This window comes from Chrysemys picta, chromosome 7 (genome assembly GCF_011386835.1).
Source record: "Chrysemys picta bellii isolate R12L10 chromosome 7, ASM1138683v2, whole genome shotgun sequence".
In the NCBI taxonomy this organism is placed as follows: domain Eukaryota; kingdom Metazoa; phylum Chordata; order Testudines; family Emydidae; genus Chrysemys; species Chrysemys picta.
The window spans coordinates 10,556,438-10,695,964 of NC_088797.1; the positions used below are offsets into that span (position 1 = coordinate 10,556,438).

General features: G+C 44.0%; 1 protein-coding gene across 1 annotated transcript; it reads right to left on the reverse strand.

Annotated features, from left to right (window-relative positions):
* Positions 1-2,629: 2,629 nt before the first annotated feature.
* On the reverse strand, positions 2,630-72,535 carry RYBP (RING1 and YY1 binding protein). Its single transcript, XM_065550776.1, has 5 exons — positions 72,285-72,535; positions 71,045-71,170; positions 10,209-10,385; positions 9,968-10,066; positions 2,630-6,718 (listed from the first exon to the last, which is right to left on the reverse strand). Exons 1-5 carry the CDS (start codon positions 72,314-72,316, stop codon positions 6,466-6,468), a joined length of 687 nt encoding a protein of 228 aa, XP_065406848.1. The 5' UTR covers positions 72,317-72,535; the 3' UTR covers positions 2,630-6,465.
* Between the last annotated feature and the right edge of the window lie 66,992 nt (positions 72,536-139,527).

Below are 139,527 nucleotides of genomic sequence, written 5' to 3' on the forward strand. Positions count from 1 at the left end.
GAAAAGAGAATTGTACATTCAAAGCAGAATTAAAAGAGCAGCACATCATCCTGCTGCCAGCTGTTCTTGCATGAAGTGGAACAGAAGTATTTTCTAATTAGACTGCACAGCGCTGTTTGAGTTCACATACCTCAACCAAAGCTATCTTCCCAGTGGTTCCAAAGAGGCTGCTGTCTCTCTCTGCTTGCTATGCACGTGGGTATTAAAGAAACTGGAGTTATTTTGTCAGCCTTGCAAGGACGGATGGGAAGCAGCTACAATCCTAATGACAAAAGCAGCAGCCATTTCTTCTCTGATGTAACAGTGTCTCCATGGGATTCTGAAGGGTTTGCCTACACTCTGGATCTAACACAAATCCTGTCTCCTGGTGTTTTTCTGATTTGACATGGTACTCAGTGGTCTGTAATCCAACACCTTGCTACAGCTGGGGCAGAAACGGCCATTCGTCACATCTGGCATCTCTTTTGTAGACAATTTTCAGCTTGAGCCCTAGAAACTCCAGTTGTGACTTCACTGCAATAAAAGTGATGCTAGGCACATGTAATTAATCACTAGGAGGGTGTCTGTCTAGTAGTTAAAGAGAGTAATCCTGCTGTGGGTTTCTAATACTCTTACCCAGTCTTCAGGGGTATCTTTCTGTGTTAATTATCCTGTTAGCTTCTTTATGACTTTTTTGTTCCTATTTAATTAGTGAGGCAAGTTCTTTTACAGCAAATGCCACCCTCACACTCTTATTCACTGTGTTATTCTAAAGCCAGATCAGGATTCCTACTCATTTTATGTCAGAGAAAGACTGTTAGTTGATGCAGCTGATAATTGGGCACCATAGCCCTGGACTGAAATTCACATGGCCTTGTGTCTTTCAAAGGATGGCACGGATCTTTTCAACTGGTTGTAATCTAGCCCTTCCCAACAAAAACATTATTTTAGCTTATTAATGTGAAGTTATGGAATATTAGGGCATAGGCAACAGTTTCAAAACATGGCTCTTGGCTGTTCAGCCTGTGTGCCCAAACTAACCCAGTGAGTTCATGGTTCTGCAATGGATGTTGAAAGTGACACCAGGCACTAAAAGACTTCTGCTAAGTCTTATTACAGCTGGTGCCCCTTTGGTGCGTCTATCCCTATTCTTCTCTACAAAGCCAGTAAAGAAAAGCTTTAAAATGAGCTGACATACAAGCGGATGAGTTTTATCAGCTTTAGGTTGTATAATGAAATAGCAGGATACTATTTTATAACCATGACCAATATACACTTTAGAATTAGTGACATTTTAGGGCAGAAGTTGAACAGCTGCTATGAACTAGATTCCCGCATGCAAATACATCTGGCTTTTGCCTTGTTCCCTACAAATAGCAGGTTAAAAACACTAATTTAATGGATCTTTCAAGCTGTGTATGTTTCTTAATAAAAGTGATCCTATTACTGCAATCCTCACTTTCTCCTTTCTATCACTCTTATCAAAGCTGGCCTGAGGCCTCAATCCTGCAAATGATTACAGGTCTGCCTGCCCAGTTGCCTGAAGGGTCAGGGCCTTAAACTTTCATTTTTTTGAGGCAAGGCCATTTTCTTTACTTTTTTCTGTGATGCACCAAGCAATGCTTCTGGGCTCTCTAAAACTACCTTCCTGTTGCTACTTATTTTTGGCACAAATTCTTTTGAAACATTTCCAAGTGAGATAAATACACCTCTACCCCGATATAACGCTGTCCTCGGGAGCCAAAAAAATCTTACCGCATTATAGGTGAAACCACGTTATATCGAACTTGCTTTGATCCGCCGGAGCGCGCAGCCCCGCCCCCCCTGGAGAGCTCTTTTACCGCGTTTTATCTGAATTTGTGTTATATCGGGTTGTGTTAGATCAGGGTAGAGGTGTATTTAAACAGTTTGCATCTATAGTGAGGTTTTTTTACATTAGTTATAAGACAGAAGAATCCCAACTCCTTTTAGTTTGATAGCTCTCCATGTGTTTCAGTGCAAGAATTTTAAGGTTAGTAGATTGGAAAGAAGAATACTACTCTTTCCCCCTATATTGTGTGTACTGTTTGGTCCTAAGCCTTCCAATTCAGCATTTAACTTGTATAGTTCTATTGAATTACTCAGCCACTTAAAAAAACAACCCAGAACCTGTAGGAGTTCAGTATTTCATACCATCTTGTTTCCTAGACAGTGCAAGCAAATATTACTTGTAAAATAGCAGTGTTTTACAATGCAAAAATATATCTAGATTTCCAATTAAAGTCTTATAAAATTTTACTCTTAAGGGTTTGGTAGCTTGAGATAATCCAGGGACTCTCACTAAAATTCTTTGCACTAAGCTTCACCATAGCTGCAGAAGGAGGAGGGGGACAAATTGTCTATTTCTGTTATTTGCAAAGCAATACAACCCAAATTCTGCAAACACATCTGCAACTTTACTCATGCGATTAGCCCCAGTGAACAATATGGTATTACTCACATGCGTGAAGTTCACCACGTACATTAAGTGTTTGCAGGATTGGGGTACAACAACTGTGTTTCCCATATCTAATTATTCTGTACATTCTGCAGAAAAGCAGCTACAATAATACAAGCTCTTCACCTTGTCTGAATACTGGCATCTCCCAAAAAAGAGAGCTTTCAGATGTAATTAAATTTTACTATTTTATTTGTGAAAAAAACTACAAGCAGAATTCATAAATAGACATTTCTATTTAAAGCAGGAAAATGATAAAGTGGCTTCTAATAACAGTCGTGCACATGCCAGTAACAGGAATATATTAACATCTTTTATTTGCTAGACAAAGAGCAGTGTCCAATATAAATTTCCCGAAAACATTTAAGACCTGTGAATTTCTGACCAGTTCACAAAACCACCATTGACACTTTAGCATGAAGATCAAAACAAACCTAACAGGACTGTCAGCTCTAAAGACTTTACAGAGCGGAGAAACTTTCAAAAGCGTTATACAAGCTGTCTTTCTGGGCAAATGAAAAATATAGCTCGTATAATACATTAACATAAAAATCCACAAGATAAGATTATGTTTTGACATACTTAAACAAGCATTCTATATTTGTCTCCAACAAACAAAGCTAAGGAAATAATGTAACCATCTTTACACAGTAAATTAAGGTTACAAGTCATACACAAGAACAGAACTGCTTGCGCATTAAAAACTGTTCAGCTCCATTGTCATACTCTAAATGTTGGCTCTTAAAACCATTTTTCGGTTACATACAAGCAAAGGTTATTATATAGTCAGCAATTAATAAATTTTCAATAATTTAAGTTTACTGTAGCTTAAAAAAGTAGACTGAGAATGATCTTAATAAGGCAGGTGAAAATATCTCAGTGGAAATAAACTCACAGAAGCTACCGCCAAATTTTAAATCTGTCCAATTTGAAATGACCAAAGTGTTTTGATTAAAATAAATAGTCTGTTTGTGTTAAAATTATTTTACTTTTTCTTTTGCATGACTATGTCAAACTGAGCAAGTCAGGCAAGCTGTGTTTGTGTGTAAAAGTTGAAACTTGCAAACATAACACTGTGCTTTTCTTACCTGCTTTCTGTGCCACTGAATACCAAGCATTTCTGGTCTTTCCTTTACACTAGTGTCTTATTATTATTATTTTTTTAAAACATGCTCCGTAATGATAGCAGGGTAAACTGAAAATGCAGAAAGTGAAGGGAAGTCCATTTCCAGATACATGCCTTAGGGGTGTTATCAATTTCAGAAATTAAGTGTAAAAGTAAACACTATCCTTCAAATCCACAACACAACAGTTAAAAATGTGGCCCGGTTAGGTTCAAATGCTTAGCTAGCAATTTCTACTAAATGCAGAGTTTCAGTTCTCTTGTACCAAAGCAATTTTCCACTCCATCCTTACAATAAGCTAATTTATCAAGGAGGCACACCCAAAATAAACAACCACCAAAGAAGATTTCACTGACTTAATCAGTAGCCTCTGAGTAGCTCATTACTGTGTGTTAAAGCTTTTTCAAATGATCTATGGGTCCATTCATTTAACATGAAGTAATTTTCTGGTACATACAATGCTTTTTTGCACAAAGTACAACAGCCAACAAAGCGCACAAGCACGTGTGTAACTTTAAGCATCAGTGTGGCCCCACTGAAGTCAGTGGGACTACACTCCTGCTTACATGCTTTGCTGGCTTAGGCCAAATGCATTCAAGTGAACTGATTAGGGCTCATTTATAAAGCAGTGCAAAATATACAAGTTCAGGGGCATCTTCAGAAAAATCTCTCTTTAAAAAAATTATTCCAATACATCTCAGTAAAATAAATAAATATGGCTGACCAGTTTACCCTCCCTGAGACCCTTTAAAGGAACATTAAAACTTGAAAAGGAATGTCTGCAAGGTTCCACTAATATTAAAATGTGGATTGAGAAATTCATAGTATTAAAACTATGTATAACATATTGATGCTCATAGGTAGCATCTGATTTCCTTTGGTTTTTTTCAATAAATACTTTAAAAATGCGGTTTAAAAAAGGTAAATATAGCTTATATCCCAGATATAAAACAGAATTAAAGGGGGTGCCCATGTTAACATGTTCAGAATAAAACTGCAGCTGTTAAGACACTGCTTTGCACCCTACCCATGCAAGCAGAGCTGATTAGTTAAGCACAGAATAATGTTATCATCAGTTTGAAAGGAACCTACATGTCTGCTACTCAACACCAAGCTGATTTCAAAATAGAATTTTATTCAGTTGCCTCCACAGACAGAAATTATTTTGACCAAGCAACTAATTCTCAATGTAAGAAGCTGGCACCAAGTTACCGAGAAGTGGCCCTCTTTCCAAGTGTAACACCCAAAAGCTATCTTGTTGATGTTAAATAAAGCTACAGACTCTGTGCCTGAAATTACTGCAAAGCACTCTGGGCCACATAATTAAGGATAAAAAGACAAATAGAGCTTGAATCTTAAAAAAACGTTTGTTTCACCTCTTCAGATTATTATTTTAGCAGGATAATGCACAGAAGGTAAACTGTAAAGCAATGCTAATAGACCAGGAAAGAAGATTATAGTCTGAAAAGATAGAGAGCAAGAATGAAAGAGACACGGACCATCAACAGAAGCAGCACTTGTTGTTCACTTGCCAGCATGAAAGTTTTTTCTCAACTGTAGCTCCCACAGCAGAATATCTAGAAGTATCCAAACATTAACAAGCCTATATATGTCATCATTGGATGATATGCTGTTCAGAAATTGCTCTTGGAATAACAAACTCAACTCAATTGAACACAAAAATAATCCCCAGAACAGAATGGAAAGACAGAAATGAAAAGATTTGACCAAGAAAGAACCAAGCCACATCAGATGTGAACATGCAGTGGTTTGGTTCACCAGCTCAAAAAAGCTTCCAGCCTTAGGGCTCTCTTCTGCCTTGAATTCTAAAGCAAACAGCCACTCCACAGAGATTTAATATCACCTCAGTCATTGACGCAGGTCTGGAAAATGAATGGAATTAATCAAAATTACAGAACAATACATTTTTGTGTGATTGGCTATGAAAGAAATAGCCATGTCAACAGGTAAACAAAATATACATTAATGCATGGCATTCTGAAACCAGCTTAGTTACTTTTGAATAAGCACACTCCAACTGGACACGGACTTGTGATTTGTCATTCTGAGTTATTCTATTGGGAATGCAGGCTATCTGGAGGAGTCTTCCCATTATAGATCACAATGTATAATAAAAACTATTTGTACAGAACTGTTTAGCCAAAAGTTGGCGGGGGACGGGGGAGGGAGAAATCAGGTCTCATCTAGGTTTAAACCTTCCGGAACACACTTTTCATCTAAGCCTGGTTCCATTTCAGTATCAGCACTTCCACAAAAGGGGACTGTCCCAGATCTTTAACTGTTCAATATTTTTGTTTCACTTCACAGTGTTTCAAGCACCAGCGTTTCCATGTATTGGTTTCAAATAACCCTTTATATATATTTATTTATATATATATTTATATATAATTTATATCAAAACTGATAGTACACAGTATAACTGGAAGAAGAAAGAACTGAATTTAAAGGATATGCTGAAGGAGGATGGAGTTTGTGAATGCAATAAATAAAGTCCCGTTCCCCTCCCCCCCACCACACTCCAAAAAAACAAAAAGTTGTAATGTTCATGGAAAATTGTGCACAGCAGATATTATAAAAAAGTAGATTCAGGAGCACATCCAATTATAAATGATTGTTAGGAAAATTATATAAAACAATGGAATACATAAAAGTGTCAAGAGTAATTCTCAGGGTGCGAAATTCCTTGGTGGCCAGATGCCCATGACAAGCAGAAATTATCCTGGTTGCATCAGTAAGGGGGTGATGTCCAAGAAAGTGTGTGTTCAAGCACAGATGAGGCTCTCCAGGATTGAAGCCCCATGGGCAGGTGGAGTGTTTGAATTTCATACCCTGATTCATAGTTTTCCACAACTCCATGTGCAATTTTCAGAAAGATTCATCGTTAACTGCTGACATGTCGCCCTTTGGCGTGGAGGAACGGGACGAGCCTTTGTCTGTGCTCTCAGAGCCGGAGCTGCTCTGATTCTGCTGTTCTGATCCTGCACTGGAGGTCACTGTAGATGAAGATGTGGAAGAGGAGCGAGTCTTTTCTTTAAAGTCTGTGATAATTACTGTGACGTTCCCCACTGTGACTGCCAGCTGCTGTGCGGTACTTCTGTCCACATTTTTCAGTCTGGGCCTAAAGAACAGGAGAGGAAAAAAAGGCAAAAAATTTATTAGGAACCATATTTCAGAAACAAACTTTCTACTAAGTGACATGTTCTGAGCACTCTTGGACAGATCAGATTAGTTTGAAAGTGAGGTCTGGTACCAGCCCAGTGCTTAATTCTGTGCAGTACCATGCAAATGACCCAGGAGTGTGACCTTTTGCTCCCTGCAACAGCACAGGCTGTGAGGGCTGCAGCAGCAGTCCCTAGAGGGAAGGGCTGCCTTGCAACGCACAGCAGAGATTACTTGGATGTAGGGAATTAACTTTAACCCCACTCAGCCAGAAGGACCAAAGATGACAGGCCTATGGAGTTGGGAGACAGATTTTCAGAATCTTCCCCCCACCCCACTTCCCCCATGTGATAGATAAAAGAATTCTGTTATCTGAATTCTCCATCTTGTCACATCACAGGCCCCGATGTTCTGAGACAAGGCTGTGACTTTGCAATACAAAACCACATGAAAGCATTTGAACATGGACCTTCATTCCCATGTGGGGAACACTGTAGCTGCATACAACTCAGGCACTGGGACAACTTGGCTTCCCCTACTCAACTATTTTGAGTTTATACAAATCAGAGGCCCAATCAATCCAAGTATAAAATTGCTCAAAATGCTCCCTCCAGAAGGCTGTTGTAAGTAAAACCCAGGACATTTCTCACAGTGTTAGCTTTTCTCTGTCAAGAGACAAAACAAAGCGAACACGTTGGTTTTTATAGCTCAGGATTATTTCAGTAATTTGTTTCTACGCTATCATGCAATTAGTAACCCAGCTAATAAAGGACTGTGCTCTGCACAGAGGCCGACATTCATGTGTTTGCAGGATTTGGTCCAAAATTCTGATACAAATACAATGCAATGAGTTTATTTAAGGGCAAACTTCTGCTGGTGTGTGCTGTTGCTGGCCATGTGAGACAGTCCTCTAGCTGTTGGCGGATGCCACATCTGCTTCAGTGACTACCTGTGATTTACAGTCAACTCTTTTCCCTTCCAACCGTGGGTCAGACTGATGCAGCAGAACTTTCCCCACTAGGGAAATTAGAGCGGTCATTCTCCAGACATCAGATAGAACTAGCTCGCTAGCGCTAGAAATTGCCTTTTTTATGGAAATAGGAGACAGATAGGTTTTTCTTCAAGACTAGGCCCCAGTTTTCCAACTGAGCAGAAAATAATCCTCTCCTCTACATTTGAGTCATATTGGACTAACTCAGAATAGTGACAAAAGAGGAAGTGGACCCGATTTCATATTGTTGATGCATCTCCATTAGTGTCGGGAATTTGTAGATGATCAACCCAGTGCTACCCCTTCCAAGATTATCCTATAAAATCACTGAAATAGATGTAGGTTCTACACGAGGGTTATCTAAAGTGGGGGGAAATAGTGATGATAAATAGTTTCAAAAGGAAAATAACGATATTCTTGTGAATTTAAACCTTCAATAAAGTGTGCTGTAAATTTCTCACTCTAAAAGCAGTGTTTTGTAAGTAACCTAGAAAGAAAATGGCATCAAATTTAACAGGAAAAACATTAATATTTTAATCACATTTAAATATTAAATTATAACTATGTTGGGATAACAACCTGACACTGAATAACTATTTTCTTTTTAATACTGCCCCTCCACTTAGTCACTAGATTCTTCAAAACCGTAGGTGGTGTCAGTAAGTTCTAATGTGAAGCCACACATACACGTAAGTATGTATATATTCATTTACACACCCAAGAGGTTGCATTTGAACATGCAACCACAGACTTAGATGAAAAGATTAACGTCACCTGGCTTGTGGGGGTGCTAAAGGCCAACTAGCTCAGCATATCTGGGCAATTTCGTCAGCTTTCAGACTTAGTAGGCGAAGGCTACCCGATACTGATAGATCCTTTGTATCGGCAGTAAATATTCCAGGAAGTATAGTAGGTTTGTTTATTTTTCTCCCTCAATTCCCCATTTCCTTTAGGAAACCCAGTTCTTCCTGTAACTTTACAGACTCATTTGTTTTCTCTCGTACTCAGAAACAGCTAAAAATCCTGGCCCGGATCTTGTCTCTGGGATCCTGGTGCAGATCTCTCTGCCAGTGCCCTTCTCTGCTAGTGAGTACACCTCTCTGTTGTCACTTGGCAGGAGCTGGAACAGTGACAGGTGCACTGAGCAGACTTCTCCCTCTCAATGGTCTGCTTAACATGGCCCCAAGCCACATTAACTTCTGTCCAGAATAACTCCATGCTACCAAACCAGCTGCAGCTGGGAAATAGCATGTTCCAATGGAGTCATGCTGACAGGGTGACAAGAAAATAGGGGAGAACTGCAGGAGTCTGATAGGTGGTAACAGCCGTGGCTTTCCATCCACCCTTGGGACTAACCCCCTTGCTCATTCTTCAGCGTCTGGGAGGGCTCAACAAATCTGGTTGACGCTCAAAAGGGAATTTAAAGGCACTCTCTTCCCCTTGGTACTTTCACACAGGTAGTCAAACTGTGGGGTCAAATTCTGCTTGTTGCCTCCATGACTTCAAGGTGTAAAGACGACCAGAATTTGGGCCTGCTGCATTGGAGAAGTAAGGAGAAATAGCTTTTATTTCAAAAGAAACCTGCAATGTCAGCACAGCTGAGGATAGGACTTAACTCTAACACACAGGCAAAAGCCCATCTGAAATATCAACTCGAATCAACTGTTTTATCCTTGGACAAAAATAAAGTTCGTGAATGTCTCATTAAACAATTCAGGCCTTTCATGTGGTCCCTTAAGAACACAATCAAAATAGTGCTTGAATTGGAGGCATGGGCACAGGCAAATATAATATAGCCACTCTTTACACAGTTATTGGGTATAAAAAGAGAAAAGGTAAGAAGAAATTGACAGGTGCCCTCCTTTGAGGAGATTAATATCTATTTTCTACACAGCAGTTTAACTGCCTAAAAGCAACAAACCACCAGAACTGACACATGACAGTTTTATCAGAAGGCCAAGGACTGAGTGTCTAGTGAGTCAACGGCTTACACTATTTGAAGCTACTCTTTTCCAGGTAATCATTCAGATGCACAGGCACAGAGGAAGCTTATACTACTGATGTTCATGCCATATGAATTCTGTGGATAAATCAGAGTCTTCTGTCTCTAGGGCTGTCAACCCAATTAAAAACTCCACTAATTTGGACCCTTCAGTTCAATTCTCAGATGTCAAGATCTAACTAAATGAACATCAATTGATTCTATATTAAACTTACCTTGAAGTGTGATTTGAGTCGCTGGTCTTTGTTGTAGTATTCCCAGACTGTATACTGTTTGCTTCACTAGGAGGATCTTTTACAATATCTGACTTTGGTCTGTAAAAGTAGGGAAAAAAATTATAATAGTTTTTCTTGCTGATTAACACGCACTATTGCTTGGCAAGACAACCAATCATTGATAAAACTTAAATAATGAATAACTAACTGTACACCTTACTAGTGTTCCCCTGAAACTTACTTAGTCTTTTTATTGGTGTTCTTCTTTGTAACACTTGGACTGATTTCTTTTTCTTTGTCAGGCTTTTCTTTGTCTTGTTTTTCCACTTTCTCTTTCTTCTCCTTTTTAGGTGGCGGGGGTGTGGCATATTGCTGGGCAACTTGTTGAGCAACCAGCTGAGAGTTTATTCTAGGTTTTCTATAAAGAGAAAAAAATAAGACCCACAATCAATGATTTAATAAAGGACATGTCATTTCAAATGTAGCAGAAGCACCATTAAGATCCGTTTCATCGTTTATGGAAGGATAATTGACTTTCAGGTACAGAGTATATTTCCTTACTTAGTATCGGGTATTACCAGCTACCAGCAAGTATGAAACTTTCAAACTAAAAATTTGATAGCCCTACAAACTGGAATTTTATTGGTACTAATCCACAGTCCAGGAGCCCTTCTCAATATTTCTAACAAATATAATATTCTTCTTCCACATGCTTCACAAATTTACACTCTTAAATCTTTCGTAATTACATGGACAGACAGCTTTCAAACATCTGAGACTTAAAGTGCTATCTCATTTTATTAAAGAAACATTGGTAATATGTTAAATACAGAAAAAAAAATTAATACGGTGTCATTCACATTTAGTTTTTCAGAATAAGTTCTAGTTCCCTGAAGCAGTGGATTTGGCCTGAACAACAGATAAAGTGCAACAGAAGGTTTACTGATAAAGAGCAACTAAGATTTACTGTGTCCCACCAAAGGCTCAGATTGTAATTCATTGCAAACAACAAAACAAATGGGATATTCACTGTACCATTAAGTGTCATGTCTGTCTGTGCCAATCTCCAGCTAGCACTCACTCTCAACACAATTGTTTACAAACTCCATATAGTATTCAGTAATCTTAACAAAGTATATATTTCTTTAGACAAAAAAAAAAAAAAAAAAAAAAAAAAAGACAACAAAAATTGAAGGATGCTCTTTCTGGAATATGAGGTCCTAAGTCAAAGACCCTAGTTAGCTGACTTGCTGTAACTGAGATAAAGAATTCTAAAACGGTCTATTGCTGTCCAGGTGAGGGGCAAAAAACACAACTTGAGGTGAAATGGCTGGTTTCTGCTGTGACTAAAGGCTATTAGGTTTGGGTTTTTGAGGGAGATAATGTGATTAAGGGGGCAGGCAGTGTGCAGGCAGAAAAGGAGAGAAAAGGTTACATTAAGGAGGGGAAATGGGAAGAGAAGAGGTAAACAAATTACTCTGTCATTTTAGACAGATTTTTATTTCAAATGTTTCAAGCAGAAATCTAACCCACCAGATAGTTAACAATTCAGTGCTGAGTGCTCTCTGTAGAAATTCATACATTCATCCCTTCTACAATCCATATTCCTGCCTTCATCTCCTCTCACCTTGACAACTGTATATTTTCCTTCTCTCTGGCCTCTCCAAAGCCCAGCACGTGCAAACTACTGACTTAATTCTCATGTGTTCAAAGCACCACTAACACATCCTCCCTATAGTCAAACAACTCCATTGGTTCCCTATTTTTATTTCAGGTTCAAGTTCAAAATTGTTCTGGTTTATAAAACATCTCTATGAATGCTTCCTAGGACAAAACTTTTCTAAGGGCTTGTCTATACTTACCGCGCTGGTTCGGCGGCAGGCAATCGAACTTCTGGGTTCGATTTATCGTGTCTAGTCTGGACGCGATAAATCGAACTCAGAAGTGCTCCCCGTCGACTCCGGTAATCCTGCTCGCCGCGAGGAGTACGCGGAATCGACAGGGGAGCCTGCCTGCCGGGTCTGGACGGCGGTAAGTTCGAACTAAGGTACGTCGACTTCAGCTACGTTATTCACGTAGCTGAAGTTGCGTACCTTAGTGCGATTTGGGGGTTTAGTGTAGACCAAGCCTAAGTGTCTAAATGGATTAGGATCCTTGGTCTCACTAAAAATCAATGGAACTCAGGCTCCCAAATCATTCGAGGGCTTTTGAAAATGTTACCAGACCTACTCTGTGGACTTCACTGCCTCTCTACTTCCCTCACCTAGCACCACCCTTTGCTCACTCTCTGCAAACTCTTTGGATTGCATTCACCTCTGCAGCTCTAGCCATCCCTAACAGCCTCCTTCAAACGGCCCATCTGTTTGCTACCTTGTTTATACCTCTTCATTGCTCTCTCTTGGTCCTAATGTTTAACTCTGGATATACTGAGACAGTGTTTTTATAAACACTATATAAAATTAAAGTTGTAGTATATACACACACACGCGCACACTTGCACATTTTCAATTACTTTTTTTTAAAAAGCAGATTTAAATATATCTTAAACTCATCCAGCATAGATCTTTAGTTCTGCTAGTTTCAATCAAAAACAAAAATACTACAGACTACAAAGTAACTCCTCTCAAGAATGAAATCAGCCAGATTTTCCTGGCACACAAAGTTCTCATTTCATACAAGATCCAAAGATAGTACAAAATGTTCTGCAGGGAACCAGAGACACAAACATAATCAATGCATTCTTTGCTATACATACAAAGTTTTACATAGGTCAGTCCATTTGTGTAACTGCTCTTATATGTCTTTACAAAAGGACTCCATAAATTATTGTACCTCAGCACTAAATGAAAAATTTAGAAAGGGTCAGTTAACATTAGTCCAAAAGTTAAAATAAATAAATGAATACAAATCTAAACAATCCCTAAAAAAAAATCAATTAAAATACTTGCTGAACACAACTTTTTGGGATTCAGACATTTCCCAAATACTATGCTAGAGCAGAATTGGATATTGAAACTTACTAGAAACTAAAAGTGAAATTGACTACTCTATTTTTGCTGTCCAACCTGAATGAAAGGGAGATGAAACAGCACAAGTGGGTAAAAGATACATTTTAAAGATTCTTCCAGTTTTATTAATCTAGGATGTCATTATTAAAAGGCAAGAAAACTCATAGGCACCAACTTTACCCAGCACCAATGGGTGCTCGCACTCGCCGCCCCTGGTCCCGCCCCCATTCCAACCCCTTCCCCAAGTCCCCGCCCCAACTCCGCCCCCTCCCTGCCCCTATTGGACCCCTTCACCAAATCCCTGCTCCAGCCCCGTCTCTTCTCCAAGCGCGCCGCATTCCCCCTCCTCCACCCTCCCTCCCAGAGCTTGCCACGCAAAACACCTGTTTCATGGCGCAAGCGCTGGGAGCTTGGGGGAGAAGCGGGGATGCAGCACGATCGGGGAGGAGGTGAAACAGAGGCAGAGGTGACCTGGGGCAGGAGGGCAGGGAGCACCGGAGCACCCATTGAGTCAGCGCCTATACACAACAGACCATTAACAGGACTCCTACATCTACACTGGTTCTGAAAAACAGATTTGCCTAGTTAGTGCATACAAGGCCTCTGGTTCCATGTCGTCACATAGGACGACTAGTAGGAGGCCGTGTGTCTGAAACAGTGTGAAAACAACTCTACATAACACTATCCTATACGTCACTCGTTTGGGATCTGCTTTCTTAGTTATACACACATGCAATATAGGAGCAATTTTTCACTTTTTTTTGGTCATGTGTCAGTATTTTTGTCTTTCTAAGACTGTTGATAGAGTTTGTAAGCCCAATAGTTTAAATTGTAAAAGTTAGGGCTCTGTGACAAGATCAAAATGAACCTCTCTCTGCAAGTTAGCAATATGTAAAATCACCATTGGAGATCACCAAATTCGGAAGCACTGATTAGCCAGCTCTTCAGAATGACAGTTCTGTGGGCCTGTTAGATATTATCAAGTAGTAAAAACAAGGCAGCTAAAAGATACCAACTGTAAATAGATGGTAGTTGCTTTTCCAGACTAAGAAGTCTGCTGTATAAACTTATTTTAACAGAAAGAAGTACCACACTAAGAACTGCCTGTGACATTTCTATTATAAGAAATACCAAAATTTAGATGAAGGCGCTTGTTTACAACCTGCTTAGCGGTTTCATTTTTTTTTAAATGAAGGTGAACCATACTATTTGTTGATAAAAATGTAACATTTAAATCTACAGATGCCCCATGAAAACAATGGAAGTGTCCCCAAAAGTTTCTGCCACCATTATGTGAAGGCCTATGTAACGAAAAACTTCTCTCAATATCAACAGAAGGGATTTTGCTGGCAGTTGTTTTGTGGGTCCAAAGCTGCTTCCATTAAAACCATGTCTGTACTACAAACATGGTCCTGTATGTACAAGGCTTTAGCTTTATTACACTATACTATTATGGTCCAGTCTGCCCAACAAATTGGAATAATAGTTGTAATCCGGTTCTGAAACACCCATGTTGCATTTAGAATCTTCAACACAGTCACAGCCCAATTCAGTTTATAATGTGGGTTGCTTACACTTCTCAAGAGTGTGCATACAGAGGGCCGCACTAAACAGTAAAACTGAAAAATGTATCCTAGAAAGCTTTTTTGGTACAATTATTGCTCATATGACCTATAGTATGCACAAGGCTCAAGTTATGAACAATTCTAAATACCATTACATCAACAGACTACTTATCTTATCAATAATATTCCTCTGGGGGCGGATTTAAGGGTAAGAGATTATTTACTGGTTTTTTAAATGGAATACTGGGGACAGTTTTGCATCCTTGCATTTTAAATAAGGATTCTACAGCTGTGACTGCATAACAACTAGTGGATATAAACATGACAAACAGATCAGTTTGGTTATGCACGTAGAAGGAAGATTTTACCTGATTAATGAATCCATTCTTACAAAAGTCTTACTTAAATAGCAGAGATTGTGAAATACAACCTATTGAACTTTTAAACTTTAAATAAATTTTGCAACTTTTACAATTTTCCAGGATCCACATGGATAGTTAGTATGTGGGAAGCTAGTGTGGGATAGATTCATATCTCACTCTAAACTAAATGTTCACGTAGACAAGGCCTCAATAAACATTTAGTCATCTACTTCAGATATCTATCAAACTTAGGAGAAAAGTAAACAATGCCTGGGTGAGTTATGGGGACCTCAAGTCCCTGAAAATCAAAGAAAAAACACAATTTTAGGATCTAGTTTACAAAACTATGATTATCAAACTATACTGGATAGAAGACCTTTGCATGGAGAAAAGCCAAGCGAGCACGCACCTACCACAATGCATTTTTAACCACAGGGCATGATGTAGAAGTAATGCTTTTGCTGTGTCCAGATATGTAAGTTGCTTGCCTGGCCTCTGGGCCATACTCTCTCTCAAACAGGAGTTTTTTTTCCCCACAGAGAAAACTCAATTTTTTAAAATGGTTAATAATCCCTCTCAACATAAAAATGCATGGTATCCCTTTGATTATGTATCCACATACAGCATCCTTCATCTCAACTATTTTTTTAAACATCCCATTCTTTTCCTGAGATATGGCAACCTTTTTTCTATATTTCTCTATTTTATAGCTTAGGTTTTTCCAATTTTAGGGTGGAGCAGGATTTGTTACAAGATGTCACTATAACAATCTCATGAGTCCTTCACTGGCTGTGGCTACAAAATAGCTTACTTTGCTTTCCGGAAAGGTAGAATTAAGACAAAGTCAGTATATTCAGGGGGATACAATTCCTGCTCATATTTTAAAATGAAAAGGAGATGGTGATTTGAAGCCTCGTTTCCATTTGGAATAGAATGAATTAACCTGCTCAGGCATCTGTTCCAGAGTTCTGAGTCACTAAAAGTATAGAAGGATCTCTCTGTGCTAGTTTAACACCACACTGCACTTGAGTATTTCTGGCAAAAAACAGACTACTGCTTTAAACAAAAATATCCCATTTTTTAAACAAGTTAGCATGAGAGCAGAGTGACCTGAGCAGAAACTTGTCTCCAACATACACTTGTTGCAAGAAAAAAAAAATTACCTCGAAAATGAAGATTAACTGCTTTGTGCCCAAATCCTGCTGAGACAGAAAGGAAATTGAACTTTAATGCACTTCAAATACCAAGATCCTGTTTGGGTGCCAAAACGAAAACACAAGGCAGTCTGCACTCTAAGCTTTCTGTCAAACAGAGGTGCTCAAGGAAACAGCTAGACTGTCACTGTATTGTGATTTTAGTGTCTTTTACTCAGTCCTGATCTATACTAAAAAGTTACCCAGCTCTGGTCGCTCAGAGGTGTGAAAAATCCACCCACCCAGTGACATAGTTAAGCCGACCTAACCCCTGGAGGTAGACAGTGTTGGGTTGATAAAATAATTCTTCCGTTCACTTAGCTACTGCTTCTCAGGGACATGTATTACAAATGCAGATGGGAGCTGCAGCACTGCAGCTGTGCCGCTGAAGTGTTGCAAGTGTAGACAAACCCTCAGACAAGCTTCTCACTTGCATCAATGAATGTATGAATACAGACTGCATGAACTAGCGAGAATGTTAAGATTAACAAGCACTATACATTAGCCAGAGTTAGTTAATGAATCGCAATATCCCCCTGAAAAACTTTTGAACAGAAGTGACATTTCAGGAATTCATGAAGCTACATTCACACGAAACTGCCACACATTAAATATGGTGGTAACTACAATGTCCTACCTGTTTTTGCCACCTAATCAGAGTCCTCCCAAAGCACCCAAGCAAGAAGATATGCATTTTAAGTAACATCTACCAATCTGTTGCAGAGGATTTTTCCCTCAGCAGTGGTGAGCGTAGTAGTTTGGTTAGTTCTCACGTTGTCACTTGGACAACACAGAGGTCACCAAATGTGTTATGGGCCTCCATGATGTTCTGTCCTGTGCCAAATCTGGTGTGTTATGGGGTGTGGAACTGGTGTCTGTTGGCACTGCCCAGCCATCATGTTTTAGGATTCCTATGGGGTCTTTTCCCTCCTGCTTTCACTGGATCTAAGTTGAAGATGATTCTTGCAGAAAAGCTGGTAGACATTTGGAGCAGATGACCATACTCCTTAGAGAGCATTGGGTGGCCATTTGAGAGAGTGGGACGTGTTTAGTTAGGAAGTGGATCTCTTCACTCAACTTGAATTCATGCTGAGGGCTTTGCAATTTGATCACTCACAGAAGGCTTGACAGTAAACACCACGTGACTGAATTCTCAATACTATGGGTAGGCTTGGAAGGATTAGATTTTTACTGGTAAATGTTGATAAACATCAACTTGACCACATATACACAAACTAATAAGAAATATTCCCATCAATAATAATCAAAATTTACTAAGTAAGAACAATGCTGCTTAAGAATTTCTTAGAGTTTGATTTAAGGCTATTTATTTTATATATTTTTACATATATGATGTTGACAATTTGTGTTTAACAGTTATAAAGCTTAAACTTTTTGCATATCAACATCGGTCATTAAATAATGATAGTTTGGCCCCTCATTTTTTCCTGCACTGTGAAAATTTAAATCAATAAACATTGAAAAAATGCTTAAAAATAAACATCATTATCCATCAAAATACTAAAAAAATAAAAATTGAATTTTGCCAAGTTTACCTATGGGACAGACACCGGCAACAGATTAGCTCAAATTTTCTGGATGTGACTTTTTACAAAAAATATTATTTCAAGTAGCTGGCAGTGAGAAATAATTGGCCAATATGGGGTCTAATTTGTAGTCACTGTTTAGTGGTTTTCAGACCAGGATCGCTGAGATGTAACAGACCAGACCAAAAACAAAAAAGTGAGGGCCAAGTTTTACTAATGTTCAAACAGCTGAGTAAAATCCAAAGGATATTCACACAACAGCCTGCCAGTCAATGTCGTTCCAAAGAATCTGGATCTCTGGGTCACAACATCATTCCAATGGATCTGGCCAGAGTCTGGATTCCTGTGAACTGGTATTTGCTACATGTCAGCAGCCGGCTTTGCTTGGCAAGTATGTTTTAAAGGTGTCTGATGTTAGTGAGACGAGTGATTGGAAGTGAAGGCAAAGAAACTACTAAGTATTATATGACAATACTTACAGCTATGGAAAGAGTTAATGTGGCAGGGACATTCTCCTCAGCCTAGCAAGCCACACTTAGATCCTTGATTCACGTGGACTTGGAGCAAGGCAAATATAATGGCCAGAAATCCAGAGAGGCAGCAAACTGGCACAAATCCAGGTCTTATGCTAGGCAAAAGTCTTAGTCAAGAAGTTACACCTCAGGTTGGAACAATGATTAGCAAACTCAGGCCCAGAGGAAAAGGATGAGTAAATAAAGCAGTTTTTTTATCTCTGGGATTATTTAGAGCAATGGGAATGAGACGGTAAATACTATACTAGGCTAGCAAAGGGAACTGAACTAAAGACAGATAGGAAATATGTTCCTACCTGTAATAATAATAAAAAAAGGAGGCTGTTACACTTTCACTCTTCAACTGAACAGTTCCTTAAGACTAAAAGTAACTTAATAACGAGAGTTTAAACTGCCGAAGCAGGAAGGTTACAAAATGCAATAGCACAAAGTGGTACAAACAGAAAGGCTGATGCATGCGGACGCTACTTTGTGCGGTGAAGCCTCACTTTCACCTTTACGAATGATTACGAAGAGCTACACTACAAGTATGAGCCATCCTATGTTCTAACTGTCTGCATCTCTCTCCTTTGGATCACCTTGGTGCCATAATTATTTCTGGAATATGAGAGGAGATTCAGCTGGTGCCTAGTTAGGCAAGGCAGATACTTCTTTTCCAATCAGGCTTTTTTGGTATCTTCTGTAAGAGAACGCACCTGCACATGGCTTTGTAACTAGGAACTCATTGCAGACACCACAGATTTCTGCATTAAAAATATAAACCTTAAAATGACACGCAAATTTCAGAACACCTGCAAGTTCTTTAATATTACCAACACAGTAGTAGTAAAAGACCAAGTTCTGACTCAAGCATCTAAAACAGTTAAATTTTTTCAGGTCAAAGGCTGAGATCTCAGCCTCAGCCTCATAGACTTTAAGGTCAAAAGGGACCATTATGATCATCTAGTCTGACCTCCTGAACAACACAGGCCACAGAATCTCACCCACTCACTCCTGAAACCTATGTCTGAGTCACTGAAGTCCTCAAATCATGGTTTAAAGACTTCAAAGTGCAGAGAATCCTCAAGCAAGTGACCCGTCCCCACGCTACAGAGAAAGGCAAAAAAACCCCAGGGCCTCTGCCAATCTGCCCTGGGGGAAAATTCCATCCCGACCCCAAATATGGCGATCAGCTAAACCCTGAGCATGTGGGCAAGACTCATCAGCCAGACACCCCGGAAAGAATTCTCTGTAGTAACTCAGATCCCACCCAATCTAACATCCCATCAGAAGCCATTGGGCATATTTACCGCTAATAGTCAACGATCAATTAATTGCCAAAATTAGTCATTCCTTACTTGGCCAAATGCCTGCTTATTTAAGTGATAGTTTTCCTGGGTAAGGGCTCAGCTATTAAATCTGACCCTGATGTGACTAACAACATACAAGATGATTTCAGAAGCAAGTAAACTAGAGAAATAATACCTACCTTTGTCCTCTAAGACAAGTCACAAAACAAAACCAAATCTATCTGTGTTTTGAAAATTATCACTGGAGAGCGGTAAAATAGCCCAATTAAAATTAGTTTGGCAGTCTCTGGGAAGCTGTAGTTCATGTCACAAAAGCAGATATTTGCAAAATAAAATACAATTAGTAATCTTTGTAGGAAGACAACATTGAGGCATGAACCGACAGGCTGAAATACAGCCTTTTAGAAAAACATCCAATCTTGATTTAAAGATTAGTGATGGAGAAACTACCATGACCCTTGGTAAATGTGGGCAGGGGACTGGACTCTATGACCTCTCGAGGTCCCTTCCAGTCCTAGAATCTATGAATCTATAAATTGTTCGTTACATTACTCTCACTGTTAAAAACTGTGTGCCCATGTCTGATGTACGCTTACCAAAACAACTGCAGTAACTCACCAACTCACCAAAGGAGAAAGGAAACGGGGAGGCCAAAAGAAACGCTTTAAAGACACTCTCAAGGTAAACATCAAGAGATGTGGCATCGACACCACACACTGGGAGACTGCAGCCCAGAATAGGGATAACTGGCGAAGGCTCATCAGAGAGGGAACATCCACTTTTGAGGAAAATTGCCTTGCCCTGGTTGCAGAAAAATGTCAGAAAAGAAAGGAAAGACAACTGTCATGCAGCAATCGCATCCCAGCCTGTCTTCCAACACCACCTGTAATGTCTGCCAATAAGCCTGCAGCTTAACGATCAGATTCCTCAGTCACCAAAGGACCCATGAAAAATAAAACCTTAAGATCTTCCTCATTCTCAAGGGATCGCCAATGACTCTCACTGTTAAAAATTTACCCCTTACTTCCAGTCTGAATTTGTCTAGCCATTGGATACTTTATACCTTTCTCTGATACAATGAACAGCCCATTATTAAGTATTTGTTCCCCATGTAGGTACATATAGCATAATTATGTCACCCCTAAATATTGTCCTTGTTAAACTAGACAGACTGACATGTTTAAGTCTATCACTGTAAGGAATGTTTTCTAATCCTTTAATCAGTCTCATGGCTCTTCCCTGAGCCCTCTCCAATTTACCAACATCCTTCTTGAACTGTGGGCACCGGAACTGGAAACGATATTCCAGCAGTGGTCACACCAACTCCAAATAGAGAGTTGAGGAGTCTGGGTTTAGTTTGGTTTGATTTTAATGACACAGTAGCACAAGATCCCTCAGCAGGGGTCTCATTGCACATGTCTCTAATTTCCAAGAGTGGTAACTGATCCACATTCTTGGGACTCTGATAAGTCTCTGTAGATACCTCACACACATTTCCTTCCTTTTCTCCAACAAAATGTTTCCCTGCCAAAGTACCATCTGTCCTTTGGAATCAGGTCCAGGGTATTAAAATCCATTAGTTCTTCCCTTTTATTCACAACTACTGTTAATGCCAAATTAATTGGAATAATAGCCAGCAGCATACTCTTGGTGCAAGTTATTTACTGGGAAATAAAGTACAATTATTTAGCAAAATCACTTTACCACATGGTACAGAATATTTTCTATGTGCTCCCAAATTCTGTACCTGCGCAAGAGTCCTTGACCCTTTCTCTAGGATTTGAAAGGCATAAGCCATCCACCTCCTGAAGACAGAGGCGATTGACTCCTCCAGAGTAGACTTAATGGCCTGCTCAACACCCATGGAAGCACAGGAAGTCTTAGGGGACTCATGCGATTCCCAGGAGTGTGGATCTAATTAGAATTGCTTTTACCTTGACACTAACTATGTTACCACAGGAGTGAAAGTAGCATCAAGTGGTATTTTACCAAGTAAAAAACCTCATGATAACATGAGGTACTGATGATTTGAATAATTTCACACAGTGGTGCAATATGCCAACCTCTGAGTGGGGTCTCACCATTTCTTCGAAGAAAGCAAATATGTCTCATATGCAATGCAGCATGAAGTCTAAGTACACAAATAGTTTAAGAATCCTCAAGTGTTCAACTACACATTAAACAAAGAAAGAGTCCAAAGCAGTTTGTGAGAGTTGTTTATAAAACAATCTGTTCCAAGATCATAATACAATAAGGCACACTCTTCTGAGACAGAAGCACTGCAAGAAGAGGGGTAGACAATAACCCTTCAAAACATTACTTCAAATACCAAGTTCTATTTTCTCAAAAAACCTTGGTTTTTTCAAATCTAAAAGCAGCAGAAGTTTTAGAAGATGTTAAGCCAGCTATGTGGTTGCTGAATCAGAGTATTCATGCTTTTATACATATTATGAAACTCACTTGTTGTGAGCTCACTGTCATTTTCAAAGATCAGAAAGAGTGCAGATTAATGGACAAACTCTCCTTGTATAAACATGCACAACATTAACGACTTCAGTGGAAGTTGCTCAGATGCATCTAAGGGGAGATTTTAGTCCCAAGTGTATATGTTAAGCAATACACCAAAAGGACAAGGCAACTGAATGACTACAGAGCACTAAAAGATAATACAGAACACACCAACAGGAATAGAAAGAGCATGAGTGATTAAATAAAAGCACACAAACCATTACTTCAAGAAAATCCCAAATCTTCCGAAGTATTGTTTCAAATGCGATTAGCCAAAAGTAAAACAAAAACGACTATGAATGACTTTTACTCTTAGATGACAAGTAACCAGAAATAGTTAATTAATCTAAGTAACCCAAGCGTCTGATAAATACGAACAGTATAGACTTCTCAAGTGAAGAAATATACTGTGCATCAATATACACAGCCACCTCCAAGGCCCTGTCTACATTACAGTAATAACCAAGACATAGAATCTGGCTCAAGCACAGTTCCGCTTTGCAGTGTAGATGGGAACCATAACAATGTTCCATAACTGGACTTAACAGTTGTGGTCTCACCCATACTTCAGTTTTTAATGAAACTAACAAGACCACGGGACATTCACTATCTTGTAGCCAGTTGACAAATTATAACCACAGTGTAAATGGGGCTTTAGTTGTTCTTTATACTATCAGTATGGAGCAATTATCCTTTAGAAGTGAAAACATAAAAAGTGAATTGATATTAATCTAAGATGCAATCTGTAAGGAAATACAGGAAAGTTATCTGAGGAAAGCTGCATACAAGATTAAGTATCACTGATAACATTTTCTAAATTTAACAAAATGTGAAAGAGGAAAATCATCATCCATTTGACAAAAAGCCAAGATATGCAATTTTGCTCCTCAAACAAAAAAAACCCCAACAAACTTAAGTACATATATACTCGTTCATAAGCCCAATTTTTTTAGTAAAAAAGGGAAGCACCAGAGAAGGGGGTCGACTTTGAACAGGTATAGAGAGGGAGAGATGGGACACAGCCCCTCCCCCCAACAGAGGGAGCAAGGAGAGGCAGCACAGCCAGCAGAGACAGAAAGGAAGAGGCGGGGCCAGAGTCTCTCCACTTCTGGCCACGCTGCTCTCCCCCCAACCTCCAAAGCAGCTGCGGTCGCGCTGCCCGGTCTGGCCCGCCGGAGCTTAATGGCAGAAGGGGCATATTCTAAGGCGTCCCCGGCCCCTCTCTCTTCCTCAAATCTAGCACAGGCTGCCTTTGACAGTGAGACCAACAACCTGACCTCCCCCTTTCCATATGGAGGCCCTACATCAGTGAGGAAGAGCCGGAAGGAGACCTAAGACCTCATTCCATGGTGCTCCCTCTCTCCTCTCAGCAGCACCTCTAGAAAAGACCAGGCAGAAAGACTAGGGTCTCCCGGGCTCCTCCCCATGAGCATCTTCACAGCCTGGTAGACCCTTGGTGCCACAGGAATCATTCAGTTTTGAAATCTCAACTCTAGATTCTACATTTCATTCCCTGATCGGTGTCCCTTACCCACCAAAGCTCCTTGGATACCCAACCTCCTTCTCCATGTTCACCCACCTTTCTCAGTCCTTTCCTTCCCTTTTACAAAATACACCAGCTTTTAATTCCCAGGCCATGGAGGGACCATTTTCAAGAGTGCGTGAAGGGATTGGGTCTTCAGTTTTCAAACAGGTATCACCAGCTGGGATGACAAAGCTGATTTAGAAAGGAAGATGATATTTTGAACTTCACTACTATCGAAGAATTTTATATTGCTGCCCATCACCCTAGTATGAGCATCTTCCTTATAAAATCAACAGAAATAGTGAAGTTCCTACTAGACTTCACAGAGTCTCTGCCTCTCCTCCATTTTAGGGGTAAAAACTCTGCTTTTTTCCCCTCATAAGAGGATTTTTTAAACAAGGACAGTAGGAGAGTGACTATGAAGGGCAAGGTTTCATTTCTCTATTTAAATCAAAATAACATAGGCATTAGGGAAGGAAGCATCTGCTGGTAATGGGCTAGCCATGTTCTGCCTATTTATTTATAATTAGTGTACTATTTGAGTGTCCTAAGGAATCCAGGACACCATCATGCCACCAAGGATCCACATTTGTTTTATTTAAGGCTTATAACTAAGGATGCATTTGTTACGGCGGTCACCGATTCCGTGACTTCTGCAGCACAACCTGTCTGTGACTTTTACTAAAAATACCCATTATTAAAATGTAGCCTTACTTATAACCACAGTTTCGAAGTATCAGGATTACGGCTCTATATTTGTAACATGACTTTCATGACCAATGCTTAGGGTCTTTTATGTTTTATGAAATAACCTAAAAGTCATAGTCTTTGTCATCCTACTCAGTGAACCTACTACTGAGCAAGATTCCATGATTAATTAACAAATCTGTCTCTATGTGGTCTCCTTTCAGTATAGTAAAATTTCATGTTTCTATACCTTTTAAAAATGTTACACAACATGGTTGTTTGCAGTGTAGCCACACTGGTCTCAGGGTATTAGAAAGAGAAGGTGGGTGAGGTAATATATTTTACTGGACCAAATCCTGTTGGGGAAAAAACACAAGTTTTTGAGCTACACAAGAGTTCTTCAGGTCTAGGAAAGATATTACCCATTCAACCTTGTTTTTCTTATACAATATTGTAGTTTTTATAATATTAAAGAATGAGTACTTGACTTCTTACAATTTCTATCAAAACAGCTTATTAGAAGATTGTGTGACATGACTTTTCTTTAAACTAAAATTATCAGATAATACCATGAATATTGAGATATTTTGCCAAGACAAACAACCCACCTAAAACTGTGATACCAAATCAAAACCATGTACACAACTTCTCATAACTGGTAGCACAGGCACTTTCACAAGTCTAAATATAAAAGCAAAGCAGGACAATTAAGTAAGAACCAAATCCAACAAACAACATCTTACATCGTCCTCAGTAAGCTGCCAAACTTGAGGCTCTGGTAGACTGCCAATCGGAATGAGGTCCAAAGTTCAGGCCCTGTACTGAGAAAGCCCAAGTGCCAGTCCTGGAAAGTTCGACACCAGGACCCAGAGTCAGAGCATCCCAGTTGATTTTATCTTTATGGCATAACTAGTGTGAGGCACTCACTTAGGGTATATGCCTACACTTAATCCACTTCACCGAGATGTGGTAACTAGAATCCTTCCATTGACCTATCTACACGGTGTGTGTGTGTGTGTGTGTGTGTGTGTGTGTGTGTGTGTGTGTGTGTGTGTGTTTCACACCCCTGAGACACATAGCTATGCCAATATAAGTTTTCAGTGTAGACCAGGAGGATCTGTTAAACTCAATACAACTACCCACACCTAAGTTAAGCACATGAACATAATCTTTTCAGGGCCTTAAATAGCTGGGTCCCACAGCATTCACTGCCAACCTTTAAATGCAAATAGGGAGTCTTTACGGGTAGCCCTAACAGAAGGATGTTACAGTAATCATGGCTGGAGGTAACAAAGACATGGATGCCATTCTGAGGCTTGCATTAAAGAAGTAAGGTCATAACCTCTTGGTAGTCACAAATGGAAAAAGGAACTATACACCACCGCTACTTCCTGAGAATCTACGAGGAGTGATGGATCCCAACAGGATCCAGGGGCTATGAATCATGTCAGCGAACAGCAGGCAATTCCAATACAGAGTGTATTCCAGATGCAAATACTAAATTAAGAGAAGGATTAAATCAAGCAAGACATATCAGACGTGCCTCTGGAGAGACTGCTCCTTACCAAATCAGTCTGTTCATTTGAGATGGTCTCCAAACCAAAAGAAAACTTTCAAAAACCTGAATCATCTATCCTCAAAGGAACAAACCTGCTACAGTACATATCCAAAATGAAAGGAGTCCGTTTTCCCATTTTGAGCAAGAAATGGCAACAGACCAACAAAGGTTAAATGAGGCAAGTTGTAAACTGTTCGTTAAAATGAGTTTGTGCTTTTAATTCCACCTCCCCACCCCCAAACAGTCACGAGTAGGGCTGCAGGTTTGTCACGGCATTAAAAAAAGTCACGGATACCATACATTTGTCCGTGCCTTTTTCTTGTGTCTATGATTTTAATAAACTCACCCTTCAGTGTTGGCTTCTGGCCTGTGGGGCTGGGCCTGGATTCCCGTTCCAGGTATTGCGACCTGGCACCGAGGGTCGCAGCGCTGCTCAGGTTTGGCCCAGCCACTCCTCCATCGTGACAGGAGCTGACGCTGCAGGGCGGGCTCATTTTCAAGCCCCTCCAAGAGTCTCCCACCTCCGGGTCAGGACTCAGTATCTCCCCTCCCGCATAGCTCCACCACTTTAAATGGCACTCCCATGAGGTTACATGTCACTTTCCCCCATAGGGACTTTTACTAAATTTACCATGATTTTGATAAATTCCATGACAAATCTGCCCTTCTAAATCATGACTGAAAGTCATATGGAGTTTTCACTATGCTTACCTTCTATACATTCTTACACATAATTTTCTCCAGAAGTCCTTTCATCAGTGTGAATAAAATTCACAATACTGCACACTGCCTTACCTGTATTGGAATGAGAGCTTCAATTATTCTCATAAGGCAAGAGCAAAAGGCACTACAAAGTCTGTTTTCAGAATAGCATGGTTTAAGGCTAGGAGCAGCCAAATTTTCTTTCATTCATGAAATATTTCACATAGCAGCTCAATGTGGTTAGAAACAATAGTTAACCAATAGTTATTCTCCACCACTGTTCTATGCCAATACATATGGGAAGGGAGAGGTGGGGGGTGGGGGGAGAGAAGTTCTGCTTTTCAAAAAATAAAACCATGATAGATTAAAAAAAATAGGGGAGACCAAGGATCACCTCAACTATCTAACACATTGAAATTACAACTTCCCACATCTACACTAGGATTTTAAAATATTAGCCATCATGTTTTTTAAAAAGGCAACACCCAGCACTTTTTCCTGGTTAAGCCCTCAGAGGGACTGACAACTCTGTAGCATTAGAGAGATGGGCACAGCAGATCACAAAGAGAATACAGAAGAACCTCAGAGATACAAACACTAGAGTTATGAACTGACATGGATGTAAGTTGGGGAGGCTGGGGGGGGAGGGGGCACTGCCCGACCAAGCAGAGGCAAGGTGTGTGTGTGTGGGGCACGCGGGGTCATGAGTCACTGCCCCCACCCTTGATTTTTGCGAGCACTGAGCTGCCCAGGGTTTGCTCTACTCAGCCTGCCAGGAAAGGGGGCTCTGTTGTTCCCACGCTGCACCTCCCTCACCCCCCAGCATGATTCCAGTTCACCCGGGTGGGGACGAGAGGGGGTGGGACGGAGCCTCTTCTGCTGGGTGAGGGAGGGTGGCTGCTCCAGCTCACTGCCTCTGCAGCTGGACACTGCCTCCTGGATTCTAGTGCGGATCATCTTCCCCTTCTGTGTGTGCTGGGCGCCTTGCATGGCCACCGTCCTATTTCCTGTACAACACTGAATGCCAGCGATGGGGCAGGGCAAGTGAGGTGGGGTAGGGCAGTGGAAATGGGGGGAAGGATAGTTAGGTAGTGGGTTAGGATTAGCATTTTTCTTCTGCATAGTAAGTTTCAAAGCTGTGTGAAGTCAATGTTCAGTTGTAATCTTTTGAAAGAACCGTAACATTTTATTCAGAGTTCCGAACAACCTCCATTCCCAAGGTGTTCGTAACTCTGAGGTTCTGCTGTACTTCCAAATGTAATCTCTAGTTGCTAATAAAAGTGCAGGGAGAAGCATCCACCTTCTTTACCATGTCTAGTATCCTGGCCAAATTCCAATTTGAGCAATTGAACTGTATTCTGCCTACCTATATTCCATCCTCCCCCCGGCAGTTGCAATTCTATTCAACAGTCTTTGCTTCTTGTCCTAAGCGGTTGTGTAGGGAGTTGCTTACGTGCAGCAATAGAATTCTCTGTGACCAGTTCAGTAACTCCTGTATATAAAGTTTGTAAAGTACGGAATGCTTTCGGAATAAGAATATATACATACAGTGCACGATTATTTCATAAGAATATCAGAGCGGCTAGACTGGGTCAGACCAATGGTCCATCTAGCCCAATACCCTGATTTCTGACAGTAGCCAATGCCAGGTGCTTCAGAGGGAATGAACAGAACAGGTGATCCATCCCCTATCACTCATTCCCAGTTTCTGGCAAACAGAGACTAGGGCACTTCAGAGCATGGGTTTGCATCCCTGCCCATCCTGGCTAATAGCCATTGATGGACTTATCCTCCATGAACTTATCTAGTTCTTTTTTGAATCCTGTTATAGTCTTGGCTTTCACAACATCCTCTGGCAAAGAGTTCCATAAGTTGACTGTGCATTCTGTGAAGAAATACTTCCTTTTGTTTGTTTTAAACCTGCTGCCTATTAATTTCATTTGGTGACTCCTAGTTCCTGAATTATGAGGAGTAAATAACATTTCCTTATTTACTTTCTCCACACCAATCATTTCATAGATCTTTATCATATTCCCCCCTTAGTCCTCTCTTTTCCAAGCTGAAAAGTCTCAGTCTTATTCTTATTATTTAACAGTTAACTCACACTTCCTCCAGTTAATTAAGTACATCTACTACAGGACAGAAAGAATAGTTAAAAATCAGCACTTTCTATTTCATCTTTAGTTAAACATACAGGATAAAGCACTTTTCCCCTATGTAACAGCTTAGAATACTCCACTAGGACACTGCTGAGCATAAAGTGTAAGAATGAGTAAGAAGAAATTGGTACACTATACAAAAATTACACAGGTCTTGAGAGTAAGGGGGGGCATCAGATAACAGCACAAATATATCCATCCTCTTCTCAATGAAGAAAGACTGAACGCACAAGTCTTTCACCTCTTAAAAGAAAACCGAAGACACAGAAGGGATCTGAAACCCTTGGTGTTGTCATTATAAAAACTTTTTATGTCATTAAAAATGCAGTCTTCCTATCAAAACTACTGTGGCTCACACACTACATGAATACTAAAAGAAAAGATACGTAGTTTATAATCAAATAGGATATCAGTTTTCCAGAAGTGTTACCTACATTTTTTTCTGCTGTTTTAAACAAACAGAAATGCTTTATCCAGGTTAGGATATGAACAGGGTTAAAGAGGAATTCAGAAACTAGGTAACAAGGAAAGAATCACCTTTTTTATGTGGCTCCTAAATCTGCAATGTGTGGTAATTTACAGACTACTAATTTCATATTGCAATGTCCTCGAAACAGCCAACGGGTCATGCAATTAAGGACAGTTCTGATTAGGCAAGAAAAAAAACTTTACAGAGTTTTTTTTCATGTAACAAGTGTTCCCGTATTAATTCTAATTATTAGTCCCATGTCAAAGCATTAGTCTTGAGGATTTAAAGGAATTGAAAATACCGTTGACTAGAACTTCTATATTGTATCTAAAGAGAGAAAAGTTCTCTTACAACACAGACAAGTCTTACAAGTGCAAACATATATGTTCCGCACCCAAGTCTTTTGGGAAAGATGAGGAATAAGACAAGTGGCTCCAATATAAATCCCAAAAATGACGTCTGAACTGAACAATAAATAAATATATAAATAAATGGGCTATTTTAGATTTCTCAGATGAAAAACACAATAGAAAATGAAACCACCTGTAAAGCATCACCAGAATTAAAATACTGAACCACTATCGTTTTATTAAGCACACAACATTCTTTTAGAAACTGATATTTTAAGAAACTTTTGTGTCACAACTACAGCATTACTTACATTTCTCTGTAATAAAGATAGTAATTTAAAAAGAGCCTGCACTTTGCACATAACGCAAGGAAATAACTGCACAACTGCAATCTTTGCACAGGCTCAGACTCATAAGGCAGCACAGGAACATTCCACAGAAACGTTTAAGTATAAAAGAGTAAGAATTATTTGGTTCTTGTATAAATAGGTTTTACATGAGTGGATTTGTAAATGTTAAGCCATATGTCAGGAATCATTTACCATTCTGCAGGAGCTAACTGATATCCTACCTGAACACTCATCATGTTCAACTAACCCTTTGAGTGATATTCAAAAGAAGAGACAAGAATACAAGACACCAAAAATGGATCTGAAACTCTCTGCCACCGTCTTCAACTCAATCATGTAATCAATAAGCTACTATTTGGGCTATAAATCTAGTACTGAAACTCCAAATTGGTACTTTGCATAAGAACAGGGAAACATTAGGATGAGGTTTCTTGGGTTATTTTCACTTTTGTTTAAGCCTTCCAATTAAGTAAATGGTGAGAATTATTTAACAGCCCCCCCCAAAACACAGCACTTTACTGCAAGCTCATAATTTATGTCGTCTTTCAAAAATCACTATGAAAATTTACTAGCCTGGACACAAATTTCACTTGCCTGCTATTGCCATGATTATGCAAAACTAATGAGATTTTACTTGCCCGTTTAAAAAAAAAAAAAAAAGTTGCTCTTGCCAGTGGAATTCAGCAAGGCTGTGATAGAATGAGGAGCTACCAGCAACTGGGATGACCATAATCAAATGTTCAGATTTACAATACAAATACGTAACAGATTTATTTTAAATATTTCCTCAAATTTATGACTGTTTGTTAAGCTAAGTAAACCTTCTGAATCAAGAATCGGAACATGCTAATTATAGCAGTGTGCATTCCACAATATGGAGTACAAATGGGTCCAAAACCAAGCTTGCCTTATCGCACAGGTTTCATGGAAGTTTGCAGAACTACTGCTAATGGCTAACACCATATGTCATTGTTTTAACTCAAACTCAGAACTGAAGTACCAATGGGATCCGTTACAACATTAACCATATCTGAAGTAGAGTAATATTTGAATTAGCACAATTTACACAAATACTTTAAAACAACTTCTAATATGTTTTATACTCCGAATTCAAGTTTTAAAAGGGATATTGTCAAGGTTATCTCACACCTTAATTTATCTGCACAGTTGTCCCATCTGGAAGCATTTGTCTCAAGGATTTCTGCCACTTCAAACAAGAAGGTTCAAGCTAATTTAAAATGTTTCAACTCCGTGTTTTTCCAGCCTAGTCTCGGAAGGTGACAGATTGTGTCCCTTTTGGAGGTAGGGGCGACCCATACTTGTTCAGGGAGAGGAGCATATGCCGAAGAGGGATGGGAAAAGCTGCATGCGCTCATGTTTATCTCCTACTGCAAATGTGCTCCCATGGCTTCGGGTATAGCGGTGGATGGCTGCTTGAAAGCTGCCTGGCTTCCCTCCATGATCCCACAGCTGTCCCTATTACAGTGGGCTGCTGAAGAATTTCACATGTAAGCCGCAGGCTCTGACAGCAGCAGCCTGCCAAACTTTTCTCTGCTCCCACGGCGCTCATCTCAGTCATTAGAGCACATGCAGCCCAGCCATGAATGAATGGTACCAAGTCCCCACTACAAACAGCATGTTGCTGTCTGCTGAAGGGATAGGAAGGAGGAAGAGAAACAGAAATAGAGGGAAAAGATGGCAACACTATCATCCAAAGGAAAAAACTGTACGGGAAAAAGAAAAAGGTCAGGGGAGAGAGAGACTACTGAGAGAAAAAGGATAAATGCTGATAACTGTGCCAGAGCATAGTGAGAAGGGACGTTGGGAATGGCAAACATTGTTTTATTATAGCAACTTTTGGGCAAGATGTGTTCTTCCCTAAACTCCCCATCATAAATGTTTCCTTATTTCCATAGCCTGTATTAAACATGTCACAAAACAAAATCCGTGTTTTTAAAAGTTTTAGAAGTATGGTCCTGGGTTACTCATGTCAAAACATACATGACATGACATACAAGTTTCAGTGTTCTAACATATTAAGTAGTACTGCTGTGATCCTTGAGAACTACTCCTACCCAAAAAAAGATGTGAAGACAATTTAACAGGATATAGTCTATAAAACCAACAGATAAGCAATAAAGCATGACAACCATGCCCGGATAAATATAACAAACGTTGGATGGGATTAAAAAGGAGTTACAATGATCCCTTCAAAATTACTTTATCAAGGTTACTAGGTCCACAATTTGACACTTTTGATAATATACATGTTTTCCAGATATGCATCACTTTTATTACTAAATTTAAGGATGGATGCAAATTATGAAATGTGGTGAATTTATTGTCCTAGACAATGAAATCTTTTTGATCAATGAAGTCAAAGTACAACATTAACTCAAACTTCCCCACATACTTCCCTAACCATGTGCCTCAACCCTGACCCAAGGGACCACTTTTTAATTTCTCCCCATACCCACATTCTTAAATATTGGCCTGAAGTCAATGCTGTCAGTTGTGTCTGAAACAGCTTTTGAATCTGTCAGTGGTGGTCCCTGGCAGGAACATTAACTGGCTGTTCCATCCAGGTCAGTCACTCTTGGGAGATCCATGGTTAAAGGGACACATAACAGTAGAACGTCAGAGTTACGAACTGACTGGTCAACCACACACCTCATTTGGAACTGGAATTATGCACTCAGACAGAGACCAAAAAAAGCAAACACTGTACAATATAGTACTGTGTTAAACATGAACTACTAAAAAAATAAAGGGAAAATTTAAAAAAGATTTGACATAGTACGGAACCTGTAGATGGTTAAAAAGCATCATTTTCCTTCTGCGTAGTAAAGACTTTTGAAAGAACAACCATAACATTTTGTTCAGAATTACAAACATTTCAGAGTTACAAACAACCTCAATTCCCAAGGTGTTCATAACTCTGACGTTCTACTATATATACACACACACGCACACACACACACCCCTTTGGAGAAGCATGGATATTTCAAATATTTACATTTCTGCTTCCAATGTAGATATTTAAATCATTATGTCACTACAGATACACCTGCTTCAATAACGGGTAGGTCTTGCTTAAAATGACAGAGAAATGAGCATGGAGCTGTAATACTACACGGCAAGCTGGGATGCACTGGCAGATCACAGTAAAGTTTTACACTCACAAAATATTGGGACACCTTACACATATAGATATGCAAAGGAGCACTGCCTTCAACCTATCAGTCCTTGTTAAGCACTAAATTCATCATAAACAAGTAAAACTGGAACGTCTATCTGTTCAAAAACAGATACACCAAACCATGTTTTCCTATTATACTTCCTACATCTCTTAGGATTCCATTTGAAAACTAAGTAAGAATCCGGCTATAAATAAGATGTTTTCTCTAGCCACGTCATATGCTACAAGTTTTACTCAAATGAAGGGCGTTTTGACTTTAGAGCAAGTGAAAATTTATTTAAGAGAGGATCAACGATAGATTTCATTTGATATGAAAACAAAGCTTCAGTCCTTCACGTAACAGTAATTTTATGAACAAAGTTCCAGTTTATAGTACAAAGGCAATTTGTGTCTCATACTTCTGGCACAATTTGTAAGGAAATTTGGTTTGTCAATGGTTATTTTAAGAGGAAAATTTACCACTCAAGACGTCAGTTTGCATCTTTCAAAAATGAAATGTGAGATTAAGAATTCCTGTAATTATCTTGATCAGCAGAAGACAATGCATAGCATACCTATGTATCCTGTATTTTCAAATTTGCACCAACACATTTAAGTACTATCAATATAGGTGCTGCTAGAACAGCTATTAGAAATACAGGACACCGTGCATTTCTACTTGCTAATTTTATTCTTAATGGGCTTGAGGATGTGGCCCAATGTTTGCTGAAAGTTTACAGGGAGCTACAGAGCACATTGCTATGCTCAGCTGAAAACATTCCTATTTCTCTCTTCCTGCCCTTTAACTAGGGAACATCAGAAGAGATTTACTTCATAAACAATCAATTCCTCACTTACAGAGTCCTAATCCTAATTGTCCACATGTACCAAACAAACTGTCCAATAAGGAAAAACAACGATCTTCATAATTATACATAACTTTATAAACAAAATTAGCACAACAAAGAACAATCCTACACAACAGAAAGCCAGGAATAATTAATTTAAGTATCAGCATTTTTGAGCACTCTCAGAAGTCAACTCCTGACTTATATTCAAGGTATTTGTCCAAGATGCAAAATTATCATTTTTAGGAAAAACTGCTTGCTTAAAGTGAGCCTAAGAAGTATAACATTAATTCTATTGTATTTGTCCAGCAGATTAAATATTTGCATATTTTACTTATCACTGCTACTTTGCCACTATTAATATGCCAAATATTTTAAATACATATGGCACATGAATGTATAGCATTTTTAATCTCCTTCATTCTGGTGCACGCACTAAAGAAGAGGGGAAGCCAGCAAATTTCAGATTGAAGGTTTGTTTTCTTTTTAATTCTAAAAGTACATTTCTGGTGCTACATTCTGAAGTGGATAGTCTTGTTGAGAACTAACAGTTAAACTGTGAACTTGTGCCAGCTGTAAATCACTCCAACCATTCTGGCACCATCATTTAAAGTCATTTTCCATTTAAAGAGTCTCACATCAATGCCAGTATAGCCTTTCATTACCCATCCCACTTAATACCCGCAATCTCTCCACAGATCACTTGTTCAGTCTCCACTGACCAAGGAGTATACAGAGACTGATGTGTGGATTATTGGGATTCCTAATGCTTTCTTCCCCTGCTAGCTAAATGCTGAACACTTGGCAGTGTGCCTGACCCACAACACGTGTGGAATTGTCAGCCCAATACAATGTGTCATCTGGAGAGCCTCAGATTGAAGTAGAACTAAACGCCTGATTAGTAACAGCCTCAGGCTTCCAAAACTTCCAACTATTAAAGTTACAAATACTGGTAGGGGCATGAATATTTGGGTTTTTTCTCCCCTTTGTTTTATGGGACGGATGAAATAGATTGATAAGATCAAGAACAACATTGAGCCTTATATTGCTGTAACTTAAAGCATGTAAACACAAATATACTGCATTCAACTTTCATTTGTTTATTTCCTTTCCAACAGCGAAAAGGATTCAAAATTTGGAAGTAAGAATTCTGTTTTAAAATTACTTTGTATGTAACTCATCTTCTTAATTGAATAATTATAGAAAAGATTCAATGGGATGATCTCAAAAATGAATTCTGACTGAAATAGTTATCACTAACAGGATTAAGATGTAGCTATTTAAAAGTTCTTCATGATTTGACTGGGGGCTGAAGGAGATGGAAATCAGACACAAAAATTCTGAGTATAGGCATGGTCCCTGCCATTAAGAGTTTACAATTGAAAAGAACAGCCATACTAGGTCAGACCAATGGTCCATTTAGCCCATTATCCTGTCCTCTGACAGCTGCCAGTGCCAGACGCTTCAGAAGGAATGAAGTGAACAGGGCAATATTGCATGATCCATCCAGTCCCAGGTTCTAGCAGTCAGAGGTTTAGGGATACCCAGCGCATAGGTTTACATCCCTGACCATCTTGGCTAGTAGCCATTGGTGGACCTATCCTCCATGAATTAATCTAATTCTTTTTTTAGCCCAGTTATAGTTTTGGCCTTCACAATATCCCCTGGCAAGGCGTTCCACATGTTAACTGTGTGCTTTGTGAAGAAGTGCATCCTTTTGTTGGTTTTAAACCTGCTGCGTATTAATTTCATTGGGTGACCCTCTGATTCTTGTGTTATGTGAAGGAGTGAATAATACTTCCCTATTCACTTTCTCCGCCTTTCATGATTTTATGAACCTCTATCATAACCCCTTCTTTGTCATCTCTTTCTAAACCGTCCAAGACAAGCACCTACAAGATCTCTATCAAGCATTCTTAAAACTACAATACCCACCTGCTGAAGTGAAAAAACAGATTGACAAGCCAGAAGAATACCCAGAAGTCACCTACTACAGGACAGCCCAACAAAGAAAATAACAGAACGCCACTAGCCATCACCTTCAGTCCCCAACTACAATCTCTCCAGTGCATCATCAAGGATCTACAACCTATCTTGAAGGATGATCCCTCCCTCTCACAGATTTTGGGAGACAGGCCAGTCCTCGCCTACAGACAGCCCCCCAACCTGAAGCGAATACTCACTAGCAACCATACACCACAGAACAAAAACACTAACCCAGGAATCTATCCTTGCAACAAAGCCCGATGCCAACTCTATCCACATATCTATTCAAGTGACATCATCATAGAACCTAATCACCTCAGCCATACCATCAGGGGCTCGTTCACCTGCACATCTACCAATGTGATATATACCATCATGTGCCAGCAATGCCCCTCTGCCATGTACATTGGCCATACTGGACAGTCTCTACACAAAAGAATAAATGGACACAAATCTGACATCAGGAATCATAACGTTCAAAAACCAGTAGGAGAACACTTTAACCTCTCTGGTCACTCAGTAACAGACTTAAAGATGGCAATCTTGCAACAGAAAAGCTTCAAAAACAGACTCCGAGAAACTGCTGAACTTGAATTAATACGCAAACTAGATACCATCAATTTAGGCTTGAATAGAGACTGGGAATGGCTGAGCCATTACACACACTGAATCTATTTCCCCATATTAAGTATCCACACACCTTCTTATCAAACTGTCTGAAATAGGCCATCTTGATTATCACTACGAAAGTTTTTTTTATCTTGCTGATAACTGCTCATCTTAATTAATTAGCCTCTTAGAGTTGGTAGGGCAACTCCCACCTTTTCATGTTCTCTGTATGTGTGTATATATATCTCCTTACTAGATGTCCATTCTATGCATCTGATGAAGTGGGCTATAGCCCACGAAAGCTTATGTTCAAATAAATTTGATAGTCTCTAAGGTGCCACAGTTACTCCTGTTCTTTTAACTTATTTACGTTGCCTCTTATATTAATTGCTTTCTGGGATTGGATAGCAAATCACTTAATTTTTACTAACTTCCTGGAAATTGTGATGGTCTAGAAACAGTAACAAGTTCTTGCTGTATTATTTATTAATGAATCACATTGGATCTCATCCAGTGACCTACTAAGCACCTCCCAAGAGGTACTGCATGCCCTAGCTCATACTAACATCAGGTAGATTGGGGAGTTCTTAGCAATTTACATGTCTCATCCTAGTTTCAGGATAAACATACAAATTCATAAAGTAAATAAACTGAAAAGACTAGAAAAACATTTTCTCACTAACTTCTTAGTGTTAATGATCTGGGTGCCCTTTTTAACAATCGCAGGTACAATTTTTTTCATACAAATGTGATTTTCATGCTAGTGGCACCCCTTTAAGTAAATTAGTAATTATTGCTCAATTTTCAAGTACAATTGGAAAGTTTACTTTCCGTATGAGTTTCCTCAAGAGAAAAATAGTCTGCAAGTGATATAGCTACACAAGCAAAATGCCTGGAAATGAACAATATTATGGTACAAATGCAAGAGTTCAAATGTTTTTTTCTGTACATCATTCCTAATAAAAAACAACAAAGCATTTTATAAACACACTCTACGTAGGAGCAAAGTTTTACTTTGTTTCTGTTTATTCCATAGTTTCACTTTTTATTCAGCCTCTTTCCTCCCCTGTTGCAGTAAGAAGCCACACTGCTAGCTGAAACACAAGGCAGATTGCTTTATCCAAAAACAAGTACTACTCTCAATGGATTGATCACTTCATACCATTGGGCTCACCTAACACAAGACTCTTTAAAACTCAGGCAGCTACTCCCCCTTGACCATGTTCACAGGTTCAAATGTTTTTTAAGGAGAAGAGGGCAAATTATTTTTAATTCAAAATGTGCAATTATACAAACTAAAATTTTTTTTTTAACAGCTTCTGTTTAATTTCGTTCCCCTGACACACACAGCACTTAGTCTGAATTAGTCTTGTACTATAGAATTTAAACTTTAAATACTACTTAGAAAGTTGAATCTGCATTCAAGACTTAAAGCAGGAAAAGACTTCTAAGTATTACAAAACCTTACACCATTGGCAAACATTTTCCCAGAGATCCTTTATTTGCTCTCATATGAACTAAATGTTGGATATGAATTGTATTTCTTCAGATATTGAAAAGTACACCTCAGTGATGTGTTGTGTGCGCTCAGTAACACCCTGATCCTGCACACACTTACCCATATACTTAACTTGATTCATGAGTAGGGTCCACTGATTTCAGTGGGGCTATTCATATTTAAACAATTGTGTGTTCGCAGGATCAGGGCTTACATTGAGAGTAAGGTTAAAAAAAAAAGCTAGGTAGAGCCAAAACAGTTACTGCAAATTTGTCCGGCTGTAGCTTGGCTAATGAGCATTACTCCTAATATGCAACATCATTGCTATTCTAATGCTGTAGCCTTTCCATGCACAGATGATCATTATTGTAGAACAACTTTAAGTGCATCCCCTCAGGTGTCAGGCCTTGTGGCTTTACCTATCCTAGGGCAGAATTCCACGGTTTCCCACTCTTAGATTGAGCCCTCAGCTACAGTACCTTGTGTATCAGCCATGCTTACCAAGCAGATCCAACTCAGCTCAGCACCTGCAATTTTTCCCTTTGGGAATCTGTGAGCAGTGATAGATGCAGTAACTAGACCGCTTTTAAAACCAAACTATTGTTTATTTTAAAAGTAGGAACAAATCCACACCTATTCTACCTAAAGCCCTACCATTCTGAGTTGAAGATGTAGGCAGGCCTATCTTCTTCAGATATCCCCAGCTAGTGCCTGTGTGTCAGTTTGGTTCTACTGAAGAACTTCTCCACTCTCTTGAGAGAGTTAGTTACTTTTAACCCAGCAAAAGTTCCTTTAAACTTTCAAGCTCTCACACGTTGACCCTGCTTGTCAAAACCAGATCTGTAAATGGGCTGGATCTAGGTGGTAGAATCTTCAAAAACAACATTTTGGGCATTCTCTCTTAACAACCTGTAAGTGTTTACTGAGGGATGGCATACCTTGAGCCATTGTTTCCCTTTCTGCTTGTTATTCCTGACAACCCCCTATTACCAAACTAACATGCACACAGTAAACATCACAATAATCATGTCATCATGCTATGCTCAAATTATTTCAGAGCAGCTTCAATTCCATTACAAGCTGAAATAGTTGCAGCTAAAACTCATGTTCCCCTCTGGCCTAAACCAGAATTAACACATGGGGATTTAAAAAAAAAGGATTAGTGAGGTAACACTGCATTGGAGGGACAGAGGTAACTTGAAATCTAGTCAATTTTAAAGAATTAGTTAAAGTAGTTTTCCATGTTACACCTACCAGAGTCCTCCATGCTGATTTTTGTGCTTTTACCATCATATATTCCACATTCTTGGATGCTTCTCTCTCCCTAATTTGTGAGTCTTTCATGCAGCATCAGAGTGCAGCAGACTACAGTAACTCCCCACTTAACAAAAAGAACAGGAGTACTTGTGGCACCTTAGAGACTAACAAATTTATTAGAGCATAAGCTTTCGTGGACTACAGCCCAATTCTTCGGATGCATATAGAGTGGAACATATATTGAGGAGATATATACACACACACACACACACACACACACACACACACAGAGCATGAATAGGTGGGAGTTGTCTTACCAACTCTGAGAGGCCAATTAAGTAAGAGAAAAAAACTTTTGAAGTGATAATCAAGATAGCCCAGTACAGACAGTTTGATAAGAAGTGTGAGTATACTTACAAGGGGAGATAGATTCAATGTTTGTAATGGCTCAGCCATTCCCAGTCCTTATTCAATCCTGAGTTGATTGTATCTCGTTTGCATATCAATTCCAGCTCAGCAGTCTCTCGTTGGAGTCTGTTTTTGAAGTTTTTCTGTTGTAATATAGCCACCCGCAGGTCTGTCATTGAATGACCAGACAGGTTAAAGTGTTCTCCCACTGGTTTTTGAGTATTAGGATTCCTGATGTCAGATTTGTGTCCATTAATTCTTTTGCGGAGAGACTGTCTGGTTTGGCCAATGTACATGGCAGAGGGGCATTGCTGGCACATGATGGCATATATCACATTGGTAGATGTGCAGGTGAACGAGCCCCTGATGGTATGGCTGAGGTGATTAGGTCCTATGATGATGTCACTTGAACAGATATGTGGACAGAGTTGGCATTGGGCTTTGTTACAAGGATAGCTTCCTGGGTCAGTGTTTTTGTTCAGTGATGTATGGTTGCTGGTGAGTATTTGCTTTAGGTTGGGGGGTTGTCTGTAAGCGAGGACAGGTCTGTCTCCCAAGATCTGTGAGAGTAAAGGATCATCTTTCAGGATAGGTTGTAGATCTCTGATGATGCGTTGGAGAGGTTTTAGTTGGGGGCTGAAGGTAACGGCTAATGGTGTTCTGTTATTTTCTTTGTTGGGCCTGTCTTGTAGGAGGTGACTTCTGGGTACTCGTCTGGCTCTGTCAATCTGTTTTTTCACTTCAGCAGGTGGGTATTGTAGTTTTAAGAATGCTTGATAGAGATCTTGTAGGTGCTTGTCTCTATCTGAGGGATTGGAGCAAATGCGGTTATATCTTAGAGCTTGGCTGTAGACAATGGATCGTGTGGTGTGTCCTGGATGGAAGCTGGAGGCATGTAGGTAAGTGTAGCGATCAGTAGGTTTCCGGTATAGGGTGGTATTTATGTGACCATCGCTTAATGTCTTCTCGCTTAATGTTGTTTCGATCTTACGTCCCTGCTCAATTACAGAACATTCTCCATTTAAAGTTGTGCAATGCTTCCCTATAACGTCGTTTGGCTGCCTGCTTTGTTCACAGCTGGCAGCCCCCCTATCAGCTCCCCTACACGCCCCCACAGCGCCTCCTGCCCACTGCAGACCCCGCAGATCAGCATCTTCCAGATGGCTTGCGGCGTTCAGGAGGCAGGGGGTAGGAGCGAGGACTCGGCACACAGGCTCCCCCTCCCGCCTGCCTCCTGAACGCCGTAAGCCAGATGATTGCCGCGGGCAGGAGGGAGGACGCGGCGTGCGGAGTAAAGGGGGAGGAAGAAGAGGTGGGTTGAGGATGGGGGCTTGGGGGAAGGGGTGGCGTGGGCGGGCTGAGGGCTGAGCCCCCCCCCGGTGTTTGAAGAGTAGGGGAAGCTGCCGCTGCTCAACATGCTTCTCCTAGCCTACAGCACCTTCAGCCTCTTTACCTGCCTCATTGCCTCCAGTGCCAGTGGGCTGTCTGTGTGTGGGGTAAGGCAGGGGCACCTCCCAACTATAGTACTGTATTGTACGTCAAAAAAAAAAATTTCCCTGGAACCTCCCCACCCCCACATTTACATTCATTCTTATGGGGAAATTGGATTCGCTTAACATTGTTTCACTTAGTCACATTTTTCAGGAATATAACTACGTTAAGTGAGGAGTTACTGTATATACAAGTGCAGTCAAAATCCACAATAAAGTAGCCTAAATCTTGGGTGTTACTCAAAATAAGTGGTTGGGGGGGGGGGAGGGGAGTGTCAGATAGGTGTGTAACTTAAAGGTAATTTCAAATGACATATGTATTTTCATGAAATATCTGAAAGTTAAAACAGTACACTTATAGCAAGAACAAACTTTAAGAGATCACCTTTACAAAATGCCTCAATAATACTGTAATTAACTCCACGGGACAACTGAAGTCTGCCCACATGGAGCTCATTGCACGATCAGCACCTAAGTCTTTCACAAAGTCACTGTTATCCACCACTTCATAACAACAAGCATCACACTGGGTTCCCAGTTTTAAGAATTTATTCATGTTTGTCCGATGCTTGCCTCACAGATTTGAGAAGACATACTCCCTAATCGATGCCTCCCCGAGTAAGGAAAACAATTGGATTACTGTTTTAAATAACTAGTGTACTTCACGAGACAGACAGGAACATCTAATATGCATAGACTCTTCCATCCTTCCATTCATTCCCTAGAAGTATTTCACTCAAAATGACACATACCCAAAGGACACTAGTTGATTACTACTATTGTGTATGAATGATAGTTGAAAACTTTGCTACAAACTTGAAAACTTTGGATCATTTATTCTCTTTTAGCTCATTCCAGTGAGAGTTATTCCTATCATCATGTTTTTTCAGATCTTAAAGGAACAATGTGCCAAATTCCTCAGTGTGATTAAACTATTTTAACCCTGTATTCATACACTCCAATAGACTAAATAGATACAAAAACAATTCTGCTCACTGGGAAGAGATTGCTCAGCAATGATTTACAAACCATATGGAAGTTAGCCTGTAAGTATGTTTTAGATAAAGACTGGGGATTTTTCTATCAAAGTAATACATGCTGAAGATGGAGACCTTTGCTATCCAAGTGGCATTCAGAAATTTGTGAATGTGTATATTCACAAGATATTTCTAAGTCAGTTTAAAATGGTTAACATCATAAGAACGGCCATACTGAGTCAGACCAAAGGTCCATCTAGCCCAGTATCCTGTCTACCGACAGTGGCCAATGCCAGGTGCCCCAGAGAGAGCGAACCTAACAGGTAATGATCAAGGGATCTCTCTCCTGCCATCCATTTCCACCCTCTGACAGAGTCTAGGGACACCATTCCTTACCCATCCTGGCTAATAGCCATTAATGGATTTAACCTCCATGAATTTATCCAGTTCTCTTTTAAATTCTGTTATAGTCCTAACACAAATCTTTCCCAAAAAACACTTAAAATGATGTATGTTCTCCATCTTAAAGTTTTAAGCTCTGATTTTTAGCTCTCATTATGTCCTAATTATGACAATCCAACTGCTTAGGCAGGCCCCAATTTTAATCACGGATTTTAAGAAAATGAACAAGGAATGTGGTGTCAAGTTCAGGGCAATTGTACCAATATTTCCCGCCAGCGGTTCAGCAAGGGAACCCAGTCTCTGGCTTTCAACTCCCCAGCTATTGCCTCTCTTGGGTGGAGGCACATCTCACTCCCTTCTGACCAGGATATGTCCATGCTGAGCAGTTCCCTGCCTTCACTGTGTTAGTCCCAGCAAAGATAATCTGCCTAAACAGACCAACTTGCTTTCTCTTCAGAAACTGATACCAGAGTGATCGAGTGATTGCTACAGATATAAATCATCACACAGTTCTTTCTAAGCAAGCCTATTTTATTCTTGGGATAAAAAGCAGAGAAAACATTAAAAACAATAAAAGAACCTACACATGTGCTTAATAAGCTTACCAGAGTTCATGCCAGCTCTAACATCCTTTCTGGCAAAAGCAGTCTTTCAACACTCTACCCTAGGGTTTTCCTTGTGGCTACAAATACACCACAGCTTCAGCTCAGAACAGGCACCCAGTCTTATGGTACCTCATTAGGTCAAAACCCACCAATCCGTCCCTATGGATTGAGGCACTCTGTGGACTACTAGAGGATCTATCAAATGTGTGTGGGGGTGGGGGATATGGGGATTCAGGAAGGCGGCCCTGAGTCTCAGGCTATTTATCCCAAAGTCTTTTCTTCTGTTGATTTCTAGAGAATCCTGTTTGAACTACTATATGCAAACCTCCCCGTTGATGGGTGGGTGGGGGGCTTCAAAGGGTGACAACTGGAAGAACTACATTAGCATACAACCCCTCCCCCTTGAGAAACTCCCTTAATCTTAAAAATTCGCATTGTTTCAAAAGGTCCTTTGAAGATCCTTACAATCCTTTCCAGAGATTGCATTAATCTTGGCTTCTTGCTATAGAAGTTCCATATAATTTCACAATAGTGCATAAATATTTGCATTTTAATACAATGAACTCCAAAGATGTTAAAACTAATTCAGAAGGTTTAACTGAATTCAATAAAGTTCATTCAGAATATTGTTAGTCTGTCACATGTGGCTCCAAGTGCTTGATTTAACTCCTCCTTTAGTCTTTCCTTTGACTTTAATGAGAGCTGGATGGACCCTTGTATCCCCATGTTTTATTTGGTTACTCGGGACTTGATGCTCACATATAAACAATGCTGGGGGCATTAAAAATACTTGGGTTACAACAACCTGTTAACAATACTGGAGCACATGCTTTAAAGTTGGAATATAAATTGACGGAGGAATGTTCCATCTTTTAGTTCCGATGAAGTCTGGCTCCACTTTGAGTGTATGTACTTGTACTGATTTCAGAGTAGCAGCCGTGTTAGTCTGTATCCGCAAAAAGAACAGGAATACTTGTGGCACCTTAGAGACTAAGGTGCCACAAGTACTCCTGTTCTTTGTACTGATAAGTGATTCTAGGCTCTTGTTAATATTTCTTGTTTTATACCACATTTCATTTCTAATCTCTGTTGTGAACACATAAAAGGACAGTAATACATTTACTTACATGGGAAATGAAAGGGGAAAACCCTGGCTTTTCTAAACGCTTGTGATAGATATTGGTAATATTAAGTAATCTGTAGACAAACTAACAGTCCTTTGGGTACATGTCATTTTGAGTGAAGTACTTCTAGGAAACCAATGGAAGGACAGAAGTGTCTATGAATATCAGGCGTGCCTGTCTGCTTCATGAAGTGAGTCAATTATTTAAAACAGTAATCCAATTGTTTTCCTTACTCAAGGAGGCACAGATTAGGGTGTGTCTCTTATCATATGTGGGAAGCAAAGTATAAAATGCTCTCAAGTGGGAGCAAAATGTAGGAGGGAAAATAAATCACCCCTGGGAAGTACTAGTTGTGACAAGAAATATCTTCACTTTAATCCTTGTCTAGTCTGGAAACAAAAAATCTTTTGCTCTTAACCACACAACATGCAACAAATCTTCCTAATACATCTGTTTCCTAACAACCAGAATTTAGATGTGCATCCAATTTTCAGTTTAACTTTATAGAGGTATCATCAGTTTAATTTTATTCTAAGTAGTGGCCCCACGTATTGCTGTGGATTATCCATCACTGTCTCCTGAAAAGATCTCCAGACTCTACTGGCAGAGCAAAGCTGATGATCAACAGCTGCCACTTCAACTGCTGAGTTCAGCCAACAAGCTACTTGTGAATTCAACAGCCAGAACAAATTTTATTGATCACTTTTAGTGCTCTCTCTTTTACCAGAGAATATACAGGCATGGTCAGGTTCTTGCTAAGATACACAAGCAGGAAAGCACAAAGGGAACAAGTGGCTCAGAGTCCTTTTTTGGTGCTTGAAATGTTCTTTAATAAGTATTCCATTTTTGCCATCAGTCACATAAAAACCGAAAGATTGAGATTATGCATCATTTTGAAAAGAATAAAGATGGGATCCATGCTAGTTTAAGAAAATAATTTAATTCCTAAAATGCTATAAGTAATCAAAACAAATATATATACACACACACACACAATTTCATAAAAAGATAAAATATATACTGAGCATTTAGTAGGATTATGTTAAATTTTCCACTCTAAATACCATCTTTCCCCTCACTTGTTTCTCAGAATGCAGGATACAGGGTGGGAAATAGAAGAGTTTACACCCCTTTTCATGAACAATTCAAAGAGTTGATATCACACTCTGTTCTGTGTCACTCATTGCAAATCAAGAACCACTTTCATTAAAGCCCTTCCCCGTTCAACGTTTTCCCCCTGCAGAACTTTAATGTCAGCGATAGTCGCTGCCTGACTTTGTTTTTAAATCGATTTAACATTTTTATATTAAACCAATTACACAAGTTGTGAAAACTACAGTAGATAGTGATAATTTCAACAACAAAGATTATGCATCATTTCAAATAACTGAGATCCTATCAAAAAGGCTAAAATAAACAACCTGTCCCCCAAAGATTTTCAAAGTCTGCAGTCAATAAGTGTTGGTTTCAGAAGTTTGTAAAACTTGAGTGGCGCCCCAAGGACACCCCATATTTTTGTGTTTACGGTTATTACTGAACCTGAAGTACAAAAGACCGTACCTATTAATTACTTGCACTGTAGCAGTACCCAAGGATGCCAACCATAATCAGTGCTACACTGTGTTAAGTGCTTTACCAACAAATAGAATATACAGTCCTTGCCCAGAAGAGCTTCCAATTTAAGGGACTGTCTACACACAAATTCAGAAAATTTAAGGTGAATCAAATAAATAAAGGTGTGAAATTGAAAAATGTCTTCAATCAAGATCATAGAGCACCAAATAATGGAAGCGGGATGCGATGTGATGTCTGATATCCTGGCCAACATTAGGGACCTACAGAGCTAAAACCATGAGTAAGGCTAAGATTTAGTCATGGGTATTTTTAGTAAAAGTCATGGATAGGTCACGGGCCATGAATTTTTACCATAAATACCCCAACTAAATCTTAGCTCCTCCTGGGGCCCCACGGCACCACTGCTGCCCCAGGGACGGAGGGGTCCGCTGTTGCTCCAGACAGAGGGGATGGGGGGCTGCCCGAGGCACCGCTGCTCTGGGGCTGTCCTCGGGACCGCTGCTGCTCAGGCAGCTCCAGGGCCAGCAGCTGCCTGGTGCGGCTGTGGAAGTCATGGGGGTCCCAGAAAGTCACAGAATCCGGGACTTCAGTGACCGACTTGCAGCTTCAACCATGAGCTAAAAACAACGAGGGGCTGTTACATAACTCGTATCATCATTTGTCTCAAGCACAAATGGGGACATGTACCGCGCACAGACCAGAGGGTTATACATTTCCTCTAGACAGAAAAAAATTCGTCTTCACCATCCAAGGCATGTAGCAGTTTGAATCCTGGACAAGCCCCCACTTATGGACGCACAGAGGGCCATGCAACACACACTCAACAGTGGATTACACTAGTCTGCCTGAAGCCATAGCACAGAAAAAAGCTGTATAAGTTTCTCAAGTTAGTTCTTTTGAAACATAGCAATTCCTTTTCTAATGATCTTCCACTTGGAAAATTCTGAAATCTAATCAAACCAAGTATCAGCTGCAATATTAAATATATTAATATCCACCTTTGAAATAGAGACATTGGGCTTGTATGCCAGCACAAACCTTCTTTCAATTGACTACAGAAGACGACTCTTTAGAAGATGATGTTCAGAGGCATTCAAGCAGCTGTTTAACCTCATTCAATTACTTTTCCTCCCTTCCCTCAGAACTACAGCTGCATCTGATAATTTTTGTTGACCAACAATAATCTTGGAGAACACACATGGATGGCATCCACCCACTTGGTTTGATGCTTATTAAGAATTCAGATCTGAGAATGGTTAGCACTACCTACCAAAAGCTGGGTGTCTCTATGGAGGCTATGGTCTTTTCAGACATTAGAGCTTGTCAAACGGCGGAAATTTCTTTGCTAATTTTCAGCATCTCTGAACAAAGCAGATTATTCACAAGGTAGATAAAATGTTGACCAAGTTTTTATTAATGCTCCATTAAAGAACGGTGCTGTACAATTTCTTCAAAACTCCTAAACAAAACAGGCAACACAAGTAGCAGCAGGAAAAAGTAGATCATATTGTAATGAACTGAAGGGTTTACTTTCTGCAAAGAGGATGCAGAATCCTGCTTGTGGGGGCAGCAATTAGAAATTGTAGCAATAGCATCAGCAAAAAGCAGATTTAACAAGCAAGGTGAGAATATCCATCCCTGCTTGACACCTGTTTCGAATGGAAAGGCATTTTAAAAGACAATTGTAAAAGATTCTTCCAGATGTATCCTGGTGGAATAACAGATGATGGTACAAACTTATCCAAGCAGCTGAGTGTCCTGAAGATCTACCACAGTGCCTCTATTAATACCACCAAAGGCCTCTGTTAACTCAGTAAAAAGCCATGGCTAGTGGTTGGTCTTGTTCACATGCCTATCCCTGGAGTTTGCAGAGACTAAAGATCATGTTGGTAGGATCACATCCTTCTAGGAAAGCATGATTCTTGGGAATGCTCTTGCATAGCTCTTTTAAACATATACGTGCAACAGACTGTACTTGCCCCGCACTGGACAAGGAGAGGTTAATCCCGTACTCTGGGCAGAAGCCACACCCCCCTCTCCCTTGCTGGGCATGCTCCAACTGGAGTAGCAATATAAAAGGGAGCAGCCCAGCTCACTCAGGGCTGACCCCCGAGGAGAGAAGACGCATATTGCAGGGCTCATCCTCCCATCCGCAAGCTGCCAGAGCCCCAGATTGTGGAGGCCAGCCATGCCGAGACCCAAGCAGGTACCCAGCTACCTGCAGATGACTGAGACACGTCGGAACCATCGGGAGCTTCCTAGGCCGAAGACCCCAGAGACCTATAGACCATGTCCCTGGAAGACAGGGTAAGAAGCAGCCCAAGGGAACTAGCCATTGGTCCGGTTGTAGAACTGAACAATAAATCAGCATGTTTCAGTTGGATCCCCACTGACGAATATACTCGCCACTGACAGGGCCCTGGGCTGTGACCTGGTGAAGTAAGGAGAGACCAGGTCCCCCTGCCCCGGCCACTACCCCCCTCTGGCCTCAGGCTACACAGCCCTGCTAAAGAGGACAGCTGTACTGACTTTGGCCACTAAGCCACATAGCCTTGTGTGGGAGGGCAACTGTATTGACTCTGGCATTAGGACACGCAGCCCCACTAAAGAGGGCAGTCATATTGACTCTGGACACTAGGCCATACTGCTATGAAACTAATGGTGGTCACATGGGCTCAACCACGCGGCTATAAAGGCCTTTTCCCCACCCCAAAGGGGGACAGGGTGTACTTGCACTGCGACAATGGGTTTTTAACATATAAGAGTTACACACAGCTTTGAGACAATTTCCTTTAAGAGGTGAGCTGCTTTTCAAACTGTATTCTATTTTCCTGTGCTTATTCATGATGCTGAAGTTTTGGTACATCCCATACTAGTAATTAGTTCATACTATTTTTCAAAGTCTTTACAGTGTGACAGATTCATAAACCATTGCCAGTCCCCCATTAATCCAGAATGCATGGGTTGCTCCCTCTCTCTCTCTTTACAGAGGCACACAGACAAAGAGTATTTGTTTTTTCTATCTTTAAAAGTATTAAATAGCAGTCCTAATTTTGCCATTCAAATGTGCTTGAAAAAATTCTCTTCTGATGGAATTCAGAGCAGAAGATGAGAGCAAAGTGCTGTGCTAGTGTTCTGAGGCCATGTCTACACTACAGAGTTAAGTTACAACCACAATCATAAACCGCTGTCATTACATCACTTGTGCATGTTCACACAACGCTCCTTGTGTCAGTAGACCACATCCACAGTTGGTGCATTAGTACTGACAGAGAGCAGTGCACTGTGGGTCCCACTACACGAATCACCACCTTCTCCCTCTCTCCACAGACCCAAAAAGAGACGGCTATGCCAGACTCCATCAACAGACATTTGCTGCGGACAGCTGGCATGGTCAGCTAAGAAGATGCAATGTGAGCTGTCCACACTGAGCAAACAGGAAGTAGAATTTCAAAAATTCCCAGGGTTTTAAAGGGGGAGGAGCGAATGCCTGTGTACCTGGCTGCAGGGCAGCGGAGTAGAAACTGCTTACCAGAGCAGTCATGATGGACATTGTGGGACATGTCCTGGAGCCACTTAGGGCGACATAAGTAAGCAGTGTCTACACTGACACTATGTCACTCTAACTTTGTTGCAAAAAGCTCTATGCCGCTCATCGAGATAGTTGTATTATGTCGGTGTAGCAGGAGAGTTAAAACGGCGGGGGGAGCATTGTTGTGTATACACCACTCTTTTATCAACAAAATCTGACTTTTGTCGACAAAACTGTGAAGTATAGACAAAGTCTGTGTATGATTTTCACTCTCTTCTTCGCTCTCAAAAGGCCCAGACAACAGCAGACAAGGATGAATCCAACTGTATGGCAGACAAAGAATGCAGGTGAAGTGTATAGAAATTGATGGAGCTGCTGTGAGAAAAAGCAACTGGCCATATAGAGCCAAAGGGGAAGCAGAGAGCCTGAAGAGTTCCACAGCAGCAGACACCCTCAGTCATATGTCCTATAGGCTGTGGGGGAGGTTATGGGGAGCCTGCAATCTGGAGGCAAGAGGCAGAGGAAGGAATTTGCTCCTGAGAGCAGAACCAATGCAGGGAACGAAGGGGTTGCTCCCTACTCAAGCTCTCTGATCTCTCATGACTAAGGAGAAGGAGGCAGAGCTGCTGCAGGTAACTCCACTTGGTTGCCTATTCTCCTATGACTCCTGGACATCAGCTTCCCAAACTACCATCAACCCATTCCCTCCCGCATAATTCACGTCACAACCCGGCCCCAAAACTGGATCCCCACCAAAACTAGCTGAGCTCTTTAGGGAGAGGCACTCTTGCCAACATCCCAGCACAGTAGCTAGTTCAGCATGTGCTGTCTCGTCAGCTCCCTGCCCCAGACAGAAGGAGCTCTCCAACAATAAAGAAGAGGCAGGACTGGACAAATCCTCAATATAATCTGAAATTAAACTACAAGCCAGCTACAAACAAAACCTCAGACTAGGTTTTATTTTTTTAAAATATTTATGTTTTAATAATGTATTGGTGAAAACCAAGTGAGGCTAACTTTTAGAGTATGGTAGTGCTACCAACGACAATTGGTTTGCTAACATGGCAATGATAACCTTTAGGAAGGAAGCTACCTCACAGCCAATAAAAGTAATAGAAAAATGCATCTTACTTAACATAAGCACTGAACTGAGTCAGTGGCTTCCAAGAAAAGGATCTGATGTGTCCGGCTGGGCGCGCTGTACCTTCTCCCTATCTTCCTTTCTCTTTCATCCACTCTGCCAGCATGTGTCTTCCCTTGCAAGCGCCAACACAATTCTATATGAATTATTTATTGGTTCTGCTAAGTCATGCAGTGGGATAATTATTTAAATATTGCAGTGATACTTTGCAATGGTTGTATTAGATTTTGTGTGCTCTATTATTCTACCCGATTTTCTTGGGACTGCTTTTGATGCATGGTTTGAGCACAGAATATATATTTTTCCCCATCATATTTAAAAAATGTAAAATTTAAAATGCTTTGTTTAGAAGTAGAGTGTTAGAAGTGAATTTTAAAAAGAGGATACCAATATGAAAGATGGTATTTTTAATAAAGCCAAAATTAATGCATTATTTAGATTTTCACATCTACCAATAACCACTGAGCACGAGCTGGTTTTGCAAAACATCCAGGGTGGATAAAAAAAATCAATGGTTTACAATAAATAAATAAAATTGGATTTATTTATTTTTATTTAAACCGGATTTTTCTGATAGGTTTTTTCCCCTCAAAAATCATTTTATCTAAAGATAGGTTTAATTAAGATACATTATAGCTCAAAGATATCTTATCATGGAATAGGGATTATAAATTCTAATTCTATAGTATACGACAATATATTCATGTAATGGTTAAGAAAAGTTTTGTAAATGAGTTCCAATAGTTCATGGATTAGGGACCCAATCTTATGGGGTTCCACAAGCTTCTGGATAGATTATTTAGGTTAATCCTTCTATCTACCCAGTGGGACTCAGTGCTCAGTCTAGAAGATACCATCAGAGATGCTTAGTTTTGCAGGTCTCAAACTGTGGATTTGTCTCTCCAGAGGTAACATGGCTTGTTAACAGCAAAAATGTTTTTAAATAAATATATAGAGGTGAGAAATAACAGACCTCAACCCTAGTGTCCCTCTACAGATTTGTGTACACAGAGTCAATCCCTTACCTCTCTCTAAAAGTGCAAAGTTTCAAAAAGTTCAATGAATAGAAGATTGTTGGGGGCAGAATAGATCTGGACAAGGAGAAGAAGTCTGGAGATAAATGTGAGAAGTGAGGGACATATGCCTGTTTTGTTAAAATATTATATGTTTGCTGTTGAAGGTACAGGGGGGTCTGCCTGCTGTGGCCGGGAACTGCAGGGGGCTCCCACCGCCTGGAGTGGCGGGGGTACCCTGCAGCTCCCTGCTTCGACAGGCGGCAAGGGACCCTGCAGCTCCCAGCCGGTGCTGGCTGAAGTCATGGAGGTCTTTGGAAGTCACAGATTCCGTGATATCTGTGACCTCCGTGACTAAATCGCAGTCTTACTTATGACCCAAGATAACATACAGGTATTTAGTCAGTCAAAGGAGGGCCAGCATGTTCTTCACTGAATGCAATAAAAACATGGAATATTACACAGAAAAGTGACTAAGAGAAAAGATAATGTTCAAAGTCTACACCCTTCATCAGAGAATTATAGCTATGCAAAAAAGAATGAAAATTACACTTTTACTCTTTTGTTCCTTAAAAAAAAAAAAAAAGATTTTTCCTGCATTTTAACTATGAAATGTCACCATCTATAAGATTGCTACAGAAATAATTTTGTACAAGATGGTCTGCATTATTAAGGATTTGCAAACACAAGAATAGTACCATCAAGACTGGTAGAAGTGCTATATGCCCGATTTCACATCAATTTCAGCCCTTGGTAGACAACAGCAGTAGTATTCTTTCTCCAGACTAATACGACCTTAAAAATTCCCATACCTTTTTATCCCATTGTTACAATAAACAAACTTTTATTCCACAGACTGAATTATTTTAAAGCAAAGAGAGCAGGCCTAGAATTAACAGTCAGAGGTATCTCTTTAAAATGAGGAGATTAAACTGGCATTAAACTCAATTTTATTTTATTTTTTTGTGGCAGAAACCCATCAAGGGCCTGATTCAATATCCATCAATGACAACTGAAAGGCTTCCACTGACTTCAGTGGACTTTGGACAAGGTCCACAGGAGATTACCCAAATGGCTATAAAAGAAAAATAAGTAGTTTTTCTATATCTGTGAAATGCCTGTCGGATCATTATATTTCAAATACCCTCTAGGTAAGAATCAGAAGTTACCAACAAACCAAAGGGAAAACTTCACATTTACAACACAAGAGAAACTGATAGGCAATGGCTTAGCAATGAATGGAAGCAAAGAGAAAAAGGAACTACAGCTAGGTGTTTTTTTCCACTGCATGTACAAGGTAAGTCACAGAACTTTAATTATTGGTATAGAATTACCAGAAATACCTGGTTATGGTTCATTTTCTATGATTTACCTTGACAGTTGGTGAGGGGGTGCTGTTAAAGCACAGATGGTGAGGGGTGTACCAAAATTCAAGACCTTTGGGAATTATTATGTTTCCCCATGTATTAAAATTATAGGGTGTGACCTCATACATTTAATAGCTACTCTTGAGACTGCCATGACATATGGACTCAAGATTCTAACCTGTGTGCTGACCATCACTATTATTCAACAGCCATTCAGTGGAGCATAATGAAGCTTTGAACCAATACTGAATCTTTCTATTTTTTAACATTAAAGGATAAGTTTATTTGATTTCTTGAATATGGAGAAACCAATTTACACAACAAAACACTGCCTGGCTCCCATTTACACATTTCTTACAGTACTGTAGATATTTTAGCTGTGAATTCAAAATAAGACTCAGAACAAAACTCCTGAACTTAAATACTTAGCCTGATTTTCAGAGATGCCAAGAATCTGCAACTCCAACCGAAGTCAATGGAAATGTCTAAATACAGATATCAGTTCTTCAGTTAAGACACCCAAACCTAAAAATTTTGGTCACAATATACAGTAATAAGAAATCTGTTTTGGGGTATTTTTAAGTACTCTAGTTCTTTAATTTGCAGAAACCATGTAGAAAAAGCTTTAAAATATATGAAGAGTGCCATGCGTAGTTTGAAATTTTACTTTGCGCTTATCAGGTTGCACCTCTGTCTGGATAATGTATTGTTGCTTACCAGTGTGCATGTCAAGTAACTGTGCAGAAAGTTATCTAACAGAATCTCAGGATTAAGGCTACAGTTCAGACTCTGGTCTTGCCAACTGGACCATAAGGATGGACTCTTACACTCACCCAGAACCCCACTGATGCTGAGGCACCTTAAAGGTGCAGGGGTCTGCCTGCATGAAATAGCTTACAGAAACAGGGCTGATGTGTCTAAGGCTTTTTGGTGCTCTAAAAGGAATGAAGTGTGGCTTCCCCCATCTATTTCCAGACGTAATTTTATTATTTGTATTTGTAAATAACGATCCTTAACTGTTCCCAGTATAACACACTGTAGTACCATGTTTAAGCAAGTGTACTCCACTCTCCAAGACATAAAACATACAGCCTCCACCTACCAATCATATGTCTATTTAAAAGTAAGTATGATACAAATGAGTCTGAATTTAAACTCCTGTAACATGTTGGAGAAATTTCACTGCAGTCCATACAACAGCAAAATTCTAGTGGATAAATCCAGCTCGCACTTTAAACTATTAGCCATGCCACACCAAGAATAATTTAGTAGGTGATCATCCCCAGTCCTTGTGCAGCCTAGGTGGTGTCCCAGTAACTTTAAAGGCGTATTTGTATAGGTTGGGGAATGGAAGGTCCAAAAGTTGCTTCTAAGTCTAAGACTACTTGCATTTATTTCAGAGGGGGGGGGGGAGCAGGGGGAAGGAGGAGGGAGACTGAGAATCTCAAAGCACTTTACAAACATGAAACAAACCACACAGCAACCATTTGTGACTTGTTTTGCAGATGGATAAACTGAAGCACAAAAGAAGTTAGGCAATCGACTAAGGTCAAAGCAAGTTAATAGAAGATCCAGAAATATTCATTCTTAACTCCTACTTTCAAGCTCTTAGCTCTGACCAATCCCGCTCTTGAGCCTCCCAAGCTGTAGCTCATTAACATTAAGACCAAGCAACTAATCCAACTAATACTCTTGTTAAACTCTCCTATCTTCTTTTGCCAGTGTTTATACTCTCCGGCTGTAGAGGAGGGAGAGAAGGGGAGGAAGAAATGGGGGGAGGGAAGCACACACACAAAAAATCAGAGGTCTTTGGATAGTTGGCCTTCTCACACATGCAAAATTTTCAGCCCTTGTCTTTTTAGGCAGGACTTCCCCCAAGACATCAAGATACTTTAGAAACAAACTCCTCCCCTTGGTCTGCTCTTCAGTTGAGGCAGTTGGGTTTACCTTTACACTAATCCCCGATGAATGATATCCAATAGAATATACCCAAAATATATTCATATTCTAGGACTAGAAGGGACCTCGAGAGGTCATCGAGTCCAGTCCCCTGCCCGCCTGGCAGGACCAAATACTGTCTAGACCATCCCTGATAGACATTTATCTAACCTACTCTTAAATATCTCCAGAGATGGAGATTCCACAACCTCCCTAGGCAATTTATTCCAGTGTTTAACCACCCTGACAGTTAGGAACTTTTTCCTAATGTCCAACCTAAACCTCCCTTGCTGCAGTTTAAGCCCATTGCTTCTTGTTCTATCCTTACAGGCTAAGGTGAACAAGTTTTCTCCCTCCTCCTTATGACACCCTTTTAGATACCTGAAAACTGCTATCATGTCCCCTCTCAGTCTTCTCTTTTCCAAACTAAACAAACCCAATTCTTTCAGCCTTCCTTCATAGGTCATGTTCTCAAGACCTTTAATCATAGCAAGTTTGTAATGGTACAAGGTGCAAGAGGTTGATAAACAAGATTTGAAAATAAAACAACAACGTTTAAATAAATAAATGCAGTGTCATGAGTCAATAACTCAAGCTCACATCTTACAAAGCTTTCTAGTATGCTTTGTTACAGCAAATGTGAACCTGACAGTAAATAGTCTGCGTGATAAGCTGAATCCACCACGAAAAACTACTCCAGCTCTAACCCACCATGATTGAAAACGAGTTCTGTCAGGATCCATTAATAATAGCAGTTCTTTGACCTAGAAGGCTGATTTAATCATCAGCTGTATGCCCCTACTTGTTCTTTGAAGAAAGTTTTGTCACGCAATGAAAAATGCATTGACCATTGGCAAACAGGAAGCTTTTCCTCAGCAAAGTGAAACTAACAAAAATCAGATCAGTTTCACAACTACTCAAATAAGGGATAGGACATGTCATTTTCACTCTGCTATTTGAAGTTGTTCATAGAACAATAGAAAAGTGTGGGTGATTTGGTTTTCTTTGGTGGGGCAGAGGAAGGTGGGGCTGACAGGGAGAGAAAGGCGAATGAGTGGCAAGCTTCCCCAAGAACAGTTTTTTGCAGCCAGTCAAAGTTGCAAAGGTTGGGCTGACAGGACAGAGACTCCCTCTCACAAGGCATCAGGAAGTTTCAAAATAAAAGATGCATCCCTTCTTTGTATTTATCTGGCAGCTGCAAGTCAGAATTACTGTGAAAGGTGAGCCCTAGACTGGGGTCTTGGAAACTGCACTCTTGGGAAAACATCCAATCTCAACCAACCAACATCCCCATCCCCTCCTGCTCCATGCAGGCTTCAAAGCAGCCAAAGGGATACACTAGGCCGCTCACCTCTATGTTGCCCCACATCTTGCTGGGATGGTTCCCTTTCTTTGATTCCTAACTTGGGCTAATAAAAGTCTGGTTTTCAAGCCCTGATCTTAATCATTTATAGAAAAGGCACCAAAATAAGTTCATTACCTTGTTTTTCTGATGTTCCAGTATTTTAAACTGTCCGTAAAAATAAACAATCAATCAGATAACCTGTGTCCCATTACATTCTTGAAACTGATATGATTTGTCTCAACGTGAAAATGTGCAGTTAATTTGTGATGTCCTTCCTTACGTCCAACACCCAACGTTAAGCTATTTGTAATTAACTTGCCAATAAAACCACTTTGGAAAATGTTGCTTTTAAACCACGCTGGGTTTATAAAGAAAAAAAAACTTGAACATTCAAAAGCTTTAAATAAGCAATTTACATTATACATTTTTGGGTGGGTGCAGGTTGGGAGGGAGAGAAGTTTTAAAAGATATGACCTTATTCCATTTCTTTTCTGTTTCAGTTTCCACCAATCTGAGTATGCTCCTTACTGGACTAGATTACTAGCGTTACATGTCAACAATTCTTAGTGACGCAATAAAGGTTTATGGGGACTCAGCTGTTCTCCGATATGAATGTTTACATTTTAATACTATAACTTTACTATAAAAGCAGAATGCATGTTTCATTGAAATGTTAAATACAACTTATTGACAAGCCGTTAGCTGTAGTCACATATTTTAAAGAGACAAATACTCCTGCTTTATTTTCTATGTTTATAGCAATACCTGGCCAAAAATTCTAAAACTGCTAATACTTGAAATAAAATATTGAAAGTATTTTTAAAAATAGCCTTCCTCCTTCTACATTCTACCTCTGATATAAAACGGTGACTGGAATCCTCAAATTTATTCTTAAATTAAGTGTATAAAAGCAGTTTAAAACCTGGACATCACATGTCACAAACAAACATGCAACTTTTGGACTTAAGCATTTGTTAGAAATATTTGTTTGTGACATAGTCTTGCCTCTACTTAAGAGCATTTCAATAAGATTCATTAAATATGTTATTAAACTGAGCACTACATCCACTCTTACTATATTTAAAAAATGAAAATAGGAAAATGAAACTTTTTTTCCAAAGGGCCTAGAAAAACACAAAGGGATAGCAAAGTTTCTACACTATATTAACATCACAGAGGAACACCCCTCCCCGCAACAGCAAATGCCGTGCTCCATTCCAGTATCCCCAGGAGACAAATGACTACACTGGCTGATTGACTCCATCACAGGGCCATCATCCATCAATATATTGCCTCTACTGTTGAAATCTCAGGAAGAGAAAGTGTTCAGTGCTGCTTCAGAAAAAAACCAGTGCAGGTATTTTCAGAATAAGAATGCCAGATACAGCAGCTCAAATAATTAGATCCAAATATTTGAGCAGAATCTCAGAACAAAGCTTCAAGAGCTTGAGCATACGTGAATGCACTGTTCAACTCAGAATAAATAAAGTTATGTGCCCTCACATGCACCTGGATTTTACACAGCTACAAACAGGGAGTAAAACACTTTGTACATAAATTAATCTATATAGAATTATATTCACCCTTCACATCTGATCTCAACTAATTAGCAAGTGGTAAATTGGGGATAATTAAGAAAAGACTAGTTGATCCCCTGATATTTTTAAACTGCTCTTTTCACGTAGGCTCAGAATGCACTGGATATTACATTACCTTGATGGCCACTAAAGATAGGACTGAGAGGGAAATATAAAAGTAGGAGAATTTATATTAGTTTACTATTAACCACATATAGAACATTTTTATATTCATGTAGTCCTCCACTCTACACTCACTAAAGTCATTGCAAATTTTGTCACGGATTTAACAAGGAGCAGGATTAGACCTCTAGTCTGCCTTCAGCATGGAGCAGCTGATGGTCCCAACTTCCAAACCTGCAGAACTTTTGTAAAATAATTCAAACAAATTAATCCTGGTCCATCTACATCTCCTAACCAAATCTGTTAGAATGAATAATGGTTAAATTACTCTGCCTGTTATGTCTGAATATTTTATGTAACATCTCCCAATATAGGTCAACCCCAGACAAATGAAGCCACCAACTTAGTTCAAATAATAAACAGTATTTCGGATTCTACTCAGTCACATGTTTACCACCCACTATAAATCTGAAGATGACAGTTTTATCATAGGCAAGATAATACACGTCATTCAGCACTTTTGCATGCTACAAAGAAATCTATCATAACTCTTAAATACTGAAGAATATAGTCCTGCTTGGTGAAAGACCCACAAGTTTAAGCATTTATTCATTGTTTGTCCCCAAGTAGAATGCAAACTACCTTATGTGCATTACAAGAAGTGAAGCAAGCTTAAAAAAAAAAAAAAAAGATAGTCCAAAAGGATACTATGGGCTTTAAAGCAGCTAAAACTTGTGTGCATATTTGAACACAAGTTGTAAAAAGGATTCTTGGAGATTTCAATAATCTCTAATTAAGAATGGCAGTAAAGGAGACAAAGAAAATACATTGCTACATTTACCTAAAAGTGGAGGCTTCCCATCAAAACACCATAAATTATAAACTTTGATCAGATACATAGTAATCTAAATTCATATCTGTCAGAAATGTGATCAGCTCAAAAATTAAAAAAAATCCTGTGCATCTATTGCAATTCCAAGCTGGGAATCTCAAAGTGCATTACAAATATTAAGCCTCAACACCCTTGTAACATAGACAGTTATCACCATTGTACAGAGGCAAAGGCAGGAAGGAAGACTAGGGCCAGGTCTACACTACAGACCTATATCAGTATAACTACGTCACTCAGGGGTGTGAAAGATCCACACCCCTGAGCGACACAGTTATACCATCTACTCAGGGGGTTAAATCAGCGCTATCTCGGGGGGGGGGATTAACTATGCCGACAAGAGAAGCTATCCCGTTGGTCTAGGAGCGTCTGCACTGGTGCAGCTGCACAGCTATAGCGCTTTATGTGAAGACAAGCCCTAGCAGAATCAGGGATCGAACCCAGGTCATCTCCTGAGTACCACAAGTTCCTTGCCTTTACTGTAGATATAGCCTTATCTCAAGTATTCCTAGCAACAATCATTTGTGAAAAGAATGCTGACCATGGACACACCGGGCCCACTTCTATTTTCAGGCCTTGTCTACACTACAGAGTTTTGTTGACGCAAGTTAAACCGACAATCAAAAACGGTATAATTACACCACTTGTGCATGGTCACACTATGCTCCTTCTGTTGGTGGTGCACATCCACTCTTGGTGCTCTACCACGGACAGTGAGAGCAGTGCACTGTGGGTAGCTATCCCACTGTGCTACTTGCCACCTTCTGCAGCTAGGAGTTGTGGGAAGGCAGAGCGGATCGTAGTGCATCATGGTTGTAGGTTCAACATCCGATGATGTAGTTCTTTCTATCCCAGCATTCTATGGTTTTCCAACTATGTTTCACGGCATTTTTCAATGGCTCCTGTTTACTGTGTGCTCACCATCTCTGTCTGAAAAGATGGATCCGCATGGCTCTCTACTGTTGTGGTCACAGTTACAAAAACATCGCGGTTGGTCATGCAGTATATCGTGAGTTCCCAATCTGAACAGGAATCAGAGTTCCTGACCTGCTGCGGCCATGGAAAAAACATCACCAGATTACTTTTGGCATTCATGGAGCAAATGAACACAGTGGACCATTGCTTTTGGGCTCAGGAAACAAGCACTGAGCGGTGGGATTGCACTATTATGCAGGTCTGGAATGACAAGCAGTGGTTGCAGAACTTCCAGATGCAGAAAGCCACCTCCCTAGAACTGTGTTCAGACTTAGCCCCAGCACTGCGGTACAAAGACACCAAAAACAGAGATCCCATTGCAGTGGAGAAGCGTGTGGTTATCAGTGTGTGGAACCTGGCGACTCCAGACTGCTACCGGTCTGTCGCGAATCAGTTTGGAGTCAGGAAATCAACTGCTGGGGCTGCGGTAACGCAAGTGTGCAGGGCATCCTGCTATGAGGGACAGTGACTCTGGGCAATGTGTGTGAAATAGAGGATGGCTTTGCAGCAGTGGGATTCCCTAACTGCAGAGGGGAGATTGATGGCACGCATATCCCAATTTTGGCCCCAGACCATCTTGCAATGAAATACGTCAACATAAAGGGCTACTTCTCTATGGTACTGTAGGCGCTGGTGGATCACAGGGATCATTTCACTGATATCAACGCAGGGTGGTCCAGAAAGATGCATGATGCACGCATCTACAGGAACACTTGCTGTTACTGAAAGCTCCAAGCAGGGACTTTCTTTCCAGACAAGAAGATTCCTGTGGAGGATGTTGAAATGCCCATAGTGATCCTGGGAGACCCAGAGTATCCCTTACTCCCATGGCTCATGAAGTTTTACATGGGAAACCTGGACAGCAGCAAGGAGCGCTTCAACAATAGGCCGAGCAGGTGCAGAATGATAGTGGAAGATTAAAAGCGTGCTCGCGCTGTCTTTATGGCAGGTTAGATCTAAATGAGGAAAACATTCCCATCGTCATAGCAGCCTGCTGCATGCTCCATAATATTTGTGAGGCTAAGGGTGAAAAGTTTCCCCTGCTGTGGAGCATGGAGGCGGATCGCCTGGCTGCTGAATTTGAACCAGGGAGACTTTGAAACAACATTTTTATAATGACCACCAGTAACATATCTTTCTATACAGCACTCTGCCATGCTTTGTTAACTTACCACCTTGCATGAAAATTGTGAGAATTCCTGACCGGGATTTATACTCAGAAAATGATCGAACTGATACTATGTATTACTACCATCAGAAATCACCATGTGTAGGATACAAAGATTGGTTATATTTCAGAGTTTGTTTTTATTAAAAAGAACAGGAGTACTTGTGGCACCCTAGAGACTAACAAATTTATTAGAGCATAAGCTTTCGTGGACTACATGCATATGCATCCGAAGAAGTGGGCTGTAGTCCACGAAAGCTTATGCTCTAATAAATTTGTTAGTCTCTAAGGTGCCACAAGTATCAGGGGGTAGCCGTGTTAGTCTGTATCTACAAAAACAACAAGGAGTCTGGTGGCACCTTAAAGACTAACAGATTTATTTGGGCATAAGCTTTCGTGAGTAAAAACCTCACTTTGATGCACCTGAAGAAGTGAGGTTTTTACTCACGAAAGCTTATGCCCAAATAAATCTGTTAGTCTTTAAGGTGCCACCAGACTCCTTGTTGTTAAGGTGCCACAAGTACTCCTGTTCTTTTTGCGGATATAGACTAACACGGCTGCTACTCTGAAACCTGCTTTTATTAAATAACAATTAACCACACACACACACACACACACACACAAAATATTTGATGGGAAGGGAGATAACAGTCAGGGGCAGTATAGGCTCTCATAGCTGTGTGCAAGTCCAGCTATCATTTTGGAAACTGTCCGAAGTGGTGGAGTGAATGGAGTACTGAGATGGTCCAGGAAGTTGAAAGGAGGAGTTTGGGAAGGGCATGGAAAGCAGTTCGGTATTGCCCCCAGGGGGATTGGGGGGGGGGGGGCACACGTGTTCTCCCTGGAGCATGATTAGGGACTTCAACATCTCTGTTTGCTCCTCCATCACTTTTATCATCCACTCCCGGCCTTTAACAATGTGCTTCTCTCTCCTTTCTGTCCTGTCTTTCCTCCCTGCATTCTCTTTTTTCGGCCTCTGAGGATTGGAACACCTCTTGGAACATGTCCTCCTTGCACCGCTTTGGTCATTTCCTTATCTAGCAGAGGTGTTCTGTCGGTGTGGCCTTTGAACCCCCTACACACGTGGTTCTTAAACTGTGGATTGGGACCATAAAGTGGGTCACAACCCCATTTTAATAGGGTCACCATGGCTGGTGTTAGACTTGCTGGGACCCGGGGCCAAAGCCCTTCAGCTCTGGGTGGCAGGGCTCAGGTTACAGCCCCTCTCCTAGGACTGAAGCCCTTGGGCTCTGGCTTTGGGCCCCCCACCCCAACCCGGGGTCATGGGGCTCAGGCTTTGGCCCTCCCTGCCAGGGCAGCTAGGCTCGGATTTTGGCCCCCTGGAGCGACGGGGCTAAGGCTTTGGTCCCCCATCCTGGGGTCGTATAGTAATTTTTATTATCAAAAGGGGGTTGTGGCGCAATGAAGTTTGAGAACCCCTACCCTATACATCTGCAGAAGCACAAAAACAATACACAGAAGCACGATTGTTAGTTCACGCACAGCATTGAATCATTATAGTAAAATACACATCTTTTTACATACAAATCACTTTCTCACTATCCCTTTGCAAGCACACATCTCTGTGAATGCCCTAAACATGGTGAGTTCGGCTCGCGAGGGAGTTGGACTTAAGATGGGACAAAGGGTCTAGCTGGTTTTTTTAAGGTCATCAGTGCAGGCGACTAGGGACAATATTGTAAATTCTGCCACCATTTTCCACATGCAGGGGTCATTGAAGCCGATATCTCACTCCTGAGGGTAAGCAAGGATGCACCTCCTGCACGCTTTCCGCTTCAGACTCTATGCTGCTCGCCTGTGTGCTGCTTTGGTCCCTGCACAAGTGATTGCTGAGTGGCGCAAGAAAGTTTCCTACCATGGGGGAAGGAACAAAGCAGCTCTTCCAAGGAAACTTCGGGAGAGGATTGGCGAGTATCTCCAGGAAAGTTTCCTAGAGATCTCTCTGGAGGAGTCCCATGAAATCTCAGTGTGCATTAACAGACTGCTGTTCTGCCGCGCTAGTCTTGTACATTTCAGTCCCTTCACCCCCTTCTAGAATATAAAGGACAGTTCTATCTCATATAATCGAGCATCAGCTCAAAAAGATCACTTACCAGGGTTCTCCTCTCCTGCATCATGCGTGCCAGAGACACGGTTGGGACTAGCTAGACCCTCCAGAGTGGAAAAGAGCTCCTGATTCGCCGTGCCACCAGACGACCCTGTCATGTGATCCACATCGTCCTCTAACTTGACCTCCTCGTCCATGACTTCGTCCTCGGGGTTAGGTTCACTGTCCACCATCTCCAGCCTCACCAAAGTATCCACAGGGCTCTTTGAAGTGGAGTTGCCACAGAGGATGGCATCCAATTCCTTATAAAAGCGGGAGGTCTTCGGAGCAGCACGAGTGCAACGGTTGGCCTCCCTTGCCATCTGGTACGCCTGCCTGAGCTCCTTTATCTTTTCACAGCACTGCTGCGTGTCCTGTTCATAGCCCTTATCCAACAGGCCATGAGAAACCTGCCCGTAGACGTCAAAGTTCCTATGGCTGGAGTGAAGCTGGGATTGCACAGCCTCCTCTCCCCCAGTGTCAGTAAATCCAATGACTCAGGTGTGCTTCAAGCGGAATAGTGTTTGCCACGTGGAGCCGCCATGCTCAGCTGGGAAGATGCAACGTGAGCTCTCCATACCGAGCAAACAGGATGTGGAATTTCAAAAATTCATGGGCCTTTAAAGCGGGAGGGCAAATGCCTGCGTACCTGGCTGCAGGCCAGGGGAGTTCGAACGGCTGACCAGAGCGGCCAGAATGGGCACTGTGGGACTCCTCCTGGGGGCCATTTTTACAGCAACATAACCAAGCGCAGTGTCTACGCTGACACTTTGTGGATATATCTTTGCCGCAAAAAGCTCTATGCCGCTTGTCTGCAAAGCAGGAGAGTTTGGTTGGCAAAAGGAGCATTGTAGTGTGTACACTGCCTCAGAAACACAGGCAACACCTCCCATGACAAAAGGGAAATGCCCCATGAGACAATGGGAGTTGCACGCAGGTATTTAACCAATTCTATCATGTTTGTGTCAGTTTTGATTTTTCTGGCTGGAGCAAAATTTATCAGAATTTTCTGAAGATACCACTGCTGAGTCCAAAGTGAAAACAAGGAAAAACAGACCCACTTTCTCAGTCCTTAATTGAACATTGGGAATATAAGAATTCTAATGCAAACTGACATGGTTGACAAGCTTATTAGCATGTCAATATCCAGAATGTGCTTCTAATTGGCACCTGTTTTATGGAAGGAGTGATGCTGTGTTTAGGAAATAAACTGAAAGGATTGGCTGTGCTTATAGATGCACTAAAGATGTGTGAATAGAGCACTGGTTGTGTGTTCACAGAAATATTTTGTTTGCACAAAAGGTTGACAGATGTAGTAAGCACATACAGCCATAGAGTGGACTTAGGTAGATGAGATAAGCCAAAAATTTCACAATTTTCTCCTTCCTCTGGAATACAGAAGATTTGCTTAGTGTATTATATAAAGAATATTAAATAGATGTTTCTGTGGTTTTGCTGAGCACTAAATAGAAACCAGGCAGCAATAAGTACAGGTTGTCCCTATCTGTCTAAAATATACCTACTTAAAATAAAATTTAAAAATCCATACAAGTCCTCTTGTAAAAATGCTTCCATACAGGAAAGCCCAAATTCTTTACTGTACCTTAGGAAAAGGAACAACAGGACAAAGACAGATACCAAGCTATACCTAGTACTGCTACAAAAAAAGTTGCATGCATAACTTGGGTAAATTTTGTTCCAGGTCAAACGCTACTCATTATAGAAGCGCTGCACACCTTCCAGGTGACCTACATTGTGGAATGGAAACCTACTGACCTACAGAACTAGCTGAATGCCCACAAAGTAGGTCATTGGGTTCCTCTCTTTAAAAAGAATGTTTAATCATTGTGAAAGTGACATGACTGACTACATATATGTAGTGACAAATTTATGTGTTTCATACAGAGGAGCAAATTACCAAATGAGAACAGTTAGGGTAGGTCTTCACTATGAAATTAACTCAAGTGTTCGGCACTAAAGTCTAAGCACCCGGGTTAGCCTAACCTGGGTGTAAGCAGCCACATTGAAAAGCTATACCCATTACCAGGTCCTCACTGATGCTGTACTCAGCTGTGTGTGTGTGTGTCACTATGGCACATCTCGTGATTCTTTGCGCTGCAATATGCTGAGCCGCTCTATGATTCTTTCCTACTGAATTGTAGAACTTGTCTGTCCTTCTGGGCACACAGGGTGGAATTGTGGGAAGGCACTGGAGGACTATCAGCATGAGTATCAAGTATGAGACAAGCTAATTCTGCAGAAAAGACATGCTCTAAGGAGGTGACGGGATCTGGCAGTTTCCTAACTACTTGGTATAGTGTACACTTGCTGCCTATTTCAGGTCCACGTGAGATTGGGTTCCAGTAATTTAAAGGGCCCACATAAGAGATCTTTCAGGGTGCACTGCAGAGAAGCCACTCTCAAATCTGCTCAGCTTTCCAGTTTTTTGACCAACCCATAGGAAAGTGAAACAATCAAGTCAGTTTAAGGAAAGCATGCCCGGAAAGGGACTTTGCATTCCTCTGCCTTCACGTAGTTCCAGCACAAGACTCTATAGACACACAGAGGGAGCTGGTGTCCAGCTGATGCAGGCCCTGTTTACAAGAGAGGAAAGATATATAGATATCTATATATAGCTATATATTTATTTGCACGCTTTGGTTTCAGTACTTGGGCTTGAGAGCCAAACCAAGATGAAGGGGGGCCATCTATAGTGTGTATATCTGATGCTGGAGTAGCAGGAGGCAGGGGCTAACCCATGGGGGCCACTAAGGTCTTGTTTTCACTAGGAATAATGTTATGTCTTTTACACCTTAAGCTTCCCCCTAGTGTTTACCTCATCCTGCTAACACGCGAAACAGACTGCTGTGTCCAAAATAGGATTTTACCGTGTCAGCTAACAGTAAAAAAATCAACATTTTCCCAGTGGAGATGTACCCCAAAAGCTCTATTTATTTTGTTTGAATAAGGTGTTCAGAAATGGGAAGAGAGGAGTAGGGAATGGAGGTAGAAAACAAACATCTCTGCCAGTCAGATGGCACCTGCTGTATTAATCACCTGTAGCATTTCAGATGCCCAAGGCTTGGAGCTAAAAAGATCCAGGGAGGGGGCGTGGGGTGTCTCCTGGTGTGCTTATTTGTATGTCAATAACTAGGACACACTTCCTGTTCAGAGTTACGTCCCAGAGATGCTGGATTTTTAGCTCTGGGAAAAAACCTGAGCGGTTCAGGCCATGTTTGTGAACATCCAATATTTTCTGCTTTACAATCCCAGATCTGTGGAAGGTTCTTCCTATTTTTAGCTCCCCAATCACACTGGGTTTGCCAACTCCAGTGTTGTTGGGGAGCTAAAAATAGAAAGAACCTTTTTACAGGGGTACAACTGCAGCATATTAAGAGTATAGACATATACTTATGTAGAAAAATCAAATGAATTTTAATACATGTGAAAGACACTTAACTTAGAGCTAAATGAAAGCAGCTTGCTTCTAACTACCTCATGACTATAGAGTGAAACAAAAATCTTCAGGAAAGGACGGTCCAGCAGTTAAGTCAAAAGAATGGGACGCAATTAGAGTTCAGTCCCTCATTCCCAGAACAGAACTGGGCTACCTAGCAACTATTACGATGAGCTCAGGACTGACAATAAAAAGAGCCACACAGTGATGCATATGTTTGTACTGGATACAGAACGAGGGAAATGTTTTTTTAAACGAGGTAGGCTGGAGATTTGTGTCCTTCAAAAATGGCTTGGAAGCCACATGCATTCTAAAAGGGGGGGGGGGGGGAACAGTCGCGGGGGGAGGGGGGAGTTGAGAAAAGGAGGGAGGCTGGTAATTTAGATTTTTGTCCCAAACTATAGATTATTAATTTTGTATCAAATGCTTTTATGTATGATCCATAATCGGTTGTTTCCAAATAAGGATGTAGGGGAAGCACTGTAGATCTGTGTTTTATGAATATACTATACTGAAATGAGAGATAAGATCAAGATTCTAATATCAGACATGTATTACCAAGTACAACAAAAATATCCAATCAGATCTTCAAATGCATACCTTGTGTCTACAAATACTAGTGATAACCCACATACGCTCTTCAGGATATTTATGGGGCAAATTGTTGCTCTTTTATTCAAAAGTCACTTACTCTCAAGAATAAGATGGCAAATTTCCACTCTCACATTTTTCCCATGTACAGAGAGGACCCCAATCTCTGTAACTTGATAGGAAAAGCCCTGCTTTGGGAGCAGAGAAGCAAAGAAGGAGACTATCCTAAAGGGTTAAGCTAGGAAAACAATCAGACATTCTGTGTTTACTCCATCACCCTCCCACATTTTCCCAGTCACCTGAGCAGGAAAATCCCAGAGAATGATCAATATTGTTGCTAAATACCACTTTTCTGGGAGTACCAGTAGCAGTGTGAAACTAATTATGAAAGGGGCAGGATTCTCAGGTATGATCACTCAGCTGGAGGAGGAAGTGACCAGGAGAAGGGGAGGGCTGGGTGAGAATGCAACATGTGCACACACCAAAATAGAAACAAAGGGAGAGGACTGCCAGGACCTTTAAGAGAACTCCTTGGAAACAATGGACTAAACTCTGCTCTCAAATAAACAATTCATATTAATATCAATAGGGGCAAAATTTGGCCCTAAAATGTCCAGATTAAATATTCCTTCTAGATTTTGAAGTAGTATTGGATACTGGAAGGGTAGTGTGTGTTGAGCAAATCTCCCCAATAGTAGAAGTTTTAATTTAAGCCCTAATCTCTTTTTAGGTAACATGTAGCTATACCAGCACAAACCCCTTAGTAGATGCAAGTAGACTTGCCCTAGTGCAACTTTCCCTGGTTTGAAACCAAGATAATCATAAGTCACTTTTTACACATGTGCACCACACCTACACTAGCAGTTCACATTGATGTGGCTATACCAGTACAAAAACCCCAGTTTAGACAAAGCCTCAGCCTACTTGGCTTGATGTTACTATTGTTCAGTCTACACCAGGGGTGCGGGCGAGCGATGTGCTGGCCGCAGCTTCTCGCTGCCCCCATTGGCCCGGGACGGCGAACCGCGGCCAGTGGGGGCCGCGATCGGCCGAACCTGCCGCGTCAGCAGGTAAATAAAACTGGCCCAGCCCGCCAGGGTGCTTATCCTGGCGAGCCGCGTGCCGAACGTTGCCGACCCCTGGTTTAAACCAACCATAACATTTATGAATTCTCCCGGGCTGAATGTGGCCCCACACATTTTAAAAATATTTTGTAATATTTACATGGGGGTCCACTGAAAAAAACAACTCTGTTCAGGTACAGATTAATAGTCTATCTTGGTTCTTCCTGTTCATTAGCAAATTTGGAAGTCACTGTATCTATATGTAAAATTCCCTTTTTAGGCTCCTAGGGAAAGGAGATTAAATCAGAAAATAAGTGAAACTTCTCACTGAAGCCAGTGACCCCTCCCACACAGCAGACAAGGATTATATCAAGTCTGTAAAAGCGTACACAATGAGAGTTAGCTAAAGTCTAAACTAGTTCACAAATCAGAAAACATTAATCTGCCAAAATAAATTCTACAGCAGATCACTGACTTCACTGTGGGGTTAAAAAAAACAAAAACATCACTTTGGGTCCATCTAAATCTTTTGAAACTGGGCACATTTCAACTGCACAGAATTAAAGCTGAAAGACATTTGCTTCTCTTCATGTCTGAAAAATATTACCAATCTGTCCAAATTACTTTTAAATATAAAGCAAAATACTTCAAACTTTAATGAAACTCACTAACTTTAAGTATGGCTAAATGACATCAATTTGTCAAATTATATCTTAAATTTCTGATCCAATATCTCAGGTTAACCACAGTTTTATCTGGATAAAATTTATATAAAATTACTCAAACAAATTTCGTCATCAAACAGAAGTATTCTGAGTAATAAATCGCCAGCCATAAACCACTACATTTCTTTAGTCACTTATGAAAAAGATTCTGAAGAGTTTCCCAGCTATTGACTTATACGTCACATACAGTAACACTCAAAGCCAAACCACAATAAAGAACTCTGACCTCTGAGGTCTTGTACATACGCACACAAACAAAAGTGCACTCACAACAGACAGTGACTACTACTTTCAGTTGACTATTCGTAAATGACACTGAAGCAAAACTTTATGGTTTTTTTAGGGAGTATCCTGTACCATACATACTTTCAAATTCTACAACATAAATCAAACAGTGGCACACAAACTTAATGCACTCAAATGCACAAAAACTTAATATATTCTAAATTAAAATAAGCAGTCCAGAAAAAGTGCTAATGGGAAAATGCTCTATGATGTTCTAGACCCAATGATCACATTTGCAAATTTATGTAGCATTTCTTAACCTAAAGTTGTCTCTTACAAAACAATTTTTCATTCTTAACTGGAAGAGTAATTGTTCTGGCTGAACGAATATTTTCAAATGTATCCTTTTCAAAAAGTTTTATATGGATTTTCATTTATCAAAAAGGACATCAGTACTGTGCTCAAATTGAAAAGATCTCATAAGATACACCAAGTTAGTCCATGCACCACCCACACTTGGATTCCTTGTCTCATTTAGACCCCCATCCTGCAAGCACTTATACACATGCTCAACTTTATGACCATGATTACACTCACTGATTTCAACAGGACTACTTACAGGAGTAAAGTCAGGCCTTAACCCTGCAGATGGATCAATTAAAATATCCCACAGAAGCCCATAGCACTTTGCCCAGACTCAGAGATCCACCTGTGCAGGTTAAATTGCAGGACTGGAGCCTAACAGAACAAGATTTAGGTCCACATGCACATGACTTTATATTCTTCATATTATCATATCTAAATTAATGATATGCCAATTTCAGATAAGACAATTTAGCTCAACACTTTTCAGAATACCCTACTGTAAGGCATACACACACTTTAATCAACATGCAATATAATTAAAATATGCCAGTTACCTAGTGGAGTACTATAATACTACACATAGCTGTAGTGGTCATGTCACCCACAGGCTCAATGGCCCAAAAGCATGGTCTAAATTAAAAATAAATAAATAAATAAATACTTAGCACTTATAAGGCACTTTTTTTTGTTCAAAGCACTGTACAAACAAACTAATTGAGTACATTTTTAGCCTCCTTTGTCAATCAACTCAAAGCACTAGAAGGCTTCAAGAAACAGTCTGCTCACGAAAATGTCTCTCAGCATGCAAAGAGCTTTACTTAAAACACTGTCCTAAACTTTGAAAAAAAAAATAAGAATATAATATTTCCTTAATAGAAAGAGACAAAAATATGAACTCCTCAAATTTAGGAATGTACTTGTACAAAATATAAAAACATTAAAGTGAGTCAAAGGCATTTGAAAGGAGATTTGCAAACAAAAAAGGAGTTCCATGTTCATAGTCTAGTCCTAACTCACACTGTCAAGAGTAACTTTCTAAAACCAAGTGTGTGTGTGGGGGGGGGGGGGGGGGGGGTCGGGAGGATGATTATGTGTACTCATTTAACTAGAGTATGGCAGTCTCACCATCTTGAAAAAACTTCCATCATGCAGAAAGAACCAACAGCTAAAGATTTCAGAAATCCACATAATTTCCACATTAAATTCTGCAGAAAACCAACTAATTTCAAATGACAATAGGAATTCAAAGATCAACAAGACAAGAGGAATAAAAAAAAAAAAAAAAGGTGTTTCTGTGCCATCTTTAGTTTCAACTATTTCTCTTCACCTTCCTTATCCCCCAAAATGCATAACAATATTTCCAACAAAACAAAAATTGTTTTCCCAAATGGCAGAGAGAAATGTCCACCCAAATCAGAATTGAAAGGTTAAAAAAAAAAGTGAGCCTTTTTTACATCAAATGGAACATATAGAAACAAACATCATGTCAGTACCATGCCTACAAAACTGTTGTGTCCAAGGTATACTTAAGCATTGAAACAGAATTTAAAACAACATACAGTATTAAGAGGAGGACAGGGGAGATTATTTCCTCTCAAGGAAATAAAATACAGAACCCACTTCAAGATAGCAGGTAAAATCAACAAAACAGAATAATTATGGATTAAAGAAATAAAAAGCAAAGCTACATATTTTAATGTATATCTATATACCTTGTGGAGGTGCCTTTTCTGACATCGCAGATGCTGCATTTGAAGGCTTCAGCACTGTTCCTAAAGGTGCAGACACTACAATCCCAAAAGCCTTCGTCTGCTGCAGGTTTTGCTTGCCTTTTTGGCCTTGAGGAGAGAGTGTGCGTGTGCGTATGTGTGTATGGGGAGGAGGAAAAAAGGAGGAGGAGGAAGAGAGGAGGAGAAAAAGAAAAACACACACATTAGAAACCATATTATCAAGCGGTGAAATCCAGTGCATTCTGTAATACTCAACTTGCATCGCCAGACTCCGTTTCTCTTCCTTGCCTAAAGAGTCATCAAATATCTGCTATTGGGGGCACTATTATAAAGCAGTAATCCCACACTTTGCCTTATACTAGCCTGCGCCCCCACCCCCGTCCACACACCCTGCTTTACCCAACTCCCCCCCCCCCCCCCACACACACACACTACACACCCTGCATTACCTAACCACTACCCCACACACACCCTGGAAGGAAAGAAACTGGGGAGGGGGGCGCGTTTCCCCTCAATCTTTAAACCCAGACAATCGATTTTCACACAAACAACAGCGGTTACCCAGTGAACCTGGGAGGGCGAGACTTGGGCAGGGGAGGGGAGAGACAAGAGGAGCCCGTCTCCCCCTCGCCCTCCTTTTTTGGAGAGGGGTGGGTGGTGAGACTTGAAAAGCTGGGAGGCGTGTTCCCCCCACCCCCATGTCTGTCTGTCTCCTCCACCTTGTTAAATCTCCCTTTGTCTGGGAGAAGTGAGGAGCGGAGGAGAGTGTGTTGTGTGAGGGAGAGGAGCCGCCATAGCTGCTCTCACACCAGCTTAGCCCTGGCACCAGCAGCAAGGAGACACAAGCCCTTCTCCCTCCTCCTCCTCTTGCCCTCGCACACTCCCTCCATCTTAGGCGCCTCGCTGCTCGCGAACAGCCCCTCGCACACCGCGGAGAACCTGGAGTTTCTGTACCTGGCTGGAGGGGCACAAACACCCCCCTCCCTCCATCTTAGGAGCCCCCCCCACACACACTCTCCCCTCCCCCCGCGCCACACAAGGGCCTAGGCGCCCCCAGCACCCAGACAAGAGGGGAGCTGCCCGCTGGGGGAGGCCCCACACTCCTCCCCTACCCCGGCCGGCCGGTCACCCTCCCTCCATCTTAGGAGCCTCTCTCCGCCGACCCCCCCCCCCCCCCCCGGCCTCCCCTGGCCGGACCCCCGGGAGCCCGCTGGTTCTGTACCTGGTCGGGCTCTTCTTGTCGCCCATGGTCATGGATCGGGGCCCCCCTGCCCTGCGCGCGAAGGGAGAGGAGACGGGTCCGGGCTGACTCGGTCCAGCGGGCTCCGGCTGCTCCTCAGCCGCCGCCGACGCTCCAGCCGCTGCCAGGCTCCGCTCCAGACTAGCAGCGCAGCCCGGCTCCCTCCCACCCACAGCACGGCGACAGCGGGCGGAGCTCGCCGCCCGGCCCGGCCAATCCGGGCGGCCCGGCCTTGGGCTCCGCCGGGGAGGGGAGAAGGGACGGGAATGCGCCCCCAGCTAACCACCCGCAGGGGGGAGGGGGAATGTGCCCCCCCCCCGAAGCACCCACCGGCAGGGGAGAGAGGAACGTGCCCCCCAGCCACAGGGCAGTGTGCCCCCGGAGGGGAATGTAGCCAGTGCCCCCCGCCCCGCAACTAGCCACCCACTGGGGAGAGAGGAACCTGCCTCCCCAGCCCCGCCCAACCAGCCACCCACTGGGGAGAGAGGAACCTGCCACCCCAGCCCCCCCCGGAACGTGCCCCCCCCAACCAGCCACCCACTGGGGAGAGAGGAACCTGCCCCCCCCCAACCAGCCACCCACTGGGGAGAGAGGAACCTGCCCCCCCCCAACCAGCCACCCACTGGGGAGAGAGGAACCTGCCACCCCAGCCCCGCCCCGGGAACGTGCCCCCCCCCCAACCAGCCACCCACTAGGGAGAGAGGAACCTGCCCCCCCCAACCAGCCACCCACTGGGGAGAGAGAAACCTGCCACCCCCTGGGAGAACGTGCCCCCCCCCCAACCAGCCACCCACTGGGGAGAGAGAAACCTGCCCCCCCCCCAACCAGCCACCCACTGGGGAGAGAGGAACCTGCCCCCCCCCCAACCAGCCACCCACTGGGGAGAGAGGAACCTGCCACCCCAGCCCCCCTCCCGGAACGTGCCCCCCCCATCCAGCCACCCACTAGGGAGAGAGGAACCTGCCCCCCCCAACCAGCCACCCACTGGGAGAGAGGAACCTGCCTCCCCAGCCACCCCACCCCAACCAGCCACCCCCTGGGAAGAGAGAAACCTGCCACCCCTCCCCAACCAGCCATCCACTGGGGAGAGGGGAACCTGCCTCCCCAGCCCCCCAACCAGCCACACACTGGGGAGAGAGAAACCTGCCACCCCAGCCACCCCCACCCCCCGGAGAACGTGCCCCCCCCCCACCAGCCACCCACTGGGGAGAGAGGAACCTGCCCGCCCCCCCCCCGAACGTGCCCCCCCCCCAACCAGCCACCCACTTGGGAGAGAGGAACCTGCCTCCCGCCCCCGGAGAACGTGCCCTCCCCCAACCAGCCACCCATTAGGGAGAGAGGAACCTGCCTCCACCACACTGTCCCGCCCCCAACCAGCCACCCACTGGGGAGCGGGGAACCTGCCTCCCCAGCCACAACCAGCCACTCACCCACAGGGCAGAGGGAAACGTGCCCTTGACAACCACTCAGCCACCCACGCACAGGGGGTGGAGGAATGTCCCTTCCCACCCTCAGGGGAGAGAGAAACATGTTTCCCCAGCCAGTCACTCACAGGGGAGGGGGGAATGTGCCCCCACCCCACAACCAGCCCCCCACCCACCTGAAGGGGAAAGGGGAATGTAGCCAGCCAACAACCTCCCCCCCCCCCCCAGCTCAGCCAGCTGCCCACCCATAGGAGAGAGGGGAATGTGCTCCCCCCACAACCAGCCAGCCACAAGGAAGAGGGGAAAGTGTTCCCCAGCCAATCAGCCATCACCCACAGGAGAGAGGGAACTGTGTCCCGCAGCCAGCCCCGACCTCCCCAGAGGTGAGCCCTGGTAACCGAGGAGAGGGAAGAGGAGAAAGGGAGCTCCTGAGACCAGGTACAGAACAACAAGCTCAACCAACAGGGAAGGGGGTGCTCTTGAAAGACAGTGCAATGGGGTCTGTACCCACCCAAAGCAGGAAGGAGTCTGGTGGCACCTTAAAGACTAACAGATTTATTTGGGCATAAGCTTTCGTGGGTAAAAACCTCACTTCTTCAGATGCAGCTTATGCCCAAATAAATCTGTTAGTCTTTAGGTGCCACCAGACTCCTTGTTGTTTTTGTAGATACAGACTAACACGGCTACCCTCGATACTTGACCCAAAGCAGGGTAGAGCCACCTCATGGGAGTGGTGGGGGACAGCATGGCAGCTTGTTTCCAGCTGTAACACGGTGGCCTGCCCCTTTAAGGAGCCAGGATGCCTGAGGCCAGCCAGCTCTGTTCTCTATAAAGGACAGAGAGGTTAGTTGGGGGCAACTCCAGAAGGTAAGGGGCTCTACAGTAGGCCCTAAAGCAGGGGAGTTGAAGGAAAGGGTGTATTTTCTTTTTGCAACTGCTGTGTTGTGATGGTTTTGCCTAAAAGTTTTCTGTTGAAAGAATAAAACTAAGCCCTGGGGCAAGGCCCTGAAAGTAACAGGTGCAGCAGTCTCTCCTTCCTGGGCTGGGAAACAGGCCAGCAGCCTACACCACCCAACAGCCATCTCAGCCCCCGTGAGAAGAGACCTGTGAATATGCCCCACCCAGTTCCGCTATCAGGGGCACAAAACAGCCCAGGGGAAGGAAAGGGTTGGCCTCCCCCACTAAACCCAAAGAGATTTTACAGCCCATGGCTGGGAGGATAGGGGCTTCCTGAGAGAGAGTAAGGTCACAAACCCCCCTCCATCCAATGCAACCAGAGTGGACCACAGTGAGCCCAGGGAAGAGTGAAACGCTGTATCCTCTAACAGCCCTCCCCATCCCCAAAGCCAAGAGTCCAGCCAAGTGGAGAGAGAGTATGGGGAGAAAGCAAGGGGGACTGTGTCCATATCTAGCCCACACAGAAAGACAAGAGCTAGCCCAGGGGAAAGAGGCAGACGGGAGTCCTGATCAAGAAACAGAGGATATCTACTCCCATTCCTTCCCTATAGGGACCAGCGATGGGAGATCTTGGGAGAGGGCACTGAGGAAAGACCAGCATCACCCCCAGTCAGCCCAGTGAAAGGGGGACTTGTGCACCAGGGCAGTGGCAGATTTGCTCACTCTCCCATCCACCAAAAGGAGGGTTCAGTGAGCCCGGAGGAGAGAGGGGAGGTATCCACCCAAAGGACGATGCAATAAGTCCCAGGGCAAGGGAAGGAGAGTCTACTCCCATGGGAGCAAAGTTGAGTATCTCAGAGGCAAGGGACATTAAGAGGAAAGCCGAGCATTCCCTCAGACCCTGCAAAGGGTATCATCATAGCCAGCTCGGGGGAGATAGGGGGCCAGTCTCTGTCCTCACACATGTATGCAACTTCACTGACTTCAATGGAATTTGCCCTGATGTAATGGAGTGCGGAATTTAGCATGGAAAGAGAAGCAAAGACTGTAGTGAGTTCCTTAGGAGAACAACAAAGAGTCTGGTGGCACCTTAAAGACTAACAGATTTATTTGGGCATAAGCTTTCGTGAGTAAAAACCTCACTTCTTCGGATGCATCCGAAGAAGTGAGGTTTTTACTCACGAAAGCTTATGCCCAAATAAATCTGTTAGTCTTTAAGGTGCCACCAGACTCTTTGTTGTTTTTGTAGATACAGACTAACACGGCTACCCCCTGTTCCTTAGGAGAGGCATCCATACTTGAGCCCCAAGTCTCCACTTCCCCCTCCTCAGAGTACATGAGCCACCTCTGAAGATGTCCAGACTTTACCTACTTTCTTTCTTTTCTCCGTTGCTCTTCGTGGTGAATCATAGACCCACACAGATACTTGACTATTGCCTTTATGGCATATTTGTAATTTCTTAGCTTTTCAAAAGTGACATTCACATTTGTTCATGATTGACTCATGAACCATTTGACATTTTTTAAAAACAAAAAGGGAATAGGGAGTAGTATATTCAGCACGAGCTGTGCATCCTCTCCCCTTCCCCTAATGCACACGCAAAGGAGTGCATCTATAGTGGTATTAGCCACAATCATATTTCTGCACTGACATAGCTGCATAGTGGAAGCTGTGTAGCGTACACAGGTGTTTTTACCACATTACCAGGGTTAGATGATGCACTAGCAAAAATGTATGTCTACATTAACAGCCTCCACTGCTGGAGAATTACAGCTGCCAAATTTGGTAGTGCAGACAAGACCGCAGGATGCAACATAGTCTAGAGGGTTGGGTCTACTCTACTAACCCTGAGCAACTTAGTTAAGCTGACCTAACCAGGTAGATTGACAGAAACATTCTTCCATTGCCCTAGCTCTTGCCGCTCAGAGAAGTGGATTAACTATAGCAATGGAAAATCCCCTTCTGTTGATGTAGGACACAGCTACACTATGACGCTACAGCGACACAATGGCAGTGCCGTGCCTGTGCCACTATACAGCCTGTAGTGTTAACCTAGGGGAGTTTAAGTGGCACGCACTGAGCCATACCCAGCAATACAAAGGGAAAAAGATCAGTCAGCAAGAAGGCAGGGCTTGGGGGTGACAAAGCAAGGCAGGGCTGGAGAAGTTAGCCCTTCCCACACATGAGAATTTCACAACCTAAACCCTTTGCCCACAGGGATATCAAGAGAAACTCAGAACACCACAGTATCCTACCTATCCTAAACACAAAGCAGAATTACCAACTGCAGGGGTTCAAAAACCATGAGTCAGGCCCCTAAAAATCGTGATAATTTTACAAAGTAATAAATGTTGGGTTCTTTTTATTTGGCTTTTGAGACTTTAGGCATTATGTTTTCAAGTTTTTTTTCCACAACCCTTAGGGTTAGAAAATTACTTTAAAAAAAAATTATGAAAGCTAGGATTCTCATGTAACCACATGACTCCAGGAGCTGTGGCTTTAAAGAAAATCACCAGATATGAGATTTGTGATAAAATCAGTGGAGTTAGCAACACTGAAAAGTTCCATGTTATCTGGACCTACCATAACTTCAAATTAAGATTCCTATTTGTACAGCCTGTGTAGTAGCAGTGATCTGCACAGTAATTGCTACTGATTGACAGACTGCTACCACTCCTCCTTGTTTCCAGCTGTGCAATTACAATTAAAGAGGCTAACAATACACTAGGGGATTTCCGAAAATTGCTTTCTTGTACTTTATACAGATCACCGATTCCCTGTTCATCCAGCCCCAAGGACTGAGACAACAGGATGCTCACATCCCTACCAGGACAAAGTTAAGGTTATGTGGATATATGTGAGAAATGTCACCTTAATTCCTGTTTTCCTAATATTTGCTGTTTGCTCTATATCATAGTGCTAATGTTCTTGTGAGGGATTTATGTTGGAACAGTAACTGCAACATTCACTATGGACATGGTGAGGTTGTCTTCACGTACAGTACTACAGCAGTGCAGTTGCACCAGTGCAACTGGGCCACTGTAGCACCTTAGTGAAGACACTACTACGCCAACAGGAGAGCTTCTCCCATTGGCGTAGTTAATCCACCTCCCCCAAAGGCGGTAGCTATGTTGGTAGGAGAAACTCTCCTGTCAACATAGCGCTCTCTACATGGGGAGTTAGACTGGTATAACTATGTCGCTCAAGTGTGGATTTTTCACACCTCTGAGCACCATAGGTCTGTAGTGTAGACCAGGCCAGTAATAGCAATGGCCCAGATCCTCAAAGATATAGCGGCCTGATCTACACTAAAAAGTTAGGTCAACCCAGCTACGGTGTTCAGGGCTGTGCAAAATCCTCACTGAGTGACGTAGTAAGCCGACCTAACCCTCGGTGTTGTCAGCGCTAGGTCAATGGAAGAATTCTGTCAACCTAGCTACCACCTTTCAGGGAGGTGGATTACTTACACTGATTGGAAGGGTTCTGTACTGTCTACACTAAAGTACTATGCAGCACAGCTGAAGCTCTGCCTCTGTGCTGCTGTAGCATTTCAAGTGTAGACAAACCCTTAGGCCTGGTCTACACTGGGGGGTGGGGGGGGAGGATCGATCAACATATCTTAGATTGACTTAGAATCACTTACTTCACGTCCTCGCGGTGCAGGATCGACGGCCGCCGCTCCCCCGTCAACTCTGCTTCCGCCTCTCGCCGTGGTGGAGTTCCAGAGTTGACAACAGAGCAGACGCGATAAATCGATCTCCGCTAGATCAATCACTACCCGCCGATCCGGGTAGTGTAGATGTACCCTTAGACACCTAACTTCCATTGATTTCAGTGAATCTGGGCCAAGGGTGACTGCAACCAGAACACTATCATACCAAAGGTTTTGTGTGTGTGATTGAGTACTTTGAGGAACATCAGTGGATAATCAGAAATGAATACACTGAATTGAAAAGCTTCAGAACTTTGATTCAGTTGTTGATTGGAGCAGAATTTGACGCTCACATTCTGAAATACCAGAAAAATCTCATGTTTGCTTGAGTTTTTTACTAAAGATTTAATTCAGAGGGCCTGTACTATACTAAAAGACAGTCTCTGCAAACAAAGAATAAGTTATTGTTGAGAGGTACTAAGGAGCCATGGCACATCATAGGAAGCAATTTATCTCCTCGAAAAGTTTTTTTTTTTCTTAGCGAAAATTGTTTTCTTTCTAAAACCTACAACATCCGTTATGTAAATTGCCCTGGAAACCTTCCTTGCTTAGCAAATAATGTTTTCATAGTCACATGTTGAAAGCTTGGCAACCTAACCATAGTGTGACTTCATTTAATCATGTATATACAACAGGAGGTAATTATTCCCAGTTTATTAAATGCTCTTCAAGTGGCAATTAGTAGATTCTAGCTTCCTAGACTGGCTGGAAAGGCTGCAATGGTTCACTGAGAAGCAGCATAGTCTAGTGGTTGTGCTATAGTTACTCTTCAGCGGGAAGCTTGCCACATCTTACAGGACACTATTTCCTGCTGACCCACACAGACCCTCTGACACACAGAGAGAGAGAGACAAGAACCAGGTGTGGAGAATAAGACTGTGACTATAGTCAGCATTAGGGCAGTGTTTATTTCATACATTGTTTAAATTAGTTTAATAAAAAGTTATCCTAAAGCCTGCCTCCGAATTCACTGAAACGCAACAGTGGCTAGAGCACAGCACTGCGCATGAGGAGACCTGTACTGTAGTCCAGGTTCTGTTATTGACTCACTATGTGGCCTTGGACAAGTCACTTAGCATCTTCTTTTTATGAACTCCAGCACTACCGATGTTAAGAGCTAAAGCGGTAAATTGCTTAGGTCACATGTGAAATCTATGGCACCCATTTCAAAACCAAACAATGCCAGTTAGATCTAGGGTGGCTTTGCCCAGCAGTCACCCACAGACCCTAAAATTTGGGACACACCCACTCTGAATTTCTAACCTGTAGCTCTGTTGTGTAATTAAAGCCGCATATGAGGAACAGCTCTGAGATCAAACAGTTGCAGCCCTCCGCCATGTTAGCATCATTTCGTTGAAGGACTCCTCTGTAGCTTGTTCTCCCTCCCCCTGGATTTGTCTTTATACCCCTCTTCCCCAACTAGCCAGCTTGCCACTTCCCTGTTGCACACATCCAGGGCCCTCTGGGTACAACTGCAGTTGTTATTGTTAAACTTGTGCCATTCAAATTCAGCCAGCCACTCCACTGGCTGCTCCCTTCCTAGTGATCCTAACTCTTTTTGCTTTCCAGGCTGTCCACCCCCGTGCCTGGCTTCATGTCCAAATCCGGGTCCACTAAATAGTTGTACAATACACCAGATCTTTGCATTCCTGGTAGTTAATAAAGCACTGATTAGGTCGGGGGGAGGCAAACTTTTTGGCCCAAGGGCCACATCTGGGAATAGAAATGGTATGGCAGGCCATGAATGCTCACGAAATTAGGATTGGGGTGCAGGAGGGAGTGAGGGCTCTGGTTGGGGGTGCGGGCTGCAGGGTGGGGCCAGAAAGAAGGAGTTTAGGGTGCAGGAGGGGGCTCTGGGCTGGGGCAGGAGAGTGGGGGGGTGAGGGCTTCGGCTGGGGGTGTGGGCTCTGGGGTGGGGTTGGGGATGACAAGTTTGGGGTGTAGGAGGGTTCCCCAGGCTGGGATCAAGTGGTTCAGAGGGTGGGAGGCAGATCAGGGCTGGGGCAGGTGTTTGGGGTGCAGGAAGAGGCTCAGGGGTGCAGGCTTCGGGTGGCACTTACCTCAAGTTGCTCCCGGAAGCAGAGGCCATGTCCCCCCTCCAGCTCCTATGTGGAGCCGCGGCCAGGTGGCTCTGAGCACTACCCGGTCCACAGGTGCTGCCCCTGCAGCTCCCATTGGCCGCAGTTCCCAGCTAATGGGAGCTGTGGGGGCAGCACTTGGGTCCGGGCAGTGTGCAGAGTAGCTGCCCCTACGCATAGGAGCTGGAAGGGGACTATGCCACTGCTTCTGGGAGCCGTGTAGAGTGGCCCCCGACCCTGCTCCCCGGCTAGAGCACTGGAGTGGGGCAAGCCCCAGACCCCACTCCCCAGCAGCTTGAGGGCTGGATTAAAATGGCTGGAGGGCCGTAGTTTGCCCACCCCTGGATTAGGTCATTTCTTGGATCATGTGTGGGGGGAGAAAGTGCTACTAAAATATTGATATACATCCATGCAAATCATAAATTACCATCTTAATCTGGGAAGATCCAACAGGTTGCAGTTAGTAGTGATCCATCTTTGTTCTATGGTAATCATTGGATGACGAACCTAGATACCCAGGTGATGAGCACATTAGAAATGCCAAATGGGCAGATAGGTTTAACAAATGATAACCACTTTCTGTGCACTTTTGTTCACAAAGGTCATGTTGACTATGTAAGAGAGGAATGCTAGCAAGGACGTCGCCTCCCAACCCCCAGTATATAGAATCGCCCCTAGAGAAATCTAAGCAATGCACCTAACGCTGTCTTCCCAACCCTCTCCCTGCAGCCACTTAACTCCTGATTGAATGATCTCTTATCCCCAGTAGCAAGCAACTGCAGCTGCTCTGGCTTCTTTGCTTCAGCTGAGAAAGTGGGATATGGTCCAAGTCTACTGTCCAGGCTTCTCCATGGAGCAGCTGGCAAGGGATGCTCTGTGAGCACACCAACAATTTGCACCCTCCAACTCAGCACCCAGTTAATTGCTTCTGCAACGTGGGTGGATTTCCCCAACCCAGGGAGCAGAGATCCTGAGATTATTTTCCTGCACCTAGTCTGTCAGTATCAACTGTTTTAATAATAAACTGGTGTGAAACACAAGGAGCCAAAGTCAGTATTTGTGTATAGGGTTTGATGCCAAATATAAATATTAACTTGAGCTTAATAGCCACCAATGTGGTAAATATGCATTTTTTAAATTTTACGTCAAATATGTGCAATTTCTGAGAATAGATTTGTTGTGCACGGCAGCCTGATTCCTAACCACTTGTAAATGGCTGTTTTTATTTGTTTGTTTATTGGTGGTGGGTTTATTTTAGTAAAGAATTTGTTACACTGGATTTGGGAACAAACTCAGAACTTGGGGGTCTGTATTAAGATATGTCTAGAGACAAGGTGGGTGAGGGAATATCTTTTTTTGGACAAGCTTCTGTTGGTGAGAAAGACAAGCTTTTGAGCTACCCAGGGCTCTTCCTCACAGCTGGGAAAGGTACTCAGAGTGTCACAGCTAAATACAAGGTTGAACAGATAGTTTAGCATAAGTAGTTAGCCCATATTCTAAGAGACCATTCAAAGTGAAGTGGCCCATTAGCATCCCTGTAGTCATAGGACAAAAGGAGGGGTGGGGCGGGACTCAGTGGGTTAGGGACTGTTGTAATAAACCATAAATCCAGTGTCTTTATTAAGACTAGGATTTTTAATGTCTAGCAAAGTTATGAATTTAAGCTCCCAGGCTTGTCTTTTGAAAGTGTTGTGCAGGTTTCCTTTGAGGATAAGGACTGATAGGTTAGATATGGAGTCACCCACAGGTAATACAGTGTTTTTGTCTTTTATCATTTTCCTGTGAGAGTTCATTTGAGATTGTAGTGATTGTCTGGTTTCATCCACTTAGTTGTTATTGGGGGATTTATTGCATTTGATAAGGTACACCATATGTTGTGATAGGCATGTGTAGGACCCATGGATCTTCAAAGCTGTGTTGTGGAGGGCGTTGATCATTGTAGCAGTGAAGCTATATCTGCAGGTTTTGCATCTGTTGTTCTGGCAGGGTGTGGTGCCACTTTGAGTTGGTCGTGTCCTGGTCTGTGGGAAGCCTGCTTCTGATGATGAGTTTGGAGAGATTAGGGGTTGTTTGAAGGCCAGAAGAGGCGATTAGGGAAAGATTTCTTTCAGGATGGCGAGCAGGTTCTCTCGGGGTATTTGGGTGGCCCGTTACATCATAAGATCTCCTTCTCTGGCGGAGTATCCTTGTTTGGGGAAGGCAGTTTTGAGTGTGTGAAGGTACATACTCTGGACTTTATCCTTGTAGCATATCATGTGGTATCTGAGTGCCTGGCTGAACATAACAGATTTCTTGGTGAGTGTGGGGGTTTACTTTCAAGATCGCTGGGTCCTACACGTCTATCACAACATGTGGAGTACCTCATCCAGTGCACTAAATGACCCCAGCCACGCCTCTAGAAAAAAAGACGATGGTTTGGTAACAGCCTGGGGACCTCACACAGACCAACATCATATACTGTAGCTGTGTGATCACTCCCTTGGCCGGGGCCATGAGGAAGACATGCTCAGAAGCCTGAGAGCCTCCACCACAAGAGAAAATACCAGAACAGAAAGTATGTGTTAAGTTTGTCCAAGTGACCTCACCTTCTTTTATGGTCACATACTCTTAAAAAATAGCACTAAACCACACTGGCTGTCAGGTGTTGATTTCAATGAGAGTTAGGCATGTGAGCCCAGATCCTAAAAGGTATTCATGAGTCTAAGGCTATGTCTACACAGTCAATTGAACATCAAAACTGTTGTCTTTCAGAGGTGTTATACCCTTCCCCCTCCCCCGAAAGACAAAAGTTTTGCCCCGACAAATGTCAGTGCGAACAGCACCTTGTCAGCAGGAGTGCTCTCCTGCTGACAACCAAAATGCCGCTCATTGGGGGTGGAAATTTTTTATCAGCAGGAGAGCCAACATACAATGGCTACACTGCACGAGTTTTAGCGGCACGGCTGTGGTGACACAGCCATGTCGCTAAAAGCTGTGTAGTGTAGAGAAAGCATAACTCCCATTGAGATTGATGCCTAAACACCTTTGAGGATCTGGTAGGGTTGCCAACTTTCTGACTGCAGAAAACCGAACACCCTTGTCCTGCCCCTTCCCTGAGGCCCTGCCCCTTCTCCGAGATCCCATCCTTACTCACTCCATCCCCCCTCCCTCTGTCGCTCGCTCTCCCCCACCCTCGCTCATTTTCACCAGGTTCGGGCAGGGGTTTGAGTTGCAGGACAGGGTACAGGCTCAGGGCTGGGGCAAGGAGTTGAGGGTTGGCATGCGGGAGGGTGAGGGCTCCAGCTGGGGGTGCGGGCTCTGGCGTGTGGCTGGTGATGAGGGGTTTGAGGTGTGGGATGGAGCTCAGGGCTGGGGCAGGGGGCCTGAAGAAACTGTAGTGGCAATCACAAGAAAGAACCCTTGAGGAGAGAAGCAGGAAATAGTTGAGGAAGCATTCATAGAAACGATGACAGTTTGTGAAGAGGCATTGTCAGAAGAGGGAAGAGGAGTTAAAGAAATTAAAAATGGAGTCTGTTAACATATAAAACCAGGGAGTAAGTGGCAAAGAAAGAACAGACTGAGAAATTCATCATGAATGACAAAAGTGCTCCTGAGTCTCTCTAACTTGTAGGAAGGGCTGTAGTTTTGAATTGCTCTCTCTGGTCCCTCTTTTGTCCAGGGCTTTTCCACACATACAGTACTTCAGCGGCCCCACATCGCTGAAGCGCTTTAATGTTACTACACCAATGAGAGCACTTCTCCCTTCGGCGTAGTTAATCCACCTCCATGAGAGGCGGCAGCATGGATTTTTCACACCCCTGAGCAAGGTAGTTATACCGATGTAAATTTGTAGTGTAGAAGACCTGGCCTAAATATAGTTATGCTGAGAGGTAGTGGAGACTACACTGATCAAAAACCTCACCGAGATTGGGTGTGAACACATAATTCAGTTAACCTAACAGTCAGGATGAGTTAATCAGAAGCCCCTCACCTAAGACAAAAGCAGGTTGTGAACCTGCCCAGAGTGAGGAGTGAGTGGGCGGTGTTGCTGAGCAATGTGTGTGTGTATGTCTACCGTGGCGCTGGAACACTTTTAGTAGTGGGGGTGCTGAAAGCCAGCCCCTTGCCCCTGTCCACACACCCCCGTCCCCAGAGCTGAGGCTGGGAGCAAAGCCCCGGGCGCTGACTGGCAGCAGAGTCCTGGGTGCGCAGGGCAGCAGGCGGGACCCTGGGTGCAGGGCTGGCAGCTGGGAGCCCAGGGGTGCTGCAGCACCCCCCGCACCCAAAGTTCCCGAGCCTGTGTGTGTGTAGGGAGTACACACAGAAACCGAGAATAGACAGAACAGAGGGAAGCAGAGGCAAAAAGCCAAGCAGTAGGCACTGAACACAGTCTGATCCTAGAAAAAACTAGACAGATCTTTGGGTCTGTTGGCTAAGGAGACTTGGGGCTATAAGTTAAGAAACTCATCCTTTTGTTCTTGCTTCCTCCTGTGTTCAGAAAAGCAGGACTTCGTACATTCCTTGTAAATAAACAAGATTGCATCAAACAAAATACCAGACTCCATCAATTTCTACTCCCAAATGGAACATCCCCTGGGCCCTGAACTTTGACTAGCCACTCAAATCAGAAAGGGGGCAACAATATATGTTATTTTATAACCCTAGCCTTCTTTTCCCTCACTGAATACATTTCTCGGACTTAGTCCTAGTGAATGCGATTCAGGGGATGCTCCTACTGATAGGTATTTGCAATTTATGTGTCAAGGCACAGGGATTTAGAGTGCAGGGAAGAGAGACCTCGTGGTGATATGTACCAGGATACAAAAGCAGTTTGCACATTGAAATGCCCCAAAGCTTTTGGCTTCTTTTTAAATTCAGTTTCTTAATTTGAAGTCTTCCAGAAAAACAAAATAGTTTGTAATAATCTATTTCTAGATTATCTTTCATGATTCTTTAGGAACAATAAATAAAATAGCTAATTAGCACCAAATTAGCAAATGATCAAATCCCTGCTATCAATAATTTAAATTAATGAGCCAAAAACTTTCCACCAGAAACACCCTACAGCAAGCACAACACCATGTAAAAGGGATCTGAAAGATGAGGGGTAACATGCAAGCCAGTCAGTGCCATGAATCTACAAACAGTGTCTACGTGCCCTTAAGCTGCCAACCACTGACAGGCGGAGAATAGAGTGGAAAAAAAATCTGAATAGGTAAAAAGATGCTTGAAATACTTTGTATGGCAGAGTCAAATATGAATCTCACCTGAGTAGAACTGAAGAGAAAGCCAGCTAAAACCAGGGACACTGGTAAAGCGTCCTGCTTGCTGTATTCTGCAGAGGCTGATGTCCGTGCAATTTAAATCTCTAATCCCTTCCCTACCAAAGAGGTTTTTTGCAACAGTATAATCTAGATGTCACTAGCGAATGAATAGGCATCTTGGGACCGCTCTGGGGAGCATAGGTCAAAGTTTAGTGATGTATGTAGTTGTCTTTCTAATGGGTCTTATTGATTGTTATCCATAGAAAAACCCAACAGCTCAGAATCTTCCCCCTCTCACCAGACACTGGCAACCCACAAAAAAGCACCTTTGTCTACAAGCTCTAAACAATTTGTTGAATATACAAGCTTGCAATATGGAAAGACACTAAGGCACGGAAGAGATTACCACAACAGGATAAGTGGAAAATGATAAATAGATCTGTGTAACATCTGCATAGCAATGATACCTAGCAGCAAAATGCTGGAAAACAATAAATATCATATTAAAACACTGAAAAGCAGGGGAGCATGATGGAGCCCTCGGGGACCCAACATTGCAATTCAACCAGCTGAGCAAAATATGTTTGGTGGAAACAAATTGACAGCACTAGTGCAGACAGAATTGAATGCACACTAGCTAAGTCTCATGTATTTTCAGGGTTCTGAAGTATTCCCATGAAACCTCCAGGTTCACAGTACAAAATGCTGCTAACAGGTTGACGTGCTAGTGACATGGAGCCAATCCTGTAGTCAGGATTTCAATAGGATCAGTAAGGATGTTTTCAGGATGGAGTAATTGTTTGCAGGGTTGTCTGGGCTAATAAATGCAAATCTAGAATCTACAACCTTGGCTACAGACTTGTGGTGCATGAACACCAAATACCCTTTTATAGCACAATCAGACAATACCAATGACGTGGCCTTCTTATCAGAGGTCAAATCCTGCTTGTTCTACTCTTATCAGCAGTGACACTGAAGCCAGCAGGATTTGCTCTCAGCTTTCTAACGGAGAGCCAGAAACCCCCTTGAAAATGGAGATCAAACTAAAGGGGGAATCTATCTTTGCAAAGGTCTGTGTCATCGAGCGCTGGGGTTCAGGTTTGGTTCGGAAAAGCAACCAAAATGACGGATGCTTATCTGAACTATCAAAACTTCCTGTGTGTGCAAGCTTGCGTTTGTGAGGACTGATGTGCTTACAAGATTTCTAGCTGTGACCAGAAGTGGAAGTGAAAAAGCCTTATCCATGGGTTTCAGAATCTTACCAAAAGATTCCATTTGTGTGCAGTTCTAGAAAAGGTCTGTGGTGGAGGTAGGGGTCTGGCTTTCTTGGAACCAATTTGCGCATTTCCAGACCCAGTCAACCCTAGTGTCTTGTGACTAATAGGCATATGAAACAATCCCCTGAAAAAGTAGCATCAGGTCATAGCCAAAACAATGCCTGTGCATGAGCCTAAAACCAAACTGCAAAGAGTTGTTTTGAGTCTTGTATGTATTTTTTGCAAATTTTAGAGGGCTTTAAATTTTAAAGTTAAGGCAGGGCGGGCAGTGTAATTCAAGAGGGGTGGGGAGAAATAGGAACTGGCTGGAGCCTACCACTGTTCATTTACATTTAACACCTTGCACTTGAATTCTTACAACCTGCCCTGGTATTGCCAACGCTCATGATTTTATCATGAGTCTCATGATATTTGGTGTTCTTAACGCCCCAGCTCTTGGAATCTTATTACTAGGTGAGAATCTGAGCTATGGTTGCCAACTGCCCGGGATTGTCCTGGAGTCTCCAGGAATTAAAGATGAATCTTTAATTAACGATTTTGTCATGTGATGAAACCTCCAGGAATATGTCCAATCAAAACTGGCAACCCTAATTTTAAAAATAAAATAAAATAAGTTGCTAGCTCTCATGGCCGCAGAGCTTGAAAACGTGAACCCAAGCTCAATAACCAAATGGCAAATAAAAAGAACCTCAGACTTCAAAAAAAAAAAAAAATCTAATAATTTAAGCCAAACACATGATTTTTGAATGCTTGGCGCTGGCACTACTGCTGTCCTTAATATTTCTGTTGGCGAGTTGGCAACCGCGTTAAGTCCCATTTCAATGGCACAATCTTTCAGGCTGAAGAAAGTTGAGCCTTAATAATTGGCCCAAGGAGCTGCCGCTGTGTAACATAAGACACCTCCCTCGAACCAAAGGCTGAGGCTATGTCTACAGAACAAGCGTTACTGCAGCTGTGCCACTGTAGTACAATAGCATGAACGCTTCCTGCATCGACAGAAGGGGTTTTTCCATGGATGTAGGTCATCCACCTCCCTGAGTGGTGATAGCTAGGTTGAGGGAAGTATTCTTCCATTGACCTAACCCCATCTACACTTGGGGTAGGTTGGGTTAACTACTCTGCTCAGGGGTGTGAACTGTAAGCATAGACCAGGTGCAGTACCCTGCAGTACATTCAGTCCCTGCTGCCCTGGAAACAAAAGCAATGGAACAATGTTCCTGCAGGAGCCCCACACATGGAACTCCTATTGACTTTAATGGGAGTGCCCCAGGCAGGGCTCTGAAAGTCCAAAGGGAAGCTTCTCCTGGCACTAGGATTTGAGCACATGATCTTTGCAGATAAGCTTTCTGCTGCCCCAGAGGAGTGGAGGCACTTCACTGCTACACCAGAAACAATAGGGCTTGTCTACATGGGGACACTCAGGAAAATTAATCCAAATTAACTTTAGTGCATTCATTAAACCCCTGTGTGGATGCTCTTATTCAGAATTAAATGGCCTCAATTCAATGTAGTTTATTTTGGGCTTGTCTACACTTAAAATGCTGCAGCTGCTCTGCTGTAGCACTTCAGTGAAGAGACAACCTACGTGCCATCAGTGTAGGTACTCCACCTTCCCAAGAGGTGGCAGGTGACCCAGTGTAACGCCGACAGACCCCAGTCGTTGGCAGGCAGGATTGAACCTGGGACCTCTGGAACTTAGTGCATGAGCCTCTACTGTAGGGGTTCTCAAACTGGGGGTCGGGAACTTTGCTCCCAGCAGCCCCCCCCAAAAAAACAAAACAAAAGTATTTTTTTTACAGAGGAAAATCATCAGGTAAGCTTAGGGGTTGTTTTACAACCCTTTGGTTAAAAAAAAAAATAAAAAGAGAAGAGAAAAGGTAATATACAAAACACCACGAGATTCATCTGTTGACTGTGGTCCTGATCCTGCAGGTGGACCCTGGCAGGAGCAGGGATTTTTGCCTTCTGTGAACTACAACCAGGCTCCACAGTGTTTTAAAATCTGCTCCTGCGGCCAGCTCCGTCGATTCTGTGGCACGTAATGCTGATTTCTGGGGTGTAATACCTAACTTCCTCTAGCACAATAACAATTACTGTGTACCACAACAGTGATCAGTGGAGGCACTGGAACCAGATGGCCTGTGAGTTAAAAGAGATGGCTGGTGGCAAAGCATTCCCCATGAGGGGCCCTCAGCTTTGGAATCAATTCACGGCTTTGATCTGAAATAGCCCAGCTTTGTTGGCCTTCAAGGCATATTGGAGAAGCGCTTCTCTATTTATCTGGGCCTTTGAAGGGGGTGGGGTTTGATGGGACTCAGATTTGTGTGGCAGGTGGGGAATTCCTTGGTGGTCAAATTTTATTGTCTGTTGTGGGGACCACTGCTAGTTTGTTTGGGTTTGAAACTCATGTCAAAGGCACCCTAGAGTCCCAAATAGGCACCTTTTAAAATCTGTCTATCCAGGACATGGTAGCTGCCTGCCTGGTATCCTGAAGGGATAACTGTCTCTGCTGAGCCATCCACAGTGATTCTGCAGGCCCTGGGATCACAGCACGACCATGGCAACAGAGTCAGAGGTGGCCAACATGCACGGGCGGAGGATAACCTAAGAGTCACGGAGTCCTGCAGCAATCACGAGGCAGAGAAGAAAGACAATTAACGGACAGAGTGCAGCACCTTTTCCAAGACCCCGAGAGACAAAGAGTGCCTGAAAAAAATCTTTACTTTAGACTTTACTTCTATTAATTTTCTTTGGTGGATAGAAGTTTTCCTTAAACATGCACATTGGGTTCACCAATCCCATCCCCATTTTCAAACACAAATTACAGGGGGCTAATTTTGAAAACGCTAGAACATCACAGCACTTACTGCCCCCCACCAGCCCTGCTCAGACTGGGAGTGACTCCAACTGTGATGGGGAAAGCAGGGGCCCCTGGCCTGGTACTCCCTACCGCAAGCAATTGGAAATGGCAGGCATGGAGATGGGTGGAAAGTGGGAGGACTAAAAGCCCTGCTGCTGTAGCTCTTAATCCCCGGCCAGGGGCACAGGAAGGAGGAAAACACTCCACAGAAAGGGGTGAACTAGCTGGGGGAACAGGAGAGGAAGTCTGTCTCTGAGTCATAGTCCAGTCTCTGGTCTGCTTCTGCGGTGGTGCAGCTACACACAACTCTTCCACACAGCTGACTGGATAGTCACAATCAGGCAATAATACTTTCCTCTTTAGAAGAGGAATCTTCTTTGGGGGGCTGAAGTCATGATTTAGTTAAACTTGTCCAGACAAAAAAGTTAGTGGATTTTTTCTCTAGGCTATGAGTAAAATGTTTCCTTAGGATCAATTCAGACATAACAGATTGCCGCATTCAGAGCTAAAATTAATCTCATGCCAAGAGGATGAATTAAAAACTAACAGGTTGCAGCATTCAGAGCTAACAATTAATCTGGTGCTGAGAGCCTCCCTTTCTACTTTCCAACTGGCCGCCTTGCTTTCATTCAAAGAAAGCCTGAGTGGAAATGCGTTTCCAGGTGGTTTTGGTTAAAGCAGCAAAGAGCGATGAATTCTGTCACTGTCTGGTTTCAATCACGGGATAAGGTGGAGGGTTAGCCAAAAGAGAGAGAACTGGCCTAATTAGCAATAGCAATTCCACCTAATTAGTAATTAGATTAATTACCTAATTAACTGAGATTGTTGTTAGACAAAGGCAGGTAGAGTCTCAGAGGTGATAAGAAAGATACCCGGTCAAGGTTACTTCCTGATTTATATTGATTTCTTTAATAGTTCAACAAGTCCCCGGGTTTCCATATATATTTACCTTGGTTGTCGTCCTCCAGGATGCTTGTTAAATTATTACAAATTTAATTAAAAAGGAATTCCCACCTCAAATTTATCTCCATTAAATCACCTTGTGCCAAAGAACAGCCAGAATTCAGGCTCAATAAAAATACAACAGAGGGTTGGCCTGGACAGACTGCATGGCAATATTTCCGGTGCTGACACGTGCAAACACTTGTAGTAAGTAACACTGAACATCCCTGCATCAGAATTCTACTCCCCGGCATCCCACACTGAGTTCCTTGTGCCACCCCACCTCCGTTTGTCTTCAGTGGGAGGCTGAAGTGCACAACCATGTGCTGATTATGCATGTGATGGGTTGGGCAGAACCACTGTCTTTCATTCAGGATAAATGTAAAGTGGCTGAAACAACAGCACCCAAAACACATGCACATGAAAAAGCTTGAGTAGAAGCTGTACCATGTGGCTCAAGGGGTTTGAAAGGCAGTGGCTACGGCTTGGATTGGTGGAGCTGTTTTTCTCTCTGAGTGAGATGCACAAAATGCAAGGAGCAGGACACACGAGAGAGAGAGAGAGAGAGAGAGAGAGAACAAAGCCCTCCCCCATCCACTGCCCCATCACTGTCCCTTGGAGATATTTGCTGCTAGCAGACTCAGAGCACTACATGCCATTGTAGGCAGTCTCATCATACCATCCCCTCCATAACTTATCAAGCTCAGTCTTGAAGCCAGTTAGGTGTTTTGCCACCACTGCTCCCCTTGTTAGTCTCTAAGTTGCCACAAGTACTCCTGTTCTTTTTCCGGATACAGACTAACATGGCTGCTACTCTGAAACCTGTCTCCACATTGGCACTTAACTTAAATAATTCCTCTCCCTTCCTGGTATTTATCCCTCTGATGTATTTATAGAAAACAATCATATCTCCCCTCAGCCTTCTTTTGATTAGGCTACACAAGCACCTGTTCCAGTTTGAATTCATCTTTTTTAAACAATGGAGACCAGAATTGCCTATAGTATTCCAGATGAAGTCTCACCAGTGCCTTGTATAATGATACTAATGCTTCCCTATCTCTACTGGAAATACCTTGCCTGATGCATCCTACGACTGCATTAGCCTTTTTCATGGCTGCATCACATTGGCGACTCAGTCATCCTGTGATCAACCAATACACCCAGGTCTTTCTCCTCCTCTGTCACTTCCAAGTGATAAGTCCCCAGCTTATAGCAAAAATTCTTGTTGTTAGTCCCTAAATGCATGATCTTGCACTTTGCACTATTAAATTTCATCCCATTTTTATTACTCCAGTTTACAAGGACCTCCAGATTTTCTTGTATGATATTCTCGCCCTCTTCTATATTGGTAATGCCTCCTAACTTTGTATCATCCGCAAATGTTATTCACACACTCCCACTTTTTGTGCCAAGGTCAGTAAAAAAAATGTTAAGTAAGATTGGTCCCAAGACCGATCCCTCAGGAAGTCCACTAGTAACCTCCCTCCAGCCTGACAGTTCACCTTTCTGTTTAACCCCTTGTAGTCTCCCCTTCAACCAGTTCCTTATCCACTTTCAGTTCTCATATTAATCCCCAACTTCTTCAGTTTAACTAATAATTTCCCATGTGGAACTGTATCAAATGCTTTACTGAAATCCAGGTAGATCAGATCTGCATTTCCTTTGTCTGAAAAATCAGTGATCTTCTCAGAGGAGATCAGGTTGGTCTGGCACAATCTACCTTTTATAAACCATGATGTAGTTTATCCCAATTACCATTCACCTCTATCTCCTTAACTACTTTCTCTTTCAACATTTGTTCCAAGACCTTGTATGCAATTCAGGTCAAACTAACAGGCCTGTAATTTCCCAGATCACATTTTTTCTTAAAAATAGGTACTATATTAGTCTGTCTCCAGTCACATGGTACAACTCCTGAGTTTACAGATTTATTAAAAATCCTTGCTATTGGGCTTGCAATTGCATGCACCAGTTCTTTTAATATTCTTGGATGGAGATTATGTGGGCCCCCCCCAATTTAGTCCCATTAAGTTGTTGTAGTTGGATTTCCACTTTGGATGTGGTAATTTCTACCTCCATATCCTCGTTCCTATTAGCCACCCTGCCACTACCCCTAAACTCTTTGTGACCCTCAGTTTTTAATGAGGCTAAGTATTTGTTTAGGTTTTGGGCCATGCCTAGATAATCTTTAATTTCCACCCCATCCTCAGTGCTTAGCGGTCCCACTTCTTCTTCTTTCCTTATTTTCTTCTAATTTATATGGCTATAGAATCTTTTACTATTGGGTTTAATTCCCTTTGCAAGGTCCAACTCTGCTTGACTTTTAGCAGTTCTCATGTTCTCCCTACACCTTCTGACTTCCAAGAGGTAGCTTTCCTTGCTGATCCTTCCCATCTTCCATTTCTTGTAGGCTTTTTGCTTTCTCTTAATCACCTCTTTGAGATGCTTGCTCATCCTACTTAGTCTGCAACCCTTCCCTATGAATATTTTCCCCTTGTCTGGGATGCAGGCGTCAGATAGTTTCTCCAGAAAGATGTTGCCCACAAGCCCAATACTGAGGCTTTAGTGAATTAGAAGCGAGCACGTCACCTATGGAAACATTTCTTGCAGCATCTCTGCTTTCCTTAGACATCTGCAGTCTAAGCACTAACCAAGCCCAACCCTGAGTAGCCTACATCTGTGAGACAGAATGAGATCACATCTCAGGAAGATTTTATACACTGGTGCAGAAACCAGAGGTCCTGATTCTGTTTTCACTTGGTTCAGTGAGTTGGCCTGAATAAAGGCTGAGTAAGAATCTCAGGATTCAGGCCACTTACTTCAAGTTGTTGAAGGTTAATCAGGTAATAGAGAGCAGATAATCCACCTGTTATGCTTGGTGCTCGAGGGCCCGGGTGGCAGCTATTTCATTTTGAGGGCTCAGAACCAAGCAGCATTTCCTAGCTCAGCATCTCAGTTCAAACCCCGATGGACGGTAAATCACAGAATGGAGCACAGGCCAGGTGTTGACACTCCAGAGTAGAAATATCAATTTTTCACACCATAGTGGGGTTTGATAAGTGTAGAGAATTAGTGTGGCGACATGATTTTATAAAGGCCTGGTTGAGATTAATGATTTTCCATCCGGTTACTCAAGATAGTTGGATTCCTAATGATCAGCAGATAATTAAGATACTATTCAAAACTGCAAAGGAAGGTGATGGACAATAGCAGAAAACAAAAACTGGCAAGACTATCTCACTTCTAAGAGTGAACCCACATTTATGGGCCGTGTAAATATTTAGGCCTTATCTGAATATTCCATCTATCTCTGATGTGTCAAAGAAAGTACGGCAGCTACATGAGTAGCTACATATACCAGTATCAAAGAAGAATTGATAGACTAAGGCCATGTCTGCACTACCACTTATTTCGGCAAAACTTATGTCGCTCAGGGCTGGTCTTCACTACCCGCCCGGATCGGCGGTAGAAAATCGATCTCTCGGGGATCAATTTATCGCGTCTCGTCGGGACGCGATAATCGATCCCCGAATCGACGCGCGTACTCCACCAGCCCAGGTAGGAGTAAGCGCCGTTGACGGGGGAGCCGCGGCGGTCGATTGGCCGTCGTCCTCACAGCGGGGTAGGTCGGATCAGATACATCGAATTCAGCTACGCTATTCCCGTAGCTGAATTTGCGTATCTGAAATCGATCCCCCCCCATAGTGTAGACGTAGCCTCACAAGTGTGAAAAACCACACCCCTGAGCAACAGAAGTTTCATCAGCATAAGTGGTAGTGTGCACAGCGCTATGTCGGCGGGAGAGCTTCTCCCGCCAACACAGCTACCGCCACGCGTGGAGGTGGTTTTATGATGTCGACAGGAGAGCTCTCTCCCGTCGGCATAGAGCAGCTACACAAGCAATCTTACGGCTGTGCCTCTATAATCTCTCTAGTGCAGACATGGCCTTATATCATAATAGACACGGATGCGGGATTGAATATATGTCTGAGACAGCTTCATTGCATGGGACTAAAATGAAGAGTAAGTGTGCAATAGAGCCATATCCACCACTCTAGGCCTTGAGCTATAGCTTTTTCACACCATGTAATATTATGGGGGTAGAAAGTTGTTTCTAAAGTAAAGATTAAATTCTTGTGTTTTCTTTAGTGTCTAAAGAACTCTCTCACCTTTCTTTTCTTGCTAAGAGAGCCCATATTTACTGAATCCTACTTGGTACTGTTACCTCCTACATAAAGAGGGTCTATAAGAAAAGGTCTCAAACTGGCATCTGCAGGAATTCCTGGAGACTTAATTGGGATGGTCCATAAAGTGTCTGAGTGTTTGCTCTTAAATTTGCAAATTTACATCTCCATTTGATAGGAGGTCCATGAATATCTCCACCATCCAGTGTAAAGAGAGGTGAATATCAACTATCTTTGTTCACAAACCATCCTGCGCAACATCCTCAAAGAAGATAGGGTGACCAGATGTTCTGTTTTTAAAGGGACAGTCCTGTTTTGGGGGGCTTTTTCTTATATAGGCAACTATTACCCCCACCCCCATTCCATTTTTTCACAGTTGCTATCTGGTCACCCTACAAAGAAGATAGCTTTTTCTAAGTCATTAACAGTAGGTAGAGAGAGTTCATGATAGAGTCTGATACCAGTAAAGTCCTTTTTATGGCTCATAAGGAGATGTTTAGATTTCTCATTCTAGCATCTATCTCAGTCAAGTCTACCTGGCAGAAGAGAACATGTCTAATTTAGTGCTTTCTTTGTACAGGTTCTGCTGGAAGAGGTTCTTTTCTTGGTGTAAGAACTCAGTCATTGCCTTTTGATGTTCCATGGAGTCCTTCAACTCATGTTCCAAGGCAGAAGTTCTTTTATAGAAATGTGGCATTCCTGGTAGTTGCGTTAACCAAAAGTGGGCCTCTTAAAATGTTCTTTCTTTCAAGCATATATGGGAGTGCCCGTTAGACACACACAGATACCCTCCTTTAATGCCCTATTCATCCTCCAGCAGACACAGGAAATCCCTCTGTACCAACCAACCAATTGTAGGCTAATGGAGGGGAAGTAAGAGGAGGCAGCAGCTGTTGCCATGTCAAGGATATAGAATAAATGCACAAAGAAACAGAAACCAACCAATTCAAGTTCCTGCTGTAGGTCCTTTACCCAGTTCCTCCTCCTTCGTCCTCTTGCTCTTTACATTGTGATTCTGAAGATTTTGTTCCCTGTAGCTATGACAGAAGAAGGGAGAGAAGCACTGCGAGTTTACAGAGCATGAGGCACTTACACATTCCATACAAGATCTGCATCTATCTTATCTATCCCCAGCTGCTCTAAATCTGGCTTCCTACACAAGGAAAACAACAAAGAGGTGCTTCTAATTCTTCCCATTCTTCCTGTCCAGTGAGTAGGCAGCTTTTTGTTATCCACAGCAGAGGACAGTAGCAGTGGCATGGCTGACAAGGGTCTGGATGAGGCCCGTGACCTTGTATGAGACTAGTCAGCAGAGCTTCCATAAAGATAAAAGCCACATGGCAAGATAATATAAATACTTCATGTTCACAGATACTGTGGCAGTGCTAAGATACTGCAGTGTAAGAACCTAGAAATCCCATCCAGCTTTCTAGTCCTTTATTCAATCCCGCACTCCTTTTCCCAACAGCACCAGTGAGAGTGAGGGTATGGCATACCCACCTCCCTCCCAGCCCAGCTGCTGGATAGTACTGCAATTATAAGCACTTTCAGGACTATGGAATAAATACATACACCATAATGGGCCAAACTCATCCCAGGTGTCCTTCCAGCGACGTAAATGAAGAGGCACCTGGGATGAATTTGGCCCATTATGCAGCATGTAAATCATATTACTGCAGAAACCTGACACATTTCCCAAAGCGCATGCTGGAGAATTCCCCCACTACCTTGCAGGCCTCTAAACCTCATTTCCAGCATGCCAGAGGTTCTTTTATTCATTAATCATATTTGCTTAATAACCTCGTTGTAGCTCTCCAGTGCAGGAAACTGACAGGGTCACATAAGGTAATTGTAAGACGTCTCTTCTGGTGAAAAGAAGTGTTAGATGTACTGTCATTCTCTGCTGATGCATATGGTATAGATCCTTATTAATTTATTTTCCCAACCTCACCCAAGAAGTTCCTGTGAGATGCATAAAGATGTTCAGATGCTAGGTACCTATTCTGACAATACTTCTGTTTAAACCTTGCAGTAAAGTTTATGATGGTGAATTTATAATGTTCTGGCTTTCACTTGCCGGTTGATTGAGAATGCTGCACTGAGCTGTAATGTGTTTATTGCAGATAATCACTGGTGATGTCAAGGAAAAGATTGCAGAGAGAGAATATCCTGGATTCAATCTGTTCATTAGCTCATTGTACTAATTTCTCCCATTAAAAAAGTTATAATCCATAAAACAGTCAATCCCCATAAGGATGCATAAAACCTAAGGGCACAATCCTGCTGCCATTGAAATCAATGGGAATTTGCCATTGGGAGCAGGATCCGGCCCTCGATGGTCTTTTCCATCTCCTAGTTCTGTGATCCTGTGTTAATGTACATGAAATGGCATGGATGTGAATTGTGGAGTGTGCTTGTTTCTCTCTCTTATTCTATGTCTACACTTCTAGCAGCATGTAGCATACAGACGCTGCGCACTCCCCTACCACAGGTATGAATAGCAGTGTAGATGGAGAGGCACAGCTTAGGTGAGTAACAACCTGCCTGAGGCCCTAGGGTATGTACCCCGCATGGCTCTCTACAAGCAGTGCCTCCCTCATCTACACCGCTGTTTTTTAGTAGTGTAGTCTTCCACTGCGGGAACCTTTCCCTGCCACAGTGAAAGGCTCCCACTGTGAGGAAAGGCTCTGGCAGGGGCAGGCAGTGGGGAAAGATTCTGGCCACACTGCATTGCCTTCCTCCTGTCAAAGCCTTTCACTGCCATGTACAGCTACACACTGCAGTGTGTGAATGCAGCCTGTTTTTCACTGCGGTGTGTAGCTACGCGTACCCTACATGCTGCCACCAGTGTCGACAGGGCCTTACTGTCTCTTTAAGAAGCTTCTACTCTCTCTGTCCCATATACATTGTTTCCTCTTGTGCTCCTTAAAGCTCCTGAGATTAGCACTTGTATGATTACAGTATGGGGTCTGGATCTTCTCTTTGATTGTTCTTCTGGTTGAAAATTAGGCTTTTTCAATATTCTGCAATTAGTTCACTGAAAGTCTTTAACAGGCACAGAATTCTCTGCTGCTACAAGTGTTTATCAACCCACGTTTTTCTCGCCCTCCAATGCATCCATTTCCCAACAGCCTCCCCTGAACATCAGTCCTCCAGCAATAGAAAATTATGTTCCTCCTGGAATTCCAGATATTAGGGCTTGGGGTTTGTTTGTTTGTTTGTTTTTTTGGCAGAGCAGTGGAGAACAACAATCTGGGTAAGGGAATCCTTTTCAACAGCATTTGCCAGACAAAGTATAAAGGAGACTTCATTCCTCATTGTTCACTTAGTACCAACCACTGGACAAACTGTTTAGTTATGTCGCAAAACTGGTGATGGTTTAGGCATTTTATGGGAAATAGGAAGTGGTATAGCTAGGTTCTAATCTATGTAGGTTCCTGTATCGTGCTCATCACCATAACACTTGAGTGCCTTCCAACAGGGCATTAAGCAACATGACCAGCATCCTGTTCTCTCATGTGGAATGGGTCACATTCATCAGGCCTAAAGACAAATCTGAGTGTGCCTACCTCTTAAAACACAAACTGGGCCACATTCTGCTCTCACTTATAACACTGTAAATCTAAGGGACTCTCCTCTATCCCTTCAGTCTAGGTAGTATTAAGGCACGGCTCAGCTTGGTATGTAAAGGGCCAGTCCAACTCCCAATGACTTCAGTGGGCACTAGATCAGTAAGAACACCATGTAGTAGGCCTGGTCTACACTAGAAGATTAAATTGGCATAACTACATAGTTCAGGGGTGTGAAAAATCCACACCCCTAACTGGCATAGTTAAAATGCCCTAAATCCCTGTGCAGACAGCGCTAAGAGAAGAATTCTTGGGGAGATGGATTACTTACACCAATGGGAGACTCCATCCCATTGGCATATATGGTGTCTATATAGAAGTGCTACAGTTACTGCTATAGCATTTTACGTGTAGACAACCTCTTAGTTTTTCTATATTGCTTTACATGCTCAAAACGCTGTGAAAACTACTTGCTAATCTCCACAACAATCCTGTGAGGTGTAGGTTAAGTTGCACTATCACCGTTTTAACAGATGGAGAGATTGAGACAGGTCTCCAGTGACTTGCTCCAGAGAAGTGGGATCACAACAACTCAACCAACCTTTGATAATTCCTTCAGAGCACAACAGTCCCATCCCGATGCAATGCAGAAATGATGCTGGAGGAACACTGCTGGACTGTCTATTCATCCCCCATTGAAAATCAGAAGAATTGTGCATGCATATTGGACAGTGGATTTTGGTCACTTTTCTGTCTGAATTACACTATCAGGATCCCAGTCCTCTAGCTACAAGGTGAAAACAGTTAAAACATAATGATAAAATAAGGATTTAGGATAATTAATTAAAACGCTATAAAAAAGCTAAAGAAACAACTACAAGTGCAAAGCAGACACCATCCATACAGAGATCACCGAGAAGAGCTTTTACTGTTGAGAGAAGCTATACACCTAACTGTGACATTCTATACCTTAGGGGAGCAAATTGTAACCCCCATATTCTTCATTTTCATATAATCGTGATCTTACATATAAAGCATGCCTTGTAAGGTATCAGGGGAAAGGTTATGATCTGCTGAAAGTCATTTCTCTATCCATATATGTGTATCATTAATGCATATGAAGTTATTAGAATTGTGTTGTATGGTTGTCACTAAAGCATGCTGTAAATTGGGGAATCAGCCAGATATTAGCTCCCCAGAGGCAACAACAGCAAGGAAAGTAACCAACACCCGGGCGGGGTGTCAAACAGCCCATCAGCAGCCATTGTCCAACCAGGGAGCTACAATGCAGTGACTCACCTGCATGAGGCCCACCAGGGGAATTGCTCAACCTTGCTTGGAGAGACTCAGCAATGCCCCCGGCATGCCTGGACTTGTGTTCTACAGGCACAAGACTCCAGCACAGGAGACTGGCCCAGGTTTAAGGGTCAAACCTGTATATTAAGGACTGCAGTATCCAGTGGGGTGAACAAAACTGCTCCATCTAGTTGCTGCCCAGTCTAATAGGGTTGCGAGATTAGACTCTGTGTTTATATTTTATTTGATTTTGGTAACCACTCTGACTTGTTATGCTTTAACTTATAATCACTTAAAATCTATCTTTATAGTTAATAAATTTGTTTATTCTTCCTGAAGCAGTGCGTTTGGTTTGCAGTGTGTCAGAGACTCTCCTTGGGAGAACAAGCCCGGTACATATAAATTTCTGTGTTAAATTGACAAACTCATATGAGCTTGCAGCATCCAGTGGGCATAACTCGACACTGAAAGATGGAGGTTCCTAGGGTTGTGTCTGGGACCGGAGATATTGGCTAGTGTCATTCAGTTGCAAGTAGCTGGGAGCAGCTTACGTGCCAGAGGCTGTGCGTGAACAGCCCAGGGGTGGGGGGTTTTCACAGCAGAGCAGGGTAAGGCTGGCTCCCAGAGTCAAGGATTGGAGAGGCCGAGCAGATCACCGGTCCAGATAACACCAGAGGGGAATGTCACACTAACAAGGGTTTTGGAAGAGTCACAAAATCCTTTAACACTGTTTGAAAGTTACCTGTATTTTTTAAAAGTGAATTTAATGTGGAGTAACTTGGAATACAGTTAGGTCTTTGGCTACAGGGTTATTTTAAAGAAAGCAAACTGTCTAATCGGTACGGTATGTTCATTGTCCGAGTTTAACTAAACATTAGGGTAATATTTTATACAGCATCTATCTATATAAGCCTGCTCAACAGTTCACTGGCTAGATATTTTGCCTTGGTTGTTAAAGAGAAAAATACACTCATTTATTTCTCTGAAATAGCATATTATGATGGATGCAACTGCCACGCTATGGCTAATGGATGTAACATGATGGAAAGCATCATTATTTAGGTGTGAAAAATTATTCTTAAAGAATCCATTGTCCATGGTAGACCTGCACTTCTTGAGCCTGAATCCTACAACATATTTCAGCTAAGGATTTCGGTGTGAACATTCCCAATTAGTGTATCAGGAAACCCTGTCAACCCATCATTTGCTGAAGGGGAATAGCATGTGTACAGGATTTTAAAAGGGCTCTAAAGAAAAGTCATTCAAACATTCCTACCCCATAAGGAGGGCTGCAGAGCCATAAATTATATAGCACTATGGAAGCCTCTCAGTAAGATCAAGCCTCTGTCTAAATGAAGTCCAGCCAAGCAACAAAAAGCAAAGAGGAAAAAGAGCATGGCCTAGTGGGCTGAGCACATGACTAGGATCCAGAAACTCCAGGGGGTTAATCCCAGCTCTGACACAGTTCTGACCTAGGCTTAGACTAACCCTGTGGCTCAGTTTGTCCTTCTGGACAAGTTCACTAATCCTTGTATACCTGCCTCACATTAGGGTTGGGACCAGGTTCGATGCTGTGCTTCTCTGAAGGCACAGCCCAGAGGGTGGGAGGGAAGAGGCGGCTTGAAACCACTTTTGTCCCTCCTAGATTTGGGCTCACTCTAGCCTCTACTTAAATTAGAGCAGCCCCACTGGCTGCTCTAGCAGACCGTAGTTTCCCCCTGCTGCCTACAGACTGCAGTACATTTGGGAATTGCCAGAGCACAGAGTGCTTCAGTCACTCCCCTTCCCACCATTGGTCCTGCCCTCGGGATCTTCATATGCCGAGGTCACACTAGGAATGGCAACCAGCCTTCTGTTGCCTCTGCAGTGGGAGAATTGCTGGGCCACTGCATCCCAGTGCCCCTCTGGAGTGCCTGGCCCAGGATCTGTAAAGCGCCATGGCCACAAAACGAGCCCCGGAAGGGCTCAGTGTCGGGATTTCACTTCACTCAGGTGAATGGAAAATCTCCTGCTGACGGGAACGGGAGCTGGGTTAGGCCCTTCGCTGGTGCTTATGACCCAATATAATGGAGAGGTGGGTGCACGTTCCATAGGGGCAGGGAGGTGCCCAACAGCCAGTCCGTACAGCATACAAAATGCACCCAGATTGGAAGGTTCGCCTCACCTTTTAACCCCTCATGGTCAGTGGGTGTTTTGCCTGAATAAAGCGTGCAGAATAGGGCCCTTCTTACCAACTGAGTAAAATGTCTCTGGACTGTTAGAGTACGTCTACACTGGACTGTAAGCCCAGGGTTAGTGGGACTCGAGTCAGCTGACCCATGTTAGGGAACCCTGGGCTTGAACATCTACATTGTATTTTAACCCTTCTCTTACCCATGCTCGAAATTAGGACTCTGGCGTCCACACTACAGTACGCAGACCCGAGTCAAAGTAGCCATATCCCAGAATCCCTAGTGTCCCCCTCTCTTCCTCCCCCCCCCACAAAAATGTGGCTGCTCTATCCCTAGGACTGTGGTGCACTGTGGGAAAACTTTACTGCCCACCACTAAAGGAAGTTGGAAGTAGCTTGCTGTGCAAAAGGTTTGATCAGTTTGCTCTCCATTGCAAACCCAGGAGGCGCTCTGATAGTGTGCTTGCAGATCCGTGATCAGAAGAGAATGGGTTAACGCTGACCTGAGCTGCTGACCCCAGCTGACTCTCGGGACCCAAGTCTAGTGGGGCTGCGTTTACACTGCAAAGCAATAGGGCTCAGGCCCTTGGCTTAACTCAAGATATGACCCTCCAGGCCGGCAGTGTCCTGGGACTCTGGGTTAGCACAACCATGGGCGCCGACTCTGGGAGTGCTCTGGGGCTGAAGCACCCATGGGAAAAAAACGGTGGGTGCTGAGCACCCACGGCAGCCTCTCCCCCGATCAGCTCCTCCCTCTCCCCCCCAGGGCCTCCTGCCCACTGGTGGCCCTGCCAGTCAGCGCCTCCCCCGCCCTCCAGCAGCTCCTGCCTACCGCTGGGGGGAGGGGAAGGAGCAAGGGCGGGGCGCTTGGAGGAGGGGGCAGAACGGGTTGGGAAGAGGTGGGGTGGGGCTGGAGCAGGGGCTGGAAGAGGCAAGGTGGGGGCGGAATGGGGTGGGAAGAGGTAGGTTGACCAGATTGCAAGTGTGGAAAATCGGAACAGGCGGTGGGGGGGTAATAGGAGCCTATATCAAAAAAAGCTCCAAATATCAGGATTGTCCCTATAAAATCGGGACATCTGGTCACCCTGGAAGAGGCAGGGTGGGGTGGGGCCTTGGGGGAAGGGGTGCAGTGGAAGTGAGGTCTGGGGTGGAATGGGGGATCAAGCACCCCCTGGCAGATTAGAAAGTCGGCCCCTCCAAGCACAACTGCAGTGTAGACGCAAAGGAGGCTAGGCTTGAGCCCGGGCTCAAGCAATGGCTTACATAGCAGCGTAGACCTAGCCAGAGATGTGTCAGAAGTGTGACTGCAGCATATGTAGACATACGCGAGCTAGCTCTGATCTAGTTAGCTCCAATAACAGCAGCAGCAAAGTGACAGCAGCACGGGCTAGCAGCTCTAGTACATACTGGGGGTCCTAGATGAGCGTGTACAGCCCAACCTGCCTCTGCTTCACTGCGATTGTTATTGGAGCTAGGTAGATCAAAGCTAGCTCAGGTATGTCTACACATGCTGCAGTCACCCCTCGGATTGCACCGTAGACATTCACAGCAAACCCGATCCAAGACCAGCGAAGTCCGTTAAAACACTCCCATTGACGTCAGTGGGCTTTGGGTCTTTCAAACATCTTGTAGTGTTCAAGCACACCCCCACCTAAGCACAGCAAACATTAGGAAATGGGGCCTACCGTAGGGAAGTGATGCGTGCCCATACTCCAGCCACAAAAAGATGGGTCTAGGTGAGAGCGTAAAGTGCTTATTGTCAATTGGGAACACTGCTATCTGTTCCTCCAGCAAAGAGACTAATATAAACATTAGCAGGCTGGATCACAACCTAGCGAAGACTGCTGTGCAGCAATACAGGTATTGCTTGACAAATGCTTCTTACTTTCAGTGAATGCTTCTGCTGCATATCAAAGAGGCACTAAACTTGCCTGTCCCCATACAGGTTTTTTTTTTTTTTTTGACCATTTCTACTATGCTAGAATAAACTATTTTGCTAGTTTAGCCCTGAGTTCTGCCCTTACATACATACGACAAACTCCCACTGACTTCAGTGGAAGTCACATTACTGTATTTGAAAGCAGGAGGGGGCGGATTTCTAAATGCCCAGCACTCACAACTGGGGCCAGATTTTCACAAGGGCTCTCTTGAAAATGTGACCACTTATTCTGGTGCCCAAATGGGAGCAGCACTGTTTTGAGAAACTGCCGCCAATTGTAAGCACTGAGCCCTCCTGACAATTTCTGGCAGTACCGACTTGGATGCCATCAGAGTAACCACAGGATCTTACACAGCTATGCTAAGGAAACTGGGTTGGGGAGGTGATGTTCTTAATTTCCAAACAAACTGTGGTTCTCGCTAGCATTGTCATAAGCTCACAGGATGCTTGTGTTACCAGCTGTCAGGATTTTATTGCAAATCAAACAACATTTGACTTTGTTAAAAGCCCCAGCTCCTGGATTCATGTGATTAGGTAAGACTCTGAACTTTCATTTAAACAAGAAGTAAGTTTCTAGACCCCGTGGCGGAAAAGGAAAGCTTAAATTCCTGACCCAAATGTATCTTAAAGAGTCAGAACCCAGCAGGCAAATAAAATGAGCCTCAAAGGTTTTTTTTTTTGTTTTTTTACACTGTCATGATTTTGGAGGCTGACTCCTGATGTTACATGCTTGGGGTTGGCCTTCCCCACAGCACACGTGCATAGTCGCCTGGCACTGCCTTGCTTGGTTACCCTGAGCAGCGATTGTCTTCCTTTTGAGTCTCGTCCAGCACCAAGCCCATCAACAGTGTTTAATATAGCAACAATAATTAACTAAACACACAAGCATTAATACAAGCAGGCGACGAGTCACTCTCTCCGTGGCTAGACTCACTGCCGAGTGCTCAAATTCAGCTATGGAATTGCAGGTGGCTACAGGTGGTCGAGCGATAGAACTTACCATGTCATCTCATTCCTTCAAACAAAGCCTCATCTTGCTGCAGAACAGCTGGGCAGTTCCTTTTTAGTTCTGATAGCCAGCAAGGCTTATTGCTACAAGCAGAGGGCTCGTGGAAGGTGTCTGGGTGGATAAAGCATGGAATGTAAGTTAAGGAAGACCCCCCCACCTCTATAGAAGCCCCTTACTAAGCATCATTCTGCTACTTTGTTCAGCCTGCCCCAGCGCCAGCAGCTCCGTCTTCAGCGCATTATACATTCCCATTATTCCCCACTGCATCATATCAGGCCCCCATGTGCAGAACTTAATGCACATTCTTCCAGAGCACAGCTCTTGCTTTCAGTCTTTTCCCTGCCTGCCTGACAAAGAGCCTCACTACGCACAGTCAGCATGGGGGGAGGTGGCAAGTGGGGTGGGAGATGTTTCAGATTCCTGCGACTCCTGGCTCCAGTTTGCTTGGCTGCCAAACCCTTACAAGCAGAACTCGGCAGGAAGCTAGTAAGGGCACAACTGTTTAGTTCAGAGACCTGAGTTAATATCCCAGGCTACAAATGCTAGAGGGCCAGATTCAGCCCTCGGGTACGTGCACTGAAGTCAAAGGACTTATCTGGCCCTAGGGTGACCAGACAGCATGTGTGAAAAATCGGGACAGCGGGTGGGGGGTAATAGGAGCCTATATAAGATAAAGACCCAAAAATCAGGACTGTCCCTATAAAATCGGGACATCTGGTCACCCTATCTGGCCCATTGGGGCTCACAGTGCCACAGAGGCTGCTATATCGGTTTGATCTGCTTATTCGCCCATCTCTAGTGCTATCTGGGGGCTTTGGGGGTATAACAGCTGATCATTAGGTCAGACCAGGAAACCACCTCCCGTGGGAACTTTCAGTCACAAGTGAATGGGGCGCGGTGACCTTCATCTCCTACCCATTACCAGTCCCTTCAGACAAATAGCGTCGAACACGTGCATAGAAAAGATGAGGGTTACCCTAATACAGTGGTTCTCCCTGGTGACCCCTTTCACACAGTAAACCTCTGAGTGCGAACCCCCCTTATAAATTAAAAACACTTTTTCTTTAAATGTTTAACACTATTATAAATGCTGGAGGTGAAGCAGGGCTTGGGGGTGGAGGCTGACAGCTCGCAACCCCCCCCCATGTAATAACCTTACAACCCCCTGAGGGGTCCCAACCCTCAGTTTGAGAACCCCTGACCTCATACGTTCATTCTAGATTTCATCCCATGATGTTCTGCACCCAATACACATCAGCTACTGGCTCTGGCCAATGGAAAAACTATCACCTCGTTTAACAAGAAACACTAATTGCAGCAGCTAAACTGATAATCACATCCAAATGAGAGGCCTTTTCCTGACACAAGCTGAAATGATTTAAGCAGAGATTCAACTAGTTTTTGTCTTTATTAGGGGCTTACATCATAAATTGCACAGATCACTTTAGTGCAACTGGGGCAATTTTTCTAATACAGACAAGCACTGAGTTTGTAGAGAGCCTGAAACGACATCTCTGAGAGGTGTTAACTGCTTCTGTCCATGGGGTGGGAGGATGCAGGGGATGGAGAGAATTGGGGGAAAAGGTGTTAACTCAGACACCTGAAGCTGATTGAAGTGTCACCCTTGTAAGCTATTTCACTGCTGATCAAAGCAGTGAAAGAAAGGAGAGAGACAAGGAAAAGCCGTACAATCCACTGAGAGTGACATTTTAGCATCTCAGGTGGCTGGAGCTTGTTTGTGCTGGGAGTGTGAAAGAAGCTGCACGCTAGTGTGTAGACTCACCGGCTGGGGAAGGATACAAGTCACTTGACATCCCTTTCCTCGGGGCTTGCTTCATTTCCAAGAACAAAGCTCAGAACAAATCAACTCAACCCACCCAAGGCCAACTGAGAGGAGAGAAGCCATGACCTCTTCCCTCTGGTACCTTCTCCTTTCCTTTTATAACCCACCCACATGAGTCATGTGACAGACAGGCACCTCTTACATGCCCAATCATCGTTACAGCTCGTCACAAGTCCCCTGTTTTTAGCCCCTCGTTTGCCCCCTGCCTAGGCATGAATGTTGCTCACGGTCCTGGGCGGCAGCTTATCCTTATTTAACAGGGGCGCCTGCTCCCATTCAGGGGGGAGAGGAGTTGAATGAATTGAAAAGAGCACTGCACGCCCAACTCTGATGTATGTTGTAAATGGTGTGTGGGCAATTTTTAATAAAGCAGATTTTTCATGTGGAACCAAGAGGCTTAATTGAAGGATGTGAGGGAGCTGGAATGTAATTGCTGCTAATCACTCTGCACCCAGGAACCTGCTGCAAAATGCTTCCCCCCCCTCCCCCGTTAATAGCACATTTCTCTCTATTTCTATTTGGGGAAATGCTCCTAGGTAATGGGCTGATTTATAAGGTGTAAAAAGATGGGTCGGGAATGGGGGAAGGAGACGAGAAGCTGCATCACCTTAGATCCCACGCTGCAAAAGTGATTCTGCTGCTGTGGGTAAAGCCTCAGGCAGGCTGCTCCGGGAAGAGTGCCCACCTTCCCTCCCTGCCCTGGCGGTGGCCCTTAAAGCAGCCAGCCCCTGAAGCAGCTGCCATGTCTGTGGCCGCAGGCAGCAACGTGCCAGCCCCGAGCTTTTCTCCTGCATTCCAGCTCAGCTTATTTCTTGGGGAGTGGTGAAGTGCTCTGGCTGGTTTGGGGAAGCTAGCAGCCCCTCATCAGGATCCAGCATCCAGCCTTCCCTGCTCCTCCCCGGCCTCCTGCCTCTCCTTGGGCTTGTTATCAAGTGCCACTGGGAAAAAAGAGCATTCGTGCCCCATGTCCCTTACAGAATAGTAAGTACGGGAGTGGAGTGGTCTATTGCTGGTGCGGAGGTGAAGGGTCAGGCCTCCAAGGAGCCTAAAGCAAAGCTGCTCTAGAGAGCATCCGGCACCGCTGTCTGGAAGGCAGAGATAGGGGCAGGCGAAGCGAGCGTGCAGTAGCGGCGGCCTGACATCAAGCAGACGAAATCCACAGCAGGTACAGCTGCGAGAAGAGGCTGGAGCTGAGCAAACTGCCTGCCAGCAGCAGAATAAGTAAAGCAGGAGAAAACGAGCAGCGGGCCAGGTTCTCTGCTCAGCCAAGTTTCTGATTGGTGCAGCCGAGGGAGGAGGGGGAAGACTACATGAATCCCCGAGTCTCCGGGTGGCAGTGCACCAGCCCTGGCCCTGATTACAGCAGCTTAGGCAATGCTAACCTGTGCCAGCTGGCAACAGGCCCCGAGGGACTGGATGTCAGCTGGGGAGAGCCAGAGTGCAGCATGCCCCAGCCACTCGCTCTGTGACAGCGCAGCGGGGAGAGGAGGCAGACGAATGGGGAACATGAGCTCTGTGCCAGCAGAGAGCTGCTCAGAGCCGGGGGGGCTACTCAGCTGGGCAGATCCAGCTGCTTTCCAGCCTGGTTGTGCTGCCAGAGTGATTGGAAGGCAACAGAAAATCTGGCCTACTGTATTTAATGGGTAACGTGCCATGTCGGGTGCTGTACGGAGAATGAACGACGATCAGCTCCTCGGAAATGCCAAACACGTTGGGTGACTCCCTGTCGTTGGAGAGACAGCAGCAGTATCCTTATTAGGAATTCAGATAATTACACAGAATTACTTGGACCACTCTAGTACCTCGGGGTGGATAGGACGAGGGGCTGAACTGAGGCAGTTCTTGTGCACACGCACAGGGCAAACCGCCGCACTCACACGCTGAATGGCAATTTTAAAAGCTGCTTGGAAACTCCCTCCCTGGGCACGGGGTGTGTGTGTGTGTGGCCTTTCCTCCAGTGCAATGAATGGGGAGCCACTGTCAGGATGCACTGGATACCTACTATCTAATTAATTCCCTGCGATTGCAGTGGGGGCAATATCAGTGGACCCTGAGTACTTATTGATTATCTGTACTGAAGAAGCACAACTCCATTGTGCCAGGCCCTGTACGCACACAATCCCTGCCCCACTTCATTTCTAGTGCACTTTGAGCCTAGTCAGGCAGCCCTTACTCACATCAGTAAGATTGATTCCAACCTGAGCAATTGGCCCAGGACTTTTCCCAGTTCTCCCCTGTGTTAGGGGTAGCAACTCTCCCATTCTGTACCAGTTTGGCCCCAGCAAAAGGCAAAGCTACTGTCCTAAGGTCCTGCCTGTGGGGGGAGGCTTAGCAGACCTCCATACCCACTTGTTCCCCAGAACACACCCTACATCATAGTCGGGGTAGATATCTGGTGCAAAATCCATCTCCCTGTTACACCAGTTGGGAGTTTCTCTCCACCAGGGATAGCCTCAGCTGGTGACTTACAGCCCAAATAAAGCCCCTTTTGCATTTACGGAGCAGCACAAATGGGCCGGATTGTGAAAGGGAATCTGGGCCACTGTCTAATCTACCTACGCTTGGTATATTAGAGCCTTTCCGGAAACACTGAAGGGTAGCAGCTAATGAGAATGGATGTTTGTGAACTAGCTGAGTGGACAATTGGGGACAATCTTTGTTCAGAATTTCACCAACTTTAACACTCACACACACACACTTGCTTGTGAGCATTTGTCAGATTCCATTGTTCCTTGCTCTCCCGCCAGGCTTTTTATTCCCCAGCTCATGCCTGCTCGTTTGCTCAGAGGGAACATGCATGCAAGAGTTGCTAAGCAGCTGCGTGGTGGTTGTTTTTTTCTTTTTGGTTTGGGTTGGTTTTTGTGTTAAGCTGGGAGTATATTGTTCCTTCCCGTTTCCAGCAGTGGCAGTGTGACCCAGGTGACAATACAGCTGCCACTCAACCCAGCACCAAAACAACTTGGCCACATTTCAGACACCTGGCATAACACAAGAAGATATAGTGACAAAGGGGTGATCACTTAACCTTGGACACAACACAGAACTCATTTAAATGAGCTCGATTTTGGCACAACTCACAGAGAGCAGCCAAACAAGTGTAGCAAAGTGCAAATGGTCCCAGTAAAACTAGTGATTGTTGACGGCCTGTTATTTTGCTTCCTACCACCCTTCCTCTAACACACCGAAGCGCTGTATACTGCTTCCTGACAGCACTTCCAGGAGTGAGTGTGCAGTGTCAGGAGGGTCTGTGGGGAGCAGAAGCATTTCCTCCTCAACACGTTCCATCTGGGAAGGCCATCCCTGGCTTGGCCTGCCTGCCAGCATTGGAGGGCTGGGTATCTCCAAGCCAGCTCACCTCACAGGAAGCCAGGGCAGGAACCACAGGCATATTTTCTCTTTTTCTTTCCCCTTCCCTGAACCTCCCCTCCCTCCCGCCCCAGCCCCAGACATTTCTAGAGGTGGGCTGGAACCAAAACTCTGGATATGAACAACCCCAAACCTTGGAGAAGTCTGGAGCTGCATTTAAGTCCACACTGGGCTTCCAGCCCATCCCCAGGTCTTTATTCCTTCCCAGCAGATCTCCTCCCATCCACTCTTCACATCTTCTTCTCTCTAGCCCAGTGACTCAGACCTCAGTGGTTCAGGAGCCAAATTAGCGACCTGCATTACCCAACAGAGCCGCAGTAGTGGGAATTCATTGTTGCATTTACTCTAGTACTATACATATTATATATGTTCTTCTCACAGCAAATAAGTTAATAACTTAGTGCAAGTTGATAACTTAATTGGTTAATAACATAGTAAAAGTACCCGGAGTGGTTAATAATTAAATCCCACAGTGTTTTAATATCATGTGCTGCAAAGAGCCTCGGTCTGAGTATCACTGCTCTAGCCTATACATCACAATGTGCCTCTCTTCTTCCCTTCCCCTCCTTTTCAATCCAGAGCCTGTTGTTTCTGCTTTCTCCCATCTCCCTCCTTCCTGGGGAATACCCACGGAATGAATGTCTATTCACTCCATCCCTCAAAGACTCTAGACCTTGCTGTGTCTATTCCTCCCACAAGTGGCGCAAGGTCTCACCAGAACCTGTCGTGACTGCTCCTTCAGCTGACCAGAAGGGGTCACTAGAGAGCAACATTTAGACACCTCACTACCTGGGAATGGAGAACCTTGTCTTTGCCGTTCTCCCAGTCTCTGCCAGCGGTGGGAGCCAAATGGAAACCCTCCATCTTACATTGCCACTCATCTGCCAGCCCAGCCATTCTCTCTCCTTCCCATCTTTTGGGTTCTCCATTTACATGTACACTGGCAATGAACCTCTTGACTTCCGCATTGGAGACAATGTACAAAGTTAAGTGAGCCTCAGGATTCCCAAAGTTTGCTGGCAATCCTGCTCCCAGAGTGTGGCAGATTTCTTGGCAAGGTTGAGGAGTTCACTGCAGTGCCCAGTTGCACCAGAGTCCTCTCATCCACTTTCTGCCCCACCCCGCACAATTTTCTTCTGGTTACCTGGCCTGAGACTCAATAAGCAAGGACATAAGCCACTTAGAAAAGAATGGGAGCTTTTATTTATCCAGCCATCTCCAGCGCTTCAGTGCCACAAAGTGTTAGTATACTTCCCATGTGCATTATTTATATCAGAGTTCAACACAGGTAAAGCTAAAGCTTGTATTGCATAAACATATGCCTCAGGCTTATCGAAAGAGTGACCCAGCCAAGCTGCCTCCGTACCAAGACAAATTTTCCCTGCAGGCTGAAATCGTGGTCCTATTCAAGTCAGTTGTGAAACTCCCATTGGCTTCAGTGGGGCCAGGATTCCACCCACAATGTTTCTGCAAGTTCATTAAATCCACTTTGATCTGTGTATCCCTTGCAGGAGGCATTCCTCCTAGTGGGGGACCATCTGCTTAGTGATTGCTGGTTCTGATGCTCCTGATCAATGAGCATTTGTTCCATCAGGTTGTGTATCCCACAGCCCTTGGCGAGGGTTTTCTACCTTGGTCACATATAGAGGTCCAGCCAAGCTGTTCAATACCAGAGGGTTCAGGTTTCTTTGGACTCCCTTATGAATGAAGCTGCCTCCAGGCTCCTGGCCTATCTTTCGGATCCATGATAGTCCTCAAAAGCTGAGGGTGCTGTTCCTCCTTGCAGGGATGTTCATTCTCCTAAAATACGTTAAGAAAGGGGAGCAGCAATATTTAGCTTCCATGTTCCAGAAGCAAGTTGCCTCTTTCTCATTCTACAGCCAGCACCATACACCATTGATATCCATGGCAAAGCCCCGCCTCTTTTCATTGTTCAGCAATCTCCCTCCATTTCACCTTACCACCAGGATGAATACCGCTGAAATTTAAAGGTACAGAACCCTAATAAGATTAATACAATTTGCACAATACCCATTGAAATCATAATGAGGAGAATACAGGATGGCTATCAACACAACGTGAAAAAGTGGGCTTCCTCTGCTCTTGCAGAAGTAATTCCCCTGGTAGTGTTGCTCTAAAACATGAAGGAAGTTCTCTCACTTTGTTTCACCAATGTTTGCACCAAGAACTTTTGTACCCTGAAAATAAAATCAACCTTGACTATGAAAGATGTGCCAACAGCCCAGTAACAAAACATCAGGAAGTTCTGATTCCATCAGGAAGAATTCAGAACTGGCCTGTTTAATTATTTTGTTCTGTGTGGTTAGAATTGTTAGAGGTGCCCTTCCCCAGAGTCCCTTACAATGGGTTCAGCCACAGCGAGGAAGAGTTGGACTCTACACACTGTAAGATGTGAACTCCTAAGAGATCACAGAAAAGCAGACTGGTTGGTATATTAAATCCAGGTTTACAAAACATCCTGGATCCAAATATTACATTTTTTATAATATCTGAACAAAAGCATTCCTGGCTGCTGGAGATATTTCCAAGCCCTTTGGGTCCTGGATTTACTATGGATCTCTGCTAAGGAGGCAATCAAATTCCACCTTAACTTGCATCATTAGTTCTGCCCACCTTTCAGGAGAGTATTGGCTAAGCCATTGTATTTAGGAAGCCGAGTTACATTAATGCAAGTGATTGTGAAAGTCCCATCACCTCTCAAGCTCAGTAAGGGAGAGAGAAATGAATTCCATTTTTCTAACCCTGCATGGTCCCCAGTCTAAAGTACTGGAGTTTTGTGGCTGAGGTGAAAGCATGTATGTTCTCAACCAGGTTGTGTGTAGGTGAGTGAGAAGGCAGAAGATGACACTTCATCACATGGGTCCCAAGAGGGGAATGAGAAATATCGGTGAGGATTGTTCGCACCATTGACATTTTCATTTCAAATTTAACCTCCCTGTGAACATCTTTCAAAAGAACTATTAAATTCTCTTCTACGTTTGGTGCGATAGATGGACACCAATGGACAGAGAGCAGCATTATATTTTGTAGCATTTAATAAAAAAATGCATCTTTACAGAACATAGTTCCTGACTCTGTTGATGTGGAATTGCAGTATCATCCACACCCTTGTAGAAATACGCCCATATTCTACCCCAAACCCCACTGCATAGGTACTGGTACCGTTGAGTAGGATAGTACTTGCTAGTGCATAGCATTTATAGAACACTTTACAAACAGCAACCAATCCTCACTTCACCCCTGGGAGGCAGGTGAGTATTGTTAGCCCTATTTTACACTTGGGGAAACGTTGGCCCAGTGAGGCAAAGTCACTTGGCCAAGGTCTCGCCGCAAGTCAGCGTCAGAGGGCAGGATTAGAACTCATTCTCCGCCGTGCTGATCCACGCACTGGCCTTGCCTTACTGGAGCGACCCACAGAACTCCTCTAACATATGCCAGCTGGAATGGTCCCTTAGGGACTGTTCCACTGACCCAAGAATGCCTCTTTCCACCTTGAGATGCCTCGTCCCTGCTCCTGATATGCCCATTGTCAGGTGGCTGGCAACGTCAGCTTTATGCCTGCTGAGGATTCTGCCCGCTTAAGGCAGCTTTGGGTATGTCTACACAGCAAAGAAAAACCCGCAGCAGGCTCACAGGGCAGCAGCATAGACATTCCTGGTCAGGCTGGAGACCAAGGGCTGAGTCTCTCCCCCCTTTGCCAGGTTTCAGAGCCTGGGCTCCAGCCTGAGCAGGAACATCTGTACCACTGTTTGTAGCCTCACAGCCCCCGTCCTGAGAGCCCAAGTCAGCTGACCTGGGCTCTGCAACTCGAGACCAACCAGGGGTTTTTCTTTGCAGTGTAAACTCCCACCCCCATGCTTGTTAATCCAGCCTTCACCTTTGCTGAGGGACTAAGAACTCGTTTAACATTCCCACTGCTTTTCCACAGGACACATGGATTCCACCAGTTCCCCAGCTCAGACCTATCAACTCTCCCAGAGGAGCATGAACCATTTGCTTTCTTTACCATCCCCGCGCTGCAAAACCCCAACAGGGTGAAAGAGAATCAGCCGGGAGAAGAAACGCCAATTACTCAGACAAGTTGCTGCGAGTCTGAGGTACAACAGAAAGATTCAGAGCCTTTTCCTCAGCCTTAGAGCAGCACTGCACAAGGCTGTTCTGTGACTGCTCCACACAGACTTACTTCAGATTATTTTATCATTTGGTGTGCAGTCAACAAGCAAAATTTGCCATGGTAACAACTGCAGCTTGAGAGCCGTTCCCAGCAGTGCCTTCTGAAGTCAGAGCACAGCTTCTTGGAGCTAGATTCCTCCCCCTCCCCCTGCATCCAAGGGGCCTTTGGATTGAACAACGGAGGCAGGTTTTGGACCTTAAGGATTACGACCACCATCCACCGCTGCTTTCGCCTGGGTATGTGGCCCTACGAATGTGATTTGAACACAGCAGTGCATGCTTTCTGCTTACACACGTGCTTACCTTTACATCAGTGAGACTTGAGCTGAAGAGGAAAGTTAAGCACATGGTTAAATGGATTCCTGAATCAGGGCCTCTGTTTCCAGATAGCCCGAGGTGCTGAATGAGTTTAATTGGGTAAGGCACTGGACTGGGAGTCATGACACTTTGGATATGTCTACACTATGAAATTAGGTCGATTTTATAGAAGTCGATTTTTAGAAATCAATTTTATACAATCGATTGCATATATCCACACTAAGCGTATTAAGTCGGCGGAGTGCGTCCTCAGTACCGTGGCTAGCATGGACTTACAGAGCGGTGCACTGTGGGAAGCTACCCCACAGTTCCCACAGTCTCTGCCACCCATTGGCATTCTGGGTTGAGCTCCCAATGCCTGATGGGACAAAAACATTGTCGCGGGTGGTTTTGGGTACATGTCATCAGTCGCCCCTCCCTCCGTGAAAGCAATGGCAGACAATAGTTTTGCACCTTTTTTCCCTGGGTTACCCGTGCAGTCTCCATACCACGGCAAGCATGGAGCCCGCTCAGCTCACCGTCACCGCTACTGTTGTGGGCAAGTCTACTGTGGGGGCTGCTGTGATCCAAGTAGCCAATGCAATCATTGACATTCTGTTATCAAGGGTAGTGTCTCTGGGAAATGTGCGGGCCTTTTTAGATTTTTAGGTGCATCATATTCCTGTCCATTGTCGCTAGTGAAGAAGTCTTGCAGCCGTACATTCCAGTCCGGTCAGCGTTGTAACACCCCAAGGCACTTCCGCGGTTGACACATGTAACAGCTCCAGGACTCTTGCTCTTTTGCCTTGGCCGAGGTACCTTGCCCTACCCGGACCTCCAAGCATTTGACACAGAAGCACCTGCAGCAGCTGCATTGCTACACAGCAACAGCTCCTTGCCTTCGCAGCAGACGGTGCAGTAGGACTGTTAACCGTCCTCGTCAAACATGTAGCTTGGCCGGGGGTTCTGGGAACGTTTTCCCTGCCCAGCTCCTAGGAACCTCCAGGGCATGGTGTATGGCTCCACCACTTCTGCTGCAACTCTGCTCTCCAGCGACGAGCTCGGGGGATCTGTTCTGGTCCTCAAGGGTGCTGCTGGCAGCAGAGCAGACGGTGCGGTAGGACTGCTAACCGTCCTCGTCCACTGCTTCCGCTGCAACTCTGCTCTCCTGCTCAGGGTAGGGTTACCATATTTTGTGCCTCCAAAAGGAGGACACTCCACGGGGCCCCGCCCCCGCTCCCAGCCCCGCCCATGCCCCCGCCCAACTCCGCCCCTTCCCCAAAGTCTCCGCCCCCTCCCCTGCTTCCCGCGAACATTTGATTTGCGGGAAGCCTGAAGCAGGTAAGGGGGGTGTGGGGGGAGGAGGCGCGGCCCAGGCTGGCCCCCCCAGCGTTTCCAGCCTGGGTCGGCTTGGGCCCTGGGGTGCCGGCCCCGGGCCCGGCCCCCCGCCGACCACCCCAGCACTGCCGGTCCCCGGCCCCTGGCCGAGCACCCCCGGCCTGGCCCCCGGGCCCCCGGCCGACCACCCCCGGCCCGCCCAGCACCGCCGGCCCCCGGCGGCCCGGCGCACACCCCGGCCGCCCAGCACCGCCGGCCCCTGGCGGCCCGGCGCACCGCCGGCCCCCGGCGGCTCGGCGCACCCCCCGGCCGCCCAGCACCGCTGGACGTACGGTAACCCTAGCTCCGGGGATCCATTCATGAAGCCTGGACAGTAGTAAGGAGCAGTTCAACTATAGGCTGAGCAAGTGCAGAATGGTGGTAGAATGTGCCTTTGGACGCTTAAAAGCTCGCTGGCGCTGTTGGTCAGACCTCAGTGCAACCAACATTCCCATTGTTATTGCTGCTTGCTGTGTGCTCCATAATATCTGTGAGAGTAAGGGGGAAGATGTTTATGGTGAGGTGGGAGGTTGAGGAAAGTCGCCTGGCATCTGATTTTGAGCAGCCAGACACCAGGGTGATTAGAAGAGCACAGCAAGGCGCGCTGCACATCAGAAAGGCTTTGAAAAGCAGTTTCATGACTGGCCAAGCTTCGGTGTGACAGTCGTGTGTGTTTCTCCTTGATGCAAACCCGCCCCCTTTGTTGATTTTAATTCTCTGTAAGCCAACCACCCTCCCCCCTTCGAAATAAAGTAACTATTGTTTTGAAACCATGAATTCTTTCTTTATTAATTAAAAAAAAAAGAGAGAGATAATGGACAAGGTAGCCTGGGTGGGGGAGAAGGGAAGGACAAGGCCACATTGTTTATTGTAGCCACACTAAAAATCAAACTGTTTGAATGACAGCCTTCTGTTGCTTGGGCCATCCTCTGGAGTGGAGTGGCTGGGTGCCCGGAGCCTCCCCCCGCCCACGTTCTTGGGCATCTGGGGGAGGAGGCTATGGAACATGGGGAGGAGAGTAGGCGGTTATACAGTGGATGCAGCGGGGGTCTGTGCTCTTGTTGGCTTTCCTGCAGCTCCAACATATGCTTCATCATGTCCATTTGCTCTCCCATTAGCCTCAGCATCGCATCCTGTCTCAGCTCTTCGCGCTCAATTAATTCGTTCCTGGCCTCTGCCACTGAATGCCTCCACGCATTAAGCTGTGCCTTATCAGTGCGGGAGGACTGCATGAGCTTGGAAAACATGTCATTGCCAGGGCCGGCTCTACTGTTTTTGCCACCCCAAGCAGCGCGCCGAATTGCCACCGCGGATGGCGGGGACAGTCCGTGTGCCGTTAGGGCGGCATGCACGTTTCCACAGCGGCGGCAATTCGGCGGCAGCTTCTGTCTTCAGCCAGAAGACAGAAGCTGCGAATTGCCGCCGTGGGCAGCTGAACATAGAAGCTGCCGCCGAATTGCCGCCGCCGTGGCAACGCGCGTGCCACCCTAACGGCACACGGACTGCCCCCGCTGTCCGCGGCGGCAATTCGGCATGCTGCTTGGGGCGGCAAAAACACACGGACTGCCACCCCTTGCAGATTGCTGCCCCAAGCACCTACTTGGAATGCTGGTGCCTGGAGCCGGCCCTGGTCCTTGCGAGTGCGTTTTTTCGACCTTCTAATCTGCGATAACCTCAGGGACGGAGATGACAGGGGGAGCGTAGAAACATTCTACATTCTACGATTCTGGGGGGACTGCATGGTCACCTGTGCTGCTGAGTTCGCCACGCTGACCAAACAGGAAATTAAATTCAAAAGTTCCCAGAGCTTTTCCTGTGTACCTGGCTAGTGCATCGGAGTTGAAAGTGCTGTCCAGAGCGGTCACAATGGAGCACTCTGGGATAGCTCCCGGAGGCCAATACCATCATTTTGAGTCTGCACTACCCCAAATTTGACCCAGCAAAGTCGATTTTCACGCTACTCCCCTCGTCAGGAAGGAGTACAGAAGTTGATTTTCAGAGCCCTTTAGGTTGACAGAATAGGGTTGGTTGTATGGACACAGTCATTTTTAAATCGACCTAACGCGGCTAAATTTGACTTAACCCTGTAGTGTAGACCAGGCCTTTGGCTCTGTTCTTAACCCCGCCACTGATCTGATCAGGGGCCTTGGGCAAGTCTCTGTGCCTCTGTTTTCCTTCTCATCCTTTGTTTATTTTGTGCAGTAAGCTCTTCGGGGCAGCGACTGCCTCTCACTGTGTGTTTGTGCAGTGCCTAGCCCTGATCTTGGCAAGCTCATTTAGACCCCACTGTAATAATAGTTTCAATAGCAAATATTGGCTTTGCACGTGCTCAGTCCCTCTCTGAATCAGGCCCATTTTTCTGCTGTGACGTCGTGCACTAGTAGAATTTCACTTGACACTACTTGGCGTATTTGCAGACCTTCCACCGAACCTGAGCTGAATTCCAAGTAATGAATAATCTTGTGGCTTGAGCCGAGCACTGAGAGTCATGAGATGATTCTGTTCCCAGCACTGTCACACGCTTCCTGCGTGACCTCAGGCAAGTCATTTAACCTGTCAAATGATGCAGAGGCCCCGTGTGGGGGCATTTCACCCTGACCAAACTCATGGGGAAGAAGTCTCCCTCAGATAGGTGAGATCTATGAGCCACAAGCACTGATACACCCTATACCATTATTTGCTATGCTAAATAGCACTGTTTAAACAAGCAGTGCCCTTAAGTATTGTGTGGTAGAGGCCATGTCAATATTAACTTGCCTGCAGCAGAGACTAGATAAGCGTTCAGCTCTAAGGAGAATTTTCTATCATGTATAATGCATGCCTATGTCATTCTTTGGTCTCACTGCTCACATGCTGTTTTAAAGTTAGTCTCACCGCCCTGTTGTCAGACAGTAACAGACCTTTGCTATAAATAGCTCACTTTCTTCCAGCTAATATTTTTAATTTAATTTAAGGTCAATATCTGTAGGCCTCAATTCATCAAAGCTCTTAAGCACATACTTGACTTGAATAATACTATTCCCTATTCAGCAAAGCACTTTAGAATATGCATACGTCCCAGTAAGTTCAATGGAAGTTAAGCACAGGCTTAAACGCTTGAATAGGGATGGGATTACTCACATGCTTAAAGTTAAGCATGTGCTTAAGTGACTTGCTGCCCTGGGGAAAATCAGTTTAACTGAATGTTAATGCCACTTCTTCTTACATCTAGAGCTTTTTGTGAATGACTGCTGTTTAACTGGATTTCAGTTTAAAATATTAAAAGAACTGCTTTTGCCTCTGGTTAACACAGGAGCAGTGTTTCTTGTCCATATGGAGAACATATTGGCTGGCTCCGCTATGAATCAACCTTTATCTTCACTCGTGGAGAGAGACCAAATAAGTCTATGTTGCCAGTGAGTTATCATTCTCCTCACTCAGGAAGATAAAGGTCAGACACGAGCCCATGTATTCTCTGTATACATAGAATTGTTCTTACACCTGTTGCCTCAAGATTAGTGCACGCCCACATGCTGCTTCTTTGATGACTCACATGTTAATTTCCAGCTAGCAGAATAACTACCAGACCCCAATATGATCTGAGAGATGGGTTAGCAACTTACCGGGTTTTCTGTCCGCAGCTCCTCTTCAACTGGCTAATCTTGGGTCTGGTTCAGCTTCCACTGAAATCAGCTAATGTTAAAGCAAAGCCACAAATGCCATTAAAATGAAGGTGGTGTGTGTGCACACGTGGAGGGGAGATTTAAATATATATAAATTACAAATTAAACAATAAAGCTGCCTCAGCACCACTAACATAAGGTTTCCTCATATATAGGGTTACCATATTTAGTGCCTCTGAAAGGAGGACACTCCACGGGGCCCCGGCCCCGCCCCCAGCCCCGCCCCAACTCCACCCCCTCCCCAAAGTCTCCGCCCCCTCCCCTGCTTCCCGCAAACATTTGAGTCGCGGGAAGCCTGAAGCAGGTAAGGGGGGTGTGTGGGGGGAGGAGGCGCGGCCCACCCCCGGTCCCCAGCACCGCCGGCCTGTCCCCTGAGCCCCCGGCCCGGCCCGGCACCGCCGGCCGAGCCCCCGAGCCCCCGGCCCGACGCCGAGCCCCCGAGCCCCCGGCCCGGCCCGACACCGCCGGCCCGGCCCCCGAGCCCCCGGCCCGGCACTGCCGGCCGAGCCCCTGAGCCCCCGGCCCGGCCCGGCACCGCCGGCCGAGCCCCCAAGCCCCCGGCCCGGCCCCCGAGCCCCCGGCCCGGCCCGGCACCGCCGGCCTGGCCCCCGAGCCCCCGGCCCGGCACCGCTCCGCCGGCCCGGCACCGCATGTCCGATTTTCCCGGACATGTCCGGCTTTTGGGGATTTCCCCCCGGATGGGGATTTGGAGCCCAAAAAGCCAGACATGTCCGGGAAAATCCGGACGTATGGTAACCCTACTCATATAGATTTAGAAAAGGGCCTGGGCTGTGATGTTTGGATCTCTGGCCAGACTTCCCCAAGTTCTGGGAATCTTGGGCTATGGGATTTTGGTTTGGGCCCATATTTAAGGTAGCTCAGTTCATAGATATTGCAGATGAAATCCTGTCCTAGTTGAAGTCAAGGGCAAAACTCCCATTGACATCATTGGGACCAGGAGTTCACCCTCTGTGGCTGGTAATTCAGAGTTGAAAACTTTTCCAGTGTGTTCCAGCAGAAGGGTCCTTAGTGTCCAGGAGAAGATTTACAAGCTGTAATGTTGCCGGCTCCCATCGACGGAAGAGATCCCGCCAGCCTCTGTGCTGTGCAGCGTACTAGTTCCGAGGATGGAGTACAGCTCCCCTCCCCAAAGCTTGTGTAGGTGGGTAGGCCCCGCTCATTTGATCAAAGAGTACAGGGCTGGGCTGTAGTCAGCCAGAGAGTCATTTGGCACATTGACCTCCTGTCTTCCTGGAGGCACAGCAGTGTAGAAGATCGAACAACAGTAATAACAACAACGGTACTTCGCGCTTATGTAACCCCTTTCATGTGAGCAGCTCCAAGACCCCCAAAACCTCAGTGACGTAGGCACATATATTTAGCTCCATTACCCATCGTTACAAGCTGGTAAACTGAGGCACGGTGGCACTAAGCATGTTAAGAGCAGAGTTGAAAATACAACCCAACAGTCAGTTTCCCAATCTCCTGCTCTAAGCACTTGGTCACACTGTGTTCTATTAACCACTATGGATTGGGAAAGAAAGTCACAAAGCTGTCCAAAGCTCAAAACCAAAACCAGTTGCACAGCTGCATTTGTTTATTTTTCCCTTCTGGCCCTCCATATGGTCCTCTCTCACTACAGGATGCTGCCCAGTTACCAGGGCTTTAAATAATACTTCACAGTGTTCAAATATCCTGGTCCTCCTGGGTGTGGTATCTGAACCTTCCTAGACGGATGGATGCATTAGATAGCACTAAACCACACTAATCTCAACATGCTGTTTTTATTCAAACCATAAATCAGGAGAAATAAATAGCTCCACTTCAAATATAGCCATCAGAATGAAGCCAAAAGTTGGTGCTGTGAAGTTCTGGGGCTTTATCAGGGTCAGTGGGGAGGTCTGGATCAGAGGGGAAAGCCAGGCAAACATTGCATTGCTGGCTCAGCTCCTCCAGTACACTTGTCTGCTTTGCGCTGATCTGGCACTAAGAAATGACGTAAAGCCAGTGAATCCATCCACTGGAGGACTCTCCCCGTTTAGAGGAGTTCTTGAACATAAGATCGGCCATATTGGGTCAGACCAATCCTGTCTTCCGACAATGGGCAGTTCCAGAGGAAATGAACAGAACAGGGCAATTATCACATGATCCATTCCCTGTCACCCAGCATCTGGCAATCAGAGGCTTAGGGACACCAGGAGCATGGGGTTGTGTCCCTGGTCATCTTGGCTAATAGTCATTGATGGACCTACCCTGCATGAACTTATCTAATTCTTTTTTGAACCCAGTTATACTTTTGGCCTTCACAACATCCCCTGGCAATGAGTTCCACAGGTTAACTGTGTGTGTTTTGTGCAGAACTGCATTCTTTTCTTTGTTTTAAACCTGCCGCCTATTCATTTCATTGAGTGACCCCTGGTTCTTGTGTTATGTAGGGGTAAATAACACTTTATTCTCTTTCTCCTTATCATTCATGATTTTATAGACCTCCATCCAGGGCCGGCTCCAGGCACCAGGCACCCAAGCACATGTTTGGGGCGGCACCTGGTAAGGGGCGGCGGGGGGGAGCGCGGCGCGGCATTCTGCGGGGGTGGGCGCTCCGGCGGCGCGGCGCTCGGCGGGCTCTGGCGGCGCTCTGGGGGGGGATTCCGGCGGCGCTCAGGGGGGGGCAACGCGGGGCTCGGCGCTGGGGGTCTGGCGGCGCTCGGCACGGCGGGGAGGCGGGCTCCGGCACGCGGCGCTCTGGGGGGGGTTCCGGCGGCGCTCGGCAGGGGGCGGGCTCCGGCGGGGGGGGCAGCGCAGGGCTCGGCGCTGGGGGGGGGGTCCGGCGGCACTCGGCATGGCGGGGGGGCGGGCTCCTGCGCGCGGCGCTCCACGGGGGGGCGGTGCTCTGGGGGGGGTTCCGGCGGCGCTCGGCGGGGGGCGGGCTCTGGCGGGGGGGGGCAGCGCGGGGCTCGGCGCTGGGGGGGTGTCCGGCGGCGCTCGGCACGGCGGGGGGGCAGGCTGCGGTGCTCGGCGGGGGGTTCCCGCAGCGCAGCGCTCAGTTGGGGGGGTTCGGGGGGGCGGCGCTTTTTTTTTGCTGCCTGGGGCAGCAAAAAAGCTAGAGCCGGCCCTGCCTCCATCATATCCCTGTCATCTCTTTTCCAAGTTGAACAGTCTCGGTCTTTTTAATCTCTCCTCGTACAAAAGCTGTTCCATTCCCCTACTCATTTTTGTTGCCATTCTCTGAACCTTTCCTGATATCTTTTTTGAACTGAGGTGACCAGAACTGTACGTAGTATTCAAGGTGTGGACACACCCAGGATTTATAGAGTGGCACAGGGTGACGAAGAGACATAAGAATGGCTCCCAGATGGTGCCTGTGGGAAGCAGTGAGACAGAAGGAGGTGGGGTAGGGCATTCTTGCTGCCAGTTGTTCCCAGCTGTTGGAGTGGCCCTGGTGGCCTTCAGAACCTAGCCTGAAGGACCAGCCGGGAGCCCAGCAACTCCAGAACTGGGGAGGCAAGAGATGGCTTAAAGCCATTTCCCCTCTTTCTCATGCATCACACCGTCTTTGAACTTGCACCGAATACTTCTCAGCTCGATAGAGAATCCGGCCCCCTGTAACCTGGCTGCTAGGGGGCTGGTGCATGGCATGACTCACCCTTTTAAATGCAACAGGATGTTCTCAAAATAGAGCACGTTTTAGCCTGTCTCAGGCTTGTGAGAGCATTGTAGTTGGGGGGAATTTCAGTGCTCCGGCTACACCCTGTCTGCAAGCAGGCTGTGCTGTTTGTGGAATGAGCGTACAATGTGCCCCTCAGTCTCTCATTTGGCCTTTGCCCTGAGACCTCACTTGACCTGTGCTCTCATAAATTCAGATCACACATAAAAGAGCCCAATCGGCCCCCATTGAAGTCAGTGAGGGTTTGGTCATTGAGTTCAATGGGGGGCAGGATTGGGCCGAAAGCAGCGCCGCTGGCAGGGGCTCTTCCCAAACAAAGCAGCGGCAGACGGGGTTTGTGCTGCTTTCTTGGCGGCTGACAAAAGACTGCCACAGTTCTGGCAAACAGCTTCAGAGCCAGCCGGAGCATCATTCCGCCGCTTGCACTCCGAGGGCAGCAGCGTAATGGGGCCTTTTCAACTAACATGCTGCCTGGGTTGGCACGATCAAGAGTGAGTTGTTGGTTTTTAAACGTGACTCGTCAATCATTTGCTGCTACACACATGGATTAAATACAATCAATGCTGATTAGATACAGGCTAAAAGAACAGGAGTACTTGTGGCACCTTAGAAACTAACAAATTTATTAGAGCAGAAGCTTTCGTGGGCTACAGCCCACTTCTTCGGATGCATATAGAGTGGAATAAATATTGAGGAGATATATATACACACATACAGAGAGCATAAACAGGTGGGAGTTGTCTTACCAACTCTGAGAGGCTCAAGATAGCCCAGTACAGACAGGCTGATGTTTACTGCAAGTTCACAATTCAGACCAATACATCCCCACACCAACCCTACTCACAGAGATGTCACCACACTTCCTAAGCCATATTGACACTATGCACATGCAATATACATGCAAACCAGAATGTAGGAGATTCAAAGGAACAGCTTGTAGTCTACCAGGCACCCTTGTATGAAGTTCCTGTTGCTTACCCAGTTCAGTCAACCCTGCTTTAATTACCCTCATGATAACAATACCTTCTGCTGTGCAGTGTTAAGTAAGACCATCCGTGGGTGCATTGAACTGGAGCTCAGCCAATATAATCCCAATTTATCCCAGAGAAATATGGGGAATTAGTTATTTCCTCCTCTCCCTACCCGGGGCAGCTCTATGTATTTTGCTGCCCCAAGCACGGCAGTCAGGCGGCTTTCAGTAGTACGCCTGTGGGAGGCCCGCTGGTAACGCAGATTCGGCAGCATGCCTGCGGGAGGTCCACTGGTACCCACCGCTGAATTGCCGCCGAAGCCACGGGACCGTTGGGCCTCCCGCAAGCAAGCCACCGAAGGCTCCCTGACTGCTGCCCCCACAGCGACCGGCAGGCTGCCCCCCGTGGCTTGCCGCCCGAGGCACGTGCTTGGTGCGCTGGTGCCTGGAGCCGCCCCTGTCCCTACCACCACCATTAGTTTTCTTCCTCTGTTCTGATGACGGCCTGCTGGGCCCAGATCCCCAAAGGTATTTAAGCACCTACCTCCTACTGAAATCAATGGGAGTTAGGTGCCTAAATACCTTTGGGGATCTGAGCCTTGGTGGTTAGGAAATTTGGAAAGCGAACATTTTCAGCTGTATAACACCTACATATTTCCATAGTCAGTGGTGTTCTCTGCTCCTAGTGACTGAAGGGGATAAAAATGTCTCTTGTCCACTAAATTGTTTATAATTTGGAAAAAAACAAACAAAAAAGAAGACAAACCAGCACATGAAGATCACTGCATCCCAGCCACAAAACACAGACATACATGAAGAGCGTTTCCTACATGGGATGCCCTCCTCAGGTGAATCAGTCGTCTGTTTAATAGACTTCCATCCAAAAACTGAAAACAGTAAAAATAGCAACTATAAGGCCTGGTAGTGCCAAGAAGGTGTGGAACGCTATCAGATTGGAACAGCAGGGTTTCATACCCACTTTGCCTTGGTATAAATAATGACACCAGGTGCAAGGCAATGGAGAATCAGGCTCAGAGTCTTATTCTTAACAACTCTGAATAATCCACAGAGTCTTGTGGTCAGGGGCCTTCTGATGAAAGTGAGGTTAAACTTCTTCAGGGGAATTGCTGCCCTGAATCTTTCCAAACATGGCACAAATGCTCCAGTTTCCTCTGAGTAGGGTTTTCCTAACACATGTTTCAACATTCTAATGGCCCTTTGGATCGGATCCTATTCCCATTGACAAAAAGGGCAAACCCCTCCTTGATTTCAAAGGGAGCCCAAAGGGTGTTTTCTTCAGAAGATGCTTTGCAGGACAAAAATGTCAGGATTGCAATAACAAAGCCAAGTACTTCTATTTATTAATGGTCTTTCCATTGACTTCAGTGGGCCCTCAATTTGTATGACTTGTTTTTGTGAGCGTACGTTTCTGTTACCCTGGTGCCACAGTATTTTGGATCTGCTGCTCCCTTCGGCTTTGAAAGTTTCCCCTGTTGTTGGATAGGCATAGTTCCATGCTAAAAATAGGAACACCCTTTTACCAGTCATGTCTGTCTGGAATTCTGTATTTGAAGGGTGGGCTAGAGAGATGAGGAATAAAAGTTTAATGAATCACAAAATGGAATCCTTTCTATTCTATGTTTTTCTGCATAAAACAACAACTTTATGTCCTGTGTGTTGTGCTCTACGAAATGGGAGCTAAACTTATCTTATAGAAAGAAAATTACAAAGGCAATCATGCGAAGTCTCTTATTAGTAATTCTTTTATCCCCAGCTCACAGTAGAATATGAATTGATTGTCAAAGATTTTTTAAGTGCCTTTGATTGAGGAGATGATCTCTGATAAGCTGCTAGAGTGAAATAAAAGCTAACAGCTGCTCCATTTAACATCAGTTTGCCTCCAGTTCTGGTGGTTTGCTAAATAACTATTTTGTATTCATCAACACATCTGCGGCTCCGCTCCCCTTGTACACACCTCCCTACTTATGCAGAAGACTGGATGCTGACAGAGATGTCAGGTATTAAATCTCGGATTAGAAAAAGTTTTGCAGTAAATCTTAAAACATAGACTTCCTGTTTCTGTGCTAGCACTTTGAACTATTTTGTTTTAAACCACCCATAGTCTCTGACAGCGATATGGCTCTACTGTGCATATCCTATAAAAGTGGAGAAATAAGGCAATGTCTGTGCTTTAGAAGAAATACAGGAAAACGTCTTGATGTGCTCTTCATGGTGTTGGGTACACAAAGCAATAATTTTATGATCAATCAACCTTCTAGGTGTTGCGGACGTATGTACAAGATCTCCCAAGCATTTATCTGGCTTGCAGAGTGTAAAGGGTTAAACACCAGCCAAGCCCCCATAGCAGGCATTTGATAACTGCAGATGCTGTTTATTACTGACAGTTGTTTTCTCCAACGTCATAAGCTTTATCCCTATTTTATTGTGTTTAGCGCATCCACTAATGTGCATTTTTCTGCATTAGATCTCAAATGAGGTAAGTGTCATTAGTCCCATTTTACAGCTGGGCAAACTGAGGCACAGAGAGGGGAAGTGACTTGCCCAAGGTCTCCGTGCAACAAAGCTGGGAATAGAACCAAGTCTCCAACCAGTCCTCTATCCTCTAGGCAACACTGCCTCCCTAGCCCTTGGACTGTAAACTCCTTGAGGCAGGGACCTGCTTCTACCTTTTTGTTGCATCATATAGACCTATAGCACTGCAAAAATGATCAGTCATACTAATGTACGGTAAACAGCTGCACAGTAAACAGTGTCCCAATGCACCACAAATTAATTCTTCAATAGTTCTAATCGGAGTTCAAAGTGTATCAGAAAAGTATAGTTGTATTTCTCCCCCCGCCCCCCCATCCCCCCAATAAGAAACGTTTGCAAGGGAGCACCAAGAAAATAATGATGCAGGATCCCATAAGCAGTGAGCATCAATACCCAGTGCATTTGCCCTCAAGCTATGCAGAGGCAAACCCATAAGCCTTTTACATCTGTTGCTGCCTTATTTATTGGCAGCCCACATTTGACACTATCTTTGAAAGACTCGTAGAAGTTCACAGATTCAGCGTTTAAACTGAGCTAAGCCTTTTCCAAAGGAATCACTTCAAGGCTTATGCAGGAACAGAGCTAAAATGCCTTTGTATTTATTTATAGTTAAGCTATAGGTAAGTTAGGGAAGCACAATCTTTAGCCATTTAAAAACAAAGGACCAGATCCGCAGCTGGGATAAATCAGTATGGCCCCATTGAATTCAATAGCCTTATGCTGACTTACTCCAGCTAGGAAACTGGCCCATCATGAGCCTTTACCTATCTTGGGAGGCCTTTTAATCCATGCTCAGGTCCCTAAGTGATTAGTCTTAGAATTCAACACCCTAGAAAATATCCATCACATTTGTTGTTTTGATCATAACCACGCATCATCCTGAGAAGCCAGTTTTCTCAGGGTATGCCTGTCCTGTAGCAAAGTGAGATTGTGCCAGTAATTCCTCCTAGAGCTCTGCATCTTTAACCCTCAGTAACTAATAATAGTTATTACAAGGCCTAGTCAAGTATCAGGGCCCCATTGTGCTAGGTGCTGTAACACAAAGATGGTCCCTGCCCTGAAGACCTTATAGCATAAGTATGTGATAGGAGACAACAGGTGGCTACAACCAACAGACGGGTGAGTACAAGGGAACAATGAGATGATTCTAAACAGCATCTAATAAAACATTCAGGGCCAAGCATGGAACTGTTTTTGGGTCAGGAGCTGCTCCAAACTTGCACGACCATGCACAATGGACTACCTCAGTGGCCAATCTTCCAAGGAGAACTCCTATTTTTTCAGAGGGCTTAATGCTCTGAAAGACTCTTTTAACCTCTATCCAGCCAACAGACCTCTGTCAATAATCTGAGGGGATGTTCTAATAAACTTTTGTCCTTCACTGTCCATCTACCAACTCCTATAAACCACTTATCTCCCCTTCCCAGGTCACTGTGGCTCAGAGAGTGTGCCTGTGAGAAATGAAGGGAGAGGGAAGCCAGTGGTAGGAGATGCCTTATGCCAGTTCTGACCAATTGTTGCTCACCTCCACCTAAGCCAGGCCAGCAGATGGTGGATAATTTGCCTGACTGGCCTACCTTCACTTGGGAGCAAAGTCAAGTTCTTTCCCTTAGGTTGAGGAATTTTCTTGCTGCTTTGTGGATAAAATAAGAACATAAGAACGGCTATACTGTGTCAGACCAATGGCCCATCTAGCTCAGTGTCCTGTCTCTGACAATGGCCAGTGCTGGATGCTTCAGAGGGAATGAACAGAATTGGGCAATTTGCTGTGATCCATCCCCTGTTGTCCAGTCACGGCTTCAGGCAGCTGGAGGTTTAGGGACACTAAGAGCATGGGACTGCATCTCTGACCATTCTTGGCTAACATTGATGGACCTATCCTCCATGAATTTATCTAATTCCTTTTTTAATCCAGTTATACTTTTGGCCTTCGCAACATCCAGTGGCAATGATTTCCTCAGATTGACTGTGCATTCTGTGCAGAAATACTTCCTTATGTTTGTTTTAAACCTGCTGCCTGTTAAATTAATAGGGTGACCTCCAGTTCTTGTATTATGTTAAAGGGTAAACAACACTTCCCTAATTCTTTCTCCACTCCATTCTTGGTTTTATAGACCTCATATCCCCCTCTTAATTCTCTCTTCTCCAAGCTGAACAGTCCCAGTCTGTTTAATCTTTCCTCCCATGGAAGCTGTTCCATACCCTTCTCGGCACCTTTTCCAATTATAATATATCATTTAAGATGGGGCGACCAGATCTTTGTGCAGTATTCCAGGTGTGGGCGTATCATGGATTTATGCAGTGGCATTATGATATTTTCTGTCGTATTATCTATCCCTTTTCTAATGGTTCCTAATGTTGTTAGCTTTTTTGACAGTCAATGCGCATTGAGCAGATGTTTTCAGAGAACTATCCAGGATGACTCAAGAAGATCTCTCTTGAGTGGTAACAGCTAATTTAGAACACAATTTTATGTATAGTTGGGATTATTTTTCCAATGTGCATTGCTTTACATATAAGAACATAAGAACGGCCGTACCGGGTCAGACCAAAGGTCCATCTAGCCCAGTATCCTGTCTTCCGACAGTGGACAATGCCAGGTGCCCCAGAGAGAGTGGACCAACAGGCAATGATCAAGTGATCTCTCTCCTGCCATCCATCTCCATCCTCTGACAAACAGAGGCTAGGGACACCATTCCTTACCCATCCTGGCTAATAGCCATTAATGGACTTAACCACCATGAATTTATCCAGTTCTTTTTTAAACGCTGTTATAGTCCTAGCCTTCACAACCTCCTCAGGTAAGGAGTTCCTCCTCAGGTAAGGATTTAACATAAAATGACAGATGAAATTCAGTCACCCAGTCAGTTAGTGAGATACCTTTATAACTTGTCACAATCAGTTTTGAACTTACCATAAGTAATAGTCATCTGCAAATTTTGCCACCTCACTGTTTACCCCTTTTTCCAGATCATTTATGAATATGTTGAACAGCACAGGTCTCCGTACCGATCCTTGGGGCTATTTACCTCTCTCCATTGTGAGAGCTGACCATTTATTCCTACTCCTTGTTTATCTTTTAACCAGTTACCAGATTCATGAGAGGACCTTCCTTCCTATCCCATTACTACTTACTTTGCTTAAGTGCCTTTGGGGAGGGACCTTGTCAAAGGCTTTCTGAAAGTCCAAGTAAACTATATCCACTGGATCACCTTTGTCCACATGCTTGTTGAGCGCCTCAAGGAATTCTAATTGGTTGGTGAGGCAAAAGCAGTGTTGATTCTTCCCCAAAATATTGTGTTAATCTGTGTGTCTGATAATTCTGTTCTTTACTATAGTTTCAACCAATTTGCCTAGCACTGAAGTTAGGCTTACTGGCCTGTAATTGCCAGAATCACCTCTGGAGCCTTTTGTTAAAAATAGATGTTGCATTAGCTACTCTCCAGCCAGGGCCGGCTCCAGGCACCAGCGAAGGTGGTTATTGGGGCGTTACTCCGTCCGTTATTGGGGTGGCACGTCCGGGTCTGCGGCGGCAATTCGGCGGCGGGTTCTTCACTTCCTCTCTTCCTATTCGGTGGCACTTCAGCGGCAGCTCAAATGGTTTTTTTTCTCTTCTTTTTTTTTTTGCCGCTTGGGACCACAAAAAAGTTGGAGCCAGCCCTGTCTCCAGCCAGCTGGTGCAGAGGCTGATTTTAGCAAACGGTTACATACCACAGTTAGTAGTTGTGCAATATCATATTTTAGTTCCTTCAGCACTCTTGGGTGAATACCATTAGGTCCCGGTGACTTATTACTGTTTAGTTCATTAATTTGTTCCTCAGATTTGTCACCTCAAAGGAACGGCTTGGGTGTGGGGAACTGCAGTGAAGACCAATGCAAAGAATTCATTTAGCTTCTCGGCAACAGCCTTGCCTTCCTTGAGTGCTCTTTGAGCAACTCAATCATCCAGTGGCCCCACTGACTGTTTGGCAGGCTTCTGATGTACTGAAACACATTTATGCTATTAGTTTTTGTGTCCTTAGTAGTTGCTCTTCAAATCCTTTCTTGATCTACCTTATATTTTTGAACTAGACTTGCCAGAGTTTATGCACCTTTCTGTTTTCCTCACTAGGATTTGACTGCCAATTTTTAAAGGATGCTCTTTATTTTTTGCCTCTAACCACCTCCTTTACTCTGTTGTTTAGCCATGGCAGCCTTTTTTTTTGGAGGGGGGGGAGGTCCTCTTAGTGTTTTTTTTATTTATTTGTGGTTACATTTAATTTGAGTCTTTATTATGGTATTTTTAAATAGACTCCATGCAATTTGCAGGCATTTCACCCTTGTGACTGTTCCTTTTAGTCTCCATTTAACTAGCTTCCTCATTTTTGTGCAGTTTCCCTTTTTGAAGTTAAATGCTACTGTGGTAAGTTTCTTTGGCATTCTTCCCACTGCATGGATGGTAAATTTAATTACAATATGGTCACTACTGCAGTGAGGTTCAGTTACATTCACCTGTTGAACCAGATCCTGTGCGCTGTTAGGACTAAATCAAGAATTGTTTCTCCCCTTATGGGTTGCAGGACAGGCTGCTCCAAGAAGCAGTCATTTACAGTGTCTATAAATTTTATCTCTGCATCCCTTCCTGAAGTGACATATACCCAGTCAATAGGAGGATAGTTGAAACCACCCATTATTATTGCTTTTTCTGCCTTTGTAGCCTCTCTAGTCTCCCTGAACATTTCACAATCACAGTTACCATCATGGTAGTATATTCCTACTGCTATACTCTTATTGTTTAAGCATGGAATTTTTATCCATAGAGATTCTATGGTACAGTTTGATTTATTTAAGATTTTTATTTTAAATAAAATAACTATGCTTTCTTTCACATATACTGTAGTACTCCTCCTCCACCATCACAATCTACTCTGTCATTCCTATATATTTTGTACCCTGATATTATGGGGTCCCATTGCTTATCATCATTCTACCAAGTTTCTGTGATGTCTATTACATCAATATCCTCATGTAATGTCAGGTACCTATCTTAGTACTTAGGCTTCTAGCAGTCACATATAAACTGTACATTTTGTTAATACTTAGTGGTCTATCTTTGTGCGTAATATTTAAATGGGACTCTTATGTTGGATTATTCCTACCTGTACTTTACCAACTTCTTCCTATCCCTTTTTCTAGGATATCGAGTTCTCCCTTTAATGAATTCATCCCTAAGAGATGCCTCCACCTGCAACGGGTGTTCCTCTACACCTTTCCACCCTCCCACAGCCCTTAGTTTAAAAAAAACCCAAAACCTCTACAACTTTTTTAATTCTACAAGCCAGCAATCTGGTTTCACTTTGGTTTAGATGGAGCCCATCCTTCTGTATAGGGGCCTCCTTTCCCAAAAGGTTCTGCAGTGCCTAATAAACCTAAACCCCTCCTCCCTATATCATCTCATCTATTCATTGAGACCCTGCAGTTCTGCCTGTTTTTCTGGCCCTGCATGTGCAACTGGAAGCATATCAGAGAATGCTACCATGGAGGTCCTAAACTTTAATCTCTTAACTAAATTTGGTCTCCTGAACCTCTCTGACCCTTTCCTAGTTCAGATCCAGACCGAGCTTCATTCTGGCAGAGCAGAATCACAAGGGGATGCTGAAACTGGCCTGTGCCTAAATCTAGTGACCAAGGGTCTGCCTGAGTTAGACAGAGCTGCAATCATGCTGGGGGGAGTTTGCTCCACAATCTGTGGCTTGGATCTGTATCCTTCCTGACGGGTGTAGGCCAGGGGGAATTATTAGAATGGTTTCTGATGAAGGCTGTCTACAGCTCCACTGGGGAGGACAATGGGGCATCTATCTTCAAGGAAGCATTTGGGATACGTCTGCTCATGAAACCATTTCTTGTCATTAATAGTCTGGATGATCTTCTGGCTGCTTCGAACCTCCCTTGATTGGAGTATGATCATCATAGAGTTTGTAGCATTATTTAGAGTCCGGATATTGTACCCCTGCCTTCAAGCCTGGGTACAATTTGAAAATGGTGCTAGTTGCATGACTGAGGATGTCCTCCTGGACATGGATGAAGATTGGTGCCCGGGTTCTTTCAGAACTGTAGGCTTTGATAGTTCCTGACAGGGATCATGACATTTTAGATACACATTTGCTGTGTATTTGGATACACATTTGCTCCTAGATGGGCCTGATGGAGTTGTCTTTGATTGGCATTGCTTCTTTTTCTAGCCAACAGATCTCATAGAACAGCATGGAGTAATTGGTTTTTTGCCCCACCTTGGAAGGGGCCACCGGTTCCATGTTGAAAGCCCTTCTGTTCAAAGTGTGTATGACGTTGTTAGGGGAGGCCTGTATCTTCAATAGACTCATGACACTCATCCCAATAACTCCATCTCATCTGATCCAGTTGGTTTGACTGAGCGTCTTAGAGTACTTTAACTGATTTTACCCCAGAATGTGATCAGTTTGTGTTCATCCTACTTTACAGTTATGTTATTTCTAATATCTTGTCTTCCTTATTCTGAGTGCTGGAGAAGTTTGGAAGATCAATACAGATGCAGGGATGCAAGCCCAGCTTTTATGAAGTTCCAGGGGTTTTCAAATGAATGTAATAACAGAAAATTAGGATTCAGTGTCTCGCTGAGTTCTCTTGGGATACAGAAATAAACCTAACAGAATTTGGTACCAAGATACAATCTCACCATAGTTGATATCATTTCTATTAAAATAAACCCTTCTGCATCCTCTCTACTCTGTGAGAGCTGCCTAAAAGACACACGTAGAAGTTAAGGCTGAATTTATGAACAATGTAGTTATAGCAACAGGTACTTTCGTTTATGTGAGACAGTTACATAACAATCAGCTTCACGTTAAGAAGTGGAATGCACCGAACAAAGGGTGTGATGAAAAGATGACAAAAACAAGTGGGAATGGGTGGGGGGGAAATCGCTTTGAGGAATGGAGAAAGCCTTTTGGTTTAACATACCTGACTGGGTAACTGATCCGAGGTAACATACCTCCCTCTGTTTGTTCTTAGTGCTACCTTCCTGCTTAGCACCAAATCCCTCAAGCCCATTTCTGTGCACAAGCAAACCCATGTGTCTCCTGATCTCATTTATACCCCAAAGCCTCAAATCACTGTTCTATGTAAACAATACAGAGACATGCTGAGGCACACGGGAGCAAGACAACCCCCGTAAATGCACAACACACACTGGTTCTGCGAGGTGCCCTGGTGTCTTTAATTACACTTTGCTGACTGTCTCTTACTCACAACATACAGCTGAGCTAAAGAGCAATTCTCTTGCCTACAACTCAGAGACCCTGCTAGAAAAAATCAATAGTAATTTGGCGATATTCTGGCACTTGAACAGTTGCATTGCAATGTCTCTGGAGAAGCCGATTCGATCTGCCAGTCCCTAGATTAAGCAAAAACACTAGTAACTTTTATATTGGCTTTAAGCAGAAATTCTTTTGCCTGCATGATATAGTATCCCAGTGAATTCATTTAAAACATGAAGAGTCTGATTTTTGTGCACACTCAAAGTAGATCCCACCAGTGGAGTTATATACTGAATCAAGCATAGGAGAGGAGAGATCAGAGAGGGCTTGTTAGGTGATGTGGGGCATGTCTGAATTATGGGTAATATGGCAGCATAGCTACGCCATTGTAACCCGGTAGAGTAGACGCAGACTACAGCGACAGAAGAGGTTTGCCCAAACAACAGTAGCTAGATCAATTGGAAGCATCCTTCCATTGACCTAATTGCATCTACATGGGGGTTAGGTCAGTATAGCTACAGTGCTCAGGGATGTGGAATTTTCACACCCCAATGATGACTTAAATTGTAAGTGTAGATCAGGCCTTAGTCTATAGCCCAGCCAGGACAGCCCTTCTGTTTACAGCATATTATCTATCCCTGGGTCCATGCTAGTCCTACGCATCCCCAGGGATGGGGCTTCCACCCCTGGTCTTAAGTGACTGGTCCACAGTGTAATTCAAAGAAACATGGGCCAGTGGTTGGGGCCTTACCTGGGATTCAGGACACTTGGGTTTGATTCCCAGCTCTCACATGCTCGGGCAAGTCACTTATGGTCTGGCCGTACCGTGTAAACTATGCATGGGCTAGCGTACCCAAGCTACCTTGAATGCAGCTAGGGTGGGTAATAATAGCAGTGAATACAGCCCAGAGGCTAACGAGCCAAGTAGGTATCCTGGGTCAATGCTAGGCTTGTACCACCTGTGCTATCTTCACTATTGCTGTTATCTGTGCCAGCTGCATTCCAGCTACCCCATACTCAGCTTTTGCTGTCTGAGCCGACACTTAGGTTATGTCTACACAGCAATTAAACACCACGGCTGGCCTGGGTCAGCTGACTGGGGCTTGGGCCTGTAAAATTGCTGTGTAGACATCTGGGTTCAGGCTGCATCAGAGGGTCCCAGAGCCTGGGCTCCGGCCTGAGCCCGAACGGCTCCACGGCCATTTTTCGCCTGCAACCGGAGCCTTGCGAGCCCGAGTCAGCTAAGCCAGGCCAGCCGCAGCCTGCTCTGGGTCTCTTACTCCAGTGTAGATGTGTCTCTCTGGGCCTCAGCTCTCCAGCTGCAAAGTAGGAATAACTTCACTTCCCTACCCCACAGAGGCCTTGTGAGGATTAAATGCACTAGACTGTGGGATGCTCAGCTATTACACTATTGGCAGCCATTAGATAGACTGACACGCACGGCGAGAAAGTCAGCCGTGCTTATTTGAACGAAATTCCAGGGGAAGTAAATTCGGAGTTTTGCTTGGACGGGTACCAGAAACTAGCCAACCGGCAGGGGACTTGTCCTACATGTTCCATCTGAACTGTTTTTAACTTCATCCATTTCCTCCAGGTTATACCAGCTGTGCCAGCCACCCTCCACAGTCCCTTTCTCCTCCACATTCACGGACTTCAGTGGACTGATTAGGGAGTATGGTGCTACCCAATCGGAACAAGACTGTCAGAATCAGACCTTCATTCAAAGGAAACCAGGTCTCTGCCCTCCCACCCCCAGATTGCCAGATACAGCACACAGCAGCATCAAGGACACAGAGACTAAAATTAATTATTTACATGATAGGACTTAAGTGGGATTTGCTCGTGGGCACATAAGAAGTCTGCGGCAGAGCCAGGAATTGAACCCAGACCTTCGTACAGGCTATGCTGAGGCAACACTTTCTTATCCACAGATCCAACATGAAGCTCTGGAGATAAACAAAGGGTGGATACACCAACTGGGGTTAAAATAATCACCTTAACATATGTTTAAGCCACAAACAAAGGCTAATAGAGTCTATGGTTACTGAGAACAGAGGTCTGTTCTTTTATACAAATTCAGTAAAGCCCTACTTTATAAGGGCCAGATTCTCAGCTGGTATAAACAGGCCTAGCTCCATTGAATTCAATATTCGTCAATGATAAATAATATACATTATTCTGACATCAGGATAAGATCCTCTACTTTAAATGTATGCCTGCTTCTTTGATTTCTCTCGATAACTACCTGTCGATATAGATATATTTACTTGTATAAATTCCTGCCACGTCCCCATCCAAAGCTGCTCTTGGTTATGATCTGGAAACAAATCCCTAAAGGAGGGTGGGAAGAGAAAGACTGGACTCTCTTCCCACGGGTGTTGTCTGTGATAAGAAGAGAATTAAGACCTCTAATCTATTTCTATTGGAGAGGTTACATAAGGTGATTTTGGAAGCAATTGAAAGGTTAGTAAGGAACCTCTACCAGGAAATGTATGGAGTCTCATTATCTTTTATCTGACAAATGCAAAAAGTGTGCAGAAATCACTAGTTAGCCTAAAAGGAAACCTCCAGAAGAATTATATACGCAGCGTGCATGCTTATCAAGAGAACAAGAGCCGGGTTCTATCAGCCAGCTGTGGGGCCCTGCAGAGATAAAGATATCCTCCTGCCCAGCACTGACTGGGATAAATCATTCTGTCCTCTCTTTGCCATTACTCCTAACCTCTCTTTGGCCCCTTCCAATTGTCACACAATTTAGCTCCGGGAGCCAGGACAAGGGAGCACAACATCTGTGTCTTTTCTCAAGTTTCTTGACGCGTTCTCACCGGTGGAGGGGAAAAAAGCAGTTGCTTAATTTACAAAAGGAGTTAACTCCATTCAGTTATAAATTTCTTAGTTCAGACAGCCTACTGAGAGGGCGGTTACTCACACAGCCAGACACAGACATCAAACAGGCAGAGGAAATAGTGTTTGGATCCAGATCAGGTTGGGATCTGGATTGGCATTTAGACTAGAGTTTGGGGTTCAAGGCTGAACCAGAGTTAGGGGTCTAGATATGGATCTGATCACATCCATTTCTTGCAAGATATTTTCACCAGGTTTTGGCCAAGGATTCTATTCTATTCTCTCCTATTCAGCATCTTATTTCACCCCATTCACCATGACATCTGAGCCCCCTTTGTCCCTGACACACAAACTGTGTGTTAAATAAGAAAGAAAGATGTCAGCTGCCCCCTTCAGCCCTAACACACACAATCTGGCAGAAGCCTCAGGAGAACAGTGGAGTGGATCTGGCAAAATCTCCATCATATTCTGCTGAAATGTAGCACCAATACTATATCCTAACAAACTGGAAAGCTGGCAAAAGTCGAACCACTCTGCACAGGGAGGCAGACCCCTTCTCTTGACCTACCCTTAGCAAAAGTAAGAATCCTGCACACAGCTACTGCATGAGTTCTGCTGCATTACTGTGGCAGGTGTGGTTTGTTAACCTCAATGACATTGGAGATGAGCATGACTTTCTGGTCAGGGAGAAGTAGGGGAGAGACAGGGAGGTCCTACAGGAAAGCCTAGGAATTGTGCGTATGTACTAACTGCTGAACACACCAGTGCTAAACTTGTTGGAGGGTCCACATGGTGGAAAGTCTGCCAGGGCAAGAAGCTTGAAAGTGACCATGTCCTTCCTTCCATTGGAAAGAGGAGGGGGATCACAGAAGCCCAGTGGGGCCCCAAAAGTGCTGGCTAGAAAAGGTAAGTGTCCAGGTGGCTGGAAAGTGCACTGATCCAGTATTCTCCTGAAGGAGGTCCCTGAAACGGAGTTTGCCTGGTGCCCCCAGCAGGAGTTAATCCCATGTGTCAGGTTGCAAACCCTAGAATAGGGAGCCAGGCCCAGCCCTGTGGGACAGTAGCCACTGCTACAGTGTGGGACAGACTCACTCTCTACACATATCTCCCCTCTCCCCTCAGTGATAATTTTTGGAAGGGTGGGGCGCCTCCATTTGAGATTTTGGCCCAGGCCCCCCAAAACCCGTGGGTGGTCCCGGATCTCATTCCCTAGCTTTGTTGTCCCCAGCTGTATGAACCCTGTTTTGCCAATGACCTTGGAAACTTGTTTCATCGACTGTTACAAGACACAGTAAAATTGGAGGGACTTCAAACGGAGCTAAATGGTGGTAGACTCTACAGTGTAAGGCCAGTAGCATCACCAATATGACCAATCCGTGAAATGCAGTGACCCATGTCACCAAAATCCCAGAAAGCTTTTTTAAAAAAATTATTACATAAGCCCCATACACACCCCTGGAAAATAAAACTGTGTGTGTGTGTGAGAGAGAGAGAGAGAGAGAGAGAGCAAATTAAAATTCAGTTTAATCTCTACCAAATAGATGCTATCATCTGTAGAAGGATGCGAGAGAGATATGGGTAATTCCTTGGTGAACTTGTATGGGCCAATTGATAAAAAAATATATTCTCATGATGGCAACGTGCATTACTTCTGGGGCTACAGTATTTAACTAGCAAGGCAGTGTGGGGATGTGTGCTTTACACGGTGAAAACAGAAGGCTACCTAGGCATGGGTCGTACAAGCTTGGCTCCACTGGGAATTTTACACTGAAATCAAGATTCATCACTGGTTTGCCTGCAGAGAGCTGATGATCTGAGGTGGGATTTCCATGCATCTTTACCATTAAAAAAAGTATCAGATACTTTTTCCTGCATTCATTCCAAAGCAGGACAAAATACGGAAAGGAAAGATCCAGTCCACTCACTCATCTTTTCCTTTTCTTAAAAAGGAAAGAAAGGCTAAGACCCATAGCAGAGAGCGAACAATTTTCTTCAATGCTCCATGCTACATAAACACGAACATGGAAGAACGATCTCCATTTGCCTCATCTCTCCAGATGTATGGAGTTGGTTTGAATTTATCAACTAAAAATGAGCTGCCCAATTAAGAACTAACATCCCCATTTACTAATGAAATTCACCCCTGTGCAGAGGGCCAGTTCAGCATCCAGGAAGACTTATTTTGAAGGCTTACATGGAACTTGAGTGGTACACAGGCCTTGTGTTGGGCCTGTTCTGCATAGTGGCGAATGGGATTTCTACTGTGTCTTACAACTGAGGATCTCAGACATTAATTAATTCAGCTTCTTCTCTTGGTCCAGCGCCCACTGAAGTCATTGGAAAGACTCTTACTGAGCTCCATGGGTGAGGCCTTCTGTAAGGTACGGTAGAGTTATCACCCACGATTTGTTGATGGAGAAATTGAGGCAAAGAGAGGTTACGTGATTTAAGCCTTCGCTACATCCACTGTGGGCCAAATTCTAGTCTCATTGTGGTCAGTGACAAAAGTTTCCATTGCCAAGAATTTGGTCCTAGATGATGCAGGGATGGAACACATGAAGAATTCAGAAAAGAAGCCTA

Bases quoted from the DNA above. Each gene is read 5' to 3' on its own strand.
- RYBP (XM_065550776.1), bottom strand. From the start codon at position 72,316: ATGACCATGGGCGACAAGAAGAGCCCGACCAG. The intron at 71,171-72,284 runs GTACAGAACCAG...TCTCTCCTCAAG, and splicing joins GACAAGAAGAGCCCGACCAG to GCCAAAAAGGCAAGCAAAAC. The intron at 6,719-9,967 runs GTAAGTTTAATA...CCTGTTCTTTAG, and splicing joins GACTCAAATCACACTTCAAG to GCCCAGACTGAAAAATGTGG.